Source organism: Chenopodium album, chromosome 2 (genome assembly GCF_948465745.1).
Source record: "Chenopodium album chromosome 2, dcCheAlbu1.1, whole genome shotgun sequence".
NCBI classification, from domain to species: Eukaryota; Viridiplantae; Streptophyta; class Magnoliopsida; order Caryophyllales; family Amaranthaceae; genus Chenopodium; species Chenopodium album.
The window spans coordinates 14,049,427-14,193,605 of NC_137835.1; the positions used below are offsets into that span (position 1 = coordinate 14,049,427).

The following is a 144,179-nucleotide window of genomic DNA, read 5'->3' on the forward strand; positions in this document are numbered from 1 at the left end:
CTTAACAATTTTACTAATAGGAAGGTTTTTTTGCTAAATATTTATCTTGGATTTAAATGTCATTAAAAAACTCTATTTACCGCTATCGTATTTCACTAAACATTTTATCATAGGCCAAAGATTATACTTCCTCAGTTTGTTTTTGTATTATTATTATTATTATTATTATTATTATTATTATTATTATTATTATTATTATTATTATTATTATTATTATTATTATTATTATTATTATTATATTTATACTTTGACAAAAAATGTGAGCCTTTTAATCATTGTGCCACAACTAAAAAAAATCGGAGGAAGTGTGAAACCTGAAGCCACCGCTCTGAAAATTTTCCCAAATTACATATCTTAATCAAACTTCCTTCCCTGATCATGTGACCAGAAAACCCTTACGCTTACCTTAACTATGCTGCCACCCCCTTCTCCACTCCCATCAACCCCACCAGCAAACCATCACCCTTGCTGCCATCAATCACCATTGCAACCACTAAAACCCGCAGAAACTACCACTGCTTAAAACCACACATACCACTGAAAACAACCTCAAAACAATATAACATCAAGTAGCTTATAGCAAATGATTGAAGGAGGCTCTAAACATAAAAAACAACAATGTACTTTAGGCTTAAGGGTAGTTAGTTAAGTTTGCAAACCAAACAAAAGTAAAATCAAGGATGTAAGAGAAAGAAAATATAAAGAAGAGAAATACGAAATACTGAGAAGGTGTACCTCAACTCTTGAGTGACAATAGCGCTCAATGACACCTCTAGTCATCGACATAGTTTTGACCACATGCCATGCTATCGTCAAATTCTCCACCACAAATTTCATTTTCCTTTCAAAAAGGAACTTATTTATGCCAGGGTAATAACATATCTCATGCAGGTATGATGCATTTCTTAACCCCTGACATATGTGTTGCCCAACTGGGGTAGTCTCTAGGTCCCCCTCAGCAGACGAGACCATGAGCTTATCCCAAGCAACCAACAATAATACAGCATATTGATGGGCAGAACCACGATTTATCAAATCAATGCAAAAATCCTTGAATTCATGACTATGTGACGCCAGCAATCTGATAGTATCAATGGATTCTTTCTGCCAAGCATAGGACTAAGTCAAAACAGGAACTTTATTTACAAGAGTGGTAAATAAAAGACCGGAAAGAACAATAAAAGTAGATGATCACCAATTCTGGTAAGCAGAAAAAGTAGAAAAGCTTGGGGATGGATTTTTCATCAATGCAACCCTCTTCAAAACATTTATGCCTACTGTGACATTGAAAACACAAAGCCAAGAGTAAATCTCCTAAAAGTCAAATAAAGAAACCATGAAACAGGAAGGTTTGGGAACGAGGCACACACCTGAATGCAGATACCGCATTCCAAAGTGGGGTTCCACAAAAAGCAAAAGAAAGATCAGCGTCAGCTCCATGATCTAAAAGAACCTTAGTCATTCCATAAGATAGGTTCCTAGCCGCCATGATCAAAGGGGAGTCTCCCGTATCGAATTTCAAATTTATATCCACATCGAGTCCAGATTCAAGCAGTGCAGTAGTACAAGCAGGAGCAGAATGCTGGCAGATAAACTGGAAAACCTTAACTGGAGAATACTTCTGCACCAACTCACGGTTGGCTATCAGGAAAGAGGCAAATTGATCCTTGTCGTCGATACCAATAAGCCTTTTGATTTCAGTCAATAAGTTGTAATATGGAACAAGGAAAGCAGCCTCTTCTGCTTCAAGTAATTTAGGAGTAACATCAAACTCCTCAGCCAATTCCAAAAAATTACTTGGGTGGATGTTATTCCCAAGACCCAATTTCAAACATTCAAGTATGCATTCAGGAGTATAATATTCATGTTCTTGTTCACACAAGACCCCAACATCACATCAGCATCAAATTTTACTACTTCATTACACTTCTAATATAAAGGTCAAATCTTTCTTTGAAATAAATGAAAATTATTAATAATAAATTAGAAAATACATAAATTTAGGGATATTTTGATTCAATAATCAAATTAGGCTCATAATTTTCTTTTCTTTTGGTTATGATGTTTCATAATCTTAGAATTTAGAACCAATAGTTGAGATTTTCGAACCCTACACTTTATGCACTGACAATTAAATTAGATTAGATCAAAGATAAACCCTAGATTGTGAAATTGGTAGAAGGCGCCAAAAAAAAAAATCAACCGAGAACGTGAACTGCAGTGGCGGATCCAGATTCAAGTGAATCAACACATTATGATATTAACAATTATTCAATTAAGAAACTCAAAAACTCAAATTTAAAACTCAAAAACAGAAATTGAAAAGAAAAAACAGTAAGCAGATCGTTGGCGCCGCTCTCGTGGCCTCGTCTGTGAGCAGTGGCGACAGGCGTGTCTCGGTGCGGCGGCCAAAGAAGTGAGAAAAAATGGGGAAAGATAGTAAGGGTTTTAGCAGTTTGTGTCTTTGTGAGAATTGACAAAAGAAAGGGAACAAAGAACGAAAGTTATCTATAATAACCCTTATAAAAGCCCCAAGCACCCCTACTGTAGCAATTTTACTGTTACTTATGAACAGGGAATTGACATTTCTGCCCTCCCCTGCCCTTAACACCCTTCCTTGATTGACAAGGCTATTTTGGTGTTTTCGGGTTTCTCATTTCTCTCTCCTGCTTTTGCTCCTCTCATCCTCACTCTTCTCCTAAGCATCCTCAAATTTCTCTCTCTCTCCACCATTATTGAAGCGCACTCTGAGTTCTCCGTTGAAACGCACTCTGAGTTCTCCATTGAAGCCTACTTTGAGTTTTCACTTCTCTGAGGTATAATGTTTTTTCTAAGCCGATTTTACTTGCAAGTCCCACCGAGGATGAACCCAGGCGGAATGCTGATTTAGGGAAGGTAATTGCTTTTTTATTTGTTTAAATCCTTAATTTTTAAATAATTCATGTTGATTTTAGTTGTTTCTTGTTCATTCTTCATCCAGTATTTCTAATTTTTGTTGTTTTCTTCAGATTAATTAATGGTGCTCATCTAATATTAGAAACAATTATTGATCGGGATCGGGTTGTCCTTCAGTTTTCGGTGGGTCGCTAATTCGCAAGACCCACATTTCTTGCTGTTCCTACAGCTGGTCTTCAGGTAGCCTTCCCTCATTTGTTTGATTTCAAATCAGAATAATTTATCAGGTAGCATTTAGATTGATATAATTTGATTTCTGTGGGTTTGTGTGGTGTGTCATTTTGCTGCTTTTTTCTTTTTTTTTTTTTTCTGCAGATCGAGACTTGTGATAGCTCAAGCAAGGCTCACAGTGTATTCTTAGCCCGAAAACCCAAGTTTCTACGGGTTTTGAATCGAACTAGAATGTTTCTGAGGTTGTGTTCACTTTACTCTGCAATCCTTCCTCTTGTGTTTCTGAGTTTTGTTGATTATTACTGATGAAAACTGATTGTTCATAATTAAATTTGATTTTTTACCAAATATGAAGATAACTATTTTTATTTTTTATTATAACTTTAAATTTGAAACGAATGCCTTGAACTAGCCAACAAGCAGAACTAGATTGTTGGCTCTTCTTTCCAATGTGATGCTGATAGCATCGTGTGGTCTACAAGTTTGTACAACAATGGATGATAAAACCATGAATTTTGATATTGCAGACCTCTCATATATTTCAATTTATTGTCTGCTACTACATTTCTCCTGTTTAATTTCAAGTGTACAGCTTATGGGTTGAAATTTCAGGCCATGTGTATTTGTATAAATAGCTACTGGTCGTGTGAAATCAAATGCTTGGTATTATACATGTTGGCGTATGTATTGATGGGTTGCATAGTAAAATTAAGCGTGTGTGTATATTTCTCTCATTATAACCCGAAACTCGATTGTCTAGGTTCTTTCTCTTTAGATTTTTGTTGTGTTTTTTTAGATGATTCTCTAATCTATTGTTGTTTTTTTAACCAGTGACCATTACTTTTTGAATTCGGAAGTTGTCGCCGGAGATGAGTTGGAATCCGCGAAGTCCGCTAATGTTTCCAGCGAAGAAAAGGATGCTTGGGTTTTCGATGGTGTTGAAACCCTTCTCTTTAATTTACCTTATTATGAGCATGGATATGGGTGAGATTTTCTGTATTTTTTGCAATTAAATTAATCATTTGTTTTATTTTAGTTTAATTAATTGGAATTATTCATAGGATTTGATTTTCATTTGATAAATAGACAGCACTGCTCATACTTCATAGTTCACACGTATACCCTAAACTATACAATCTACAGAAAACAAATTCTTGTACACTGTTGAGGAAACTTATATAGTTGTGCTGCTTCAGAATTTAAAATTTGAAAGTATTATCAAACTAACCTAGCATAGAATTATGGTTTTCACACTCTTTGTTTTGAAGTCTGAACCAACTTATCTTTTACTTGGGCTTTTGTTGGAATCTGGATGTCTGATGAAACGTTTTTACTCTTAAATCATCTCCTTACCCAAAATCCATTGAGCTTGAAGGGTGTACATGGTATTCCTAACTTGTATCTAGACATTTTAAATTTAGTTATCTTTGTAAGAAGCAACTTGGAGTGAAGAAGCCGATTTCTATGGCGGGACCTTCTGCTGTTGATTTTCAGAAGACTCGGGAATTTGAGAAGGTTTGTTGATTTGATTCTTGAATTTTTTGTTTTAATTAGGGTTTATTATTTATTTGGTGGTAGAATGGCAGACGTAGTTGAGCTAGAGCATCTTCTTATAAACGGAGATGGAAGAAATAAGTTTGATTTGTGTCAGGAATGTTAATGATTGTTAAAGAAGAGGGGCTTAAAATGTAAAATTTATTTATGCGGGTACCATAGGTGGGTTTGGTTAACATGATTGTGGTGAATGGGACACAAAAATGACAGAGAAACATGAATGAAGCATTTGTATTGTTGATTTTGAATCTTAAAGTTAAATATGTATCTTGGTTTCTATTTAATGACATCTCATTTGGGAAGTATTAATTTCATGAGTATTATATGGGAAGATGTAATATGTATGTAGATTAAAACTGTCAGCTATTCAGTTTTTTTATTTATTTTTTTTTAAATTTTTTAAATTTTATTTTTTTTAAACGGGAAGCTATTCAGTTCTTTAACTTTCACATTTAAACAAGAAGTTGTAATTATGTAGACTTAAAGTAAATAGATATGCAAGGTTATCTTTCTCAACTCTGTTTTATTATGGGGTTGGAAACTTGGGATTGAATCTGTTATCTAAACATTCAATGACCAAGTTTATTCCTTTCAAATGTGCTTGAGTTTCTATTGTAGTGGCATTTATACAGCTTTGCTTTGCCAAAATAGTTGTCCAGTTACTTTGTGTGACTGCTGGAGAATCTAATTCTTTAGCTTTTATACTACGTATTTGATATTGTTCCTCATTTTATTCAGTGCATAAGCTCAAAATCATTTATCCAGTACTGGCGAATTCAACGCTTCAGTTCTAATCAGTTGTCTTGATTCTTTAGCTTCTTAGTTTGTTCTCTTGTTCAAATTCCGTCTAACTATGGTCTTGTATTTTCTGCATCTGGTGTTTGTTAGGCTAGAGCATTGCTTGAATGGCATGGAACATCACGATTTTGCGGGCAGTGTGGAAGTAAAACAATTCCCAGGGAAGCTGGGAAAAGAGTGCAGTGCTCAAATGAATTGTGCAAAAGGAGGATATATCCTCGTGTTGATCCAGTATGTTGATGCCAGTCTCTCATTCATTATGCAATGCAGAAGCACTGTTTGAACAAATGGAATTAAATTCTTCTTGTTGTGTGTCCTGTTACCAGGTAGTCATTATGCTCGTGATCGACAAGGAAAATGACCGCGCACTTTTAAGCAGACAGCCGAGATTCGTACCTAGAATGTGGAGTTGTTTAGCTATTTTTTTAGAGGTTAGTACTCTGCAGAAATATGATGACTCCATACCTCATTTGTGATACATTTGTCTTAGCCCGGAGAGAGTTTGGAAGAAGCAGTGAGAAGAGAAACATCAGAGGAAACTAGGATTGAAGTAGGAGAAGTTGTCTATCATAGTAAGTTCATTTGGAGCTCTGATGTCTGAGTAAAAGTCATCTCCTATTTAACCTTTTTTTTTTTTTTTTTTTTGTGTGTTGTCATACTGTAAGTCTGTAATGAATTAATTATCATAGCAGATAAATTTCTGCAATCGGTTTCTTGTCTCAGCTTAACAAACTTTAACTTTCGACCTTTTCCAGTTGGGCCAAGCAGCATGCCCTGCCAGTTGATGGTAGGCTTATTTGCTTATGCGAGATCTCTTGAAATAACTGTGTATAAGGATGAATTGGAAGGTATGGTTTGCCACATTTTCTCCTATTATTGTATTATCTTTCTTTTGCCTTCCTCATTTGGACATGAAACTTAAAGTAGATCTCAATACTTCCTTTATTACTTGATGATTTTTTAGACTACTTATAGGACCTCATTTTATTACTAATAAGTAAAAATAAATAAAACTATTATAACTGTTTGGTTAATCTCAGTATAATTTTAATATATTAACTTTATATATATCTTTTTTTTAAAAATTAGGTATTAAGAGTCAAAGTTATTCGTTGGTAATCATGAAAGTCATAACGATTTATGTATTGAGAAATAGAGGAAGTATTACTTAGGTAAGAACTTACAATTAACTGTTCTATACCTGATTAATGGATTGCGACTAGCCAAATATCAGCTTATATCTAATCTATTTTACGTCTCTAATGTATGTATGCGGTTGTTTAGATGCCCAGTGGCATAGCAGAGAAGATATCAAGAAAGCTCTTACATTAGATGAATATGAGAAGGCATAAAAAACAGCTGCTGCCAAGGTAGAGCAGATTTGCAAGGGGGTCACGCAAAGTCAGAACCTCTCCTCGGACTTCAACACTGAAAGCGGAGAGCTTGCGTCCATGTTTATTCCGGGGCCTTTTGCAATCACCCACCACCTCATATCTACTTGGGTCAGTATGTATTGATGGGTTGCATAGTAAAATTCAGCGTGTGTGTATATTTCTCTCATTATAACCCGAAACTCGATTGTCTAGGTTCTTTCTCTTTAGATTTTTGTTGTGTTTTTTTAGATGATTCTCTAATATATTGTTGTTTTTTTAACCAGTGACCGTTACTTTTTGAATTCGGAAGTTGTCGCCGAAGATGAGTTGGAATCCGCGAAGTCCGCTAATGTTTCCGGCGAAGAAAAGGATGCTTGGGTTTTCGATGGTGTTGAAACCCTTCTCTTTAATTTACCTTATTATGAGCATGGATATGGGTGAGATTTTCTGTATTTTTTGCAATTAAATTGATTGTTTGTTTTATTTAGTTTAATTAATTGGAATTACTCATAGGATTTTATTTTCATTTGATAAATAGACAGCACTGCTCATAATTCATAGTTCAGACGTACACCCTAAACCATACAATCTACAGAAAACAAATTCTTGTACACTGTTGAGGAAACTTATATAGTTGTGTTGCTTCATAATTTGAAATTTGAAAGTATTATCAAACTAACCTAGCATAGAATTATAAATGTGTGTGCTAACCTTAAAATGCTGCCGTCATTGACCTCCAATTCAGCAAGACTGAACCACCTAGCAAATATATGCTGTGAGGATCACCCAACATGAACACTATAATAATATCAAAGTTGATATTATTGAATTTGGTCTGAGAGTGAGGATCACCTAGCATCAGTATTTGGATGCACACAGGAAGAACTGACCTTTGTCAAGAGCAATGTTAGCCATTCTCCCCTTGGCGAGCTCTGTCAAGGCATGACTTCTCTATCTTGGTAATTAGTTAATAATATACTCAAGCTGGACGAATCCTCTTTTGCCTTTGCTGCAACATTTACTTGATTGATCTCTTGATTTGAATGAGATGTTAGTTTTTTATATTTAGCTACATTGGAACCTTAGGTGCATTGTTCTAAATATAGGTTTTTATTGTCTGTTTTATCTCTGGTGGTCAATTGATATTAGAGAGTTCTCATCTAAGTGACTATTAAGGCTTAATAATATGAGCATGTGATAGTGTGATACTGCAGATTCCTATATCTTCTACCATTATACGTGGTCGTTAGATTATCCAAATAAGTGGAAATGATTTATTTGGTATATTTTCTGGTTTGGCTTCTATTTGATCAGTTGAAATCGAATATTCTTCTGATAATCACTCATCTATGCACTTTGTATATTTCCTCTTTAACTATGATGCAAGTAGTATATATAAAGATTAGTTAATCAGTAATATCTTGACGAGCAACATAAATTGTGATAGGCATGGGGATTATTGGGGGAAGCGTTGAGCAATTCAATATTGAATAGAATGAATGTGAAGTTATCGAATCGTTATTGTATATCGATTGAGGTACTATAAGTAGTGAGAATAACAACGGGAAGGGTTCTTTATTCAGGATGAAGTGGGGTAATTTAAATAAGTGCAGGAAAATGGAAAGACTACTACTCTCTGATTTATGAGCTAAGGGATGTTTACTTTGTTCATTTGATACTTCTCTAGCTTCCATTATGTTAAAAATCTGATCAGGTGTGAATAGAGGTCAGTAATCCGTATATAGCTTTAGCATGTTAGTGTTGACTCATTATCACAACAATTAGGATTTGAATCACTGGGAATCCTTTACTTAATTCTTAGGAGGAGAGAGAGAGAGAGAGAGAGAGAGAGAGAGGGGGGGGGGGAATCATGCTGCATATTGGACTACGTTATCTTAATTTCATGCTGAAATTGTTTCTTTGAGTGTAATGATTCTGGTTAGCAATGGCCAAAGTTCATGGATGATTCTGAACTTTACCATAAACAATAAATCTAATCATTTTAGGTTAGGGGAAGAAGATGGGTGGATTGGAAGGTTTTATTAGTTGAGCTTTACCTTAAACAAGGTTTTAATCTTCATTGTATGCTTATTGTTTTTATGTGTTTGGTCCTCCTATTGCAGTCTTTCAGTCGGGTTAGCATGGTTGCCACTGTCAATGTTTGTCGTTTTGATGGTATACCAATGGCTTCTGCAGACCCTATTTTAGGTGTTTCAGAAACTTTTAAAGCTAATATGAATGAAAAGAAGCTCAATCTTGGTGTTGGAGCCTATCGAACCGAAGAACTCCGGCCTTGCGTACTGAATGTTTTCAAGAAGGTCAGACTTGGTCATTGTGTGTAGTATGTAGAAAGGCTTTTTTGCTGATTGAAATAATCTTCATTTTTCTTTCCATGAATAATCTGCTTGATTTTCAAATGATTTTAATCATTAAAGAGCTTAAAGGATACTTGTAATGTACTACTGAGTGCTTTTATCTTCTATTGCTTTGACATTGTGATCTTCATGGTGATGTGACTGTCTGGAATAGGACAAAGGGCAAATGTGATTAGTCTTGAGTTTCTTTAAGGGAAATGGTAATAATAAGAAATATTTTAAGATGATTTATTACTCTCAAGCCTCAACACTAATTTTTAGGTTAATTCCAGTGTGGGTACATGTGGCTTCAAACAATATCGGAGGATTTTGAGCTGCTACTTTATTTTCTTATGCTTTTTTGATTTTTTAGGATTTTTGCTACTTCATATTTTGATTAAAGATAATTAATGTGGGCATTAAAATAAATAATCTGTTCTGATTATGGCTTTCTCCATTATAAAATTAGGTGGTGTATTGGAAGGATGAGTTTGGCTTCATGTTAGCTGACATTTTGAAACAAAATAAAGTAAATGATTCAGGCATGAGATTTGATCCCGGGGTAAGGACAGTTGATTTCGATAGGTTTATAGCCGAGTATGAGAATGATCATACTTCTTGTTCTTTGTCTACTTTGATTAATTTTACGGCAACTGAGGATAGGGGTGTCCATAATTCGGATAAAAACCGAAATCTAATCCAATCCAAACCGAATTATCAATTCGGATCGGATCCGAACTTTAAATCGGATCGGATCGGATTGAGATTTTTTGGAAATTCGGATTTTCGGATTGGATCGGATTAACCCTAATTGGATCCAATCCAAACCGAAAACCGAATTGTAAAATTAAGCTTGTATAAATATGGATTTCTGTATATTTTGAAGTTTAACTCAAATACTTAATACTACATAAAATAAATTAGAGAGACTTTGTATTAATTAATTAATGACTTGACGTTGAACTATGTATTTTAATCATGATTTTGAAGACTTTTATTTATAGTAAAGCTTTATTTTTATAATTGTATTAGGCGCTAAAAAAATAATGTATTATAATTCGGATTTTCGGATCGGATCCAAATAACCGAATTGTAATTCGGATTGGATCGGATTGGATCAAGAGAGAAATTCGGATCGGATCGGATTGGAAAATTGAAAACCGAATTATATTTCGGATTGGATCGGATTTGGACTAAATCCAAACCGAAAACCGAACGGACACCCTTAACTGAGGAGGAGATCGAGGAGGCTCTTTACCGAATTTAAGCTCAAAAAAATTCTGAATATATGAAAGAGTTCAGGCTCTTCACTCTTTTTTAGGGTGTGCTGCTATCAAATCTTATAATTTATAGCTTAAGTAGCAATTACATTTGGACATGTGCAATTTTTCATGAATTTTCCCCTTTTTTCCTTCTGTATGGTTATAAGAAATTCGTTAACGTATTGAAATCAAAGTAGCATTCTTCATTATGAAAGGATTGCAGAATTAATACTTTTATTATGCAGGACTAATTGTTTAAAAAATACAGACAATGAAGTCTATGTCTACATAACTGTATTGTATAATCGTAAAAGTTACTAAATCAATTTGTTTAGAGAAATTGTATATATATATACACATTGAATACCGCTCACATTATCCAGAATTATAGGTTCGATGATTAACATAAAACAAAGCTAATCAAAATTGTCACACTTATAAATACACATAACTTTATTATTAGTAAACAGATAAAATAATGTAACATAAAACATAAGCTAATTAAATGATAATAACTCCCTAAAAAAAAAGTGATAATGATCAATTAGAGATCATCAAATTGGGGGATTGCGTGCCATTATTTATGATGATGCAAATTTGTTAACAAATACATCTTGTATTTATATAGCTCTTCCATTTGAGTTAAAAGTATCCTTTTAACATTTGATGCCCCAAGTGATTTATTTAATTCATTTAAATCAAAGCTCTTAAATTCGATTCTAATTCATAGGGGAGCTTATGAGACGAGACAACTCGCGAGCTACTCGAGTTTGACTCGGTTAAAACTCGACTCGAACTCGAAATTGGCTCGAAATGTTAACAAGGTCAAAACTCGACTCGAGTGATGAGCTCGACTCAAACTCGAGATTGGCTCGAAATGTTAACGAGTCGAGTGTCTCATTACTCGACTCGAAAGCTCGTAAGAAGCTCGAAATCCTTCCTATAATATGATATTTACAAAAAAATGAAAATATTTTGATAAAAAACTTTTATTATAGATTATTAATTAATAAATAAACATTATTTATGTACTCTTATAATCATATATATACTTCTCAAATGACAAAATTAAAGAGAAGGAAGAGACGTTATAGTAAATAGGGAGTTTTACCAAAGACGAATCAAATTACCTGACTCCGTTACCAAAACAAAATTAAAATAATCTACACATACATCAACGACTAATTACACATTAATCACCGAGTATAAATCACCAAATTGAGGGACCGCGCGCGTACTGAGTAGATCACCATGTATGGGGACCGCGCGCTCTCATCTTTTCCCTCCGTAACATTACTTATTTGTTTACTTATAATAAAGTTATATGTATTTGCACCAAAAAAAAAAAGTTATATGTATTACTTCCCATCATTACTTAATTTGGTTCAATACACTCTGAAATGCTACATGTTATGCAAAGTTCGTATAATCTAAACACAATTCTTTGACATTACGTTATAAACAGCTCCAATTTTAGTTGAAGCATTAGTTTTGTACACTTATTTATTAACTATAGCTAAAGTGATCATTATACACTAACCAATCAAAGCAAACGAAAATCAACAATCAAAATACAACCAATTACATTATCACATAAACAACGACTAATTACACACATCACTGAGGCAAAATCACCAAATTGGGAGACCGCGCGCGTAGCGCGCGGGCCAACAACTAGTAGGGAAAAAAAGGGAGAAAAGAAAAAAGAAAAAAAAATGTAAAATTGCGCGTCCTAGGAGTCGAACCCGTGTCTGTTGTCCAATTTGAGAGTTACTAAACCAACTGAGCTCACGCCTAACATAGTATTTATTCGTTTTAAATATTTTATTTATAGGTTTTCTATATATTTTTTTTAAATAACATTCCTATTTTTTTTCCGGATCTAACGGGGTTCTGTTGAACCCCTTGCTGGATCCGCCACTGAAAAAAAGTACTCCATTTGTAATTGCGTGGCTAGTGACATGGGTGGTGATGGCTTATGTGGTGATTGAAGGTTGGGTTTGTCCCTTAAGAGAGAGAAAGTTATGTAAGGATGAGTAAGGGTAATTTTGTCCTTTAATCACTTTTGTTGGCGGTGTTGATAAAAAACGTTGGCGGTATTTAGCGATTCACAAGATTAAATTATCCAAACATCCTATCCACATAACGAAATTTAATGTTTTTGAAACTAGTAGGTGGTACAATTTTTTAAAAAAAATAAAAATTGTAGGTGGTTAGTCTTAAAACTAGTTTTTGCTTTGTGCCATGCACATATTTATAAAGTAATATTTATTAATAATAATAGTGAATTGAAATAGAGTTAATTAGAATTAAATGACTATAGGTAATACTTTTTTTTTTTTTTTGAAATATAAATTTATTAATTTCCTTTAAACTCTTATGTGTCACATATTGTAACACCTCCGATTTACTAACTAATAATAAACAAGAATTAAAGGAAAAATAAACAACCTTTAAATAAAATTGAGGAAACTGTTGAGTAATTAGGTTTTGATGATTGTAAACTAATGATGATTATCTATCTAATGTGTTTGTTAAGTTGTGCATAGAAAGAACAAGTTATACTTGGAACAGGATACAAGGAACATGAGCAGTCACATATATATATATATATATATATATATATATATATATATATATATATATATATATATATATATATATAAGGAACCTGAGCAATATATGACAAGCAATAGAGAAACAAGAACAATGATGAGTGTTATGGTTGATAAACATGATGATGGCTAAAGAACCATGAAGGTAACTATGTAAATAGGTGTTTGCATATGTTAGCTTCATAAGGTAAGTACACTATGCATACATGAGTTGTATATGTGTAGGAGTATTTACATAAGCTTTAAGTTTAATTAGTTCTCTCACTTGAAGTTTGTTTATGACAAACAAACTTCAATCTAATGTTTCTCTTAAGTGTTTATGTGAAGACAGGAACTGACTTAGGTGAAGTCAATGGGTTGGAACATAGAAGACTTCAAGAGGAACAAGAGAGAATGAATGAACCTAAAGCAGGTTCTCCCATGAGAACCAAACCACGAAGGAACCTGAAGGTATTCTCTAACAAGATCCAGAAGGAACTTTCGGCAGGCTTTCCCACGAAAGCCGGAGCATGTTCCCTAACAGGTACATGAAGAGTTCCCTAACAGGAACTTAGTTCTCTAACAAGAACTATCTAAGTTCCCTAACAGGAACTTGCCCCGAGATCTAGAATACATCAATACTACAAGATTCCATAACAAGAGTTTCAAAGAAACAACATGAAGACGGAGAAATCGAAGTATATCGCTCTAGGATTCATGTAAGTATGTTGGGCATAAAAGTCAGTCTGGAACAAGTCTAAAGAACCAAGGTGAACTCATGATAGTCAATGAAATTAGAGTTGCTGACTTGTCACGACTTGTCAGGAACTCAGAGACTGTCAGAGTTCCAAAACCTAATCGGAACTTAGGTCTGCACGTCGTTAAAGGTCGCAGGTCGAATTTAATGATATAAATATTTACCTAATACGTGCATATCTTTTAGGGATTTGGTTTTACAGAATAAAAATATTTATTTTCTAATAAATCCCTTTCGGAAAAAGATAAGTTATTTTTGGAAAATATTTTCAGTAAAATAAGTTTTAAATAAAATCTAATTTTATGGCAAGTATATCTTTTGTTAAAAGATATGGTAATTATATCTTTTGTAAAAAGATATGGTAAGTATATATTTTATAAAAAGATATGGCAAGCATATCTTTTGTTAAAAAGATATGGTAAGTATATCTTTTGTTAAAAGATATATTAGTATATTTGAAAAATATAAGATTTAGATAAAATCTGATTTTATGGTAAATATATCTCATTATTATTGATAGAATATATTCTTAACAAAAGATATATTTTTGTAAAACTTATTTTTGGAAAATATCTTTTATTTCTATCTTTTAATAAAACTTATCTTTTATGAAAAGAATAATTTGGGTGTACTATAAATATGCTCATATGTATTCATTCAAAGTTGAGGCTGATGAAGCTTAGTGGTCGTGCTTAATGGTTTCATCCTTCACCACGAAGCTAAGTCAAACCTCCAGGTCGAAGTTCCAGTAAGGTTCCAGTTACAGTTCATCCAGTAAGTTCCAGACAGATCTTGAAGTGTCCAGCATATTAGTTTTATCTCTTTATTCATTGATATGTATTTAGAGTTATTCTTTGAGAGCTTGTAATTGGGAAAAAGGGTTTTGAGTGTTTTATGTATTGGGGTGTGAGAGTTCGTGAGGATTCTCGTTATAATTATTTTGTAAGAGTGCAATGTGTGAGCTTCTAGGTGAGGCCAATTGAGCTTCTAGTGTGAGGCCGAGTGGGTAGTACTTTGGTGGTACGAGTGAATCTAAGTGTGGTACTTAGATTGGGTAGGTTAGGGTCCTATCAAGTAGCAAGTCCAGTGAGGAACTTGTGAAATAAAGGTCCGTGTCTAATAGGTTGTAACTTGGTGTTTGACCTATTATAGTGAAGTGTGTTTGAAATCCCTAAGGTAGGGTCGAGGTTTTACTTCCAGTTGGGCCCTGGATGGTTTCCTCGTAAAATCCGCTTTGCATTGTCTAAGTTCCTAACAACAATCAGTTTTATATTCCGCGAAAAGTAGGCACTAGGAACATACTACAATTCACCCCCCCTCTTGTAGTATATCATCCGAATTAACAATTGGTATCAGAGCCAATGCTCTAGATAAAACCGGGTAACCCCGAGGAGCAAGTTCCAGGCTAGGATGTATATCTACGAGAAATGCAGCAATTGGAACTCAGCCCGAGAATGTTCCCAACTCCACATTAAGACCAAAATCTTCTTGTTAAGCAGAAGTAATTCAAAGATCAACATCTTTGAGGTAAGTGTTTCGTCTTTGAATTCTTTGTTATATGCATGTTATTATGTGTGCGAGTTCCTTGCGGTATTTTTAGTTAAATTGTTGATTTTATTATTAATGTTTTTAAATCAATTGTGTGTAACCTTAAATCTGATTTGAGTGTATTTAAAAATCATTTTTTTCAGATTTATAAATTGATTTATTAATAAAGAATCTGTTTACTGGAAATAGTTTAAGGTACTTATTGTTTAGAATTATGCATATTTGGTCTTTTGGAACTTGGACTACCCTTGAATGGAAATTTAATTCTTTAGGCAAGGTAATAAACGAATATTTTGAATATTTGTCAAAGAATGACCTTATCATGTGTTTTTATTATTCTGAATATTTATTATGTAGACACATGATGTTTATTGTTAGTAAAGATAGTTGGCTTAATCGTAGTTGTTTTAATTATGGATTATTGACGACTATTACTAACAAGAAGGTACCCAATATATATTGGGTAACCAAAGCCAAAAGGTGAATGATTTTGCAGGCTATGTGAGTGGAGACAACCTATTAATAATGATGATACTTTGGTTGTTTGTATAAAAGGAATTATGTGCAAGTTCCTCTCACTAGAGAGCCTTTATAAGAGGTTTGTAGTAGGTGAAGCGACAATATGGAAAAGTTTGTAAGTCACCTATACATTTTTCTATAAATATTGGTCATGTGCTTTTGGTATATATTGATCCTTCACAAATTCCTATTAAAATTCAATTCCCCATTTCTATGAAGGTTATTAGTGAATGGATGTAAAAGAGAAGTTGTTTTGAAGCTTATAACATATATTATGACAAACTAACTTCTCTTCTAGTTTGGTGCTGGTTGTTAATGATTGTTTTGTAGGTTTGTCCATTGAGATAAATTGGTGCATAAAAGTTTGTTCCGTTAGGAACTTAGTGCTTAACTAGTTGGAACTTGATGAACTTGAATTGATAAAATAGATTTAGGATATAGGAATAACAAAGCTTCTATATCAAGGTGCTATAGGAGTTAGTGTACAAGTTCCTGTTCAGCTTCTTATGCAAGTTCCAGTCAAGTTCCTATTGTTCAAAGTTCTTTGGAACCAAGCATAAATTCCTGTAACAGACTCTTATGAAGGATGATGAGTTAAGATGATTATCTTTGTCTACGTGTTGGAGATCCATAATTTCGTTTATGGAACGACATCCAAAAGGGAGTATTTTTACTGGAACTTTATGTTTTAATACTTTTATGCTTTAGGTTTTATCTATCTCTCTTGACTAACCTACTAACCTTTTGAAAGCACAAAAGAATTCTCTTGGGTTTTGATTTTTCAGGTTATATCTTCATAATGAATATTTGAGGAACTTTGACAAGGTGTTGAAGAACTTAAGATTAAACCAACACGTTCCTCTACCCAAGATTCAATGGTCAATAGGACCAGAAGGGCATGTTCCAACCTAATATCAATAGGAACATGAACAGTTGAAGGTGCATAGTAGGAAGGAACTCGTAGTATCTCGACAGCGAGGTTCCAAAGGGATGATGATTGTCAAATCAAGATATTTCCTGCTATAAACCTACAATGGAAGAGCTTTGACTTATAAGACTAACACATAAGGTAAAATTGTTGCATAATAGATGGTTAGTAAGTCAAGTTCCTATACCATTGTGAACATTTTTCTTGTCGAGTTTTTTGATGCACATTTTGGTGTTTTAAATGCTTGGAACTCTAGATGTTTTACGAAATAATTCTATGCTTCAAACTGTAAACATGTTAATCTTTTTATGCTTGATAAACCTAGTAGGAACTTGATAATAGGTATATGTATACGTATGCTCCAAACAGGTAAAAACTGAGAAGCATGAGGATTAAAACATGTTATATTCTCTTTCAACATCGGGTAGATGGTAAGCAACACTAATCCGTTGGATCTCAGTGATATGGATTTGTTTATCATGTGACATTTAGAGACTAATTGAAAGATATGTCTTGTTTATAAGTAATGAACGCAAATGGACACTTGGTTACTTTTCTTAATAGAAGAGATGATGAACTGTTTGTTGAAAGTCTTTTCTATCACAGGGTTTGTTGCTAAATGTTCATTATTTATGAAGTTATGGATCTAACAATGGAACCTAGTTCCAGTCATGTTTGATGTTTGTAGTAGGAACACAAGATTGACAACAAGTTTCCAACTTTGAATCATGAAAGACATGAAGAGAACAAAGTTATATGCTAATGGTCTTTGCAGGTTCTTTGGAATAGTTTTCAATGTCTCTTACTACATCATCAACACTAAAGCAATAGATCTTTGATTAACAAGACACCCTATGTTCCACTTAGGGATGTTTGATGATAGAAGTGCCAAGGCGACTACCCATAAATGCCTAGATCAATAAAACAAAAAGAGTTTACACTATCATGTTTGATGTGCAAAAAGTGAACATATTTTGAGACTAACAGGTTTGTTCTCATCAAGCAGGTTATAAAAGATGAACTCACAAATTCTTGTAGAACTAACTGAGTTCCTAATAAAGAAATATGTCACTAAGGATAACAGCAAGGGCTAGCTACACATGTTGAGGAACTTTTAGATGTTAAGTTCCAACTCATGCAGCAAAGTTCAATGAACTCAATACAAGAAAGCAAGTTCCGACGAAGTTCCAGAACTGAGATAATATTTGTTCCGACCAGCAAAATCTCAACAAACTATGGAGCTACAGTGTCTTATATGCATATGTAACTAAGACCGAGCCTCAAGATATTGAAGCATTTGAGGATGGAGCTTGAAGGTTAGATGTGTAACAAGAACTCAATGAGCTTAAAAGGAAGAAGGTGTTTGTTACATCCTGAACCTATTCTAGAACACCTAAAAAGGGTCGGAGATTAAAAAGGGTGTTCTGGAAAAAGCTTGTTGAGTAAGGCACGTGATTGGAACAAGGCCATGTTGGTTCTTATAGGAAACAACCAATACAAAGGTATGTATTGTTTTTCAGGAAATTGTTGCTCGTATAGCTAGACTTGAAGGTAATTGAATATTATTTTATCTTGCTGTTTATATGGGATTAGAGTTGTACCACATGGATGTCATGGATGTATTTTGTATAACTTTCTGTTATAGATGTCTATGTGGAACATACTCTAGGATAGATTGTTATCCAAGTTCCTTCTTGAAAATTGAGCTTTAAAATTGTCGGTTTTTGTTTTCAAGATGGACTAAGGTATTAGTTGTACTTATTTACATTGATTATATTTTTGGTACAACTAACGAGCCATTGTGCATTGGTTTTTGATGATTCTATGATGAGAAAATATATTTGTAAGCATTAACCATTGACAATGGAACTTGAGTTAGAAGTGGAAGTTCATATTAGATTTGAGATCATCAAGGAACAAAACAACCACTTCAAGAACTCCAAGGTAAGCCATCATATCAACCAAAAGTTTTAAAAGTTATATTTGTACTGGTTTAAGACTACATAAGATATAAGTTCCTGTTCACATGACGACATTAGATGAATTGAATTGATATATTTTTGGTATGAATGCAATATGTGAATTTATGAATTGATTAACTTATGGTTCTGTCTTAAATTGTCATATTCTTGTATATTGCTTAATGGAACAAGACTTGATGAAACATAACATGAGTATAAAGTATTTTTCCCTTAAGTTATGTCAAGTTGGGGTTCTTATGCATGTTAAACTTGAAGTAAAGAATGTACTCTTATTGTTTATGTGTCACACTTAGTTCTTGTGTTGTAAAAGACATACTCACTTGCCTAAGAGTATTAGAGGTCTCATAATAGAACTATGGGTGCTGTCAAACACGAAGTTCCTAAGTTGCCAAAGGAACAATGGAAGAAACTTTGATGGAACAAGACAGGTAAGTTCCCAGACCGTTTGTATCTCACCCGTTTAAATTTCAGAGGGAACTAACCTATCTATTAGCCAACTTTCAAGCATCCACACCATATTTCTTCGAATGCAACATTATTCAACAACTTTTAGTTTTGTGTCCGTGTTGCGCTATACTTATTTCATATTTTCATATATTCGGAATTCTATTGACCCTATTTCCTTATCTTTTCATATAGCCATACTTCTTATTCTTAATTACCATGTGCTCTAAGTTTGTTCATCATCTTTTTATGGTTCAATGAAACGTGAAGAAAGTGATTACATGTTGAGGGGGAAGTTGAAGAAAAAGAAAAGAAGTAAGCACTTGAAAAGAAAGAAGAATGGTAAGGAACTCAGGGGGAATAAGGTAGGAACCAATAAATCAAATTGGTTCATATTTGGTTGTGGAAATCAAGTGTATGAGTAAGTATTTTCTTCATTGATTTAAAATGTGTTATTCTAGGAAAGCATGCAAAATCTTTGTAATGACACCCTATGTTAAAAAAAAAAAAAAAAAAAAAAAAAAAAAAAAAAAAGAAGAATAAGGGTGATCCAATATTTAATTTCCTAGATATCTAAATATGAAGAATATTGACTATGTTGATGTCGTGTACTCGTATACTTGGTAAGCTAGCTAGTGAAAGAGCAACATTAAACGTTGAAGGAACTTGACTATGAAGCTGAAATCTGTTTAAGTTCCAATAAGCAGAATGTTTCTCAAAGAAGTTGGTAGTTGAAGTAAGGGAACTTGGTTATCAATTAGCAAGATGAATATGTGTTGTGTTTAGTAGGAGGTTCAAGAGTATGAAATGAAGAACAAATGTGGTGAACCTTATCATCTCAAAGGGTCTAAACGAAGAGCACAAATTCCACTTCATGTTCCCTCTACTTATTTTGTTCCATATGCTTCTTTATATATCCTTTGAGCTTGCGCTTTCATTTGCCTATTCATACAATCCATTTCTAACTTTTTAGCTTTGATCTTTACTTGATTTTTAACTTCTTATTTGTCAAGTTCAATTAAGGGTTTTGAAGTTGGGCCTTTGGATTGTGAGTTGGAAATTAGTGTGGAAAGAGTATCCAGTTTGAAAAGTGAGTACCTTGAGGCTTTTAGGAACAACAAGTGTTTAACCATTATATATTTACTTATTATATGGTGGTAGGTGTGACATATGACTCTATGTGTGTGTAATTTACGGAAAACAAACTTGTGGAACAATACCCTTTTTGATAAAGACAAAAGGGGGAAGAATATGTATGATGCTTATGGTATGTAGTAGTTAAGTCTAAAGTTCTTACAACATGATCTTTGAAAGTATATATATATTGATAAGGATGTGTATTGCTAAGTTTCTAACTATGTGAAGTTCCTGTGTATGTTCCTAACTTGTTCTAAATGTTATTTCCTTGAAGAACTAAGGGGGAATAAATGTACAACGATTTATCCTTTAATGTGTGATAAGCATCATTAGTTTGTCATCATCAAAAATGGGGAAATTGTTGAGTAATTAGGTTTTGATGATTGTAAACTAATGATGATTATCTATCTAATGTGTTTGTTAAGTTGTGCATAGAAAGAACAAGTTATACTTGGAACAGGATACAAGGAACATGAGCAGTCACATATATATATATATATATATATATATATATATATATATATATATATATATATATATAAGGAACCTGAGCAATATATGACAAGCAATAGAGAAACAAGAACAATGATGAGTGTTATGGTTGATAAACATGATGATGGCTAAAGAACCATGAAGGTAACTATGTAAATAGGTGTTTGCATATGTTAGCTTCATAAGGTAAGTACACTATGCATACATGAGTTGTATATGTGTAGGAGTATTTACATAAGCTTTAAGTTTAATTAGTTCTCTCACTTGAAGTTTGTTTATGACAAACAAACTTCAATCTAATGTTTCTCTTAAGTGTTTATGTGAAGACAGGAACTGACTTAGGTGAAGTCAATGGGTTGGAACATAGAAGACTTCAAGAGGAACAAGAGAGAATGAATGAACCTAAAGCAGGTTCTCCCATGAGAACCAAACCACGAAGGAACCTGAAGGTATTCTCTAACAAGATCCAGAAGGAACTTTCGGCAGGCTTTCCCACGAAAGCCGGAGCATGTTCCCTAACAGGTACATGAAGAGTTCCATGTTCCCTAACAGGTACATGAAGAGTTCCCTAACAGGAACTTAGTTCTCTAACAAGAACTATCTAAGTTCCCTAACAGGAACTTGCCCCGAGATCTAGAATACATCAATACTACAAGATTCCATAACAAGAGTTTCAAAGAAACAACATGAAGACGGAGAAATCGAAGTATATCGCTCTAGGATTCATGTAAGTATGTTGGGCATAAAAGTCAGTCTGGAACAAGTCTAAAGAACCAAGGTGAACTCATGATAGTCAATGAAATTAGAGTTACTGACTTGTCACGACTTGTCTGGAACTCAGAGACTGTCAGAGTTCCAAAACCTAATCGGAACTTAGGTCTGCACGTCGTTAAAGGTCGCAGGTCGAATTTAATGATATAAATATTTACCTAATACGTGCATATCTTTTAGGGATTTGGTTTTACAGAATAAAAATATTTATTTTCTAATAAATCCCTTTCGGAAAAAGATAAGTTATTTTTGGAAAATATTTTCAGTAAAATAAGTTTTAAATAAAATCTAATTTTATGGCAAGTATATCTTTTGTTAAAAGATATGGTAATTATATCTTTTGTAAAAAGATATGGTAAGTATATATTTTATAAAAAGATATGGCAAGCATATCTTTTGTTAAAAAGATATGGTAAGTATATCTTTTGTTAAAAGATATATTAGTATATTTGAAAAATATAAGATTTAGATAAAATCTGATTTTATGGTAAATATATCTCATTATTATTGATAGAATATATTCTTAACAAAAGATATATTTTTGTAAAACTTATTTTTGGAAAATATCTTTTATTTCTATCTTTTAATAAAACTTATCTTTTATGAAAAGAATAATTTGGGTGTACTATAAATATGCTCATATGTATTCATTCAAAGTTGAGGCTGATGAAGCTTAGTGGTCGTGCTTAATGGTTTCATCCTTCACCACGAAGCTAAGTCAAACCTCCAGGTCGAAGTTCCAGTAAGGTTCCAGTTACAGTTCATCCAGTAAGTTCCAGACAGATCTTGAAGTGTCCAGCATATTAGTTTTATCTCTTTATTCATTGATATGTATTTAGAGTTATTCTTTGAGAGCTTGTAATTGGGAAAAAGGGTTTTGAGTGTTTTATGTATTGGGGTGTGAGAGTTCGTGAGGATTCTCGTTATAATTATTTTGTAAGAGTGCAATGTGTGAGCTTCTAGGTGAGGCCAATTGAGCTTCTAGTGTGAGGCCGAGTGGGTAGTACTTTGGTGGTACGAGTGAATCTAAGTGTGGTACTTAGATTGGGTAGGTTAGGGTCCTATCAAGTAGCAAGTCCAGTGAGGAACTTGTGAAATAAAGGTCCGTGTCTAATAGGTTGTAACTTGGTGTTTGCCCTATTATAGTGAAGTGTGTTTGAAATCCCTAAGGTAGGGTCGAGGTTTTACTTCCAGTTGGGCCCTGGATGGTTTCCTCGTAAAATCCGCTTTGCATTGTCTAAGTTCCTAACAGCAATCAGTTTTATATTCCGCGAAAAGTAGGCACTAGGAACATACTACAATTCACCCCCCCTCTTGTAGTATATCATCCGAATTAACAGAAACATACATCTAATTCGGAGGTATCACCGCCACACTCAACAACCTGTCGAGTGTTAAGGCTTACAAAATCCCAACTGTACAACTCAATAAATCTAGGTGAGCTATTTATACAACTTTACAAACTCATTATAAAAACACTAATCGATCACTTGAACCCCTTTAGCTACGATCACTTGATCAACCTGCTTAAACAATCTTGACTGCTCACCATTAAGGACAAATTTCAAAATAGATCGTCGCAGAGCCACCATAAGAAAAAAACATGGCTAGATCAATTAAACAGTGTAGTATAAAACTACATTACACACGTCAGCAAAAAAGCTGAGTAATCATCACATATCAGAATACAAAGAATAATATAATAATTAACATTACTAGATCAATTAACAATGTAGTATAAAACTACATTACACATTGTACTCTGAAAATAACCTTTGTCTAACCCAACCTCGAATAAAATACAATCCTTCACTCTATTAACTCATTCCCAATAAGTGTGTCATGCTCTTCTATACCTAGCCTTGGACATGGGTAATTAGAATAAAACCAACAAGTATAAAAACTTGAATACTCCCAATAACCAAAAAACACCTTGAACCAGACCACATACGGGTCAATTCCCACTGTAGGGGACCATAGAAAAACAAATAATAACGATTGTACCTCATTCTTAACTCATGATCAATATCTCATTACCAACATGCCAAGGACTAAGGTCTATAACGCCGAGCCTCAAACCAATAACAAAATAATAATCTCAACCTTTTGATCTCATACATCGATAAAATAATCTTTCACATGAAAATAAATTCTCAATATTGGCACATGTTCCCAAATAGTATAACAATTCGATTTATAATATCTCAACTCTTAAAAAAATACTAATAACCAAAATATAATCAAATCTCAACCCAAAAATAATACTCTGCATTAAAAACCCTAAAACCTCGATAAAACAATACTCCCTATAACAACAACATTAAAAACCCTAAAAATAACACAATCAATCAATGCGACAATTAAATCATATAATACCACACACTAATCATATACATATAAATCATGATCATATATAGTTCACAAATTATAAAATTTATACATAACAATACGGAGTACAATTTATAATCAAACAAATAAAAAAAAAATTAATTAAGGTAGTGTGATTACCTTTCGACGAAATAATATCAAACTACTATATTGAAAGCAAGAAATAGATTGACTGACATTGCAATTCCTCGCATACATTATACAAACATCTCGTGGGCTTTCTTTAGTGAATGAAACAAAACTCAGGAAACAATTTTGGGTTTGGTTGAAGAATCCCACGCACACAAGAACAAGAAAATGCCGGCTTCGGTTGCTTTACTTTTTCTTTTAATAAAATAATAATGTAGGGTTAGAGATATAAATTCTATCAAATAAGATAAGAAAACTAAATTTTAAAGTATACAACACTAATTTAATAATTTGTAAAATCATATAATATACGGGTATTACACATATACATATAAATATAATTTATTAAAAGAATTTTAATTTTTTTACACTTCTAGAAAACAGACAAATAGCGACGGACTCGTTCCGACGGACAAATTATTCCGTCGTAAAAGTCGAAATTTTTGACGAATTTTTAATCTGTTGTATATTTCCGACGGATTTATAGTCCATCGGAAATAATATACATTTAAAAAGAAAAAAACAAAATCACAAACTTCTACAAAACCCTACACATTTCTGCCTCTTTTCCTTTCATTGTCTTTACTTTTCTCTCTCCTCTCTTTATCCTCCTCTCCTCTTCATTTGGTCTTTCTTTTTCTTTCCCATCTCGTGTAACACCCCCAAATCTCCCTCTACGGAAATACTAGTATAATACATATAATTATACCGTAGAGATAGACTTGGGCGTATTACCGCCGCGTGATTACGAAAGGCTACTCAAAGTACTTAACTCAACAACAAAATTAAACTTGCAGCGGAAACTCAATTTTCTTTTATTAATACTTATAAAAATAGTAACATTGTTATGAGTGCTCAAAATAAAGACAAGACCAATATTCCTAAACTAGGTGAAGCAAATCCCTGGACTCCCATATGCACATTCATGACTCCACCTGAAAATAGTCAACACTGTTTACTATTACGGTAAACAAGGCGAACCAAAACAAATAAGAAATACAGATTAGCAAAATATGCTAAGTACGATAAATGTAAGATAGTGTAAACTCAATTTATTTGCAAACATGCTTTTTAAACCAATTCCAATAATTAATCCAATAAATTCAAAACTCATTATTCCAAAACCGATTCCAATGATTCAATATTCAAAATAATAGTTAATAAAACCAATTCCTTTATTAAGGACCAATTCCTTTAAATCCAATTCCTCACCCAAGTGTGCACACCCCCAAGCTAGTCTCCTTATATTACAAGGCTATTCTTGAGGAAAGACCCGGTCATACAAAGTTTAAGGCCTTATCAATAAACCAAATCCGCATAGTGGGATTACTAACATGCTTATAAAGCATTAATAATAATAATTCAATGGTTCAATAAATCCTTTTAATATCCAATAGTTCCCAATATTATTTAAACACGATAAGTAATCCAAACTATTCAAAACATGATTTAAAAATCAATCATTCAAATACTTTTATTAAAATAAATGCCTTCAAACATAATTTATCTCAAAATCAATTTAATTCAATCACCAATCAAATCATGTAAAACATGTTACTCAAACCAATTACTTTCAAAGGTATCTAGCCACCTAAACGTACCTTGATCCTTGCTAGAAAAACCACACAAAAAGAACCTCAAGAACCTTGATTGAACACACCCTACAAATAAATATAACCTTAATCAATATAAGGTTCACAAATAATTAAATTAAAACCTCCCAACTATATGTACATGAACCTTTCAACATAAATATTATTAAAAATCTGATTTTATATAATTAAAACTACTCATAATAATTATTTATAAATCCCCCATAATAATAATAATAATAATAATAATAATAATAATAATAATAATAATAATAATAATAATAATAATAATAATAATAATAATAATAATAATAATAATAATAATTGAATAAGAGAAGAGAATAAGAAAAGATGAGAAACCAAGGAAAAGAGAAGAATTGGATTTGCGTTGGAAAGAATAGGTAGAACTTGCAGAGGCTATAACTCCTTCGATATAACTCCGAATTGGGTGATTCTTGAGCCTAACCTCAAGGATTTTTCGAGAGAAACAATATTCTGTGACGTCAATACCCCAAAACTGACCAGAAATGCCCGAAAATTGGCTTCAAAGATAAAAGAGATGATTTGTGTAAAAAGAGGAGAAGAAAAGTAGAGAATTGATGTGAATAAGTGGGAAGAATTAAGGTTCTATTTATAGTGTTGAGGGTGTAGAAAGGATAGAGCTTAAGGTGTGATATGATTACTAGAAAATGTGAAAAGTTTTTGGGGTTGTTAAGGTATTTAAATCAAATTAAGTCTAGATTAATAGTTGGGTTAAAAGATAAGAAAATTTAAATGGATATACATACAGTTGGGAGAAGAAAGATAGGAACAAAATGAGATAATGAAGAAGAGAATTAGAGGTTAATTTAAAATATAATAATTAACAAACTAAAGTGATAACAATCACTCTTCAAAACATGATCAAATCACGTTTCACAATTATTATTATTATTATTATTATTATTATTATTTTTTTTTTTTAATATAAAAACGAAAATAATAATAAAATAATTGAATAAATAAATATTTTAGATACTAGTTAAATACATTATATTAGATATTTCTCTTGAAATAGTTAGTATAATAAAATATGGACCGACCTTAAAAAAAACATAATTAAACCTATATTATTAATTTAGAAATCAGAAAATAATTAATTATTCAAATGATTAAATACTTATATTTGGCGCCAAAATTCAAATATTATTTTGGCTCCAAATAATGAATTTACTAAAATACCCTTTTTATAAAATACTTCTTAATTAATTAATTAGAAAATACGTATGAAAATACGGGGTATTACATCTCGTTCTGTTCTCCTCTCTCGTTCTGATCTTCTTCTCTCGTTCTCTTCTCTTTTCGTTCTCTTCTCCTCTCTCGTTCTTCTCCTATTTCCCTTCTGCCGACCATCTCTTATCCCCCATCACCACCGCTTCGCTTACCACCGATATCACCACCAACACTAACATCAACAACATCACCATCACCGACAAAAAATTTTGTCTGTTTTCACCCTTTCTCTCTCTTCTCATGTGGAAAACAACGGTTTTCAGGTCAGTTCGACCATAAAAACTCTGGATCTAGAGTTTTCATGGTCGAATTTGGCCTCTTAAACCCAATTTCGAGGTCATGTGTGGTTGAATTAAGGTATGTATCTTATTTTTTTTTTCAATTTTCTTTCTTTAATCTTTTTTGTTAATTTTTGGTGGTGATTGTGGTATTTGGCAGCCACGGTGGTGGTGGTTTGCTAAGGTTGGGAGGTTCGGCCAAATTTGTTATGGTTAGGGTTGTAGATCTGGGCCTGGGTTAAATACATATATATAGATCCGGTGAGAATAGGTTCATATGTGAGAATTCATACTTATATGAGAACTGATCTATAATTTAGAACACGTGAGTAAAAATTTAGAATATACGAGTAAAAATTTAGAACATGCGACTCAAATTTAAATTTAGAACATATGACTAATAATTTTGAACATGTGTGTGAGCAATAATTTAAAACATCTGATTCAAGAATTAGAATATGAGAGTAAAAATTTAAAAAATTTGCTTTATGAAATTTAGAACATATGATTAAAATTTAGAACATATGATTTAAAATTTAGAACATGTGAATAAAAAATTTAGAACACATATTAAACATATAAGTAAAAATATAGATCATGTGAGTAAAAATTGAAACATATGTTTTCGAATTTAGAACATATAACTAAAAATCTTAGAAAACACACACGTTTTAAAATTTAGAACATATAAGTTAAAATTTCGGAATAAGTCATTCGAAATTTATAACATCTAACTTAACCACTTTATGGTTTAGAACATGTGAGTACTAATTTAGAACATTTGATATAATTTAGAACACCATGGAAAAAGTTTAGAACATCAGACTTATAATTTAGAATATATGAGTAAAAATTTAGAACATAAAAAATGTTCTCACTTAAGAAATACACACACACACCACAAGGGTAGGGGTGAGAATCGATCCCAGGATCTCCTGAAACCGGGAGGGAAGCTCTAACTACTTGAGCTATCCCTCACTCTCACATGCTAAGATATATAGATATAACAATTCAGCATATTCTCGATTCGTTGTCTCATACAACTTTTTGAGTGGTTCCATCGACGCTTCAATATTTTGTGAGGAAGAAATTTCTTGTGATGATTTTGTAACACGAATTCGATCATAGCCCAAAAAAACTGGAAGCCCTATCAAACGCATATAACACCTTGGTCTTTCAAATGAGGTCGAAAAATCTTTTCTTTTGAAGAAGATAAAAAAAACATTGTTTTTCAAAGAAAATCATTTCTTTTGAGGGAGACATTATTATAACCTAAGAATTTAAAAAACTTAAAAGAAACAACGACTGGGGCTTTTCACCGGTGAAATTCAATGAAAGTCCCTTCAAAATTTACAATGGAGGCTAAAGTTTAGGAGAGAAGAAAGAGAAAAGACTCTAGGGTTTTTTTTTTTGTTATTGACGAAATATTTTTATATAGGAATATATTTTTAGTTATAATATATAATAATAATAATAATAATAATAATAATAATAATAATAATAATAATAATAATAATAACTGTGTGTCAGACTAACCTGATGAGTAATGAAGAAGGAATCAATCATATCATAATACGTGTCGTGAGAGCATCTCCAATAATTTAATTGTAAGGACTTGCTTGCAATATAAATAAAATTTCTAGCTACATGCTTACCATTGGAGAACAAAAAAATAAAGCACCATGCTAGCAATTGTAGCCCAAACAAGCTACATGCTTGATTGAAAAAGAGACAAATAAACTCCACTTATATTATAACATGTGTATAATTATTTATTTATTGCTAAAAAGTGTTGTAGCTTAAAAATAACTTGTAATTGGAGATGCTCTGACTAACCTGATGACCAATGAAGTTAATGATTGTTAATCATTAAGAACATTTTTTTTTTGAGAAAATCATTAAGAACATTTGGTGAATATTTGACATTTTGTGAAACTGCCGGAAAAAAAAAAAAAAAAAAAATTCCAACAAAACAAAAACAAAAACAAAAACTAAAACGAAGCAGGCCAATCAACGCCAAAATACACCCAAAATAATTAGTTGCTTGACTTGAACAAACCCATACTCAAAAGTATTTGAATCCCCCAAAATTTCTCAAAATTCAAATCTTCCAATTTTCCTTTCTTAATTTTTCAATCTTTCCTTTATCATTTTCCAATCCCGATTCTCCTTCAATACGATGTTCGCTAAACGCTTGTTACAGAAAGCCACTCATCATCATCATCAGGTACACCATTTTTTTTTTACAAAAATAATTTCAGCTCTCATTTTTATTTCAATTTTCATTTTTTGCTTGCTAAAATTAATAAACATCTCCGATGCTGTTGAATTAGCTCAATTTATTAATATTATTTTTTTTTGTTTTTGAGAAATTTTTTCAATTTAATCTGGTATCCGTTTATTTTTTCAAAATTTTCTCTACTTGTATTTTTCATTCATACTTTCTAATTATTCCCATTACCCCTTTTCAAAAATTCATTATTGTTTTTATTATTATGAGTTGAAGAATAAAAGATTAATCTGAAAATTGAGCATGTAAATGTATTAGGAAGGCTTGTGTATGGATGAATGATATTGTTGTTGAAATTAAGAATCATTGTTGATAATGCAGCAGGATTTAACACATGGAAATCTTAATCCGACGGACTTGGATCCGCATATTCGAATTCACTTTGGTATTCCTAGTACTGCATCCATTCTAGCTATTGATCCAATTCAACAGTTGTTGGCTGTTGGAACACTGTGAGTTTTCCAACTTTACCATTATATTGCTCTATTATAATGACCCCATTTATTAATAGTTATGTGGATTGTGGAGTTAGTTGTTTGAGTATGGGCCTATGGGGTGATAGAGTAGTTTTTATATTAATCAACTTTGGTCTTGGAAATTATACCATGTTAAAAAATTTATAGTCGGTTGCCTTGTTATTCATGAGAATTGGTGTGGAGATCTATGTTACTTGGACTCGGATGAAGTGTCAAATTAGACACGGGTGTCCAAGCATCAGACCCGCCCATTTTCTTGAAAAAAGTTGTGTTTTTAGTTAAAAATGAAGTGTCCAAGTGTCGGTGTCAGTGTCCAACACGTGTCGTGTCGACACGAACACGTGAGGTAAATGAAAGAGTCCGAGTAACATAGGTGGAGACAATTAAATGTGAATAGAGGGAGTACAATGTAGGACAAGGTAGGTTGCTAATTTTTGATGCGCCTACCGGCTATTAGGGACAATTTTTGTTTTCTATGAATACAAAATACTGATTTGGCTGGTTTTTTCTCTTCTATTCAGGGCTTTCTTCTTTATATGAACATTAACACAACTGTTTTATTGTGTTTCATGCAGTGATGGTAGGATAAAAGTGATTGGAGGACATAATATCGAAGCTCTCTTTATGTCTCCAAGAGAGATGCCTTACAAAAATTTGGAGGTACTTTGACTGAAAATTCAATCATGTAACTTGAATAGAGGTCTATTTTTTTTTAATCCTTTTTTTCATCTGTTAGCTCACTACTAATGTAAAAATATTATTGTCATAGATGTTAGTGCGAAATTTTACATAAAAGGTGCACCTAATAAATAGTCTGTAGATCATTAAGTCATATGAATAAGACAATATAATTTTTTACACCAATAATTATAAATTCTAGATGCTGTCTAACAAAAGATGAAGCTTTTCCCAGCTGTATTTCTGCCATACGTAAGACATTTGAAAATCACGAACCAAATTTAAAGACAACTCGTGTCTCAAGAGAATTACTAGTTTTACTACTTAACATGATTCTATTTAAGTCTTAAGAGTAAAAAAGACTGCCAAACGGACACGTCATCAAAGCAGAAATGTACTTATCTTGAGGTGTCAAAAATAATTTTAGGAGTCTAAGGACAAGTCCAATAACACTGCAGATATAAGGCAACAAGGGACTTTTGTTAGAAAGTTAATATGCCTTTTGAGGGAATATACAAGTAACACAACAAATGGAGGAATGGTTGTCATTCAAAATGCATATTGATATAAAGTATTGTGAGATACTACCTCGCAAAAGCTATTGTTACATTTTATCGGATATCAATACAAAATTTGCTATTTCTCTCTTCCTCTTTAGGTCTCTCATCCCAGTTTCTAAGCTCCTTATTATGATTTATAGCAATAAGTTTTACAATTTGTTTGGAGAGAAAAGGAGAGAAGAGAAAGGAATAAAGTCCCTTGTTTAGATAAGAGGTAAGGAGAATGAAGAAGAGGGAGTGAGAGTGAGGAGGAACCATTTTTCCTCCCTTTTTAATAAACATTATGCCTTCAAAATTGTAGAGATTGGGAGAGAAAGTGGATGCACCTTTCCCTTCCCTTTCTTTCTCCTCCCCTTCCTTTTCCTTCTAACTTTCAATCAAAACAAAGTGTTAGAAGCATCATTTGTAGGACTAAGTTAATATGCATGATATATTTAAAGCACATAGAGAATTTGTGAGTTTGTAGGCTTTGGTCTTAAATGCGGTTTAGTGATGGGTTGATCGATGGTTGGGTTCTTATTTGTAGACTAGATAATGCTCAGATTTTTAAAGTTATTTGCAACTAAATAAATCTTTTTAAATATAATTATTAAATTTTTTTTGGCATTACCGAAAGTACAAATTATCCTAAAAAATCACCATCTTTATTTAACTTCGACATGAACAAAATAAAATGAGAGACTAATAATAATTATTCAACTCTTTTTTTTGTTTAAAAAATTGTTGTTTGTTTGAAAAAAAAAACACTTGAAGAATTTAACACACTTAATAATCAAAATAATAATAATAAAAAAAAAACAATCAAAACTAACCTTATTTTACCTATCAATTTAACCCACTTACAATAGTTTTTGAAGTTTGTTGAGAGTATTTTGAAAAAAGAAATTAAAAACATTCCTAAAATTTAGGGAGTAAAACATTATAATAATAAATAAATAAATACAAAAAAAAAAAAAAAAAAAAAGAGGAAAATTGAAGGGATTTAGGAGGAAAAAAAGTTAATAGTGGTTTTTGCTTAAGTAATTGTTATAGATTGGCAAATGAGGAAAATTATTGTATGTATCAACGTTATGCATAGTTAATGCCCCGTCGCTTGAAAATTTGTGCAAATTTTAGAAATCCTATATAGGGGAATGAATGATTGCTTATTGTGGGGAATAAATTTCAAGCTTTAATCCCACTAACTTGAACCCCACTGTGATCATACACTAAAGTACGGTGGCGTCCAAAAGGGAAGAAGATAGAGCAAAAGAGTCGCCAACAAGTTTTTAGGAACTTGTAAACCGTTCATAGGATGAAGGTTACACCCCTTAACGATCCAAGAGATCGTCAACTCCATAAGGTCTAGAACCAAATAAGGGTTCGGGGATGAAGGTACAAATCCAACCTAAAAGAGATTGAACCTGCCCTAATAATAGGCCTCTACTTTATTCTGATCATATTCATGTGCGCTTTCTGATTAACATGCAATCAATAGGATTACCCTAAACCTGTTTATCTATGTTGGTTGAATATTAATGCACAAATAAACTATTATTAGCGATCACTTGAATTATAATCACAATTAACCCTAAACAAGATTATTAATATCTTATTAAGCGTTATTACAAGTACAAATTCTCTTTAAACATGCAATAAAAGGTGTGATCAAGCAATAAAAATAAATAAGCAAGCAACATTATAAATAATCAATCATTAGAATAAACATGAATTATAATAATTATAATAATCATCATGAATAAAATAATCATCATAAAACTATAATCATAATCATAATCATGCTCATATTAATATTAAAGCACAATGAACATAGCAAGATCCTAGGCATGATACTAACAAGATTAATAACAAACCCTAGCATGTCACTATCAATCAATCAATCAATCAATCAAAGCCTTAATCCCAAAAGTGGGGTCGGCTAACATGAACCAAATATGATTATTCCGTGTAGTCATCAACATAAATCTTTCTCCTCCATCCCTTACGATCCAAAACTTCATCCTCACGTAAATCCATGCACTTCATATCCTTCCTCACTCCTTCCAACCAAGTCATTTTTGGTCTCCCTCTTCCTCGTTTAATCCCTCTTCCACTCTTCGCACCGGTGCACCCACGGGTCTCCGTCTTACATGTCCAAACCAACGCAGACGATTTTCCCTTAATTTATCTGCAATGTCTGCCACACCTACTTTCTTGCGAATAACCTCATTTCTGATTCTATCTCTTAAAGTGTTTCCACACATCCACCTTAACATGCGCATTTCCGTAACCTCCATCTTTTTAATATGCTCTTTCTTAGAAGCCCAACATTCTGTACCATAGAGCAACACTGGTCTTATGGCAGTCCTGTAGAATTTTCCCTTCAACTGTAGGGGAATGCTGCGGTCGCATAACACTCCCGTGGCCGCTCTCCATTTAAGCCACCCTGACTTAATTGCTATTTATAGCATGTCACTAAGCATTAAAAATCAAAGCTTTAACCCTAACATGGTACTAACAATCATAAATATTAGGAAGAACATAGGAAGCATCGTAACAATCATATTTAATATTAAAATTACCCTAGACATGATACTAGGAATATCATAATAACAATATAAACATGATTTCTACATCATAATATCAATAAATCAATTAAAGCACTTACTTTGATACTTCGTACCTCTTTCTAATAACAAAATACACACGTTAGTAATTTCAAGGAAAATAATAAACAAACAATTAAATTAAATAATTGAAAGAGAGATTTGGGACCAAACCCTCAGAAATTAAAACCTTTCACATCTAGGGCGAAGGCAACTTCGAATATGGCTAGGTGTATCTAAGTCTTGCGAATGCGGAATTTTGTATGTGAAACAAAGTTTAGAAGAAAGAAAGAAAGAATTGAATGTTTTAAGAGAGAATAAAAGAATTAGAGAATGCGAATGAAAACTGATTGTTGATGAATGAAAACGGAGTTTTTAATACGTTATTTATAGAGAAAATCAGCCAAAAAGATAAAATATCAAAACAGAGCACTTGGCGCACGCTAAACGAAGTTGGCGCACGCAAAACAGAGTTGGCGCCAGCACCAGGCTATTGGCGCCAGGCGCCAATGGCTAGCACCAGGCGCCAGCCTGGTTCCAGGCGCTGATTTCAGAAATTCACGCATTTTTTTTTTATCATATCTTTTGATCCGGAAGCCCAAATAAGGATTCTTAAAAGGAGTAGTTTTATTCAATTTCAAACTCTTTAAAACATAATTATCAATCCTAACTCCATTAGGATTTAAAAGAACCTTCTAGAGTATTCTAAAAGACTATAATCAATCCTAATAGCTTTAGGAATGATAATTAATAATAGGCCCTCCTCTAGATCATTGGACCACATATAAGGCTCAAACCGGGCCCAGTTTGGTAAATTGGCCATAACTTCCTCAATATTCATCGGAATTGGGCTTATAATATATCGTTGGAAAGGTCTTTTCATTCAAGCCCCATCCAACTATACTACTATTGGACCCATATCATGGACCAACCAAACTGGATTGGCTGTTTTCTTAAAATAAGTTTTCAAAAACAGAGAGAAAAGAAAAGAAATTAAAACTATTCGCAACGCTAGACTTTCCACACTTTCACTTCATTCGATTATGATTCGACGCGAAAGGTACTCATCACTGGGTTTGGTTTTGGGGAGACACAAATGGGTGTCTACACTTATGGATATACTCAACGTAACCTACTTGAGCTTCCTCATATGGATATGAGCTTGGTGGTATGCCTAGAGGATGCCAATTATCTGCAGGAGGAACCTCAAGACCACTATATAGGACCTGACACACTTGGTAATCATGCATTAGATGAATCTTTTGAACCTTGATGTCTTTGCAGAATGTGATAGGTAAAATTTTGTCTTTATGATAGATTGGTTACCAATTAGATTTCGAGGTTTTGATAAGAGTAAGGAGAAGAAGGTTTCACCTTAGAGGAGCAGATTTACTCTCATAAGCCGGCTACCATGTCTAGAGTGAGGTTGGTGTTGTCTTGATATACCTATTGGGTTATACAAACCTATACAGGAGGGTTTAGGGCCTTAGGCTAGTCTGAACCTTATTGCAAGCGTCAATTTTTACCTGTTAAGATGTGATAGACAAGGTTTGGCAACCCCTTAGGTTTCTTATAGACCTTAACGAGTTGATGTTTTTAATTATTACCAAATTTATTTGAATTATTAAATCATAGTAATGTTAACACCCCAAAATTTGAACAGATTATTAGCTTTTTTATTTCTTTTTTGTAAAGCAATGGATTTCTATTAAAAATAATTATATTTGAATGCATGTTGCCTGGAAGTTGTGGTTAGATATTAAGACAGTTGATGATCAGTGTTAGTGGATTCTGTAAATTGGCCGGAAATCCTCATCCTTTTCTCTCTTTTTGACAGTTTATGCAAAACCAAGGCTATTTGGTTGGCATCTTGAACGATAATGAAATTCAGGTAAGTTCTCATCATCGCTTCATGTTAAATCCATTGTCTAGTATTTTCAAGATTGTTCTGGATCTTAATTGGGAAGTTGTGAGTGTGAACACCTTATTTGTCTGTGCAAGCTGATAGGGGGTGACTACTGGAGTATTTTTTCACCCTTTTAACAGATAGATTATTAAGATGATGGACGATATTAGGTGATTTGCTGCAATATTGCCTTGTTGGAAAATTCGCACATCCATATCAATGACATGCTGAGTCATAGTCACTTGATATGCACCAAGCCACCAATTAGGGTGTGGATTGGCCATTTAGCATGTGATAAGTTATAGGTGGAGTAGGTCCTTTGGCTTTATCTAAATTTAAGCTGTAAGAAAAATCTCTCTCCTTTTTTTTTTTTTCCGTTCGGTTGATAAACACACTTGGACATTAGAAATTAAATAATATGAAGAGAAACTGTGTTTAACCATTTAACTCTGGATATGTGTGCCATAGAGGAATGAGTTCTGAAATGTTATGAATGATTCTAACGCATAATCCTTGGAACTTTGAATTTAGCTCGAGACGTAATAATTTTGAAATATAACATGTTTGATGTATTATGGAAAGTTTGAGTTTCTATTCTAGTAAAAATATCCTTCTTTTGCTTCTGCTAAAACCATTTAGCCTTTCTAACTCTTTGATAAGCAACAAAATCTAAACATTTTAAAGCAAGTCATATCATAGCTCTTTAATATGGAGTTAATGAGCCTGAAACTCAAGCTCATAACCTTCTTATGGATATCAATTCTTTGAAAGCAATAGGATTTTGAATTAGGGAAAGATTCTCTTTTCTAAATTTTCTCACTTTACACACCTTTTTTTCAAACTCTTTCAACTGACTACCTTGTTACATCCCTTTTTCTATATCCGGCGATACCTTGTGACGATTCATGTTAGCCGACCCCAAATCATTTTGAGACTAACTGTCCGTCCCTCTTTACTTTTCCCATTTCCATTTTTTGTGTCCCAAAATGTGCTTCCCTTTTTCTTATATGGCCATAATTTATTCCCATTATGCCCTCATTGGAAAATTCTAATGACACAAGTAACCTCAAATTTTCCCTGAAAATGTGTCCATTACTGTGAATAAAAAAAATTCACAAGCACCATCAATACTCTCTAAGTTCCAAAATGACTTAAATGCAATCTCTCTCTCTCTCTCTCTCTCTCTCTCTCTCTCTCTCTTGATTAACTATTAAAAAAACGACAACAATTACTTTTTAATCATGTTATGTCCCAAATTCTTTCATTTGTGTGAAAAAATCCAAAGGAGAAAGTAAAGAGGGACAAGGGAGTAGGATACAATGGTTAATCTTGAAAACTAGGCCTCTGACATCACTGTACAACATTCTGGTTAAATGTTGAGGAGCTAGTGAGCTTTTCTGCAATCTTCATGCTGTATCAGGTATGTAAAACCTTGTAACGTACTGAGTTCGGTCACCCAGCAAAATCAACATAACAACAATGATTTCTGATTTTAGTTAGCAAACTAATAAAGAAAGAAGAAAGCTTTTGATTAATCGATAATGGGGGGAAGGTTTACAAAAGATAAGTAATAGCTTAAGGCTATCAATCTTCGAAAGTGAGTTTAGCTCACAACTCTCCAATAATGGCTTTAGGCCACAACTGTCCAAAAGTTTCACACCAAATTTCTGCCTACCTTCCTTCTCCTCTCTACCTATTTATACTACTTAGCCAAATAGTACAGCTTTAATTACTAACTTTACTACCCCTTTGTCATTATCCCAATTACCGACTAAGGGCTGCAGCTTTAAGTTGCTGTTGCTTGGTGTGGTTGTGCCTCTGCACCTTGGTTGAGATAGTGCTCAGAGGTGTCCTTTCCTCTGCTGGGTATTGTTTGTATAAGCACATGTGGCTTGCTTTGATTCATTACAAACCTGCATATAGCATAACCTATTTTAGAAATGCTATAATACATGGTGCCTTCATTTTCAGGTTTGGAATTTGGAGAGCAGGTGCATTACATGTAGTTTGCAATGGGAGTCTAATATCACTGCTTTTTCCGTAATTTCGGGTTCCCCATTCATGTATAGTACCAACACCGACCTATAAAACATTTTTATGACATGCGCTATTTTAGCACTAGTATTCAATTTTTTTATGAATCTTTGTCATGATCCACCGTGTAGGTTTGTTGGGGACGAGCATGGTATGGCGTCTGTGTTGCAGTATGGTACCGAAGATGAAAAACTTGTAAATATGCCGTATCATATTTCTCCTGATTATATCTCTGGTGATTTTTAGTCTTATCTTCTCACATTTTATTAATTTTCATTTGGCTTCTTGAGTGATAGAACTGTCCTGGTAGAGTGGTTTGACACATTAAGATTAGGGCATGAATTGCCAGATTACCAAACATTTTCTTAGGACATATATTTTTTTTTTTTTTAAATTAAGTTTTATATTTTCAAATAGCAATTTAGCAACTAGGCCGTGTTCTAGTCTCTTCATGTTGGAAATTCAAATGACTTTTGTTTAGTCAGTTAAATGTTGGATCTGGTGTGCATGATCTATTCTAGTTAACTAAGCTAAATTACCTTGTAACTTGTCTTGACATGTATTGCACTGCTTTCATTGATTTTTTTTTTGTGTTTGAAGCAACTTTAAAGCCATGTTGCTTGCTTTGCAGAAAAGACGGGCATCTCATTCCCTAATGATCAATCTGTTGTTGGAGTTCTCCCTCAACCTTCTAGCTCTGGCAACAGGCAAGTCATTCCTCAACTTAGGGAAAACCCATATGGGGAAATTGTGTTTTGGACTTTTTTGTATGGTGGACAGGATTTTGTTAAAAAATTATATGGTGCCCTTCAAATTGACCACATCCATGTGGTATCCTTTTATTAACTTCTTCATTGAGATTGATTTACTTGTGCACATCATAACTAACAGTCTGTATCCTCTTTCTTCCTCTGAAAGTTCATTATAACCTTTTAAAGGCAACTTATAATGCTAGGATAGAAAGATAATTCTTGAACTAATTGAACAGAAAAAAGAGAAATCTTTTACCTGCGCCTCCTATAAGCCATGCAGCCATCTGATAGTATCATCATGCTTGTTGGGGGAGAATGAGAGATTGAAGGTAGTCGGAAAAAAAGTTACTTGAATATTTGAAAAGTTTCTGTATAAATTGTTGTCAAGACTACAGGAACATCATTTGAGTTATAAAATGTATTGCGCACTATATCAAAATCCCCAAAAGCGGGTACATTGTGTGGATACTGTGGAATTTTCCAAAAGATTACTACTACTACAACACCAACAAAGCCTTATTCCCAAAATGATTTGGGGTCGGCTAACATGAATCGTCATAAGGAACCGTAAGATATAAAGGAAAGGGACATAATAAGATAATTAGTTGAAAATTTTTGAATAAGTTTTAGGGAGTTTTAAAAGAGAACCAAGGATAAAATAAAAGAAATTTAAAGGAATGGTTAAAACGTTGGAATAAAATAAATACAAAGGGTTGAGAAAACTTTAGCAAAGGAAATCAATACAATTCATAAAACACTAGAGGGATAAAGTAATAAAAGTAAATTCTAAATTTTTTTTAAAAGTATATATATATTTATGACACGTCGTTGACGTGAATTTTCTCCCCCCACACCGCCCTATCCAACACCATATTTTCCTCAATCCCCAAAGCACTCATGTCACTCTCAATCACCCTCTTACAAGTTTTCTTAGGCCTTCCCTTACCTCTCACAATCCCAACACTTTGCAATTCTTGAAGCCTCTTTGTCGGAGCATCACTTGGTCTCCTACTTATATCGTCAAACCATATTAAGCGATTCTCCCTCATCTTGTACTCAATCGATGTAACCCATACTTTCTTCCTAATCATCTCATTCGTCAACCGATCCTTTCTTGTATAGCCATACATCCATCACAACATACGCATCTCCGCCACATTCATCTTATGTACGTGGAAATGCTTACCCAACATTCTGTACCATATAACAATTTAACAAAGCAGTCCTTATTGCCACTCAGTAGAAAGTTCCCTTTAATTTATGGGGCATGCCGGGATCACATTAAAAAAACCTGCCGCACTCTTCCACTTCAACCACCCGCTTTAATCCTATGAGCTACATCACCATCCAATTCTCTATCCTTTCCCCAGATATCAAAAGGCCTCAGAACCTTGGACAATCTTCCCATCCAAGGTGATCACCTCTGCCTCACTTTTTTCTCACACCTCTAAACTTACATTCCAAATACTCTGTCTTACTTCTGCTCACCACACATGACTCCAAAGTCCGTCTCCACAATTCCAATTTCCAACTTACTTTCCACTCCTTTTCACTCATCAATTACTACGTAGTATTTTTTGTAAACTGAATTTTCATTCAATCTGCTGCACTCAGGACATATTTTGGAATGTACCTGATGGTTGTTTTCACTGTGGTTATTTTGCAGATTACTGATTGCTTATCAGTATGGGTTATTTGTATTATGGGATGTTCTTGAATCTAAGGTTATAGTCTTAAAAGGTGACAATGATTTGCGTATAAAAGATCATTTATCTGAATCTCCAAGTAACTTAGCTGCGGATCCACTAGAAGATATGGAACATATGAACGAGAAAGAAATTAGTGCTCTCTGTTGGGCATCTTCAGTTGGCTCAATGCTTGCTGTAGGATATATTGATGGAGACATTTTGCTATGGAACATACCAAGAGGTTCTTTCTTGAAAAGTAAAAATGCTGGTGTATCATGTGATGATGTTGTGAAGCTTCAATTATCCTCAGCTGAAAAGAGACTTCCTGTCATTTTTTTGTGCTGGGGTGAAAGCACTATATCTCAAAGCAGCTGTGGTGGCCAACTTTTTGTGTATGGTGGCTGTGAAATAGGATCTGAAGAAGTTATAACGGTTGGTAAATTGAATTATTTATTTAACTTTTTTGGTTTCCTTGTCTGAATGGCAGTATGTTTGTGTATTATCTTCCTTTTGTTGCCCATGTTATAGTACGAGTAGAATATTACTTAGTAGATTGTGTGCTATACTGCTCTGACCTATGAGCTTACGGCTTTAAAACATCCTCTCCGGCGATGTGTTTGGATAGCCTTGGATACCTTATACTCTTTGGGATACATAATTTCTATTTGACTGCTAGTTGCTCATCATTTTTCCTGAAGCTGTAAGTGAACTTGCAAATATCATGGTATCGCACATTTGCAACTCTGGATTCTTGAATTGATTCTTCTGTCTTAAGGACTCGTTACATTTCGTTGTGCATCAGTTTTTGCTTATTGCTTTTGGACTACAAATTTTTGTGATGCTGAAACAAGATAGCTTCTAAAAAAAATTGGGGTGTTGTGTTCAAGCCATTTGTTTTGTACTTTCTTTGGTTGCATGTGTGGTTAGGAGTCTTGGTATGGAGACCATCTTTTGAATTTATTAGATCGCATGTACTACGTATGATGTATATTTGGGAGTCTAGTTATGAACTATGATGGTTTTTTTATATTTTTTTTATTTATATATTCTCCTCTTTTTGGAATAGGGGTTTGCTTGGCTTTGCTCATTCTTGTACAGTTGTGGGCTGTGACAGGTAGTGAGTCTTCAATGGTCTCCTGGCATGGAGATGCTAAAAAGTGTTCGTCGTGTGGACTTTTCCCTCATTGGGGCCTTTGCGGATATGGTTACATCATCATCTCTAGAGACAACAGTGAAGAGCAACTTTAATGGCCTTTTTGTATTGACTAGGCCAGGCAAGTTGCAGTTTTATTGTACGGAGAATTTGTCTGCTTTACTTTCTCAGTCAGAGAAAAAATCATATGTATCTGGTACAGAGTCGCCTGTGGTAATACCCATTTCTGATCCTCTAATGACCGTTGCAAAAATGAGCTTGCAACCTTCTGATGGGAATTTGGCAAAGTGGCTTTCAGAGGTACAATGTGGCTTTCAGTGTAAAGTGGTCATTAAGATAGTCTCTCAGATTCTTTCCTGATGCGTTTCTTTTTTTGCTTTCAATTTTAGATGACTACAGTTTCTTCGAACCTAGCTGAAGGGAGTAAGTGGCCATTGACTGGGGGTTTACAAAGGGAAATAACCTCTGATGAAGAAAATGCTCAGAAAATTATCTACATAGCTGGCTACCAAGATGGATCTGTCCGAATTTGGGATGCCTCTAATCCGATATTTCCACTCGTTTCCGTTATAGAAGGTCAGGTTAGTGTTCATGTTCCATCAAATTTGATGATGTATGCATTTATCAGCTTGAGTATGTTGATGATGAACCTTGGTCATTGTTGTTTTATTCAAAGATATCATTAATTATTTGCAGGTGCATGGTGTAGCTAATGCTGGTTCAAATGTTTCTGTTACGAAGATAGAATTTTGTGCATCAATGATGAATTTGGCTGTTGGCACTCACTGTGGTGAGGTGATAATTGCTTCTCTTATTTTTAAGATGACTTGTTAGCAAATCCACATCTATGTTTGAATTTCACTTTGCAATCATGTTGTTTTAGGTCCGTGTATACAGTCTCAATAATGAAGCTGGGGGAACAAAGCTTCACTGGATTAGTCATTCTGAACATAATGGTATGTAGTGTATATCATGTAAGCAATGTATTTATAGATTGATATCTTGATCTTCTTAACCATAACTCACAAGGTTTTATGTTATCTGCAGTCTATGATGTACCATCACAGAAGGGCCCTCAATGCAGAGCTGTTTTCTCTTTGGTGAATTCTTCAGTGCAGTCACTTCAATTTTCTGCTTCTGGAGCCAAACTTGCCGTGGGATTTGAAAGTAGTCATGTCCGTAGATTCCTTTTACTTTGTGTTTGATTCGTCAAGTAAAGTACAGTTTAGTTAAATGGATGCCATTTCTTTTACTAATAGTTCCTTCCCCCCACTTACTGTTTTAGTTTGCTTGATGATCCAACTTACTCTCTTTATGCTCTACCTTTCAGGTAGCAGTTCTTGATATGATCTCGCTGTCAGTGTTGTTTTCAACAGATTCTGTAGCCAACTCTAGTTTTCCAGTAATTTCAATTATTTCAAAAGAATTTTCAGATGCTCATGGCTATAGCAGAGGCCCAAAGCATTTAGGGACAAAGAATATGGAACAGCCTGGAAAAGAGTTGTTGTTTACCGTAACCCAGGATGCAAAAGTTAGTGTTGTTGATTGTCAGACTGGCAGTCCTATCAGCTCCCGGCCATTGCATTTGAAGGAACAAGCAGTCAGTATGTATGTCTTAGGCAAGTCATAAACATTCAACAAAATAATGGTTTATTTATGCCTTTTTTTCTGTTTGGGCTTTGTTGTTAAACTTGGTTTTGCATTTTAGAAGGCAGTTGTTTCATGTCTGCATCATCATCGGAGCACCATGATCAGTCAAATAAGGAAACCAATATCGTCAATGAGTCTAAGCAAGATGTTTCTTCAAAAAGAGGTGACTTGAAAGACACTGGAGCTGGACATCTCTCCATGGATGGAGAAAGGTTGCTGGATTCTCTACTATTGCTTTGCTGTGAAAACACATTACGTTTATATCATACCAAATCCATAATGCAGGTAACACAATAGCCTTCTGATTTCTTTGTAGATATCATTCAATTCACTGTGTATAGGCTTACCTGCTGTTGTATCTAGGGTGAAGACAAACCAATTTCTAAGGTGAAACTTGCAAAACCATGTTCTTGGACTTCCATTTTCAAAAAAGATGACAAGGTTGTTGGTCTTATCTTGGTCTACCAGTCTGGGGATTTTGAAGTCAGGTAAAAAACCAAAAAGAACTAGCTCAAAGTTACCTGACACAATGTTAGCGATATGAGATATCAGAAAATATATGTGTGATTTATTTTCCGTAGATATCATTAAGAGAATAATATATTTAGGTTAATTTATGTCAAGATATTATTTAGAGAATACTTCGTATATCTTTAGGATTTAATGATTTATGGTTATGCTAGTATATATTTTAGAAAGATTGTTTCCTATCTTATGAGCTTCGGAGTTTGTATTGCTTGATCATTATTCATCAATAGGTTGAGTATTTATACAAAACCTAAGTTCATAAGATGGAAACAATCTTCCTAAAATATATATTAGCATAACCATAAATTCCTAAAATCTTAATGATATCTACGGAAAATATCTACACATATATTTTCCGATATCTCATATCTCAGCTTTGAGCCTTGGAATGCATGCTTAAAGGCCTTTTCATGCATTGACTCTGCAGGTCGTTCCCTGATTTGGAGCTACTCACAGAAAGCTCCTTAATTTCAGTTCTAAGGTGGAATATGAGGCCAAATATGAAGCTGGCGAGTTGTACAGACCATGGACTAATTTGTCTGGTAACATGTTACTGTGTCATAAACTCGTAACACACTAGTTTTGAAAAGTGTCCATTAAATCACCTGACCACTTATAGCTACTTTCTAAACAATGATTCACTGACTCAGAAGTCTAATCTTCTTATAATTGCAGGCAAATGGAAGTGAGTTGGCATTCCTCTCTTTGTCTACTTCTGAATTTGAGACAAGGTTCTGCCTTTAGTAGTGTGTGTGTGTTTTTTTTTTTTTTTTTTTTTTTTTGAGGGGACCTTTAGTAGTTAATTGTATCTGCAATTTTCTAATTCTTTGTATTAATCTTTCATTAGAAGATGTTAACCAAGTATTTACTTTGTTGAAATTTTAGGTTTTTGGAGTTTTTGCCTTCGCTTCATGATAAAGTTGTGGCTGCTGCTGCTGATGCAGCTATTTCCGTCTCGATGAAACAAAAGAAACAGGTGAGATTCACTAGCTATATGGTATTTATTGTCTCGATCTTCATGTTAGTATTCACATAATACCTTTCTTTGTAGTGTAATGACTTTGTGTGTGATAGGCTCCTCCTACAGGCATCATTGGTGACATTGTGAAGGGCTTTAAAAAGGAAAAATCAAATAATGCTAAAGACAATCCTGCTGGTAACTTGTATAAGTTACGGGAAGTTTTTTCAAGGCCTGTTGTTCCTGATTCATCTATAACCACTGCAGAAGAAAAGGAAGAGGAGCTTGACATAGGTGCTAGCCCCTTTTAATGAGAATGCTGCATTCTTAATTTCTCTTTTGGTTTCTACTGATTAATATACCTTTGCTTCTGAATCAGATGACATTGAAATTGATGAACCAGTTATGGTGTCTTCAACTTCATCCCACCAAGGTAATCTTGAACTCTAGGAAGATTAGGCATATACTCATATCCCTGGTCCTGTTTCTCCTGTATATCCTCTAAAACCATATGCTTGCATTGGCATTTCAGCAAAAGAAAAAACAACTAAGGCAGAGAAAGACAGATTATTTGAGGGTGCTTCTGATAACCCTAAACCCAGAACTAGAACACCTGAAGAAATTATGGCAGCATATAAGGGAACTGAGGTAATTAATTAGATTTCATTTCACTTTGGATCTCTTTTCCTCCTCTTCGCAGCCAATATTGGAGCCTTGGTCTCCTTTTCCTTTGTTACTCTAAATGTATCTTGTGAAGGTGCTATAAATATATATATCCAAGTTTGCGCTTTCTAATAGATATTTTTTTCAGTATGCATCTGCAGCAGCTGAACGTGCAAGAAACAAGCTTTTAGAACGCCAGGAGAAACTTGAGGTAATATTAAATTAGACCGTTTTAACAAGATCAAAGTTGTAGCTGAAGATATGTTTCTTTCAAATGCCCTGCTGTCTCACACACTTGGCTCTAGTTTTGTAATGCATCTTATTTAGCAATTTGTGAATTCATGAATAATTTCTGCTTATCCTTATGATCAGAGAATCAACCAAAGATCTGAAGATCTGCGTTATGAAGCTGAAAATTTTGCATCGATGGCTAATGAGCTTGTGAAGACAATGGAAAATAGGAAAAAGAAATGGTGGAAGATATAAAGTTGAAACACCAACCTTATTTATATGCTTAATTTCTTCACTGCGGTGTGATGTTTAGTCTGTGTCCGTGGACTGCAAGAAGATATTTGGATTGATGAAGCTGTTTGTGGTTGCAAGAGGATACTTGGAAGGATGAAACCGCACGTTCAGAACCTTGCAACTTATAATTGAATGAGGTAGATGTTTGTACAGGTTTCCATTATGTTTGGATTGGTTCCAAGCAAGTGTACAATTATTGTATACAGTGTCCATTTTTGCAGATATGTATAATGCCATTTTTTTATTTGAAGTTTGGGATGAGGAAGTAGTGAAAATTCACTCGAGTTTGATGTAAAGTTTTATCTGTTCGTGATCATTAAGCTCGAATATTTGATATCTATAAGAGCAAAATAACACAATCTATGAAATTTCCGGGAATGATTATTGTTACGTTTTGCTCTGGGCATCTCTAAGGCATTAATCTATATTTAGTATGAGTGGAAGGAGATGCACCTTCCATTTTTACTGGCTTATAGCAAATCACTTTGCTTTTCCTTTGAAGTAAAACCCAACATCATATGAATGCGTATCCTGTGCACTCTATGATATGAGGAAAGTAAGTACTCCCTCTGTGGCATAAGAATGCATATTTAAGGAGTTTAAGCTATGGGTTTTTGCTTGGTGTATAGCAATGATGGGTGGCAAAGGGCTGACTTTGAATGAGCATATCTAAAAATCTAGAGATGATTCAAGTTGGAGTTGATAGTTTTTCTCAATAGGTCTTTAACAATTAATCATAAGCTTGTTTTGGACAAGGAGTGACAAAGTTATGATCGTTTTACAAATTGCTATCAAGTCTGCTAGGTTTCACGCATTTGTGCAAGATAAGCTATGTTTACGACCTGAGATAGTAGAGTTTACGCGTTCACGCAATGTATTGCAGTTGCCCTATTCCTGCCATGCGTTATATGATTTTGTAAATGTTTTATTTATGCTCAAGGGTATATATGCTCATAGCCGTCATTGTTTAGGGGAAAAAGTGGGGGAGGGGGGGGGGGGGGGATGTAGAGAGAGAAAGCCTCAAATGTAGATCCAAAACTTGAGAGTTTGTGAGTTTTAAAAGCTTGTAATCTACATTGTAATTCTTGAAAGTATTACTTCCTCTGTTTTTTATTTAAGCACCCCACTTTGGTTGGCACACGTGCCAATGCACAACTTTGAGGTTAAGTTTTGGCGCATAGCGCCTATTGATTTCAGCGTATATAGAATGACAATTTTGCAATTAAAAAGTATTGTTCTGATAACTTATACTTTAGTGGTACATTATACATGCATAATGGTACATTATAATGTACCATTAGAGAGTCAACTTTTTCCAGAAGTTGAAAATTATATGATGGTAAAAAGTACCACTACATTCGTAATAGTCCACTAAACATACTATTCAGACAAATTATACTTTAGTGGTACATTATACATGTACCACTAGAGAGCCAACTTTTTCTAGAAGCAAAAATTGAATCAGCGGAAATTACTTCCTTACCCTCCTATTTACATAACTCGCCCATAGGTGCTATGCGCCCAGACTCACTCCAACTTTGACTAATGATATCTTTAATTATTAATAAGTAAAAATTATAAAAAGTCTCGCTTTGTCTTTTACACTATTCACCACCCCTCCTTTGACCGTGTTTTGTGAATAATATGTAAGGAAAAACATATTCATGTTGAATCATTTTGAATTCGTAAATTTTTTAATTATGGAGAATTAAAGTTATTGACCGTTAAAGTTTTGCATTGACAAGCGTGATAAAAGAAACAGGTTAAGTAAAAAAGAACAGAGGAAGTAGAAATTATATTTTTGAGGCGTTCTAACAATTACTAATAAATTATATTTCATCTTACGTATAAAGCACAATCATTAGTCAAAGTGGTGCATGTAAATAGTGTCAAAGTCAAAGAAAAGCACTTAAATCAAAACAGAGGGAGTACTCTACATTGGATTGTTAGGTATTTCTTAGTTCTTGAGTTTCCCGCAGTATATTCTCATATTCTTGTTTTTTTTTCCTGTTCTTTATATTATTAATTGTCGTTAACACAACTTAGCTAGCACATTCTTAACCCTTTAAATAATTGTAACCCTTCTTAATTCGGTAAGGATCCAATATTCTTTTGTTATTTCTCTCTCCCACTAACCCCACTTGTATAAATATTTTATTATTTCTAACTCAAAACAAAAATGAACAAGAAGGCAAAGGGAGGCCTTGTTAAGTTGTTAACTCAAATTTAAGTTACGTTTTGTTATGGGCTACAAACCGGCAAGGCTCCCTCTATGTTGTCTTGTTAACTACTTTGGTATAGGGATGTCAATTCAGTCCAAATCCGCCCCTAATCCGATCTGATCCGAAGAAAAAAAAATCCGAACCAAATTCGAGAAATAATAATCCGAATCCGACTTCGTTTATAAAAATCCGACTCCTACTCGAAGGAGGGTCGGAGTCTATTTAGAACCTGACTTATCCGATCTGACTCCGACTTTTCTATGTACTTATATATTTTTTATTATTCAATTCATGAATTTGTTGGTCTTTGAAGTTGATTATATATGGCTTGCTTTCAGAGTCTAATCAGGTTGGAGTCGGAGGTTGGAATCTAAGTAGGATCGGAGTCGGATTCTCAGAGTCGGATGTCGGAGGCAGATTAAAAATCCGACATCTTGGAGGGTTAGAGTCGGATTTTGCATAATCCGATCCGACCTATTGTCATCCCTACTTTTGTATGGTTAACAAGACAAAAGAGGTGGGGTTAAGGAGAAATAAAGGGATGGAAAAGGGGAATCTCCGTTTCCCTTGCAAATGCCTCTGATTATAAATGTATGATGCTTAATAAAGAATTAAGAATAAAGAAAAAACAAGTCCTCCGGTCCTCCCTCTCCCTCTCCCTCCACCTCCACCTACACCCCCCCCCCCCCCCTAATTTCTTTTTTTGAAGGAACTCCCCTAATTTCTTTTTATTCAATTAAGTTTTATTTTCATTATTTATTATCCAAACAAAGTTTTTTATATTTTGTTATTTTTAAGTTGGTAATGACCCCAGTTTTATAAGAATGAGTCCCAAAAACCCCGAGACATCAGCTTTCTGCCAACAGTGAACTAATCTGTGCCCTTCTTATCAGAGTATTCACATCCTGAGCATATTATACATAATACTACATACAATATCTTGCAACCAACTTCTACTTATCGGAGACCAAATTGAGCTTGATTATTTTCCTGTATACTTTGATGAGAAAAAGGTTGATTTATTTACATCAATATCTGTGTTAATAGAGAGGCCACAAGGAAAAACGATGCCTTAAGCTCCAAGACCCTGACCTTAGGTTTCATTGACTAAAGATTTTACCTACTGTTTGGGTCCAATTAAGCCAATTGGGCCTAGTCATTTAATGATTCTATATTCCAAGGTCAAGGCCCAAGCCTCCATTAAGCCAAGTCAGCATAAAGTCAGCGGCCCAAATTGTCATGGTCAGCCCATGACTACTTCCGGCCCAAGTATCCTCCTTCCTTGTATGCTAAGATATAAAAGCCTTCAATTACATCATTTGTCATGGACACACACACAAAAGCCTCAAGCATTAAATCTCTTGCATAGCTTTCTCTCTCTAAACACTGTTTGACTTCGGCATCGGAGGGGTCTTCCTCGGATCCACCCCCGAGCCCAGTTTACGTGTGTTTGCTGTGCAGGAAACCTTCGGCCCAGTACCATTTGGACCGGATTAGTCTTCATCCACCTCATTGGACCTTCGGCAAAGTCCCATTGTTTTCACCCGAAACAATTTGGCGCCGTCTGTGGGGAAGACTTTCAAAACATCTTTTAAGCCAACCAAAATCATCTTGCAAAAATCTTAGTAGCAATGGCTAAGAACCGCAAGAACAAGAGACTAAGTCAAGGAGCGGGCGAAAGGCCTAAAACTCCTACACCATCACCTTCTCCGGACCGAAACTCTTCCAAGGGTACCAGTTCGGGGAGAGGATCATACCGGGAGGATTCCCTTTCTCCCATAATTCACCAATCTCATCATAGACCGAGTCCTCCTCGGTCTAACAGAAGTCTGTCCGACCATAGGACTCAATCAGTGCCTCAAAGCCAACCTTTGACCATCCGCTCTCACTCTCACACTCAGCCGAGGACCCCTCTAACGGGGCCCAGCTCGGAAGAAGTGGCAAGAGCGCTGGCGGTGCTCATGGAAGCAATGAGGGCACAAAATATGCCTCCACCTCGTGACCGAACTCCTCTGCATACCAGGCATCAGCGGAGGAAGCTCGACCACGAGGGGTGGGGGGGGGGAAACCTCCCTCCTTCAGGGAGCTGGAAGAGTGGGAAGAGGACACCTGGAGGACCGAAAGAGAGAGGAAAAAGAACCCTCACTTTTTCAAAGGATCCTCTACCTCTCGGCCAGATACACACAAAAGCAGCAGCTCCGCCTCTCGGCCAGAAACTGTGCTCCGAGAACGGCCAGAGACTGTTCGCCAAAGTGTCCTCGACCGACTCGGCGACAGGGAGCCGAGTGTGCATAGTCGCCTCTCGTTCCCTGTAGCCGAGGCCCGAACTTCCCAGCCAGGGACGAAAACCACTCTTACCTCTCTAAGAGGGCAGAGCGCGGTGGGAACAAGGGTAAACCGGTGATGCTTCCTACCAGTTCTCCATTCGAGCAATGGATTCTGGAAGAGCATGTGCCGACGGTTAAAATCCCGTCGCACATTACATATGATGGATCTTCGGATCCGAAGGACCATATTGCCTCTTACGAGGGGCACATGCATCTTTGCCCCAGGTCCGAAGCGACCTGGTGCAAATATTTTCCCACCACTCTCAAGGGGTTCGCGCAAGCATGGATCTCCAAGGGAGTAAAGCACTAGGTGAAAAAAGTCATTTGGCAGCGGTTCAAACCCGGTCTAAGGAACCGGTTTGAACCGCTGCCTATGTGAGGGGTGCCAAAAACCAAGCTTTTGGCACCGGTTCAAAATCGGTGCCATAGGGTATAATAGGCACGCACCGGTTAACCGGTGCTATATGCCCACTTAGGCACCGGTTAACCGGTGCCTAATACTGCTCTCCCGCCAATTTTTTTTTTGGTGGTAGATACTTTAGGCACCGGTTGCTGCCTAACCGGTGCCTATTCACCAATTTTTTTTATTTTTTTTTTTTCCAATTTTCGTGCAATAATATTTTAAAAAAAAACCTGTTTCCAGCAATAATAATAACCTGTAATTCCAGCAATTATATTAAATATAATAATTAATAATATTATTAATTATTACAATAAGATACAATAAAAATAATATTAAAAACAAAAATTCAATTATATATATAGATATAAATATTCCCAAACGCAATACAAAAAAAAAAAAAAAAAAAAGTTGCTTACATATACAAATAATAGTAAGTACATATAATGAATAATAAGTTATATAGTTCAAAAGTTAACATAAATAATTTACAATTACAATGCCATTTACATGTTGAAGGTGATAAAAGACGCCAACATGTCACGAACTTCATTAAGCTCCTTGATTGTCAACGGACCATCCTTTTGGACCTTGCAAAACTTGAAATACAAAAACATTATTTTAAAAATAATTAATTAGGCAAAACAATATGTATTTTATCAAATATTACCTATATGACTTCTATATAGCCCATTTCCTACATTACTTATCAAATGAACTATTTCTTTCTCATAACATGCCAATATTGGGTAGTTGTATGTGTGTAAGCCCTAAAATTGTATAGGAGAGCATTTTATTAAGGTTTATGACGCTTTTTACTCAAAATGGCCCGAATATGGCCTATATGACTTTACTTTGCCCATTTACTACATTTCTTATTAAATGAACTTTATTTATCTCATAACATGTCAATATTATCTAGTTATAGGTGTATAAGGAAAGAAATCACATCAAAAGAGCATATTAACACAAAATGGCCCTAATATGGCCCATATGACTTCTATTCAGCCCATTTTCTACCTTTCTTGTGAAATAGCCTTTTTGTTTCTCATAACATGTCATTGTTGGGTAATATTAAGTGTCTAAGGCTAGAAATCACATCAATATAGCATTTCAATAAGTTTAACAACGCATTTTACTCAACATGGCCCAAATAGGGCTTATATGACTTCTATGTAGCCCATTTTCTACATTACTTATCAAATGAACTATTTCTTTCTCATAACATGTCAATGTTGGGTAGTTGTATGTGTGTAAGCCCTAAAATTGTACAGGAGAGCATTTTATTAAGGTTTATGACGCTTTTTACTCAAAATGGCCCGAATATGGCCTATATGACTTTACTTTGACCATTTACTACATTTCTTATTAAATGAACTTTATTTATCTCATAACATGTCAATATTATCTAGTTATAGGTGTATAAGGAAAGAAATCACATCAAAAGAGCATATTAACACAAAATGGCCCTAATATGGCCCATATGACTTCTATTCAGCCCATTTTCTACCTTTCTTGTGAAATAGCCTTTTTGTTTCTCATAACATGTCATTGTTGGATAATATTAGGTGTCTAAGGCTAAAAATCACATCAATATAGCATTTCAATAAGTTTAACAACGCATTTTACTCAACATGGCCCAAATAGGGCTTATATGACTTCTATGTAGCCCATTTTCTACATTACTTATCAAATGAACTATTTCTTTCTCATAACATGTCAATGTTGGGTAGTTGTATGTGTGTAAGCCCTAAAATTGTATAGGAGAGCATTTTATTAAGGTTTATGACGCTTTTTACTCAAAATGGCCCGAATATGGCCTATATGACTTTACTTTGCCCATTTACTACATTTCTTATTAAATGAACTTTATTTATCTCATAACATGTCAATATTATCTAGTTATAGGTGTATAAGGAAAGAAATCATCCCTCAAATGAACGGACATCATCTCTAGGACAGTACGCAAGCCACCGTACTGTATCGGTCACATTAGTATCATTCAATCCACTCATTACTCGATCACGAAACCAATCAACAAATTTCTTATTATGCAACTGCATAAGTGCCCTTTCACCTTTGGATGGAAATTCGGCACGCAAACTAGCCATGTGCTCGTCTAAATATGGGTGCACATCTGAAACATGGTGCAACACATAAAGGTGTTCTTGTAAGAACTGATCTCGGTCTGGTGACATTCGTTTCGACCCAATTGTGCCATGACCATCAAGTCTACCTTCATGTCGAGAAGTAGGAAGACCAATAGGTTGAGCAAGGGCTATGTAGTCCGCCACAAAGTTACCTATCTCCTCACCCACTGTCCCTTGCATTATACTTCCATCAGGGTGAGCTCGGTTCCGTACTTTATCTTGTAATGTACCCATGTGTCGTTCAAAAGGGTAGCACCACCTCATGAACACTGGACCGCACAACTTAATCTCACGCACCAAATGAAGAACTAGATGAACCATTATGTCAAAAAATGAGGGTGGGAAATACATCTCAAATTTGCACAAAGTCACAACCACATCTGCTTGCAAAGCATCTAGTGTACAAGGATCAAGAACTTTGCTACAAATTGTATTGAAAAACGAACAAAGGCTTGTAATCGCTTCCCTCACGTGTTTCGGTAGAATACCACGGATTGCAATCGGTAGGAATACTTGCATCATAATGTGACAATCATGGGATTTCATACTTGTCAGCTTCAATTCTCCATTTAAGGTTACAAATCTTTTCATGTTAGATGAGTACCCTGATGGAACCTTAATGCCGTACAAACATGCACAAAACATACGTTTCTCTACCCTTGACAATGTATAGCAAGCCGGGGGTAAATAATTCTTTTCATCCTTCCCTTTACCCTTAAATTTCTTCTTTGACGCATCTTTGGCCTTTCCCTTTCCCTTGCTCTTCTCCTTCCCTTTTTTCGAAACATTTTCATCTTCTATTCTCGGCTCCTTACCCTTTCTAACCTTTTCTTGAGGCCACAATTCTGGACGAATCCCCATCTCTTTCAAATCTAACCGTGCACCCTTTCCGTCCTTTGTTTTGCCTGGGATATTCATAAGCGTCCCCAAAAGAGCATCACACACATTCTTCTCTATATGCATCACATCAAGACAATGCCTAACGTCATGTTCTCTCTAGTACGGCAGCTTCCAAAAGATTGATTCTTTCTTAAACAGAGCAGCTGAGACCACAGTTTTTTCTGATTTTCCAAACACCGTTCGTATCCCTTTCACTCGAGCACTAATCTCAGCACCAGTCAATGGTCTAGGCGCAGTATCCTTTTCCACGGTTCCATCGAAAGCCTTTTTCTGCCTACGGTACGGGTGATCACACCTAAGGAACCTTCGAGTCCGTAGGTAGACATCTTTGTGAGAATGAGTCAGGTATACGCTTGATGTGTCATCAATACATATGGGGCATGCTTTTTTTCCCTTTGACCTTGTACCCACACAAGTTGCCATATGCAGGGAAGTCATTCATGGTCCACATAAGGGCTGCACGCAATGTGAACATCTCGTTCTGATGAGCATCGAAAACGGAAACCCCTTCGTCCCACATCTTTCTCAAGTCGTCAATAAGCGGCGCAAGGTAAACATCTATGTCGTTTCCAGGTTGCTTAGGACCAGTTATTAGCAATGAAAGCATTACATACTTACGTTTCATGCACGGCCAAGGAGGCAAATTATAAATCACTAAAAGTACCGGCCATGTGCTGTGTTGGGTACTAAGAGTGCCAAATGGATTCATCCCGTCCGTGCACAACCCAAGCCTTAAATTTCTGACTTCATTACCAAATTCCTCAAACTTCAAATCAATGTTCTTCCACTGTGGAGAGTCAGCTGGATGCTTTAGCATTCTGTTTTTCTTTCTTCCCTCTGCATGCCACCTTAAGTTTTTAGCGTCTTTTGGCATTGAGAACAGACGCTTAAACCTTGGAATAATGGGAAGATACCACAACACCTTAGCAGGAGGTCCCTCCGTGCCAGGATTGCAACTCATGCGCTTGTACCGCGACCGCTTGCATCGTGGACACTCATGCAGTTTTTCATACTCATTTCGATACAAAATACAGTCATTAGGACATGCATGTATCTTCTTATACTCCAAACCAAAGGGACACATGAGCTTCTTTGCGTAATAATAAGACTTAGGAATTTCATTCCCATCAGGCAACAATCACTTAATGCGGTCAACAAAGAAGTAAAACTGATGTCCGTCCACCCATGCTTCGACTTAATATTGAAAAGTGTTAGCACGGCCGATAGTTTGGAGTATCTTTTTCACCCGGGATACAAAGGCTTTTTGGAAGCCTCCGATAATAATTCAAACACTTCACCTTCAACACCATGCAACATCTCATCCACTTGTTCATCCTCGACCTCATCCGCCTGATCTTCATCGGCTCTATCCTCACCATTATCAACAATATACTCATCATTCTCGTAGTCCTCGTGCACATGAATCTCATTGCTTCTAACACGCACATCATTCCGATCAAGATCCCCACTGTACTCTCCACTTTCTCCGTGCCAAATCCACACATGGTATAATTGCCTAAACCCACGACATAATACATGATCTCTAATGATTTCAATACTATCGACCACATTCACATTATTACAATCAACACAAGGACAATAAAGGCCTTTGCCTCCCAGTGTGCGTTGATAAGCTAAAGCCCTCTCTCAAAACTCTTGAACCCCATTCCAAAATTCCAATGTATCGCGTCTACCATACATCCAACCACGATCCTTCTCCATTTAGTAAATTGTCTTTAAACATATATAGCACCATATAATTATAATGTGTAAGTGCTACATATTTTATGTAAATCAAATTCAAGTACAAAACGTGAATATACCATTCATATAGTGAAAAAATGCATGTTTCCAAAGGGTCCTTATCACTCCAACCTAACTCATCCTTGAATGTCTACTCTCACTAGTGAATGTATGTCAACTTTCCAATTTTAAGGAAAATCCGGCAGCATTTCCCCTAGTTCTCCAAGTACACGATGTAGATAATTAATTACCCACATATGTACCCAGAGAACATAGTGAGGAAATGGTAAGCCAAGATGTTCCTTAAAATCGAAAATAAAACATACATTCACCACCTAAGTGAGAGTACACATTCAAGAACAGTCCCAACCGGGGACTATTCAAGACTTTCTCCTAATGAGAAAGCCTTGAACGGGTATCTAGGCATATGATGATGCAATTCAAGTATTCTATATATTGTTGTATTTATTTGCAATTAAACAATACACAAGTTGCAATTTCATGAATAAACTTTTATTAAATGGATAAATAGAAAGAAATATAGCTAAGTAAAGTTTATAAGTCATACCAATATAGCAACTACCCACTTGAGCTCAATATGTAGTCCTCAAGCTAATTAAACTCGTGCTTCAATTCACAAATCTGTTAAAAAAAACACATCATTCATTGAACTAACAATTGCTAAACTAACATGTCAATTCACTAATTTATTTATAAGCTAAAACACATCATTCATTGAACTAACAATTGCTAAACTAACAAGGTTACTAATCTCTAATTTTTTCAAAATTACCCATCAAAACAACTTAAAAGTAACCATTCACCCATTCCAAAATTCATCTACTTTAGTAACAAGCAAGGTTACTAATCTCAAATTAATTCAAATATACCCATCAAAACAACTTAATATTAACCATTTAAACATTCCAAAATTCAACTTATTTAATAACAAAGTTAACTAATCTCTAACTTATTCAAAATAATCCATCAAAACAACTTCAAATTAACCATTAAAAGTAAAATACCAAATTTCACCTATTTAATTAAGTACCAAGGTTAATATATTTTCTATAATTATTTCAAAAGTATCCACCAAAACACATTAAATTAAAACATAATAAAATCCAACTAATTGAGTAACAAGGTTACTAATCTCTAATATTTTCACAATTTCCCAATTATATTCAAACCTAAAATTGAGAAAAATTATATTCAAACCTAAATTTTAATTTACTAACAATGGTTCAAAATGCAAAACAAATTAATATATATAATTATATAATTGGAAAATAATGTAAAAAAAAAATTAAAAATAAACCTTGAGACAATTAGGGCAGCAGCTAGGAGGAGACTCGGTGGTGACCCTCAGGCCGGTGGCGCGGCTCGGTGGTGGAGGAGCCTCAGGGGGGTGGCGCAGCTAGGTGGAGGAGGAGAAAATTAGGGCAGCAGCTAGCTAGCACTCACGGCAAATGGAGGAGGACACTCAGGCTGGTGGCGCGGCTCGGTGGTGGAGGAGCCTCAGGGGGGTGGCGCGGCTAGGTGGTGGAGCAACCTCAGGGCGGTGGTTTTCGAACTATGTAGGTGGTTTTCGAAAGAGAAAGAAAGGGAAAACAAAGAGGAAGGTGACGGTTTTCGAAACCCCTGGTGGCCGCCGGTGAAGGTGACGGCTGTGGTGGAGGGAGAGAGAGGAAGGATTGAAGGGTTGAAGGCGGTCGAAACCCAGCTCTAATGAAACAGTAAGGAATGAAAGAGAAAGAGAGGAAGGAGAAGAGAAGTAAGCTAAGCCGCGAATTTTTTTTTTTGAATTGGGTCCGGTTCAATTGGCACCGGTTCAAACCGGTGCCTTTTTTAATTTTAGGCACCGGTTCAGGCCAAACCGGTGCCTTTTCTCTTCTTCTAAAATCCCGCCCATTTCTGGACCGGTTTTGGCCACCGGTTTGGCCTGAACCGGTGCCATATAGGGGGTGCCTATTACTATTTTTCTACTAGTGAAGGAAGGCTCTATAACGGGGTGGGACGACCTGTCCACCAAGTTCAAGAGCAAATTCTCCACGGAAAACCGCCGAGAGAAGACCACTGCAGAGCTCATGGGCCTGCAGCAAGGGGAGACCGAGAGTCTCCGAGACTACTTGACTCGTTTTAGCAACGAGTCGTGGCCGTTTTTGCAATGCAGAATGGCCTTCAGCCCGAGAAGTTCCTTGACTTCATGGTCATGCACACCACGCAGACCCTGGAGGAGGCTCTGAACGCCTCGGATAAATTCATCCGAGCCGAAGAGTGGAACAAAACGAAATCTCAACCCCAATTTGGGAGTGGGAAGCAAAAACAATCGTCTGAAGGCCAAGGCCAGAAGGCGAAAGGAAAGGCGAAAGCCTCGGAGCAATCTTCGACTAATGAGCCGAACAAAGAAAAATATGTCCCTTTCACGGGCAGATATGAATCCTATACTCCGCTGACCCTCCCGCGCGCTAAGATCTACAGCGTGACAAAGGAAGAGCAGAGTTATAGGAAGCCGAGATCACTCCCCGAGTGGTATCAGCGCAAAAATAAAAATCTGTGGTGTGAGTTCCACGAATCACCAGGACACAACACTGAAGAGTGTATCCAGTTGAAGGACCAAATCGAAGATATGGTTCGGAAGGGATACTTGAAAAAATACATCGCGGATCACCGCGAGAAAAAAGAGGCTGAGAAATCCGAAAAGGACTCTCGGCAAGAACTAGACTTCCCCCGAAAGAACAGCAAAAATGCGGAGGGAAAATTTCCTCCAATTAACGTTATCTCGGGAGGAATATGTTCTCGGAGGGAGCACAAACGTCACCTTAGGGCTCTGACCCATCAGGTGAACAATGCCAGCATACAGCCTCCCCAGTCGCCGGTGCCGAACATGACGTTCACATCCGCCGACTGCCGGGGGGTGATGTACCCTCACGAGGATCCGTTGGTGATTATCGCCACGGTGGCCAACCACGACGTCAGCAAGGTTCTTGTTGATGGTGGCAGCGGGGCAAACATTCTGTTCTGAAAGGCCTACAATCAAATTAAGCTGAAGCCCAAGCATCTCACGCCGGTACCCTACCCGGTATCCGGGTTTAATGGGGCTTCGACTTACCCAGACGGGAAGGTAACACTTCCTGTCACCATCGGCTGTGATGAAGCAGCCAGGAACGTCATGACCGAATTTTTGGTCATTGACGCTCCTTCAGTGTACAATGTGATCATGGGGAGACCCATTATTCACGAGATCCAAGGGGTAGTCTCGACATACCATCAGCTGATGATCTATGTCTCGGATGCCGGCTACCCCGAAAGGATCGAGGGCAGCCAAAAGGAGGCCCGAAGGTGCAACTACCTCAAGCTATCCACTAGTCATTCAAAAGATGACGACGAGGATGAGGAGGAGAAAGACAGGCAACCGAGCGCGAAGAAACCGAAAGGCCTAAGTGCTTCGGCTCAAGGAGACCTGGCCAAAGAAAAAGCAACAGGAAAAGAAAAGGCTAGCTCATCGCCTGAGCCGAAAGACTCAGAGAGCCAGCCGAAGAAGAAAAAATTTGGGACCCCTGCTGATATAGATAGCAGGCCAGAAAACGAAGAGTCCAGCCCCACGTCAATGGAGCTGGACCAGCAGACCGAAACGGTCGAGTTGACCGAAGGAGACGCCGAAAAATGCGTTACAATCGGGCTGGATCTTGATCCAAAATTCCGCGTTGAGATCATCCAACTCCTTCGGGACAACCGAGATGTGTTTGCTTTCTCGGCTGCTGACATGCCTGGGATAAGTCCAGACCTCATCTCCCATAAGCTTAACGTCGACCCAACGTGTTGGCCAGTTAAGCAAAAGAAGCGGAATTACTCTGCAAACAAGAACCGAGACATCGCAGCCGAGGTCAAAAATTTACTGGATGCAGGCTTCATCGAACCCTGTCAGTATCCAGAATGGCTGGCCAATGTGGTGATGGTTCAGAAGGCAAATGGCACCTGGAGAATGTGCGTTGACTTCACGGACCTAAATAAGGCATGTCCGAAGGATTTCTATCCCTTGCCGAGGATCGATCGGCTAGTCGACTCGACAAATGGCCATGCCTTGCTTAGTTTCATGGACGCATTTTCTTGGTATCATCAGATCTTCATGCACCCCGACGACCGAAACAAAAACGGCATTCGTCACGAACGCCGGGATGTACAATTACAGAATGATGCCCTTCGGATTGAAAAATGCGGGGGCAACATATCAAAGGCTGGTGGACCAAGTTTTCGCCGAGCAAAAGGGTCGAAACATGGAAGTCTAAGTTGACGATTCAATCGTCAAAAGCAAAAAAGATGAAGACCATGTTAAGGACCTGGCGGAAACTTTCGCCACTTTAAGAAAGCACCAGATGAAGCTGAATCCGAAGAAGTGTGTCTTCGGCGTGAAGTCAGGGAAATTCCTTGGGTTCATGGTCAGCAAAAGAGGGATTGACGCCAATCCCGCTAAGGTGCAGGTAGCGCTCGATCTACCCGAGCCGAAAACAAAGAGGGATGTTCAGCAGCTCACCGGAAGAATGGAAGCCCTTTCGAGGTTCATCTCCAGGGCCTCGGATAAGGGGTTACCTTTCTTCAAAGCCCTGAAACTCCCGAAAACAAAAGAGCTCGTCTGGGAGGACGAGCAAAAAGAAGCCTTTGAGCAGCTTCGGGAGCATCTGGCTCAGCTCCCAACGCTGGCTAGACCAGTAGAGGGAGAGTCCCTGTACCTGTACGTGGCTGTCAGCCCGGCCACCATCAGTGCGGTGCTGCTGAGGGAAGAAAATAAAATCCAGCAACCAATCTACTTCGTCAGTCACACTTTGACGGATGCCGAGACCCGCTACCCCTTACTCGAAAAAGTTGCTTATGCAGTGGTGGTAGCTGCTCGGAAGTTAAGACCCTATTTTGATTGTCATCAGATAGTGGTTTTGACTGATCAGCCGCTGGAAAAGATTCTCGGCAAAGTTGAAAAATCTAGTAGGCTGGCCAAATGGGCTTTCGAGCTCACAGAGTTCAGCATCAGCTACCAGCCGAGAGCAGCCATAAAAGCTCAAGCTCTGGCGGACTTCCTGGCCGAATGCTCGTACCAGGAAACGCTAGATGATGAAAAGAAAACCTGGACCGTGTTCACGGATGGATCCTCCACCGTGAATGGTTCGGGGGCAGGGGTGGTTATAACCTCCCCTGAAGGCAAGTCCTTCGAGTATGCACTAAAATTTTCATTTAAAGCTTCGAACAACGAGGCCGAATATGAGGCGGCCATTGCCGGCCTAGAATTGTGCATCTCGCTGGAAGCCGAACATGTTTGTCTGAAAACAGACTCTCAGCTAGTTGCATATCAGATTGGTGGCAGTTACGAGGCCAAAGAGCCCTCGATGATATCCTACCTCGCCAAGATCAAATCAGTTATTGCAAAGCTGAGAACTTTCGAAGTTCAGCTGATCCCAAGGGGTCAGAATGCTCAAGCCGATGCACTTTCCAAACTTGCTAGTTCAACTCTCACTGAGCTGAACCGATCTGTTTATGTGGAGGTGCGCCGAGAAAGAAGTGTCGACGAAGCACCTGAGGTGTGCTGCGTTGACCAGGAACCAAGCTGGATGGATCCCATCCTAGCTTTCAAGCTTCGGGGAGAAATTCCCGAAGACAAAATTTTGGCCTCCAAGCTGAAGCGAACCGGTTCAAGGTTCATTGTCTTCAAGGGAGAGCTGTTGAAGAAATCCTTCTCAGCCCCGTTGCTGAAGTGTGTGGGGCCGACAGATGCAGATTACATCCTTCGGGAAATTCACCTCGGCATCTGTGGGAACCACATTGGGGGAAGGACCTTAGCCCACAAAGCATTAAGGGCAGGGTACTATTGGCCCACCATGATCTCAGACACTAAGGAGCTGGTCAGAAAATGCGAAAAATGTCAAAAATTTGCACCGGTCATCCATCAGCCAGCTAGGAGCTTCAGCCTGTGCTAAGTCCACTTTCATTTGCTCAATGGGGGTTGGATATCCTGGGCCCATTTCCGGATGCCGCCTACCAAAAAAAATGGATGATAATCGGTGTTGACTATTTCAGTAAATGGATTGAGGCCGAAGCAGCCTCGAACATTACAGAGCAAACTGTCAGGAAGTTTATCTGGCAGAATATCATCATTCGTTTCGGCATCCCGAAAGTATTTTTCTTTTATCATGGAAGGCAATTCGACAATCTGCCGCTGAAGCGGTATACAGATCAGTTCGGCATCAAACTGGCATATTCAGCGGTATGCCACCCGCAAAGTAACGGACAAGCCGAAGCTGCAAATAAGCTGATCCTGAATGCCCTCAAAAAAAGAGTGGAGGATCAAAAGTCTAAGTGGCTGGAGGAGCTCCCGGGAACACTCTGGTCCCTTCGGACAACCGAAAAAGAGGCAACGGGCCATTCACCCTTTGAATTGGTGTATGGCGCCGAAGCCGTTCTCCCAGTGGAGATCGGCACTGAAAGCCTACGAGTGCACCACTTCTCGACCGAGAATGAGCAACTTATGAAGGAATCTCTCGATTTCCTTGACGAAGTAAGAGACTCGGCCCGAGTCAGAATGGCTGCATACAAGCAGAGAATCAGTAAATTTTACAACCGAAGAGTCCAGGCAAGACCTCTCAAAATTGGAGACCTCGTGAGCTACTTGGCAGGGACCCTATGAAATCTATGATGAATTCCAGCCGGGAACATACGACTTCGGCAGTTGGATGGAACTGAGCTGAAAAATCACTGGAATGCTGATGTACTTAAAAAATATCATGTGTAAACCCTTCGGGGCAGAACAACCTTTGTAAGTACATTTTGAATTATTAACGAAAGGCCTCAGAGCCACTATTTTTCGACAAACATTTGCAATCTTTACTCTTCCATTTTTTCTTTATGTTATCTACTCTTTAAGGGTTTCCTTCGGCCCTGTCCGAAACCTTCGCTCTCAGAGCACCAGGTTTCGGATTGCCGATAAACTCGCCTTTTTAAAGAACTCTGGTCTTTCAGCTGGGGTGAAAACCTCAGTAAGACTTGTTCTACAAGGCAATGAGTCCATAGACAAATCAAGGGTATTGCCTTAACTGAGCCTTGTATCCCAGATAGCCATTATCTGAAATACTGCCTTCAGTTGGCCCTGTGTTTGAGATATCCATTTTTAAGATAGACAGAAAATCAAGAGCAAAAGCATAAACTGGTAGAAAATAGACAAGGAAAACAAGAATGATCTCAGAAATCTGAAGAACAAGTTTTCAAATCTCTAGGGGGGGGGGTGGGCAAGAAGCACAACAAGTGCAGATGGCCAGCCTCAGCTGAGACCTCTAAGCCGAAGCTTTGTACTTAGCAAAAAAATCAAATCAACATATTCAAACATGCTCGGATTACGAGCTACAAGTTCAAAGCAAGGCAATATGAGGGAAATATCAAATTCATAAATACGAAATCATGCTCGGATTACGAGCTACAAACATAAGTGTTTAATCAAACTGAAAGATAATACCGGCAGCCGCCCACAAGCGGAAAATAACAGCTGCCGAAATGCGTACAAGGCAAAAAGTAAATAAGTTTGTACACTGAGGCAAGCTGAAGCAAAAACAAAGGCAAAAAACAGTCAGAAGCGGCATCCATCATTTTAAGAGCACGTTGATCCACAGGATTCTGAAGACGACTGCCCGAGTCCCTAGGCTTCAGCTGGAGGATCAGGCATCCCAGCGAGGGTGGAGCCCAGCGCGACATCAACCCCAGCTGCAGAAGAGGCAGGTTGAACTGAAGCCTGGACTTCAACTTCCTTCATCTCAGCTTCTTTCAGCTCAGCTTCCTTCATCTCAGCATCCTCGGCCTGGAGGCGGACCAGCAGATCGACCTCAGCCTGACTGGCTTGCTGCATATGAGGATCCTTGGGGTCTTCAGCCCAGATCTCGCATTGATACCAGTCCAGATCAGGCGCAGCGTGAAGAGCCAGTCTCCGAGCCACCCCATAGCCATTGAGGTAGGAAGTCGAATACTCCTCCTTGGTGTAAACCCTGAGCCTCAGCATCGGCCAGCTTCTTCTGCACCTCTTCCAAGGCTTTGTGGGAAGACTCTCGCTGCTCCTTCAACTGAGCCTCGGCATCAGCAAGCCTCTGCTCAATCTGCTCAGCCTTGTCTCGGGCCTGGGAAAGATCTTCCTCCTGGTTCTTCAGCTGAACCTCCAGGCTGGTGATGCTCTGCCGTTGAGACTCTAGCTGAATCCCGGCCTCGACCAGCTCCTTCTCCCTCATTTCACAGGCTTGGCGGTGTTGTTTGGCGTCAGCCTCCAAGATCTTGAGCTTCTGCCGAGATATCTCTTCTTGGGCCAGCACTTGAGGTTAACCTCAGCGTCAATTTTGTGCTGGATCTTGGCTTTGAGGCTGGGAACGTCAACCGCGCCGAAAGCTTTGAGCAGGGCCTCACCCTCATCTATTTGAGGCAAGACATCCTTCTCCATTTCGTCGCAGAAAGTGTTGAAGGAGTCGATCACGACCTTAGCCCTGTGCTCGGCTTTATCCTGCTTCAGCTGGGCAAGCTTTGCCTCTGCCTAAGCAATGTCTACCCTTCCCTGGAGCGTGTCAATCATCTCACAGGTCAGGGTATGGTTGTAGACAACCTGCAAAACCAGAATCGAATTTAAGTTAATAAAAGTTACAAGCAAGTGGAGTAAACTGGAAATGCTGAAGGTACAGAATCTTATTACATACCTGCATCAGCAACCTCTGGTTGTCTCTAGCTGGATCTGGTACTGAGGGACCGGGTTCGGCAATTCCAGCGGTTGCCCGAACAGACCACTCTCGGACTTGCTCTATTTCAGATAATTCGGAGCAACCGCCGAAGTAAGCCTCAGCACTTTCCCTGTGTCTCCCCCAGATTTCGGCCCTAACGCCATCTGGGATGGAACACTTCTTGGCTGAGAACCCCATGTCCCCAGACTGGAAAGACTTGAAAGAGGGGAACGAAGTTGATGGAACTTTGTCCGCTTTCTCGGGCTCAGTCGTTGCCCCTCCTTCAGCACGGTCCCCTCCAGCCTGGACCCCTTTAGCCTCGCCGAGAGGTTGACTTGTCAAGGCGTCAACCTCTCGCTAAATCTCAGCAGTGAAGCCCCTAGGGGCCTCGTCTTCAGCAGTAGCCGCCTCTTCGGCTACTTCAACAACTTCAACCTCAGGGAGCTCAGCAGCACTCCCCTTGTTGGAAACCGATTCAGGAACCCCCTCCTTTGGATCAGGAGTCCGCTGGTCCACCTCCATGTCAGCAGTAGGAGGTGGTGGAGGGGTCCTTGGCGGTGAGGGAATTGGCGGTGGTGGCTGAGTCGGGGGCGGAGGACCCCCTGTACCTCTTGGAACCCTGCCTCAGCCAGCAGCAGGTTCCCTTATTACTACGCCAGGCATCGGCCTCAGCGTGAAGTCTCCCGGACCCATAACAGTTGGGCCCATCCTCCTTCTCTTCCTCTGTTCGAGAGGTTGGTCGTCCATGTCGTCAGAATCCGAAGAGTCGAGTTCTGAAAGGTCGTCTGACGATATGGGAGCCTTCCCTTCTCTCCTTCTGCCCTCTTCCTCAGACTGCAAAAGTGGGGGAGCAAGGAAGGATTAGTAAAAAAAAAAAAAAGAAAAAGCAAGTGCTTAAAGCCTTACCAAAGTCCTCGGCCGAGCCTCGGCAGCACCAGAGGTCCCTTCACCCCTTTCTAGGAAGTTGATGGCTCTGGTCACTTCCGCAGCAGCCTGAGCGGCGAGTACTTCTTCGGCTAGCAGGGGCCTCAGAGGATCCTGCATCTCCCACCAAGGCTTCTGCTTCAGATAATCTGCAGCAGCCTCGATCTGAAGGCCCGTCGAGTGTAGGTGCAGCGGACGATCCTTCGGAGCAGTAATTGCTGGAGCTCGGTCTAAGATGACTCTTTCAGCGTTTACTCCTAGCCGATCGTAGTCGATTTCAGAGGTAGCCTCGCTCAACTCTGAAAGGAGAAGTTGAAGGTTATCCTTAAGATATAAGACAAAGCAAATGAAGCAATAACGAAATAAAGTCCTCGGCCCCAGCCGAAGGTACTTACCGCCTCTGTGCTTTCGGCTGAGGCCGACAACTGCCAACATCTTCTCTTGGAAGACGTAGTGGTTATCTGGAAGCCATCGGGTGGGGATGAACTTCATTCGGCTAGTTCCCCCAGGATTTTTCTACTTCCCGAAGAAGTTCATCTGTTCATAGCTAGGGTGGCTAGCGGCATCAGGGTCTTCGGGACCCAAGTCCTGCATGTTTGGATCGGGCCTAGAGAGATAACGGGGGGGCCCGAAAAAGTATGGGTGCTCCGGATCAGCGGGAGCCCTTACCCAGATCCACTGGCCTCTCCAGTCCTTATCCGAAGAGTCGTTCGGCCACAATGTCAGGTATTGTGGATGGCTCTCGATTCGCCACCAGCCAACCCAATGGTGACTGTATACACTTTGGGTATTCTGCACCAGCTGATGCATCCTTCGGAAACAGTGCAAGTTCGGTTCAAAAGCAAAGAACCGGCATACCCAAAGATAGGTCATCACCCGCCGAATACTAACGGGCGTCAACTGGCACAGGGAGATCCTGTACTTTATCAAAATGTCCCTGACGAAGGGATCTAAGGGGAACCGAAGCCCGTACTGAAGCTGCCGAGTATATACCCCCACATACCTAGAGGGAGGGCGATGAATTCTGTCAGTAGGCGAAGGCATTCGACACCAATACCTATCTTCCTCAAGGATGCCATAATGCAACTCAATCTGTTCGGCAAACCGATAAGCTTCGGCGTGCCTAACCCACCATTAATAAGGGGCATTGTCCCTCATGGCTCTCTGGGCTTCGGCATTTTGCCATTCAACATGCCCAGGTAGCAAATCCCAAAGCACAGGAGGCAGATCTTCCTCCTGTTCAGCAACCCCAGCCTCGGCACCTTGCTGAGTGGCTGCGGCGTTCAATGGGACGGCCGGAATCCCCCTTTCCGGGTCTTCCTGGACGCGTTCCCCATTCCAAACGTCGGCGCGGTCCCTAGGGTCCCTGGCCTGTTCCAGTCCGGCGACCTCTTAAGCGAGCCATTGACGAATTCGCGAGAAAGGAAGTTGGGAAAAGAGGAATTCTTTGGAAAAACGAAGAAAATCAAGGGAAATTCGAAGAAAATTACCTTTATGAGAATTGAAACTCGCCGATTCAGTGGGTTGGAGCAACGGGTTGAGCGTCAAGCTTTGATTTCGGGTGTGGAGTGAAGTTTCGAAGCGGAAACAATGGTCTTTTAGAGAGTTCGAAAGTGAATTGGTGAAGAAATGAGGAGAGAAATGGCGAATTTGGTTTGATATTTCCAGAAAATGGGAATTTCGAAAGTCAGAATGCTTAATTTCTCTTAAAAACCTCCTTAAGTAACCGTTAAACTCTCTCTCTCTTAATTAACCGCCCATTATCCACTCAACTTCCCCACTAATTATCTTAATTACAGTTATTTAGTTAATGACTGTTTAAAATTTAAATCTTTTGATTTAATTAAATTATTTACTTCCCTCCATTTTTATTGGATTCAAACCCGACCCGTCATCCTTCCAAATCGGGTCTGAGGGGCAAGTTGTTTGGGTCCAATTAAGCCAATTGGGCCTAGTCATTAAATGATTCTATATTCCAAAGTCAAGGCCCAAGCCTCTATTAAGCCAAGTCAGCATAAAGTCAGCGGCCCAAATTGTCATGGTCAGCCCATGACTACTTCCGGCCCAAGTATCCTCCTTCCTTGTATGCTAAGGTATAAAAGCCTTCAATTACATCATTTGTCATGGACACACACACAAAAGCCTCAAGCATTAAATTTCTTGCATAGCTTTCTCTCTCTAAACACTGTTTGACTTCGGCATCGAAGGGGTCTTCCTCGGATCCACCCCCGAGGCCAGTTTACGTGTATTTGCTATGCAGGAAACCTTCGGCCCAGTACCATTTGGACCGGATTAGTCTTCATCCACCTCATTGGACCTTCGGCAAGGTCCCATTGTTTTCACCCGAAACACCTACTATAGTTCAACATTTGTTTCTCAAAAAGCTGATACCACCACAGACAGATATATAGAGGAATAATCATTCTGTTATAAGTTAGAAATTGAAGTGCAAGCTACGATTCCAAATTCGATTACATAAATCAGATAATGATCATTTTCCTGCCGGTGTATCAAAAATTTACAAGCAAAAAGTACCGGCTAATAGAATTTCTCAGCCAATAGAACTAGGGTAGAACAAGGTTCTGTTTGTCTCCAAGGCATGCATTTTCTGCTTAGTGCTTACCTTCTTTTTTCCCGATCAGGGTGGAAGTGCTTTAAGACCACAAATTTGCCCCTGCACCATCCACAATTTTAGTCACAGCAAGCCTTTTGCCAATAAGATCCCTCAATTCAATTTCACCAGGAAACCTTTGCTGCGCCAACTTTGAAAACACCTAAATTGTTCAATAAATACAGACAGGTGATCAGCAACAACATACATTCGAGAAGCATGTAAAACTAATAGCCAACATGGAACTCTTTTGCACAAGGAAGAATTAGAAACACACTGATCCAAAAGAAGACTACCAAAATTTGCTCACTACAGCTTATAGAAATCAACAATCAACTCTGGAAAGTAAAAATCAAATTTAACCAGCAAATTTCAATTTTATTTGATGAATTCTATTTTGATCAGTAAAGATAATAATCAGCAAACAGCATGAATCAAATTACACAAGAAGCAGTTGAGTTCAGGGATAATAGTTGAACAGAACAATGACTAAGACAGAAGCTTCAGGTTCACTAAGATAAAACAATTGTAGCTCATCAAATCACAATATAGTGAAAGAATTCAACAGATTCAAAGAAAATTTCACAAAAATATGAAAGTTAATCAAAATATTGTGCAACCTCTCGTCATAAAATTGGGAAAAGTATATATAAAAAATAAAAAATTAATAACAAAAGTAGACAACCAAACAACTTACCGGTTCTCCGTCAAAATATACTTCAAAAGCACCAGAGCTTTGTAGGTAAGACTGAATAAAATTCCCAAATAGCCAGGTTGCAGAAATCGTTCCAAATCTATTAGCACGTAATGTGTAAAACCATGGAGGTGGAGTCATTCCCAATCTAGGAAAAATCTGATCACCTGCCATTATAATGGCAAATACTCCAACTTGAGCAACGGGAACTAATTTGCTCAGGATACGTTTTGGAGGTGGTGGAGGATAATTTGCAAGAGCAACATTAATTCCAGGAAACTGAGTCTCCAGCATATTCTTCATTGCCACAGCAGTGCCCCTGATGCAGTCAAATAACTTGATCTCAGAAAATTTCTTAAGTCCAAAAGGCAGAAACGCTAACACAAAACAGCTCTACAATTAAAAACACACAAGGAGGAGCAGCTAATGATGTTCAATAAAGCTTCAAGAGTGGATTCTTGAGCCTACAAGAAATGCAACACAAAACAGTTCTATGGTTTTTACTATCTTGTTCCCATGTATACCACATGAGTAGCTAATATCCATGAAATCCTTGTAACATTTTGTAAGGGATTATGTAAAACATCAAACACATTCTGCTATTCAAACTAGTAGATACCACTAATGATTGCAGTAGCACAGTCCTTTTCTGGCAGTCAGCTTATTGCAAAGTATATAAAATTTATCCTCTAAAATTAACAAATCTGTTACAAGATCAGTAGTGGAGCCAGAATAGCATCCAAGATATTCTAATCCTTTAATAAAGTCAGCTTTTAAAAAACTCACTTATCATAGGAAGTCCCGGGGGGGGGGGGGGGGGGGGGGGTGGGGGGGGCAATAAGCTCGCACCAGCACGCCTCCCCCCCCCAAAAAAAAAAAAAAAAAACAGACACAGACGCATACGTGCACACACACACACTCCTAGTAACTAGAAAATTACAAAGAATTGTAATCAAAAGCCAAAATAAAATCAATTGGGAGATCAAAACAGGAAACGGTTTCTAAAATATATATATCATCCAAAGAACTATGCAGTAGACTTTAAGAAAATGTAACCAAACCACCATATAAAAGGTTTTACGCAGTGGCCATGGGAATGAGGAAATTTAAAAGGAAGGGGAAAAGAAAGAGAATTGAGTTCAACTTTCCCTTTCCCATAGCTGGATATGACATGGCTGAAAGAAGCAAAAAGGGAAAATGGTGTGATCCATTTTCTTTTCCCTTTAACCAAATAAAATGCTTTCAGACTAGGAAAGATTTGGAAGTAATAAAAAAAAAACTCTCTCCTTCCCCTTCCCTCCATTTTTCTTTATAATTGCTACATCAAAAACAAAAAAAGGGAAGAGAAAGCAATCACTAGTATCAAGGTAAATTGAGGGTTTAGTTTTGGCTGTTTAGATGGTATAGCAATTGACATTTGATTTCCAAATAATTTTTCTGGCTCAAGGAAGCTACCGTAGGTCTATAGGCAAGGTCATATCACAAATCCATAACCTAAAGCATTGGCACATACCTTTTCCAAGACTTCAAACGTGTCTATAGTCATATGAACTTATTTTGATACTTTTACTCTTCTATTCATAGTTTCTATCTCTTTCGGACTTCTTCTTAGCATCAAAAATACCACTGAGGTTCAATCTAGTTATGCTAACTATATCTTATTGGCAAAGAGGGGTTGTAGACAAAAATTGTCTTGGTGTATAGGATACTCTTGTCCAGTGGTGCACTTGTACGGAAAGAAATTAAAGGATTTTAAAAGTCTAGTATGCTTCTATCTAGAGTCCAAACTTTTTTTTTTTTATATCCCTATTACTTAGGCCATTGTATAGAAGGAGTTAAGTTAGATTTTAAGGGACACTTTAACTTTTTAAGTTTGTCAAAAAAAATGTTATTGTACCTGGTATCTTGCGTGCATAGTAATTTAGTATGGCCTTATCCCACCTATACATGGGTGACCGATCATCAACACCCAAAAATTTTATTTGTAAGAGAAAGTAATCAATTAAGTTCAAAATTATGGATAGGAATTTTCAATTACACCCAAAGTAGTGAGATTTGAATGAATTTAGAGCTTTTGAAGGTTGATATTAAAAATTAACATATAATTTGCGATAAAAAAAATATGACATTGAAGCAAATAGATTCAAGCCAGCAATAAATATCTTGCACACATGGATTTTTTTTATTAGCTAGGACGTCCCAAATTAATGTTCGATTCATTCTAAATTAATGCTCAAAATGATCACCCACCCACCCAAAAAAAAAAAAAAAAAAAAAAAAAAAATTACAAATCAAGTTTATCTCCAGTGATATTTGCTTGTAGCTGATTCACTCTTCTTTCTACAATGTCTTCAAACAGATTATGAAACCCAATATCCAACAAAAGAAAAGACAGTAGAGCATACGAGCAGTTGCAACTTGCAAACCTCAACTTAAAGCTACCACTAAAAAAATCACAAGATTAAACTAATCATATTCAATTACATACAAAAACATATCCTAATATCAGAATATGAATTCATCTTTAGGGTTTGTTCTCTTCAGATTATTTTCAGTTCAGTTCAGTTCTTAATTTCCTTCTCTCAGAAAATGTTCGGTTAATCAGAACAGGCCCTTAGTTGCAGCTAAATGAAGCAAATTTTTAATATCTGTCCACATCATAACATGCCTAATTTTGCTTACATAACAGTTAAGTTGCTCTCTTGTTACACAATGACTCCACCCACACTAGAAACACACAACTTTGCGGAAAATAATTCATTGCTCCAATTTCTTGAGTTGTGGAGCCTGTACTTATACTTCAATTTGTTGAGGAGTCTAAATGTTGAGTTTGATCTAAAGAATAAAGTAGATATGAATGCTTGCAAACAGAAGTCAAAGAAGATGCAATCAAATCACTAATGATTTGTAAGGTAAGAAAATTGCTCGCATCAAGAACACTGCTACAATTGGTATTTTTATAACAGATGGAGTGGTTATTCATAAGGTAATTAGTTTTCCAGACACAGAATACTCACAATCTGATAGGGTAAGATGAGGTACATCCGCTTTAAGAAGAGGTAAATGTAATAGGGTATCACTTAACCCTCAGTCCCTCACTGAACTCTCATGTAATAGGTACACACCAAAATCTGAGTACCTAATACATCACGAAGAACAAGAAAAGTTTCCCGACCCCAAACATTATTCACACTCAAATAATTAATACTAAACGTCTCTGATCATCTCCAACACCAATGAATTTGGTTCCACAGAATAGCAGATGCTGTGGTAGTGTGGTGTATCCAAACACTGCATTAATTAAGAAGAATCAAGCGACAACTATACCATCACAAGTTGCAAAAACCCTACGAATCTCAATCCGAATCACAAGTTTTGGGAAAGTACACTTCCTTGCATCAGATGAGCGATTTCCTAACATTATAAATCACCTATAAATCTATAGTAATCACCTAAGTTTCACAGTACGAAAATTCATCCCAAACTCACGGTATGTCCATGCCCGTCTTCCTCCTCCAACCTCTAAAAACATTCCTAATTACAACTGAAATTCACTGCCAAATGCAAACATCTAACATTATAATATCGAAAACCCAAATAAAATCTAGCTCTATAATCAATCATAAACAAAATTGACTAAGCACTCTCAAAATTCAGAGCCTTAATCCAAAATTACATCAAATTTTAAATCTCAAATAAATCAAAAAACGTAGGAAAAGAGGATTAATTACTTGTAAGAGCAAGAGGAGCAGAAATCGATAGTGACAGTATGTCCATAACCCAGAGCATTCGATTGCTGCAACAAATAAACATATATCAGCAATCAAACAAATTGAATAAAAATTCAAACAAAATCACCAATGAAAATCAAACCTGAGATGGGAAATCTAGGGTTTGTTGAACTGGGGAAGAGGGTTTAACAATATGTTGTTGATGATGGTGATGATGATGATGGGAAGAGGGTTTGGGAGGAGGAGAAGAGAGAAAGAGGTTGAAGATATCAGTGGAAAACAAGAACAGAGGAAGTCCGACTAGAAGAAGCTGAATTCGATCCATTATCGCCTGAATTTTGCGATAACAAAGACGGAGATGAAGAATTGGGTTTTGAGACTCTCGTACTAATTTCTATGTTTATAAATGGTCAACTCTCTTAAACGGCTCGAACAGGGTGATTGGTTGACAAATCGTGGCGATCGATGTGTGTTCGCCACTTCCCCGGCAACTCGAACTCGACTCAAGTTGACTTGATCTCGGCCCAAGATCTTATTGAGTTAAGGCGTTAAGCTTGAAAGAATATCTTAGTTACCTTTTTCCATTCATTCAATAGCAATATATACATTAGAGTTTACATAACCGTTGGATATAAATTAGGGAAGGATAATTACACTTAAGAAATATACAATAACACAATATATCTACAATATATTTAACACACCCCTCAGTCGAAGCGGGAGGTAGTCGGACGCTGACACTGTCTCTGAAATCTTTAAATAATACTAGCGGAAGGCCCTTAGTAAATATATTCGCAATCTGATATCTGGAAGGTACATGAAGAACACGGACCTGACCCCGAGCAACCTTTTCGCGAACAAAATGGATATCCAACTCTATATGTTTCGTACGCTGATGTTTCACTGGATTACCCAACAAATATATAGCACTGACATTGTCACAATACACAAGAGTAGCCTTTTTAATCGAACAATGTAACTCTAATAACAAGTTTCGGAGCCAACACGATTCAGAGACGACATTTGCCACCCCTCTATATTCAGCCTCGACGCTGGACGTAGATAATGTGGGTTGGCTCTTTGACGACCAAGAAACCAAGTTGTCACCCAAGAAAACACAATAACTAGAAGTATAGCGCCTCGTGTTAGGGCACCCTCCCCAATCTACATCAGTATATGATACCAGAGAGGAAAAGGAAGAAGGATACAAATGAAGACCATAGTCCAAAGTACCCTGAATATACCGAATAACACGTTTGAGAGCAGCCATATGAGCAACTCTCGGATCGTGCATATGAAGACACACCTGTTGGACATCATAAGATATGTCCGTCCTGGTAAAGGTAAGATATTGCATAGCCCATGCAAGGCGTCTATACAAAGTAGGATCATCAACTGTAGTACTAGAGGTAGCACTAACCTTTGATTTAGTATCAACAGGTATAGGTGACGGTTTACAAGATGACATGCCTGCTCAGTCAATGATTTCCTCTGCATATTTTCGCTGAGAAAGGAACAGACCACCCTTATGCCGATTCACAACAATACCAAGAAAATAATTCAGAGGGCCAAGATCCTTCATAGCAAATTCAGAGCTAAGACGATCCATTATAGAACGTCGCAGAGCATCAGAGGAAGCTGTGAGTATAATGTCATCAACATATAATAAAAGATAAGCCATCTGAGATTCTTTGCGGAAAATAAACAAAGAATTATCACTCCTGCTATGAGTAAACCCAATAGAAAGAACATAATCAGCAAAACGCTTATATCAAGCACGGGGTGCCTGCTTGAGCCCATATAATGATTTCCGCAAAAGACACACATAATCAGGATGGTCACGATCCCTGTACCCCAAAGGTTGATGCATATAAACCATCTCGTGTAAATCACCATGAAGAAAGGAATTTTTTACATCCAATTGATGAATTGGCCATGCCTTAGAGAGAGAGAGACTAAGACCATGCGGATCGTTGCTGGTTTCACCACCGGACTAAATGTCTCTGACAGGCTAAAATCGTATCACCTGATCAAAAGTAATTCCTAAATCCTCTAACTAATGTAGATAGGGAAGTAGGGTCGAATCCACAGAGAAACGAGTCTTTCTATTCCTAATTGATTAATATAATCTAGATTATGAAGTAACCAAAATATTATGATCGAAGGAAACTAAACTACGAAGATTAAGAATAAGGAGAAAACAATGAATAAAAGGCCTAGGGCATAGGTTCACCAATAAATAATATTCCATGGTAAAACATAATAATCAATCATCAATGCATAAATTAATCAGGTCATAAAGGGCTTTCGCTACGTATTACAATCACACAATTAATTTACCGGTATTAAATCGCATCTCTCGAATCTCGACTTAACCATTTATAAATTAACCTGCCTATTGAAACTAGACCTAAACATTAATTCTCATCTGTCGAATCTCGAATCAATATTGTCAAACTCATGCATAAAAGATCTGCGCAAATCTAGTCACAGAGCATTAAATCAATCAATAGGAAATTAATCTAGCATTGACAATTAACAACAATAAATTACCCCTTCATATTATTTATGGATCCCCACAAACCCTAGAAATAAAACTACTCACGCATAATTAAATCTAAACTAATCAAAGTAATAAAACGAGACATGATCAAGGAATAAAATAAATAACTAAGATTAAGGGAAGAGAAATTGCTACCAAAGAAATCTGGAATTAAGAATAGAGTTAAGAACAAAGTTGAGAGAATTTAAGAGAGAGAAAATATCCTAAGTAGAGAGAGAAAATCTAAAAGAGAAGGGTAATCCAAATTACGTACAAAAATCGTACTTAAACCTCCCTAAAACAAATCCTAATTGAAAACTAATCAGGTCCTCTAAAAACACGCGCCCGATCGGGCCCGTCTTTTTTTCTTCGCCCTTCCTGGCGCGCCGCGCCCGATCGAGCCTACGCTCACCCGATCGGGCGCGCCTTTCTTCTTGCTGCTTCTTTGTGCGCGCCCGCCCGATCGGGCACAAGCTTGCCCGATCGGGCCCGTCTTCTTCTTCGAGGCTTGGACTTCGATTGGGCTCGATTCTTCGGCCCAATCCGGATTTCCTCTTCGGGTCTTGAATACTCGATCCATATGCCCCGGTATCACATACCGAGCCCTTAATCACCGGCTCTCACCGGTCCTGGGCTTGAAAGACGGTCGTGTCCTCCCAATGCTCGTAGTTGCTTTGTGAAAAACCCTAAAAACGCTCCAAATGCAATTTCCTACAAAACTCAAGCAAAGCTACAAAAACACTAGAAAACACAAATTAGTAATAAAAGTGGCTCTAAAGAGTAAAAAACACTACTAATTATGACCACGGGACGGGGGGTAAAACACTATATAAATTGGACATATCAGTCTAACCACAATCCATGCCAGCCTGATGAGGCTTTCCATCACCTACAAGATGGGCTTTATGCCTCTCAAACACACCATTAGACTTGACTTTATGAGTAAAAATCCACATAGAACGAATCACATTCACATTCGGTGGACGGGGCACCAACTCCCACTTCTTATTTTTAATAAGAGCATTAAATTCATCATCCATGGCTAATTTCCAATTCGGGTCACGAAGACCTCAATCGGAGTACGAGGTAAAGGAGACCTCGATACCGTAGCATGCATAAAATATTTTTTTTTAGGCTTGATTATGCCCTGCTGACTACGTGTAACAATGGAGGATTTTTGTGGTGGAATGTGTGTTGGATTAGAAATAGGTGGGCTGGAGTGTGTTTGAGGAGATGGATTAGAAGGTAGGAGAGGTGGGTTTGGGCCAGCAAAAGTGGCGGACGGCCTAACAGATGTAGGCTCGACCTGTGAAGGTGAAGAAGATGGGGAGCTTGTTTGTGATGGAGTAGGTGGGTCAGTTTGATGTGGAGTTTGGGCCATTTGTGAGGGAAGAGTTTGGGCCAATTGTGAGGGAGGGGTGTAGACTCTAAGAGATGTTGCATCACTGACAGGGTAGAGTCGTATCCCCTAATAAAAAATAATACCTAAGTCCTCTAACTAAAGTAGATAGGGAAGTAGGGTCGATATCCACAGGGAAACAAGTCTTTCTATTCCTAATTAACTAAAATAATCTAGATTATGAAGTAACCAATATTTATATTTGAATAAGAAACTAAACTACGAAGATTGAGAATAGGGAGAAAATAATATATAAAAGAAACTAGGGCATAGGTTCACCAATAAATAATACTCCAGGGTAAAACATAATAATCAATCATTGACATTGCATAAATAACATGATTAACAAACTCTCGCAATTTATTAATCAACATAGATCTAACAGGCTCTCGCAATTTACTAGATCTAAGTTCCTATTGAAAATAGCCTTTAATATCAAATTAACATCTGCTCGATTCATCAATTCAATATTGCTATACTTTTACAAGCCGTAATTGTAAAGCGTTAAAACAATTCAATAAGAAATTATCATGCAATATCAAGAACCAATAATAGTCAATCATCAATGCATCAACTAACCAGATCGTAAAGGGCTTTCGCTACGTATTACAATCACAGAATTAATCTACCGGTATTAAATCTCATCTCTCGAATCTCGACTTAACCATTTATAAATTAACCTGCCTATTGAAACTAGACCTAAACATCAATTCTCATCTGTCGAATCTTGAATCAATATTGTCAAACTCATGCATAAAAGATCAGGCCTAATCTAGTAACAGAGCATTAAATCAATCAATAGGAAATTAATCTAGCATTGATAATTAACAACAATAAATTACCCCTTCATATTATTTAAGGATCCCCATAAACCCTAGAAATAAAACTACTCACACATGATAGAAACTAAACTAATCAAAGCAATGAAGTAAGACATAATCAAGGGAATAGAATAAACAACTAATATAAAGAGAAGAGAAATAGTTACCAAATGAATCTGGAATTAATGAAGTAATTAAGAACAAGAGTTGAGAGAAAAATTAAGAGAGAGAAAAATCCTAAGTAAAGAGAGAAAATCTAAGAAAAGAAGGTAATCCAAAAATTACGTACAAATCTCGTACTTAAACGTTTCCTAAAACAAAAATTAAAACTAACTAATCAGGTCTTGAGAAAACACGCGCCCGATCGGGCGAAGGGCCGCCCGATCGGGCCCGCCTTTTTTCTTCAGGATCCATCGGGGCAGCCGCGCCCGATCGAGCTAACGCTCACCCGATCGGGCGCGCCTTCTTGCTGGTGCCCTCTTATGCGCGCCCGCCCGATCGGGCACAAGCTTGCCCGATCGAGCCCGGTCTTCTTCTTCGAGGCTCGGATTTTTATTGGGCTCGATTCCTCGGCCCAATCTAAATTTCCTCATCGGGTCTTGATTAAACGATTTGCTAGCCTCGGTGTCTCATACCGAGCCCTTAGTCATCGACTCTCACCGATCTTGGGCTTCAAAAGTAGTCGTGTCCTTCTAGCTTCCGTAGTTGATCCATAAAACCCGGGAAAATGCTCCAAGAATACAATTTCCTGTAAAATACAACTAAAACTACGAAAACACTAGAGAACACAAATTAGTAATAAAAGTGGCTTGAAAGAGCCAAAAACACTACTAATAATGACCAAGGGACGGGGGTAAATTACTATATAAAATGGACATATCAATCACATATGGCGAAAAACCATCATCAAGAAAATCATAGTCGTGGGAAGTAGGGGTATTAATATTTGCAAAAGGGAACACGGTCTCATCAAGTAAAACATGGCGGCAAATAATAATTTTTATTGGATGACATATCATAGCACTCATAGCCCCTATTATTAGTAGGATACCCCAAGAAAACACACGGTGTGGACCGAGGGTTGCAATTTATTAATAGTAGTAGAGGGTATGATGGGGTAACACAAACATCCAAAAACCCGGAGATGAGAATATGACGGAACCCTTTGGTAAAGAACCTCTAAAGGAGACTTGTGAGCCAACAACTTACTCGAAAGAATATTAACGAGATAGGTTGCTATTTGAAGAGCACGATGCCAAAAGGAGGGAGGGAAGGAAGCATGAGCTAGAAGAGTTCGGGAGACATTATTTATAGTCCGAATTTTTCATTCGGCTTTCCCGTTTTGTGGTGAGGTATGGGGACAAGACAGATGGAAAGACATGCCATTAGCTTTGCAAAAATCCCAAAATGGACCATTTATCAAATTCCCTACCATTATCACATTGCACATTTTTGATATTTCGTTCAAATTGGGTGAGAATATGAGATTTAAAAGCTAGGAAAGTGTCATACACATCTGATTTTCGAGCTATTGGAAAAGTCCACAAATAATTTGAAAAATCATCAAAGAACACAATATAATAACGATGTCCCGAAGAACTCAAAACGGGAGAGGACCACAAATCACTATGTATAATATCAAAAGGCACATAGTAGTAGAAAGAGAAGAAGCAAAAGGCAATTTAATATGTTTTCCGAGTACACAAGATCCACAAAGGCTAGAACTAGAAAGTCTATTACAATCAATGCTTTTATTATGCCAAAGAACATCTAAGATAGGTGCCCCCGGATGACCCAACCGATCATGCCATAGCTTAGGTGAAAAGACAGCAAAAGTAGATGGTGAAGCTTGATTGTTGAGGGAGGAAGTAATAGGATAATGATCGCCCCGACTATCACATCTCATTATTGGCATCCCCGTCCGAAGGTCCTTCACAGAAAACCCAAAAGGATCAAACTCAACAGTCATATAATTATCAGTAGTGATTTTTCGAACATAAATTAGTTTTTTTAATGAGTTTGGGAGCATAAAGGACATTTTTTTAGAGATAGGGGAGGATTCGGGGAGGGCAAATAAGAGTGACCATAGCGTACAATGGGAATCGTATGACCACTACCAACAATAATGCCATTATTCGGATGATTGCTCAAATTAAAATAACACGAGAAAATACCTGGAGTGGATGTCATATGAGACGTGGCTCCAGTATCCATATACCATGACGGATCAGGCGGACTGAGAGTCATTGTGTGCATCGCAGCTTGAATATTAGTTGGAGTGTTGTACGTGGACTGCTCAAACGGTGAGGCCTCATAAGCTTGCTGCTGCGGTCTGGGCCCCAAAATCCTACCTTCCCGGTTCTGTGACTGAGGCCTGACCGATCCTTGTGCTGGGTATGGACATGGCGGGATGAGTCAACCTTGGTTTATCCACCCCTAAGGTGGATACAGGCTGTTCTGCCAAAATAGGGAGCCTTGCCCCTACTGTTGCACTTGGTGTTGCTATTATCCGGAAGAGCTGCGACCACCACCATTCTGGCCACCGCCAGAATTATTTTTCCGGCCACCACCTGGACCACGGTTGCCGCCACCTGAATTGTTCTTGCGACCTCCGTTATTCCGCCGATTTCCAGAATTTTTCTGTTTCGGATTTCCACCCGAATTTTCATCAAGAGCATCATCATGGGAGGTAGCTAACATCACCGACTCTGTGGCTGCCTCCTTAGTCATGCCAGCCTCCTCTAACGTCAACATAGTCCGAGCCTTGTAAAGGGGGGGAAGAGGATTGCTTTGTCGAATCAACGTTCCTACACCTCGGTAAGCTTTGGTGAGACCACCAACCATCTGCAAAACCATTCGATTATCGAACACCGGTGCCCCAACATTCTTCAATTGGTTAGCCAAAGACTTAAGACGCTGACAATACGCAGAAGCATTAGGAAAATAGGCCATAGAAGTGGTTGAAAATTCCTGTTTAAGAGTAACGTCGCGAGAATGTTGGTTATCTTGGATTATGTCACGCAATCTATCCCAAGCCTCCATAGCCGTAGCATCGGACTCCATGATGGTGTGCAACAAGTCACTCGAAATGGTAGCATAAATCCACGAGAGAACCGCGGGCATCGAGAGTCGACCATAGCTCCTTCTCTTTGTCAGTAGAAGGAAATTTCCTTGTGCCCTTTTTGGGAGGGATGATATGGTCAAGGACCTTGTGAGATCGGGCGTGAATCTTGAATAACTCTGCCCATGTAGAGTAAAGGACGTTTTCCAGTTCAAGAGTGATTAGAATAACCTTCGAGTTTGTGACAACCAGGGCTGGATGATAGGAAGACTTGTTCTCAGCCATGGCAGGGGAAGAAAAGAAGAGAAGAAGGAGAGAAAGAGAGTGTGTGAGCAGGAAGACGAAGACTAGGGCAGTGAAAGCAAAGAAACCCTAGACACTGATACCATAAAAGAATATTTTGGTTACCTTTTCCCATTCATTCAATAGCAATATATACATCAGATTTTACATAACCGTAGGCTATAATTTAGGGAAGGATAATTACACTTAACAAATATACAATAACACAATATATCTACAATATATTTAACAAAGGTAACTTGAGCCACGTGTTGTCTAAAACCTACACCTATTCTTGTAAAAGATTATTTGTCAATAAGTTTGAAAGGAAAATGTATGTTACAAAATAAAGTTAGGAGTATAATGAAAACTCATGTATCGTCTAAGACCTACACTACTACACGCCTACACATAATCTTGTAAAAGAATTCCTTGTTGGTGTTATAATGGATGTGGGTGGCTTGTAAAGATGTTGGGTGCCTGAGCTGGTGTTGTGTTTTGTTGGTTGTTGTGAGTGACAATGAGGGAAACAGGGTGATAGCAGCAATGGGATGGGATCTTGCAGTTTTGTACTGGTGATGATAGGGAGATGATGACGATGTTATGTGAGTAGAGAAGTTGAACATGGTAGTTATTTGTGTCCACTGCTTAGCTTGTTGTGTTTTGGTGCTTAGTAAGGTGATGTTGTGGTTGTGGCAAGGATTGTTGAGTAAGAGCGATGGGGTTATGCTTGATGGAGGGAAGCTAGTAATGTGGTTGGGTGTAGTTTAAGCAACAAATGAGGTGTCGGATAAGGTGAGCCATATGGATGAAATCATGAAATTATATGAGTGGTAGTGAAATCCAAATAGTAATTTTTTAAGAACAAAATCGAGCTCTTTTGTGATATCAAATAAATACTCAGATTTTCACCTTTAAACTAACCTTAGTAGAAATTGAACTCCCAATCCGGCTTCAAAGTTGGAAGATGTCATCCTTACCACTAAGTTAACCATAGCCTAATTGGTAGATATCCATACTATAACGTCACTTATAAATCTGATTATATATAAGCTTGTAAGATTTTACCTATATAATAACTACATAACCTTTATGAACAACCTTTAGCATAGTTGCACAAAATCGTGTATATGGGTGTCAATTCGGGTAACTAGTTGAAGTTTGGGTTAACCCACGATGGGTCGGGTCTATTCTGGTCAAGGTTACTCTATTTACACGCCTTGTTTTTTTATCGAGTCAAATTTGGATCAGATCAATTTCAGGTCAGATATGTCGAGCCCGTTCGTGTTGGTTCGGTTCAACTTTAGATCAATCATCAACGGTCTGAAATAATTTCTATCGGGTTCAAAACAGGTTTGCTTGTGTCAATTTTGGGATAGATGACTTTGTGTTAGGTTGTTCCTATTCGGTTAATTTCGGTTTAGTTAATTTTAATTCAGTTTGATTAGGATAAGGTTCATTCAATATTGGGATAATTCCTATTAAGATCCTTTTCAGGTTTGGATGAATGATGTGTCTATTTTATATAGTATTTTACCCCCGTCCCTTGGTCATAATTAGTAGTGTTTTTGGCTCTTTAGAGCCACCTTTATTACTAATTGGTGTTTTCCAGTGTTTTCGTAGATTTGGTTGACTTTTGCAGGGATTTATGCTTTTGGAGTATTTTCCCGAGATATTTTGGAGCAATCACGAGCATTGGAGAAACACGACCAGATTTTATAGCCCAGGGCCGGTTAGAGCCATCGAACCGGTGATTAAAGGTTCGGTATAGGTGAAACCGGGGCATTTGGACCGAGTATTCAAGACCCAAAGAGGAAACCCGGATTGGCCCGAAGAATTGGATCCCAATCGAAGTCCAAATATTGGCCCAAATGAGTCGCCCGGCCAAAAAGGCTGGCGCCCGGAGGCGCGCCCGGCCGGGCGGGAGAAGCTTGGTCTGGCGCCCGGTGACGCGCCCGGCCGGGCGCGAGATTAGTATTGGAGTCAAAAAGGCGCGCCCGATCGGGCGGTGCCTCGCCCGATCGGGCGCGTGTATTTTTAGGAGATGATTAGCGTCGTTTTAATTTGTTTTAGTTTAGGATTTTTTTACGAAGTATAAATACTCCTTCGTAATACGTTTTTAGGACTACTTCTTCTCTTCCTCTTCTCTTAATCTTTTCTCTTAGACTTTCTCTCTCTACTTAGTTTTCTCCCTCTCTTAATCTCTCTCTAAACCTTAGTTCTTAATTCTTTCATTAATTCCATATTTATTTTGGTAACGATTTCTCTTCCTTTAATCTTAGTTAATTATTTTATTCCTATCATCATGATTTATTCTATTACCTTGATTAGTTTAGTTTTTAATATGTGTGAATAGTTTAATTTCTAGGGTTTATGGGGATCCATAAATAATATGAAGGGGTAAATTATTGTTGTTGATTATCAATGCTAGATTAATTTCCTATTGATTGATTTAATGCTCTGTGACTAGATTAGGCCTATCTTTTATGCATGAGTTTGACAATATTGATTCAAGAATCGAGAGATGAGAATTAATGTTTTGGTCTAGTTTCAATAGGCAAGTTAATTTATAAATGGTTAAGTCAAGATTCGAGAGATGAGATTTAATACCGATAAATTAATTGTGTGATTGTAATAAGTAGCGAGAGACCTTTACAATCTGGTTAATTGATGCATTGATGATTGACTATTATTGATTGTTGGTATTGCATGATAATTTTTTATTGGATTGTTTTAATGTTTTACAATTGCGGCTTGTAAAAGTATAGCAATATTAAATTGATGAATCGAGCAGATGTTAATTTGATATTAAAGGCTATTTTCAATAAGGACTTAGATCTAGTAAATTGCGAGAGTCTGTTAGATCTATGTTGATTAATAAATTGCGAGAGCCTGTTAATCATGTTATTTATGCAATGTCAATAATTGATTACTATGTTTTACCCTGGAGTATTATTTATTGGTGAACCTATGCCCTAGATCCCTTTATATATTGTTCTCTCCCTACTCTTATTCTTTGTAGTTTAGTTTCATACTTAATTATAAATATTGGTTACTTAAATAATTTAGATTATAATAATTAATTAGAAGTAAAAAGACTTGTTTCCCTGTGGAGATCGACCCTACTTCCCTATCTACCTTAGCTAGTGATTTAGGTAATTATTTTTTATTAGGAGATACGACTTTACCCTGTCAAAATTTGGCGCCGTTGCCGGGGAAACGGTTTTATTTTTTATTTCTGATTGTTTTTGTAGTCTAGATTATTTCTCTTTTGTCTCAGAGAGCGTTAGTTCTCTGAGACAAATATCATATTTGCTTCTAGTTTTTGTTTATGCCCAGGTGTTCCAGATCAGGTTACATCCCATTCGATCCTGAGATCGAACGTTCCTTCCATAGACAGAAAAACTTCTATAAGCAAATCCTGGCGGATTCTGGTGATAATAACAATAATCACCGCGATCCTCCAACTGATTCTAGCAATTCAGAGACATCATCAGACACAGAATCAGAGATGGCGGCTCCAAAGAAGCTTAGTGATTATTCACAACCAAAGCTTACGGATTTTCCACATCTCACCCCTACTCCGACTCTTGATGGGGTTCAATTTGAAATTAAACCTCAATTCATAACGATGATAGAGGGGAAGCAATTCAGTTGAGCAAAGGGTGAAGACCCGAATCTTCACATTGCCGACTACTGTCAATATTGCAACATCATCAGACAAGCCGGGGTCACTCAAGACCAAATCAGGTAGATTCTCTTTCCCTTCTCTTTAACTGGAAAAGCTAAATTGTGGTTTAATGGCTTAAATAGAACTACACTTGGTATAACTGACTGGGAAACTCTTGTTTTGAATTTCTATAACAAGTATTATCCTGCAGAGAGAACAACAGTACTACGGAGTGCGATTCAGAACTTTGCCCAAGAAGCCGATGAGTCTTTATATGAGGCTTGGGAGAGGTTCAAGGACCTACAAAGAGAATGCCCCCACCATAATTTAGCACAATGGCAGTTAATCCAAGCCTTTTATAACGGCATTGGAAATTCTTCTAGAATAATTTTAGACTCTGCAGCTAGTGGGAGATTTATGAATCTTAATGTTGATGATGCAGGTCAGGTTATTGAAGATATGGCGATACACAATTCCCAATATGGGAATCCCAAAGGATTTGCTAACAAGGGGAAACATAGTGTCGACTCTGTATCCTTTTTGCAAGCTCAACTGACCTCTATTTGCCAAAAATTAGATAATCTGAGTACTGCTAATGTAGCTAATGTTTCTGCGATTAATAATAATTCTAATGAGGCTTTTTGTGAAAATTGTGGTATTGTAGGTCATTGGGAGCAGGATTGCAGGAGTTCCGTGGAGCAAGTTAATGCCTTCCAAGCTTATAGGCAGAATAACCCATACTCCAACACTTACAATCCTGGGTATCGGAATCATCCATACCTTTCCTACCGGAGCACTAATGTTCAAAATCCACCACCACAAGAACCACAGGTGCCACAACAACAGCAGCAGAAATATTATCACCCCAATGCTAGCCAGAAAAATCAACCACAACAACCCCCCTCATCTTCCGACCCTTCTTTGGGGGAAATTAGAGCAATGTTGGTCAATATGCAAAAGCACATGGAGAGCAGGGATGCGGCAATTGATCAAATTCTAGCGCATAATAAAATTGTAGATAATCAAATTGCGCAACTCTCCGCTACTCTACAAGCTCACCAACAGGGAGCCCTGCCGGCAAAGCCGACTAGGCCTACGGATCAAGCATTTGCAATTACTCTACGGAGTGGTTCAAACTATGAAGGGCCCTCTATGCCCAGAGTTGATGAACCTGTTTTATTAAATAATGTTAATCTTGATTCCATTAAACCAAACAATGTAGTTGATAGCCCTGCAGGGCTAAAAGATAATACTAACATATCTAATTCTACATTGCAGGGTAAAACTCCAGAGAAGGTGGCTACTCCAGACAAAGATAAGAATGCTCCAAAGCCAATCATCAAACTTCCTTTCCCCAATCGTCAATTGAAGACAAACTTGGATAAACAGTTTGGTAAGTTCCTGGAGGTGGTTAAAGATTTGAAGGTAACAGTTCCCTTTACTGAATTGATCACACAAATCCCCTCATATGCAAAATTTATGAAAGAAATTTTGACGAGAAAAAGGTCTATTAGTGAGGTAGAGGCAGTAGCTTTCACTGCAGAATGTAGTGCCGTACTTCAAAATAAGTCTCCACCTAAATTAAAAGATCCGGGTAGCTTTTCTATCCCTTGTCATATTGGCAATCTCTTGATTGATAAAGCATTATGTGATTTGGGTGCTAGTGTTAGCGTCATGCCATTATCTGTGTGTTCTAAGTTGAATATGGGTAAATTAAAAGCTACCAATATAACTCTACAAATGGCCGACCGTTCTTTTAAATACCCCTTAGGTGTTTTAGAGGATGTCCCCGTTAGAGTAGGTAAATTTTATGTACCTGTAGATTTTGTTGTTCTTGATATGGCTGAGGATATGCAAACCCCAATTATTTTGGGTAGACCATTCCTTAACACTGCAGGAGCAGTCATAGATGTTAGAAGTGGTAAGCTAACACTATCAGTAGGGGACGATAAAGTGGTCTTTAATCTGAATAATGCCCCTAAAAGCTCCATGACTGAGGAGAAATGTTTCAGTGTTAATGTGGTTGTAAATTATTCTAACAAGCCCCAAGCTCTTGAAAAAGATCCCTTGGAGGCGGTATCTTGTGTTGCATCCTTTTCAGATGAGATAGACAAATGGCAGAAGGAAGTCGATGCAATAGAAAGAGCACTCTACAATGTTGGTCTTGGTTTTGAGGATGAACTAGTGGAACCGATCGAGCAAGTTGTGCGAATCGAGCCTACGGTATGTGTTCCGCCAGATCGAGTTGCAGGTGTTTAACGCAATGACAATTTGAAGCAACATTCGATCGAAGAAGGATTTTTAGTGCGGAGCATTGAAGAACCCCCAGTCCAAGTCAAGGAGGATCCACCCGATAAGGTGACTTGGCGTCCCACAGGTTATGTCAGGAAGCCGCATCGCAGCCTAAACATCGCTAGACCGGGTGAGAAACCACCTGATCAAGCGTTAGGCCAAGGATCCTAGAAATTGTACTTGGTAAGAAGGTCGTGCGGGACCTAGATAAACCAGCGCTTTGCGGGAGGCAACCCGTATTTTTAATGCTTTTTAGTCTAGTTTTTCTTTTTTCTTTTTCTTATGAGAGGAGAGATGAGGGAATTTAATGAGTTTTATGAGTATTTGTACAGATTTGAAGGAAAGAGTTAGCCAAATTTTGGAGAAAAGAAGAAAATATTGATTGGACAATTTAGTCTCAGGCCCGATCGGGCGAAACTCGCCCGACCGGGCGCGAGAGCATGGTTCAAAAATAAAGAAATTTCGCCCGACCGGGCGAGAGGCGCCCGACCGGGCGCGAAACTTGACGTTTACGGACTAATTTATCCACCCGATCGGGCAATCTTCGCCCGACCGGGCGCGAGAAAGGCGAAATTTTTTGGATTAAAAATCGCCCGATCGGGCGAATGGCGCCCGACCGGGCGCGAGAGCTAGAATAATCCAGGTCGAAGATCGCCCGACCGGGCGCGAATGTTTGTTACATCAGATCGCCCGACCGGGCGCGAAGACAATCTTCGATTGTTCCAGATCGCCCGGCCGGGCGACCCACCGCCCGACCGGGCGCGAGCGAAGTTCGGCGTCTTTTTCTTCTTCTTTTCTTCTTTCTTTCTCCATTTCTTCCTCCTTCCATTACTTTCTCTCTCTAAAAACTCAAATTTTCTCTAACTTCTCTCTAAGATTTCTCCTCCATTACCAATCCAAATTCAAAACTTTTTACATATTCGTGATCCTCTCTTCATCCTCTTCACTCTCATATAAAAATTTTTCAGTTTTAATTTAATAAATTTTCGACCCATTTTTTCTACATGGCTTCAAAGAGGGCAAGATCTATTTTTGGTAGGAGCTCCAGCTCGAGGGAGGAGTACGACCCAGACTTGCAGCTCCCGTATTGGCCGAGGATCCGGATCGTGAGCCGGGAACAAAAAGAACGATTGGAGCATTTGGTCGGTCTTGAGGTAATTCCTTCTCGGTGGTTACACCGCCCTACCCTAGAATCATATGGTTTGTTTGATTATGTTAAACGATTTTTGAATGATATTGGCATGAGAAAATTTGTTGACATGCATTATCCTACATACCGAGAACTTACATGTGAATTCCTGTCCACTTTTCATGTTGTTAGTAGTAGGAATGGGCCTAATTTATTTTTCAGGTTAAATAATAGAAATATTTGTTTATTTTTTGTTGAATTTTGTAAAATTTTTGAATTAAATTCTGAATTATCTCACCAGTGGCATGCAGATTATAAAATGGGTGATTTATATTATGCTTTGACTGGTTTACCTACCCCCGACCCCCAGCATGCTAGTACCAAACCCATTCACCATCCTGTCCCGAAAATCTGGCAAAGATTTGCAGGATTGTGTTTTTTGGGTAGGGCCGAGCCTCATAACGCTCAAACCAACGAACTAGCCATCATAGGACACTATGTATACGGGTTCGGGAAATTGAACATAGGCAGGTTTATAGTTCACCACTTGAGTCGGCATGCCACAGCCAGCACCACTTCCAAGTCCCCTATCCGTTTAGGCGGCCTTATCACTCGACTAGCGGTGAAAAAGGCCGGTTTTGTAGTAGACGGACCCCACCAGCTGACAAACTGTGGACCAGATACCTACATGACTGCTAGGTATTTTGAGGATGTGGGGTGGGTTAGGCCGGATAGCGAGCAGACACCCTTTTGGTGTATTCGGACTAAGAACGAGCAACCTTTGCCCATTTTTCCCCTTCCCAGTCCAGACTTGACCGCCTTTCCCCCAGGGCAACTTTCTTACACCTACGATGCTTTAGTTGCCAACGCTAGGGGGCAGGCACCACCACCACCAGTTCCACCACCTCAGCCCCAGCCCGAGGTGGCTTTCTCGCCACCTCGTATGTCCCATTCCATCCCTCATGTTGACTCTAACCCAGTTTGGGATTTTTAGAGTATAGGTTAGGCCCTAGGGCGTATTGAGCATTCACAAACTGACCTTAGGAGGATGGTAGGCTCTATTGACCAGAGGTTAGTGTACCTAGAGAGGAACCAGGGTAGAGCTCTCTACCCTATGTACGATGATTATGCTCGTCGGGGCAACATTCCCGACGACGCTATTCACCCTGACTGGTTTCAGCCTCCACCCCAGGGATACGATAGGGATCCCACTGCCCGTGGTATTTACTCTGACTATTCTTCCTTTTTCGGGTATGGGCAGGACATTCCTTTCGGGGGACCGGCGGGGGGGAGTTTTCACGCTGACTATTTTGGTGGTAGCTCTTCTGGTGCAGGTGGCAGTGGAGGTGCGGGCTTCGACTCGATGGACGAGGATGATGAGGACTAGCTATGCTGGGCTAGTTTCCGAGCCAATGAGGACATTGTCTGATTCTGGCTTGGGGGAGATTTTGGATTGGTATTTTTCTTTTTTCTCTTTTCTTTTATTTTTGGTGTGTTTTCTTAGGTTAGATTTTTCGCTTTCTAGGTTAGTTTTATTGCTTTCTTTATATTTAAAAATACAAAAAAATTAAAAAAATTAAAAAAATCCAAAAATACGTTCCAATGAATTATAAATTATGCTTCCCTGTGCCCCATACTTGAGAAAATTTGTTTTGATTCTTGGTATTTGATGATAGGCATTGTGGATTAGTTGATCATGATTTGATGTTTGATTGCCTTGAACCCTTAACATGCGTCAATTTTGTCCAACTACTTGTGAATATAGTGCTTGACTAGTTTATTTGGTAAGGAATGTGTGATAGTTCCATAGTTCCTGGTATGTCAATGAATTTGAGTATTGGTTTGCAACTATAAGTAATATTTATATGATTCATTATTATGCACACTGTGGAGGACGAAGGCATTTGTTATTTTAGGTAGCCTCCAGATATTGTAGATACATTTGTTCCCTTCTTGCTACCCATGTTGTTGCCTTGACTTTTTGTTGTCTATTAGACATATTACAAGCCTTAATTGCCCCATTGGTTACTAGTCCCAAGCTTGGCTTGGGGGAGATATTAGTGAGTGAGGTGAGGGAGTTTGTAGTGTGCACATTATTTGCACAATTTGGGTGGGTTTTTGAGAAGTTGTTTTGTTGTTATTCATGTTTATTTTTGATGAGTTTGAGAGTTATATTTTCTTGAAAAAATAAAGCATGATGTTATGAAAAAATAGAAGTTCAAAGAAAAAAATGTAAAAAAATAAGTGAACTTCGAAAGGAAAAAAATGTTCAAATGTTCTAGTTGGAGGGTGATCAAAAGAAAAATAATTTTGAGCCTCAATGAAATATTCAAGTTTGGTAAATAAAGTTTGTTTATTCACTCTTTTTTTTCATTATCATATTTTTATGAGTGGGAATTGTAAGAGTTGGGTTTATTTATTATGATTGGAGTTTATTTGGTTGATGTTAGAGTTGGTTATGTAGGAGATGTATGATCATTATTTATTTTTGATCATGGGTTTTATTAGGATATGGCTCCTTTAAGCATAGCTTTTCTCTCACTTATTCCCAAATTTATCCTACCCTTTACCCTAGCCTTACATTACAAGCTTTAAAGACCTTCCGACCTTTGTGCATAGAATTGTATGAATGTGAAAGTGTTGTTTATCAATGCAAGTTATGATTTGGCATATTTCGAGTCGACTAGTAGGATTGAGCGTTCATTGTTTATACACACGAGAGTGTGAGTTGGGAGGGCATTGTTCACAATAAAGGGGTTGGATGGAGAGCGATCGAGTACATTCTTTACTCGCCACATAAATGAGAGTTGAGTGTGTGAGCACTAGTCTTGAATTCTATATGCTCTTGTGGTTTGCTCTGTTTGACAATTGTTAGGGAAGATTGGTAATTGGATGGATTTGATTGGTTGACTCTGAAGCGTGTTTATTTGATTTACCCTGGATCGTTTGTGCTTGATTTTTACTTATTGGGGTGAAGCATATTTATTGATTCATTGATGAGATCTTTGCTTAGGGACAAGCAAAGGTTTGGCTTGGGGGAGTTTGATGTGTCTATTTTATATAGTATTTTACCCCCGTCCCTTGGTCATAATTAGTAGTGTTTTTGGCTCTTTAGAGCCACCTTTATTACTAATTGGTGTTTTCCAGTGTTTTCGTAGATTTGGTTGACTTTTGCAGGGATTTATGCTTTTGGAGTATTTTCCCGAGATATTTTGGAGCAATCACGAGCATTGGAGAAACACGACCAGATTTTATAGCCCAAGGCCGGTTAGAGCCATCGAACCGGTGATTAAAGGCTCGGTATAGGTGAAACCGGGGCATTTGGACCGAGTATTCAAGACCCAAAGAGGAAACCCGGATTGGCCCGAAGAATTGGATCCCAATCGAAGTCCAAATATTGGCCCAAATGAGCCGCCCGGCCAAAAAGGCTGGCGCCCGGAGGCGTGCCCGGCCGGGCGGGAGAAGCTTGGTCTGGCGCCCGGTGACGCGCCCGGCCGGGCGCGAGATTAGTATTGGAGTCAAAAAGGCGCGCCCGATCTGGCGGTGCCTCGCCCGATCGGGCGCGTGTATTTTTAGGAGATGATTAGCGTCGTTTTAATTTGTTTTAGTTTAGGATTTTTTTACGGAGTATAAATACTCCTCCGTAATACGTTTTTAGGACTACTTATTCTCTTCCTCTTCTCTTAATCTTTTCTCTTAGACTTTCTCTCTCTACTTAGTTTTCTCCCTCTCTTAATCTCTCTCTAAACCTTAGTTCTTAATTCTTTCATTAATTCCATATTTATTTTGGTAACGATTTCTCTTCCTTTAATCTTAGTTAATTATTTTATTCCTATCATCATGATTTATTCTATTACCTTGATTAGTTTAGTTTTTAATATGTGTGAATAGTTTAATTTCTAGGGTTTATGGGGATTCATAAATAATATGAAGGGGTAAATTATTGTTGTTGATTATCAATGCTAGATTAATTTCCTATTGATTGATTTAATGCTCTGTGACTAGATTAGGCCTATCTTTTATGCATGAGTTTGACAATATTGATTCAAGAATCGAGAGATGAGAATTAATGTTTTGGTCTAGTTTCAATAGGCAAGTTAATTTATAAATGGTTAAGTCAAGATTCGAGAGATGATATTTAATACCGATAAATTAATTGTGTGATTGTAATAAGTAGCGAGAGCCCTTTACAATCTGGTTAATTGATGCATTGATGATTGACTATTATTGATTGTTGGTATTGCATGATAATTTTTTATTGGATTGTTTTAATGTTTTACAATTGCGGCTTGTAAAAGTATAGCAATATTAAATTGATGAATCGAGCAGATGTTAATTTGATATTAAAGGCTATTTTCAATAAGGACTTAGATCTAGTAAATTGCGAGAGTCTGTTAGATCTATGTTGATTAATAAATTGCGAGAGCCTGTTAATCATGTTATTTATGCAATGTCAATAATTGATTACTATGTTTTACCCTGGAGTATTATTTATTGGTGACCCTATGCCCTAGATCCCTTTATATATCGTTCTCTCCCTACTCTTATTCTTTGTAGTTTAGTTTCATACTTAATTATAAATATTGGTTACTTAAATAATTTAGATTATAATAATTAATTAGAAGTAAAAAGACTTGTTTCCCTGTGGAGATCGACCCTACTTCCCTATCTACCTTAGCTAGTGATTTAGGTAATTATTTTTTATTAGGGGATACGACTTTACCCTGTCAATGAATTTGGGTTGGGTTGACCAAATTCAATATCAAATAAGGTCATTATTAAATCAGAGTATTTACTGAATTACTACCTTATTATTGAGTCGGTCATTATCAGGTCATTTATGTGTCATTTTTCATATCGTATCATTAAAACTTATTATTTTTCTCATTAGATTAGTTTTTATCAGTTTTATCTTTAAGCCAAACTAAAATAAAATTATCAATGACTTGTTATAGTTGTATAAGTAAGACAATAAGTAATGAACTAATTTAATGACAGATTGATTGATAATAGCCGCATATGCTTGGGTTATGTTTAAGTAATAAAACTGTTTTTATCGATTAATAAAACAAATAATTACATGAATCAAAGTGATTATGTGCAAGTAAAAAAAAAAGGAAGGTCTTGGGTTTAAAATTATGTTTGGTTTAATTTGAAATCATGCTAGGTTAATATCAAGTTGGGTTGATATCAAGTCAAGTAAAAAACTGATTAGATTGAATTGGGTATTTATTGGGTTTATTTTAGGCCGGGTTGAGATCAAGTCCGGTCAAACTGGTGTCGGTTTGAATTCAAGTCGGGTCAAATCATTATTGGGTTGAGTTTAGGTTAGGTTAAATTAGTGCCGGGATAAATTTTGATTTGGGTTGAGTTCAGATCGGTAGTAGATCGGATTTGGGTCTTGAATTTCTCGAATCAAATCAAGTTGGTTACAATTTAAAATAGATGATTTTTAAAGGTTAGGCTGGTTTTGACACTTCTGGTCCCCTGATTACATGACATTTTAGTTGATTTGCTCCTTCAGTTCGACTAACTTTTGATGCCTCCACACATTGTGCCACTGAGTGTTATACCGCTTGGATGTGCCCTTCTCCACTTCCAAGTAGGGATGGCAATAGGTAGGATCTGTGTAAGGTCTAGTACTACCCAGATCCAAAATTTTTAATCCTTTCTCATATCCATACCAAATTCTAACCTAAAGGGTCTCGAAATAAAGTTAAGATTCAAAGCTATATTTTATGGTAAGATTCGATAGAGTTTGGTTAGGGTCTAGACCTACTGTCATACATACTTTCAAGTAAGTCATGAAACTAACACCAGTGAACCGTACCATAACTCACTTCTAAAATTATACTCTTTTCATATACTAAGGCATTGTTCTTTTGAGTTGTTGTTCAGCTCTGCTCTACTGAAATTTGCTTTGTCCTGCCCTGCCCCGCTCTGCTCTGCCCTCCTCTACTCTGCAGTGTGTGGAATCCTTGCTCTGCTGAAATCTGCTATGCTCTGCTCTGTTCAACCCTGCTCTGCTCTGCCCAGAATCTCAAAAGAATAGGGTCTAACTACTTTCCAATTCATATACTTAGGCCTTGTTCTACTCTACTCTACTTTGTTCTGCTCTACTCTGCAGTGTGTGGAAGCCCTGCCTACTCTGCTGAAACTTGCTCTACTCCTCTGCTCTGCTATAAGCTCAAAAGAACATGACCTTATGCCTTGTTCATTTGAGCTTTTGGGCAACGCTGAGTAGAGTAGATAAGAGAAGATGTCAAATAGAGTATAGCGAATTTCAACAGAGTAGAGAAAAGTAGTTATTATTATTTTTGTACGGAAAACGGTGAGAGCAATTATATTATAATCAATCAAGTGGCTTATTAGGAATCCGCCAATACAATCTTAGCAATATTAGAAGGAACATCCTCCATCCATACCCTAAGGGAATCAAGAACACAACTTTGCTAAGGCATGAGGCACTTCATAAAATTGTTGGCCCCCACTCCTCTAGCTATAGAAAAACTTATCCTAGAAAAGATATGAGTTGCAACACGTGCCCTAATGTCCTGAGTCTTCGAGAACTTTTGGATCCACTTCAGCAATGCAATAACCTCCTTTTCCAACTCCCCAAGAGAAGAGAAAGAGAAAGGAAGGAAGCCATATCCAATTGCTCGACAACTGGATTCGTACTTGACCCGCTTTCGATTGGCCGCATCAGTCACTACCCGTCTAGGAACAAAGTTAGAAAGCCCTGACTGTGTCAATGGAGAAAACCCTGTCAAGTCAACACAGACATCGCGACCACGATCCCAGAAATAAAATAACATATCTGCAGGTCTGAGAGCCCCGTCGTTCCCTCCAGATAACCCAATGTCTACCTCCTTTCTAGCTGAAATCCTTGACCGATAGCAAACATCAACAAGGGTATCTCGAACAACATTATGTCGATGTTTAATGCCCACAATACCAGCACAAGAGCACGGCGTCGAGATAGAGAACAAAGGAACACCCAATCGGTAGCACAGCACACAACGATAAGTTTTTGCGCTCATCGTCTGACCCAACCCCGAAATAGGGACCGCCTGAAGCCAAACAGAGGTGTGATCGCCCTGTTGTGATTTCAATAAGGCAGATTGTCGAGGAGTTAAAGAATAAGCGGATTCTGCAAAAGCAGTAACCTTTGTGAGATATACATTTGCCAATTTCTTCATGAGTTTAGGGGCATCGATCTCACTAGGATTACTCAAAATGTCAGACTCCACCGAACCATTAAATAGACTCAACGCATCCTCAAAAGCACGTCCAAGACCAACAATGCTAGCATGTCGTAGAAGTTGTGTCTGCAACCCAGCAGACTGCAACCGAGAAGCAAGAAAAGCATAATGACGAACATCACCTGCGGAATAAACACCCAGCCCTCCAAACGTAAATGGCAAGGTGGCAAGCCGCCACTACCAATCACCAAATCTAGGCCCCGAAGCAGTAACAATACGCCCCAAAGAAGATTGAAGAGCCCCATCGAAAGTGCGCTGAGCCGCCTCAAAAGTACTAGGAGGACAAGTACGCAATGCAAAGTAGAGTTTAGAAACTCCGGTACATACCCTAAGTAACAACAACTCACATTGAGGATCATCCAACATAGAAACTTGATCCATAAGGGAAATGGTCTTAGCTTGGTCACCCTCTGCATCAAAAGCTCACCACTAAAACCAGAATCGGAACTAGGGGGACCACCAAGCAACTTAATACCACGCAAAGGGCGAGCAATGTTAGGTGGAAAAACACCTACAAGCCTGCTTCGAGGGTCTTCAGTAGGCCATAAAACTTTAGTTTTTTCCACGTTAAGATGTAACCCAGAACGAGGCCCTTCCTCCATAATCAGCTGCAGAACCTTCCCCACCACCAACGTGTCACCAATAATAGTCCCGTCATCCAAATATCAAGCCTGAAGACATACAACAAAAGTCTCTCTGATTTTACACACTAGGGGTTGTAAAACCAAAGCAAAAAGCAAATGACCAAGGGGATCACCCTGCTGCGCCCCTTGAGACGACCATAAGGTTTTGTGCCCATATTATTATTATTATTATTATTATTATTATTATTATTATTATTATTATTATTATTATTAAATAGTTATCACCTTTTTTAGCACTATAATTATAATACTTTATTTTCGCTTTTAAATATAATTATACGGAGTAATAACTAATGATTAATAACTAACAACGAAGTAATTAATAATTAATAAAATATTTATTAATTATTAATTACTTCTTAATAATTATTGATGTTTTCGTTCAAAAAAATAATTATTAGTTATGTAAATTATTTATTAATATTATTAAATAATAATTGTTAATTATTAATATTATTTATTATTAGTTATTAATTATTTATTTTGTTAATTATTATAATACTTATTAGCATAGTAGAGTACTCGTAGCTTTCAGTAGAGAAGCGCAAAAGAGTAGCTCCTAAGTTTAACTTTAGTGTCTTTATTTATTGTATTTAACACAAATTTTACTATGAAATGTGTTTTGAAAAGGTATTAATATAATATCAACTTTTACTAATAGTTGTTTATATTGGATGTCAACTAGTGCATTGACTGTATGTCGACTGAGTCAATTATTCTGGAGCCAGTAGAAGGAATAACTAACAAAATTAATCAAAGACAATCCTACATATATATTATGATGTGAATTGTAAAGTTTGTTGTTTTTGATTTTGTTGTTGTTGATGTATAGTGGATTAATTTTTGTGTTAAATGTAAAATTATACTGAAATGACTGAATGAGCAGTCAAGTTGACAATAAATTATGCATGTGAATGTACATGTCGGTAGAATATGGCACAAATGGAAGGACTAATAAATCCAGAACAAAATATTACTTGAACAGAGTTCCAAATACTCCTAGGTGCAATTATTTTATATCCAATGATATGGTAATGCTAAACAGATCAGATAATTTCCGCGTCCGCCGACGTCTTTAATTTGTCTCATGTTGAAGATGATACCTGAATATCAACGCAGACAGCCAGGCTAACCCAGCATGCATGTTTACTACAGTATTAAGTTACTCTTGTTCGGACTTATTTGTCACACTGTGTTAACCTTTGTGATGTCAAAAAGTAAATTGTCAGATCCAAAAGTAATTCGATTTAAATTTTAGTTCAGATGGACGTAATAATTTAGCATGATTTAAACTTAACTCTGATCTAATCACCTAAACTGACACCTCTAGTTAGTTAATCTACCCTACATTTGCATGTACTGACCTTACACATACTAGCTTATTACTCTTTGTTCGATCAGGTTTTTTTGTTACATTATTGTTCCTTTAGCTTATAATTACAACATGAGTTAGGGCATGTTCTCTTTAGCTTAATTTCAGTTTAGTCAGCTCCAACCAGTTCAGTGCAGTTCTTAATTTTCTTCTCTCATAAACAATTCAATTCAGCTCAGTTCAGTTTAATTTAGTTCGGCTCCAATCAGTCTAGTTCAACTCAATTCACTAAACCAAAATAGGCTCTTATAGCATGTTTGTTTGTGGAAATTATTAGTGGGATAAGGATTTAAAATCCCTCATGTCCTATTATTCCTTGTTTGTTTGCGGAAATACAAGTTATCCCATACAAAAGGGATGGGGACTAAATTAGGGGCTTATCCCTCTATTTCTATAACAAGGACGACGAGTATAAGCTTTGGGGATAAAACTTAAAAGGTGAAAGACAAATTTGCCCTTAATGAAAGGGAAGAAAGAGGAGAAAAATTAGTAAGGATAGTTAAGTAAATTTGCTACTTCCCAATTTAATTCCCAACTCATTTCAAACAATATATATCATAAATTTTGTCTTTATCTCACCTAATAATTCTCTATCCTTATTCTACTTTCTTATCCTCATCATCTCTATCCCTGTTGCCAAACGCCCCGTTAGAGTATTAGAGATACTACTCCGTAGTATACTACTATACTACATGCTAACTTTGGAGTGAGAGAGTAAATCTTTAAGCTCTATTGCCAGTAAATTTTTAGCAAATACAAAGTACATGGTGATCTACCATCCACTTCAAATAAAGGCAGCAGACAACAGAGTGGATTTTGGACTTTTGGTTACTTATTTCCCAACTAACAAATTACATTTTACAATGTCAATTACTCAAATTCTTCAAACTAGTCGTACATATTTCGTTGTCATTCGTTGACAAAGGGAAATCTTGAATAATATATTATTGACCTAAGCAAACTTGTCTTGAAGAACTTCAGATTATCTTGCAAGAATACAAATTATTCAATGTCATTAGGTGTTAAATTCTTGTTTATTAGTAGATGTTTAGGTACACCGCTCTTTAATCACCATGTATGACACTTTTTATTCCAAAATTTCTAAAAAATCAAAATTACAAGTATACAAGTTGTACAGCACAACAATTGTAATAGAGTTAAAAATAAATAAATTAGATTAATTATTTATTATCAATTGCATAGCACATTTTTTTTTAAAACAAGATTAATTATATCAATCAGTTTTTTTTTTTTTAAATATTTCATATATTTTCTTCTATCTCTAAATATTCTTCTGCTTTTCTTCCATAAAAAAAAGAACCCTTCTTCTACTTTATTTTAAGGAAAATTTGCAAATTACAACCATTTAAAGTTCGTATTTTTTAAATTGTAGCCATTTAAAAAGAAAATTACAAATTGCAGCCCAAAAGTTTATAAATTGTAAAGCCCGATTCAACTTTTTCATCGGTTTACAAGTTGAAAAATCTTCGATTAAAATTTTAGGGGCCATTTTAGTTCTTAAGGGACTGAATTGAGCTCGGAATTAGCAAAAAAAAACGTAAGTATCTCGTTTTGCGTAACAAAATGTATCGATTTGTGGAAAACTGTAAATATGTGACACTTACGTTATTTTTTTGTTAATTTCGAGCTCAATTCGGACCCCTAAAGGCTAAAATGACCCCTAAAACCTTACCCGAAGATTTTTCAACATGTAAACCGATGAAAAAATTGAATCAGCCTGCAATTTACAATTTATACGAACTTTTGAGCTGCAATTTGCAAAAAAAAATTTAAATGGCTGCAATTTGCAAAATACGAACTTTAAATGACTGTAATTTGCAAATTTTCTTTATTTTAACTATTTTGTTGAGGAAATCACCGTCAAAACAAGAAAAGCATTAAGATCCATAAGGAGTTACGGAGTATTTAACTAAAAATGTTTTTCTTGAAAAAAGCAAAAATCAATTACGTAATCCCCTAAAATAGAAAGGGTACGTAGCTCTAACCACCTAGACTATTCATCACTCTTAAAATCCTTACATTATTTTTGTACATATATATTTTTTTAATTTTAGAATAAGGAGAATAATCAAATCTCAGCCCTCACAATTTTTCAGTCCGATATTTACTGGTCAGATACTTTGAGGGTGACCGAGGGAAATTTTTTACATCAATTAAAGGGTTAAAAATGTGATGAATTAATAAAGTGATAGGATGAGAATACTGGTGGTATAAGTGTATAACATACGGTATACGTAAAAAGAATGAGGTGTCAGGTGTGAACTACTGAAATGAAGGGGCCCACATTCTTGCACAGCAGGCAATCTAGCAATGCCGCCTGCATGATGGACACGTGGATATGAGGTAGGCGTTCACACGTGAGGTGGACATGCCACATAGTGTCGATGTTAATCTCTATCTTTTCCCGTACTCCATCTCACTATTATTATACTAGCCATGTTTGGTCAATGGCTTTTTTATGGTTTTTTGGTTAGTTATTGATTTTTGGCTTTTTTATGTGATCAAACAGTTAAATAATGTGTTTGGTAATTGACTTTTTAGTCAGCGAAAAAGCTGACTTTTAAGCCAAAATGAAAAAGCTGCTTTGAGTAGCTTTTTGTTGGCTTTTGACCCACAAAAATCTAATAAACAACTAACAACCAACAATTAATTTATTACCAAACACTTTTATAAATTGTCAGTTTAAACAGTCAATTTCAAAACCATTATAAAATAGTCACATTTCATCTGATCAAACAAGCCAAGTAAATCAACCAACCGCCAACAGCCATTTACCAGACAAGGCCACTACTTTAGCATACTACTAACTATGGAGTTGTATACTACGTACAATTCTTATCATGCCTATGCATAGTATCATGTTTTTTAAAATACGCCCAAAAAATTACGGATCAGAGTAATATTCTTCATTTTACGAGTCTGTAGCATAGTCGAACCATCCCATCCTTTGCCCCAAATATATTCAATTATTGGTTAAATTAAAATGCAAAGTAATTATGTATTATACTTAAAATTCATGCTTAAAAAACGATTGTATTATAGTGTAACAGTGTAAGTAAACACAACAGATAAAGTATATATAAATAAATAATAAAGGCAAATTACATTTTTATTAGTATGACATATATGATGATAAATAATGAATATATGTAGTATATAAAATACTCCATACAAAGACTTGAATACTTAGAGAATTACGAAACCGATATTCTAATGAGTAAAGACTAAATACGGTCCCTGAACTTTTGTATTACGCTCACTTTTAATCCCTCAAAAACTATTTGTGCCCTTTTAGTCCCTCAACCACCTTTTTTGGTGTTTGTCATCCAAAAGTTGAGGGACTTTGATGACTAAGCAAGAGTTTAGGGACCATAACTCATTTTTTTATCCCTTAAGAATTTATTAAAAAATTAATCTTTTAATATTTTTTTAAACCCAGCCTCCTCTTCTCATTCTCTCTCCTCTCCATCTCCTAAGTTTCTTTCTCTCTGATCTCCGCCTCCCTCCTCCCTCTTTCTCTATCATCTTCGCCTCCCCCCTCCCTTCTCATTCTCTGTCCTTGGTTTTTGAAGTCCAGCACCACCCACCCCCAGGGCTTTTGATCGGATTCGACCACTATCAATTAATGGTTTTTTAGGTCGAATTCGACCATGAAAACTCCAGATCTGGGGTTTTCATGGTCGAATTTAACCGTATAAACCAAACGTTGAAGATTTCATAAGGTACGTTGAGGAATTTTTTTTTTAATTTTTTGGGTAGTGATGGTGCTGGTGGTGCGTGTGGTTGTGCGTGTGTGATGGTGCTGGTGGTGGTGCGTGTGGTGCTGGTGGTGGTGCGTGGCTTAGGCTGGGTTTGTGGTGGCTGTAGGCTTAGGCGGGTTTAGGGTTAGGGTGGGGATTTCTTGATTTTGTTTCTTCAGATCTTAAAAATTCAAGCCATTTTTTAAGGGATAAATATGGGTGGTACAGTGGTGGTGGTGGTTTGGACGATGGCAGCGAGGTGGTAGTTTAATTTAGAAGAGGGTCGAGCGGCAGCGGGGTGGTAGTTTAATTTAGAAGAGGGTCGAGCGGCAGCGGGGGTGGTTTAGAAGAGGGCGGCTATGGTGGTGGTTTAGATGGGGTGGCAGCAATGACGGTGGTCTAGATGTGGCGACGACGACGAGTGTCGAGGGGTAGTTGAGATGAGGGCAGCAGGATCGACGGTGATGGTGGTCTGTGAAGTTTATCGTGATGGAAAAGTGTTAAGGTGGTGTCGGTGGTGGGTTTGGCAACTGATAATGTTTGATTAATTTATTTAACTATTTAATTATTATGATTTATAAGCAGAGGAAGTATGATTTTGCCCAATTTGTTGAATAATTTGTGTAGAATTCATGATTTTGTGATAAATTAGGGGTTTTGATTTGTATGATCGATTGATTAGTGGAGTTTGTTGAATTTTTATGGTGCTGGTGGTGCGTGTGATGGGTGTGGCTGGTGGTGTTAGTCGCCGTCGTCGGCGCTGGCTGTCGGCAACGGGAGGGGGAAGGTGGCTGAGCTTTTTAAGAGTGGCTGGTTTTTTATTAATATTTTTTAAACAAATAATTAAAAGATTTATTTTTTTAATAAATTCTTAAGAAAAAAAAATAATAAAACAAAAAATAAAATGAGTCATAGTCCCTAAACTTTTGCTTAGTCATCAAAGCTCCTCAACTTTTGGCTAACAAACACCAAAGAAGGTGGTTGAGGGACTAAAAGGGCACAAATAGTTAGAGAGGGACTAAAACGGCACAAATGCGATAGTTTAGGGACCGTATTTAGTCTTTACTCATATTCTAATTCTATAGAAGAAAATATACGTGTAAGAATAAAAACAACACAATTAGAGATTTTTCACAATCATAAAGAAAAGTCATTCTATGTAGGGCAAATACAAGTTTATCTACCACATAAACGAATTTTTGTTAATCTGGTGGCAGTTCTGTAAAATATATATGGAAAAAGCGTTGTCATTTATTCAGTACTTTTGGTAAGTTGTCCAATTACTTTTTGCAACTGGCATTTACTGTTTGGTTAAGAAATTACACATGTAACCCTCAACTTGTACATGAAAAGACGCATGTACCCTTCAACTTGAAAAGACGATTATATCCCTAGATAAACAAAATTTGTTTATCTGGAGGATTAACCGGGCACAACTCTTCTATTGATAGATCATCATCTAAACTTTTTGGCCTTATAAATATGGTAGGCACAAAAAAGTGGTTCTAATAAAAAGCAACAAATTAATCAACCCCTATAACTAGGACTGTACACAGTTTGGTCTAGACCGTAACCAAACCAGACCAAACCGCATTTTAGCGGTTTGGTTTGGTTTGCGGTTTGGAAAAATATGGTTTGGTTTCGATTTTTGGGAAAATACGGTTTGCGGTTTGATTTGGTTTTTCAAAAATTATAAACCAAACCAAACCGTAAACCAGTAAACCGCATTTTAATATTTAAATAATTTTTAAATAAATTAAAATAGTTATTATATATTATAAAAAAAAAAAAAAAAAAACATGAAAAATCATTCGAAGACTATACGGTCAGTATACTACTATACTCTATACTCAATCTCAAAACTATAATGTAGTATGATGTAGTATGAATTATTTTTCTGGACAAATGTATTATGTTTTTTTCCACTGTTAATTTGTTATGTATTATTTTTATTATGTGTTATTGTGTTAGCACTTAGCACTTGATTAGTTGGTTGTTATTTTTATTAAAAATTTGTAGTAGAATTTAATCCCTTTGGCTAATTATTTGAACTTTATTATAAATTTATTAATATTTGACAATTTTTAGGAAAAAATGTCGTCTCATCATAAACCGCAAACCAAACCGCACCAAACCGCACCAAACCGCATTATTACGGTTTGGTTTGGTTTCAATACTAATATGATTTGGTTTGGTTTGGAAAATTGACCAAACCGTATTTTACGGTTTAGTTTGGTTTAGACTCAAACCACACCAAACCAGACCATGTTCACCCCTACCTATAACCCAAAAAAACAGCCTAAATGTTGATGATAGAATAATGAAGACAAATAATAAAAACAAACAAATTAAGAGTAATAGTGCATTGATTCACCTGAGATGAGTTGACTTTTAATTCTCCGTTTACATCTACCTTAACCTGTCAATTCAATAGCTGGCACTCCTATATTATTAGAAAGAAGAGTAGTGTTTAAAGAAGCTTAGTATGTCGAGAGTTGAGACGTATACATTAGGGCTTCCTTCCTCCAATTATGCTCTAAAAAGAAAAAAAATAAACAAAAAATATCGTTAACTATTCGATTATAACGTGTACTCATCGTATATTATGGAGTATTTTATATGAAGTACGTAGTATTTTGTACTGTATTTTTTTTTTTAAAAAAAAAAGTACTTTGTATTTTAATTAGCACTGAATTAATAGTAGAGTTACATTCATCCTCCAATTTTATTAATTAATTTTTTCCAATTTGTTAGTACGTGTATAATAATCAATTGAAATATTTAATCAATGATTTTTCGAAATTGTATACCGCATTTGTTCCTAAAAGTTCGACTCACTTAGCAATTGCGTGGTTTCCAGTGAACAACTTTGACCATGAATAACTCCGGGTATGTATAAGGCCCTGTTTGATTCACCTTAATTTTGCTGAACTGAAATTATTTTTACTGAATTGAACTTATTTTTACTGAACTGAACTTAATTTTACTGAACTTAAATTATTTTTACTGATTTTCTATTATAATTCTTCTTTAAGAAAACTAAATTTTACTGAACTGAACTTATTTTTACTGAACTGAAATTAATTTTACCGATGAACTGAACTTATTTTTACTGAACTGAAATTATTTTTACTTAATATTATTTTTTTAAGGTGAAGAGAACAGGGCCAAAGTGAAAATTGTAAAAAGTTAATATATAGATTATTTACAATAAGGGGAATCTAATAAGACTTCACATGCTAATTTATTTATATTGTATAGCTCATAAAATGTGGTCAAAATTATTTTATTTTGACCACATGAATAGTAAGTGAGTCGAACTTTCAGAAACGAAGGTGGTACTATATTTGTACATCGTAAAAAAAAATTATAAAATTTTAATACAAATATATTTCAAATAAGCACTTATATTCAAATCAAACAAGACTTCACATAACTATATCTTTTACTCTCGAAAATGGAATTATATACTACCTCCGGTCCAAATTACTCGCAAATTTGGAATATAATATTTTATATCTCACAAATAATACCCCAAAGTTGCGAGTAATTTGAACCGGAGGTAGTGGAATATTACCTCAAATTTTCTATAGTTACAATTTAAAATTTAATCAATCGTTGGATGTACTACTTCTAAATGTTAAAAATAATTGTGCATTTAATACTCCGTAACATATAGGATCCGATATGAAAATTTACAATAAATCTATTTTTTTTTTTAATTATGAAATGATTGGAATTATCTATATAAAAACATGCAAGGAATATGTCTTGAATCAATAGCTTTAAGTCGGGAACTAGGAAGAAGTGGAGCAAGACACGCGGCACATCATGCCCTAGGGAGGCATGGGCGTGCCTCGACGAGCGAGTGCTGAAGATTGAATGTGCCTCGGCAGTTTTGGGCGTTTTTGGATTCTTCGTGTGTGGGCTTTATATCCTTAAATAAATTTTATCTTTTCTAGTCTATGGGCTATTATAATTAAATACACCTAAGTTATTTCCTGGCCGTACACAATGATCATTAGTTGAGTGATTATTCAGAAATTTGGGAGTCTTATGTATGTGTATTTCTCATCAGTGAGTTCTGATAGAGATAACATTAGATTTTCGAGAGACAACAATCAATCTATTTTCTGTGATTGGTTTCAAATATGTTCTGAATTTGTAATTTGTTTTCCTCAAGATCAATAAAATTATTACTCTCGCCTGCCCGTGGACGTAGCCAATGCATTGTTGGTGAACCACGTAAATTTGTATATGCTTTTCTTGTTAATTTTACATTCAATATTTATTCTTTCTTGCATCCGTTATAACAAAACAATTAACTTAACTTCCTACAAGTATAGATCTCCAAAATGACCAATACCCTTTCATCATCCAAAAACAGATAATCGTATTGTTCAATGTTCACAGAACAATCTTCTTATTATACTATGGTTGTAATGTTGAAGACTTGTATGAGTTGAATCAATTGATTAAAATATGAATCAAATTTAGTTCAGTGATCATCAAATACTTATCTCTTCCCTCAAGTCATGTCAGTAGTTAAGTGATTAGTCTAGCAAACATGTATATTGTGTATGCAATGTATGGTGAGAAAGCACGACCTGCGTGTCAATGTGTCACATTAACTTCTCTAATTACACGAAATGATGAAACACATGTTAGCTCAATCTATATCAAAAGAATATCGAGACTTTATTAGTTGGACCAATATAAAATCTTTATGCACCCTGAATTATTGTATCCAATTGAATTTTATTTGACAGCCTAAGTTTTGACTGTTGTGCACAACTTATCGATCCGTAATTGGAAAGTAACTAGCCTGATCGTGAACCAATTTTCATCCTCTATTCAAATATTAGTACTCCATAGCTTGTAAAGTGTTAGATGCTCCCTTAATACTTTTTAAAAACATTAGATTTGACGGTTTTCTTCATGAAAATTTCAAAAAGTGGGTTATTTGTGGGTGGTAAAATACAATTTTTTTTCAATAATAAATGTCAATTAATACCAATGACAAACTATTATTGTTTTTAGTACTCCGTATTAATTAAAGATTAATTAATTAAGGGATTGGAGAAACAAAATTAAAAATTTCAGCTTAGCTTAAAAATTAAAAGTTCTTAATATTTTTTTTTAAATGCAAAACATTAATCACACTTAGGGCCTATTCACTTAAGCTTAATTTCAGTTTAGTTTAGTTCAGCTTCAGGCCAATCAGTTCAGTTCAGTTCAATTTGACTCCTAATTTCCTTCTCTCATAAAATATTCATTTCGGCTCTATTCAGTTCAGTTCAGCTCCAATCAGTTTATTTTAGTTCAGCTCAATTCAGTAAATGTAAACATGCCCTTATACTTAACAATTTTATATATTATTAATTCATACTTTAAGTTTTCACATAAGGTTAAATAAAATAAAATAATAAAATAAAACTCAAATTGTTTCACACTTTGTAAAAATGTATTTCATGCGCACGTGAAGTTTAAACTCTTCGTGTATATTTATTAGCATATTCTCCCTAATTCATACATTCTCTTTTCACCTTGGAATCTAGAATAACAATAGAGTCCCGAACTCTACTTTGTCAAACATTTAATTTCTTGATAAAAAAAGTGATAAAGAATTAAGGATCTGTTCCGATTTACTGAATCGATTATGAGTGAATTGAAATAAACTGAACTGATCAAAATGAATAGAGCAGAAATGAATTATTTACACTAGTAGAATAAACGTAATGACAAGCGGTTCAAACCCCCTAATGGCAAGCGATTTTGAACCGCATGCGCTTAGGGGGCTTGCCATTAGCCATTTAAATGGCAAGCGGTTCAGAACCACTTGCCATTACTAGAGAAAGGGCAGCGGTTTTGGCGCCAAACCGCTGCCCATTATGGGTATACAAATTTTTTTTTTTTTTTTTTGTTTTTTTCACATAAATTGATACACAAACCAAATATATGTAAAAACATTAATATTTTTATTAATTATTTGTTGTAATATTACATTTACATCAAAAAAAAAAAAATTATTACAACAATAAAATTAATACAACTAATAAAATTAGCTCTATATAAAAATAAATATAAAAAAAAATACTTTAAAAAAAAAAACACCAGCCACGACCACCAACACCAGCCACGACCACCAACACCACCGACCCACCACAATCCACACCATGACCCCCACAAATATCAGCACCACCACCCACCACGACCCTCACTAACACCAGAAGCCACCACCCCACACCTCCACCCTCCGTAACCCACAACCCACCCAAACAAAACCCACATCTCCACCCAAACCGTAACCCACCCACCACCCCACACCTCCACCCTTCGCAACTCACCCAAAAAAACCCACATCTCCAGCCAGCCCGTACCCACCCACCACCCCACACCTTCACCGTCCCTAACCCGCAACCCACCCAAGCAAAACACCAATTTTGACTTGAAAATTTGGTTTTAAAGGTCAAATTCGACCATGAAAACACTAGATATAGAGTTTTCATGGTCGAATTTGACCTAAAAAACTTGAAAACCCACACGATTTGCACGAATTTGCTCAAAAATTGCTCGAAATTTTGCTCCAAAGCTGCTGATCGGAATTTTAGTCGAAATTATATGGGTTTTGGTCGAATTTGTTCGAAATTTATGCGGGTTTTGGTCGAGGAGAATGAGAAATGGAGATTGAGAGAGGAGAGTGAAATGAAGGGAGTGAGAAATGGAGGGAGGAGTGAGAACGAAAGAGATTGAGAGAGGAGAGTGAGAACTGAGAAAGAGAGGAGAGAGAGGAGGAGAGAGAGCGGTTGGAGTGATGAGAGTGGAAAAAAAGGGGCGTGAGTTGGTATTTAAAATGGGTAGGGTTTTTTTTTTATAAAAGGCAAGCGGTTCACGGTACGAACCGCTTGCCATTTGGGCTTTTGCAAGCGGTTCAGCCCAAACCGCTTGTCATTTACAATTATGCAAGCGGTTGAGCACAAACCGTTTGCCATTTATAATTTTAGAAGCGGAATTGCATAACCGCTTGCCATTTGGGGCTTCCCATTACGTTTATTCTACTAGTGTTATGAGAGAAAGAAATCAGGAACTGAATTGAACTGAACTAATTGGAGTGAAAGTGAACAAAACTAAAATTAAGCTAAACATAACAGACCCTAATAAGACAACAACGATTAGAATTGTTGTTGTACATTATCTAGGTATATACATAACTGAAAACATATTAATTAGTTTATTACGAGGTAAAATAAAGTATTTAATTATATACAAGTATACTTAAGCTGGACACATTAACAAAGCTACAAAATACTTCTTTCGTTCCAATAATATTGCAACAAAAATGAAATTACATATTTCAAAGCATATTTTATATGTTAAATATCTATAACTGTATAAGAGTAAAAATTATAAAGGATTGATATTGTAAAAGTATTTTATGAAACAAATCTAATAAGATCTCATATGATTATATTGTATAAATCATATTATATGGTTAAATAAGAGGGATGAATAGTGCAAAATCTCATTGGTGTAATATTATCGTAATGGAGAGAAAATTAATATTTGTAAAGTAAAATAAAATAAAATAAAAATAATTTTCTTTATTATTGAAATGGAAAAACATTGTAATTTGTAAAGTAAAAAAATAATTAATAATTTTCATTATTTCAAATATAAAATATTGATATCGTATTATTTGCAAATTTTATCACTACATATAATGATGTACTTTTGACCCTTGTCAATTTTTATTTGATTGCACTAAATATTTGTTTTTTGATATAGTCACTAGACAGACAAGCAATAAAAAAATTCGGAAAAGGAAAAATAAAAAAGAAAAAATAATAAAAAAAAAGAAAAATCCAAAAAGAGAGAAGCAAATGATGAATTGATGAGACTGAAAAATGTACGTTCTGGAAGGAGATGGACCTTGACTTTTGTGATGTATACACTTCTTAACGATTTTTATACACACGGACCTTAGCTTAGCTTTCCTTATGCTGCAAGTTTCCCCTTTTACCTACATCCTTCTTAAACTAAACAATAAAACAAAAAACGAAAGCTATCAATTAATTTATTTTTCCAAATATGCCCTTAATAGTTTCTCCTTTAAATATTAATCATTATTACGTAAGCATGACGTCACCTCAACGCAATGGGAACAAATGGGAAAATCCTTTAAAAAGTAAAGATGATGGACCCTCAAAGATCATAAGAAAACGAATCAGACATTATAGTACTATTTTTAATTGAAATCATATCATATAAGATTATATCCAAAAGAGAAATATTTTAAGTGAGTTGCACTAATTTTTTCCTCATTAGTTTTTTTGTTCATTTGTGTTAACATCACCTATTAAATGAACCTCAATAATTAAATTGATATTTTGATACTTAATAATTATGATGTACTCACAAGTCACAAACAATTTTGTAATCTAAGGGCATGTTCTGATTGACTGAACTTATTGGAGCTGAACTGAATATTTTATGAGAGAAAAAAAAAATGAAGAACTGAACTGAACTGAACTTATTGGAGCTCAACTGAATTGAACTGAAAATAATCTGAAGACAACAGACCCTAAAATATAAAATTTGACTACTATCTAGTTTTGAAAAGTGGAAAAATGTGTGATGTAATATTATTACAATCCCTCGATACAAATTTGTTGCAACATTTGAGTCTACAAAATGCATTTTTTTTAAAGAAGTCCTAAAGTACACTAAGGGCCTGTTCTCTTACGTTGAAATTCAGTTCAGTTCAGTTCAGTTCAGCTCAGTTCAGTTCAATTCAGCTCAGTTCAGCTCCTAATTTCCCTCTCTTATAAAATATTCATTTCATTTTAGTTCAGTTCAGTTCAAGTTCAGTTCAGATCAGTTCAGCTCAGCTCAGCTCTCAGTTCAGTTCAGTTCAGTCAATGAAAACAGGCCCTAAATTTCATTAATTAACGCCCTACGACATCTAATTGACGATAGATAAAGAAAACGAATTTAACAGAATCAAACAAGAATTAATTGGGGAAGGACTAAGAATCCAAATACATAAATATAACAATTCGGCTCATTTTCGATTCGTTGTCTCATACAACTTTTTGTGTGGATCCGTCGTCGCTTCACAATTTGGTGAGAAAGTAAATTCTTGTGCAGATTCCGTAATCCGAATTCGAGCCATAATCAATCATAGCCCCACACAACCGGAGTTCAGAGTAAACACAAATAAAACCTTGTCTTTCGAAGGAGAAAACCCCCTGTCGTCTTTGGAAGGCAATCGAAAAAACCTTGTGTTTCGAAGGAGATAAAAAAAAACCTTGTATTTCGAAGATAAACTGTTTCTTTTCTTTCGAGGGAGACATTATTGTAACCTAAGAAACAAAAAGATTAAAAGAAAATAAAGATTAGGGCTTTCCACCGGTTAACTTATTGATTATTAATATATTTCATTACATAGTGATTACAATTGTGAAATTATTGATAAGTTGAAAATATTATTGATATAAATATAATTAGATTGGTTTCATTTGATATTGTTTATATTGAAATATTTGTTACATACGGAGTAAAAACTATGGTCAAAATTTAAAAATAACAATAAAAGGTTAATATGACTAAAGTATAGAAATTACTCGGATCTCTCTCTCTTTTTTTTTTTTTTTTTTTTTTTTTTTTTTTTTTGTGTAAAGTGAGTTTCTCTTCTTTTTTTTTTGACAAAGGATACAAACAACTACATATTAATACTAAAGCAAATAGAGTGAACTGCCGCTTCTCCTGCAATTTGATGAGCCCTGTGGACGCGCTGACGGTCCGCCTTATGAATGCTACAAACTCGAAAGCGTGATCCAAGTTGCAATATTCTTCGAATAAGCCATTTATATGCGATGTTACCCTGGCCCTCCTCACGAAGCAAGCTGACAAGATTGTAACAATCCGTGAAAACCCTAATAGAAAGTAACCCCTGATCAGAAGCCCACTGAAGGCCATACAAGCAAGCCAAAGCCTCCACATGTAAAGGAGAGGAGCAAACGTCGTAGTTACTACCACCCCTAATCCGGTCATCCAAAGGGTCATCATTATCCAAACACCAACCCATACCAGCTTGTTGAGAATCTTTGAGCCAAGATCCATCTATTTGAAGGGAAGGGAAAGTACAACCAGTATGGGGAGTCAGGCCGAGCTGAGCAATATAAAACCCAGGCGGAGCAGAGGCACCACCGTAAGGCTTCGCACTAATCAGAGTGCCATCCGAGGCATCCGAGGTAACAAAAATTGCATGGTTATCCATGACCTCTGCAAACAGATAAGCAAAAGGTCGCGACGCTGAAGAATCCCCAAAGACTCTCGAGTTACGACATAACCACAAGGCCCAAAGCGTACCCACAAAGGTACCTAAGCGAGAACTCGAAGGTCTATCCTGACTAATAAAAAGTCGGATATAATATTGGATCCAATCTGAGAGAGAAAGGTCTCCATTAAATTCTGAGCGGATGCCAAGGCAACCACCCCTCCAAATCGAACGAGTTGTGAAGCACATTCTAAAAAGGTGTTGTAAATCCTCTGATTCCGCACGACAGAGGTCGCAAGACTCATCTGGGATTGGAACTCCTCTACGATTGAGATCCACCTTAACCGCGAGAGCACGGTGCAACAATTTCCATAAGAACACCTTCCATTTAGATTGCAACTGGAGAGACCAGAGCCTTCCAGAAAGGATTCGTAGCTGATTGTGTAGAAGCAGGAGTAACTAGTTGTTGAAGCATAGCATAGCCGGTTTTAACCGAATACCTACCCGAAGGAGTACCCGTCCAATAACAAAAATCTTCTTGAGTTGTATCAGGGGCCTCCATATCCAGAATAGTGGAAGCGTCCACAGGAACAAACGAATCAACAACTTTAGTAGTATCCCACCCCATCCTCTTATTTTTTATGAAAAAACTGACAAAAGGAGGAGAAACTTTTGACAAAGGAATTCCAGGTTTAAATTCCGGAATGCATCCGTTAACCCATTTAGCAGAGCCAGCTAGAGTAGTCTGCCCATTTCCGACTTTCCAACCGCAGCCCTGTTTCAAAAGAGCGTCCGCCTTGAGCAACCCCCGAAGGCCATAAGAATGGCGGCCAGTGTAAAGGGGCCTATTACTAGGGTTATTTGAAAGAAAGGTCGTTCGAGCACCAAAGACTTTAGAAACTAACATATGCGGGTTGGTGAAGATTCTCCAAACCTGTTTCATTAACATCGCCTTATTTAAGGATGACAAGCAGCGTATACCCAAGCCACCCAACCCGCGAGGAAGATGAATGGTATCCTTATTAACCCAGTGCATACCTTGATTATCAGAGTGCGCCCATAAGAAGCGCATGAGCAAGGAGTCAATTTTCCCGGTAACAGAGACCGGCAGCTCATAGCAAGCAAGCACATGGGACGCCATTGCCACAAGGATTGAGTTAATGAAAATTAACTTTTGCGATTGTGAAAGACGAGCTACATTTAAACAATGGATTCTTCCAATAATTTTGTCGATGATGAATTGGAAGTGATCTTTCTTCCTTCCAATGAAATCGATCGGAGCCCCTAGGTGGTGATTGAACATCTGAACATGTTTCATCCGGAATATCGATTTGAACCCTTCCTGAAAAGAAGAACCGATATTTGGGTTGAACTTTATCAAAGATTTTGCTAGGTTCAACTCTTGTCCAGAAATCTTGGTAAACCTCTGAATAATCTGCATGATATTAGTACAGGAAACAGACGTAGGCCGAAAAAAGATAAGCGCATCATCTGCAAAGAACAGATGGGATATAGAAGGGCTAGTCCTAGATAGCTTGATCCCCTGAAAAAGCTTCATATCCTGGCCTAAATGCAGCATACGAGAAAAAATATCCATGCAGAAAATGAAAAGATATGGTGAGATAGGGTCACCTTGACGAAGACCACAGTGTGGCTTAAAGGTGTCCGAGGTAGTCCCATTTACCAAAGATTTATAAGTAACTGTGGTGAGGCACTGTTGGATCATCTGTAACCAACGAGTCGGGAACCCGTAGGCTTGTAAGACCTGTAAAAGAAAACTCCAATGAACTCTGTCATAAGCTTTGCTCATATCAATTTTGATCGACGCAAGCCAATTAGTGCCAGTTTTAGAGACATTTATTTTCTCCATTAGTTCATGGCTTAGCATAATATTATCCGTCATTACACGACCTTGAACAAAGGCATGCTGAGAATCCGAGATGAGAAGGGGAAGATACTGGCGTAATCTTGCCACAAAGCATTTAGAAGCGCATTTGTAAATCGTATTGCAAAGGCTAATCGGCCGTAAATGACCCATCTCGGTTGGGGTACCAATCTTAGGAATCATAACGAGGAGGGACTGATTCCACTCCTTCAAGAGAAACCCCGTTTGAAAGAAACTCTGAATGCCGAGGACCACCGACTCACCCACTACATCCCAGTGAGTCTTAAAAAATTCTACTGTGATTCCATCTAGACCTGGAGACTTACAATTTCCTAAGGAAAACATGGCTGTACGGATTTCAGAGGCCGTAAAAGAACGATCCAGATTAGCAAGTTGGGAGAAATTAAACCGAGGGAGGTCTAGCTCTTGTAGGACCGTGTCAATATCCGAATCATAAGGAAGCACCCTATCAGATTTAAAGGTATTTTTGAGAGATTGCACTACCACACTCTGAACATCCGATTGACCATACTTAAGAACACCCTGGTCATCAAGTAAGGAAGTAATTTGATTCTTCTTCTGGCGATTTTTAACTTTCGAGAACAGAATCTTCGAAGGGCAGTCTCCATTTAGTATCCAATTCTTCTTACAACGCTGTCTCCAAAATTGGAGCTGAAGTAAGATACTATCCTTCGAAGTAACAATATGAGACATATACTGAGTCGCATCAGGGATAGACAGAATTGATTCCCCTTTAATGGAGAGATCTTTAGAGAATTTATTCCAATCCACACCCCAGAATTTCTTATTGTTAAGACACCACCTCCGAATTAGAACCTTCACACTGGCTAATTTTATTGAGAGGATAAACATTGGCGAGCCAAGAGTATTCAATTCCCAAGTATCCCGAACAAAGTCATGGACCTGAGAATAGTTAAGGCACCAGTTGTCCAACTGATAAGGACGATTTGACTTACTGTGAAAGGGAGAGTCGTCAAACACAATAATAGCATGATCAGAAACAAGGATTGGTTGATTGAGCAATCGACTATCTGGATAATTATGAAACCAATCCGAGGTCATGTAGGAACGGTCCAGCCGTTGTAAAATAAGTTTGTGTGGTTCCCTATTATTTGTCCAAGTGTAGGGGGGGGCTTTGAAAGGGGTTGAAATAAGGCTAGACTTTAATCTAAAATCAATAAAAGAATCCCAACCCTTAATTACAGTTGAACCCCCCACCCTATCATTACTGTGCTCAATTTGATTGATATCACCAATAATCAAACAATTAGGAGCAATGGCAAGTAAATCTAAAATCAAACCCCAAACTTGAGGTCTATCTTCTACAACAGGAGCACCGTAAACAAACATCACACACCTACTTATTTCATTAGGGATTTTTATATTACAAAGAACAACATTTGAACAACAAAAAACGCAAGAAACGTCTTCCGAACCAAACCCTAAAACCGCTAAACCACCACTACTACCAACTGAGTCAACCCCAAAAACCGAGGTAGGACTAGAAGAAGCAAGTAAGCTAGTCACAACTGAGACTGAAACTTTAGTTTCACTAAGAAACAAAAAGTTAGGAACAAAAGAGTGAAGTAACCAAAACACATAAGGGAGCTTGGGGGATTTAACGTCATTGAGACCCCGACAATTCCATGATGTAACTATCATGAATCCCTTGGGAGCTGTGAAGGGCCAGCCGCCAAACCATCAGAAGCACACAAAACAGAAGACCCGGTAGCATTAGTAGCAGTGAAAAAAGAGTTATTCCCTGTACCAAAAAAACCAGCCGAACCATGACATTTTTGATATTTTAGAGAAGAAGAAACCCAGCAGTCCGTGAGCTTCCTCTTATAGCTAGCATGAGCTGTAAGGTCCGTCATTAAATCTGCATTCACAAACCCAGGAGGAGGAGAGCCATGAAAGCCCAAATCAGCAGCAATATCAACATCAGAAAAACATTTATCTTGAGCAAACACACTAGGAAGCGAAGGAGGAACATAAGAGAAGCCCCCTTTGCTAAACAAATTGAGGTTCCTAATTTTACGCCGCTTTTGGTACCATGTCGAACCTGCATATCCAAAGAAAGGAACCTGATCATATGACCTGCACCGCAAAAACGACCCTTGACGATTGCGCTTAGCTGGTAAAACACTCTCTGACCCCAGAGAAGCCCGAGCAGAGTGCCCATTATTGTTGTTATGCAGCCTTGTAAACAGATTCTGGATAGGAGCAGCAACATCATCTTTGGGCTCATCAGATAGCGAGAGAGTAGAAATAAGGTCGGGACTGTAACGTCCATCGGAGTAGAAGAAACAGGTGGCTGGGCAGAGCGCACCCCGACCTGCATAGTCTGAGGAGTCACAGTAGCATGAGAATTCCCAAGGCAAAGAGAATTATAAGCAGCACAATTAAAATCAACAGAAGAAATAGCATCAGAGTAATTAGAATCAGAATTAAGCGCAACATGATTAATAACATCAGAAAAATTAGCAGCATTATTTGCAATAGAAAAACCAGCAGCAACATTATTAGCATTTTCTGGGAAGAATCAGAGGCTGATTCATCTGTTAAGTAACTTTCTTCGAGCGCAACAGAGACTCTGAACCCTCCCCCAAAGCTAACATGAGACTGAGTTGTTGTGAAGGGTGCATAGGGATCCCCCAAAGGAATCGCAGCACGCTGAAATTGCTCCTGTCTCTCCTCTGCGAGGTTTTCTTCAAAAAATCTCATAGAACTCGGATTGTGGTAGGACTCTGGAGTAGTGGGATCTGTCTCAGAAGACGCAGAGGTAGCAACTCCTTGATCAGAAGCAGAACCGTAAATAGAATGTCCCGACGAAGAAGATGAAATCACATTAATAAGATGTGACATATATCCATTCTCATAAACCCCATTAATTGGAATAAAATCTGGTTCCACATTATCATTATCATCGCCATTAGGAGCAGCCGCATTCACGTTCCCATTTGGAAGATTATTATCCCCTCCGCCCGAAGAGTCGGAGTATGAATTATTAGAGTTATCCGGATCAGCAGCATTATCAGAGTCCTGATTATCGTCCCCCTCTTGATTATTATCCGGAGGTTCCTGCTCATCTCCATCCACATCAGAATTATCATCTTCATTAGCCAAATTGTCATTGTTACCATCTAAATTATCAGAATCATTACTAGAGCTACTGTTATCGTGCACAAAATCTTGTGCTAAGACCAAAAGATTTACCCTGGTATTGCGAGTTGTGAAAACCTCCCGAGTTCCTTCAATCATATTGGTATAAAAGGGTCTTGTATTTGGATTATAGAGCACTGTAAACCCTTGGGCCTCGAAACCCTCCAACCGAGCATGAATTCTACTTGCGGCCACATAATCCGAACAGTGACAAAACTCCTTGTCATGTCCCACAACACCACATTTTTTACAGAATTTAAACACACCTTCATAACGAAAGTAAATCCAAATAGGCTCAAATTCACCGGGAACAAAACACCCCGGGATTAAGGGCTTAGAGAGATCCAGTAAAAGTTGCCCCCGAAATTCTGGCTCCTCGGGCAGGCCATCCCCATCATAATCCAGCGTTTCTACTGTTCCGACCAGTTTAAGGGTTTCTACAGCCCATTCCGGGTCAAGGAGACCGAGAGGAAGGCCGTAGACACGAACCCAAAGCCTAGTTATGTCGAAATTAACATTGGCAGGGACAGTATGCTTATTACACCTACGAATATTTGCAAACACGACCATCCAAAACGAAAGAGTGTTGCTCAAGTAAAGCTTCTACGTCCGCCAAATTTGAGCATGCAAAAACAAAGTAACAACTAGTACGATGAACAACAATATTACCTCGCGTGAGCCATTGAGTATCGACCATCTGTTGAATGATTGCACGACACGGAGGGGAGGGCCCAAAAAACCGCCCAATGACAGCTTTGTTCCACTCTATATTTGTTAAATAATGCTCCAAAGGGTGTTTAAATTTTCTTTCTTTTCTTTTCTTTTTTTTTTTTAAAAAAAAAAAACTTTTAAGCTAGAAAAGAAAAAAAATTATATAAATACTTTAATATTGTTAAATACAAGTACTTAATATGAGTAGTAAAATTAAGAACGGATAGAGTACATTTTTTGTGGTATATATGTAATTTTAAATAAAAAAATTAATATCTTCAATTGCATGTACATCAAATTAAACTTAAACTTCAATGATATTTTTTTGAGATATATTTGAAGCATCTTCTATTCTTCTTGCATATAATTTTTTTCAAAATAAGAATGTAACTCGTTTAAATGTTGTTACTGAAAAAAAAAGAGAACTTAATTACTGTATTCGTTTTATTATTATTATTATTTTTATTTCACAAAAGATTATTCTAAGTAGAAGAATAATATGAAACAGGGTGTGCACATAAGTAGTATTAAGTTATTAACCATACATAACTAAGCCTAATTACCAATAAGCATCAGTGCATCACTAGAGTTGAAATGAGCTGAGGTTACTAAGCTAGGATGCTACTTGATAGTATACGCATTGGGTTACTGATGTTTAATGGTGTTATTATTAATTATGTTACTCCATAATCCATAAATAAAGTGAGTGTGTTGCATCACATATAAATAGAAGAGTGGAAGACTCTGAATCTTATATGATTCTATCATAAGACATAATAAATCCTCTTTTTACCACTCAAGATAGTGGAGATATCCAATCAAATCAAAATCTACTATAAATCATTTTACTATGACAATTTTTTTTTTTTTTTGTTATGATAATTAGAATCATGTAAATCATCAGATCAAATGCCAAGGTAGTACTCATTTCGGGTACGTTAAGGTCTGTTCCGATTTACTAAAAACAATCGAAGTGAACTGAACTAAACTGAACTGTTATTGGGGCTGAAATGAATAGAACTGAAATCAATTGTTTATGAGAGAAAGAAATTAGGAATTGAATTGAACTAAACTGAACTGACTGAACTGAATTAATTGTAACTGAATTGAACAGATTGAAGCTGAATTGACTAGAAATTAAGTTGAACAAAATATACCCTTAGTTCTTACTTATATACGAATATATATCTTTGGTTTCCTAAGTTGTCCTCTCTAAGTGTATCTCCATAAATCAAATAGAATATATAATATGGACCACGAACTCATTTAGTCATTTACCTTTTGGGTCACAAGTCTCACAGCTAATTAACCAGGAAGAAAAAAATAAACGGAGTCTCGTGCTATAGCTAGGCGAATTTATAAAAACGTTATATGACTATATGAATTAAGCAAAGGAAAACATTGTCCTAATAAGAAGTATACCCGTATAACAAAACTAAATACAGTAATACAAATAATTTGTAAAACTTAAGGAGTACATAGTACAAAACATATCAAAAAGTTAATTAAGTAAAAAAAAAAAAAAACAATAAAAAGCAAAAATAAATAGTAGTAATAAGTTGGAAAGTTAAAATTGAACTCACATTCCATATTCTCCTACGTAGTAAATGCCTATCCTTTTAAAAAAAATTGAACTTTATTATTTTTATATACAAAAACAGAATATTCTAAAAAACAGGTGATAACTCAGGAGAGAGAAAAAAAAAATAAAGAGAAGGAAAGAATTCCGCGTAGACAGATGAGGTAATTAGACTTCTTTGATTGAGACATCTACAAATATTTTCATTCATTTAACCCCAAAAAAAATAAATTTAAAAACATTCAACTATTTTTTATAACACCTTTCTCTCCCCTCTTTCTCTTCTCTCTCAAAAAATTCTTTGTGATATTCTCTCTTATGAACATGAATCGCCCTCCTTACAAACCCGTACACAATATTATCGTCTCATCAATCTCTTAATTAAATTCTTTCACACTTTATATCACTTTTCCCACTTTATTAACTTCGTGGTTCCAATACGATCTCTCAATAATTATACCTTTTCATCCGATATAAATATATCATAATCTAAACCATCCCCTCTTTTAATTTTTACATCAATTTTATATAAGTAGTGTATAATTTTTTTTTTCTTGTTTTATGTTTTTGGTTTATACTTCGTTAATGGAAGGGCATATGCATCAACATCATCAACACCAGTATCATCATCATCAGCAACAGCAGCAGCCGCAACAGCAACAAATGAGTGGTACGGTGGGGGTGGATACAGGGGATAGATTCCCACAGTGGAGTGTTCAAGAGACAAAAGAGTTCTTAATTATTCGAGCAGATTTAGACCGGAATTTCATGGAAACTAAAAGGAACAAGCTTCTCTGGGAAGTTATCTCTACTAAAATGAGAGAAAAAGGTTTTAATCGTAGCGCTGAGCAGTGCAAGTGTAAATGGAAAAACCTCGTCACCCGTTACAAGGTTAGCTATTTCTATATCTATATCTATATTTATATCTATATTTATATCGATCTCCCTTATTGTACTTTTTTAGGTAAAACACGGGTTCGCTCTTAAATAGAAATATTATTTCAAATCAAGTTTTTCTAACACTTAATACATACAGTAATCTCGGGATAAGAGCTCATACAAACAATTTTGCTATGAGAGTATTTCCTAGCTAGCTATCTTAATTAGCTTCCTACAATTATTTTTTTTTGTTTGCTCAAAAAAATACAACGCGTTTTGTTTTCATGATTTAGGACAACTAATGTATTGCTTTTTTATTTTTTTTATTTTTTTTTAATTTTTTTTTACTTATTATATATAAATGTGTTTGTGTGTCCGACATGCTAAATTCAAAATAGAAGTCAGTATGAGACAGTTTTACAATAACTTATATTATTTGTATGGATTGATATATATAGTGTAACAAAAGTGATTGGATTATTGGATGTTAATTTTGATTTTAGTTTGTTTGAAATTATATTTGTTGAGGGAAGCTTAGGGGTGTGAGACAATGGATCCGGATGTGATGAGGCAACAATTCCCATTCTACAACGAGATGCAAGCGATTTTTACGGCGAGGATGCAGAGGATGCTGTGGGCGGAGGAAGAAGGCGGACCAGGCACATCGTCTACGACAACGAAGAAGAACAAGCTAGCACAAGGCCAAGGGATGACATCGGAGGAGGAGGAGGATGAGGATACAGATGGAGAAAAAGGCGGTGTTAAGAAGAAAGCAAGCAAGAAGGCGAAAACAATGACTAGTAGTGGTGGTGGTAATGTTAGTAGTATAATTACGAATACCAATAATAGTATAAACGCGGTGAAGGAGATGTTGGAGGATTTTATGAAGCAGCAGTTGCAAATGGAGGTGCAATGGAGGGAGGCGTACGAGGCGAGGGAGGAGGAGAGGAGGAGGGCGGAGATGGAGTGGAGGCAGAGAATGGAGGCGTTGGAGAATGAGAGGTTGGTGATGGAGAGGAGGTGGAGAGAAAGAGAAGAGCAGAGGAAAATGAGAGAGGAAGCTAGGGCTGAAAAGAGGGATGCTCTTATTACTACTCTTTTAAATAAACTCCGAAGAGAAGATTAAATTAGCTGATACGCTCATGAACAACTCGTGAACAAGCTCGTGAATTGTGATTGATCATGTAAAAGTACTCAAATTTGCATGGTTTTATTCTTCTTCAAATGTTGTAGCTTAGCTTAGCTAGATCATGCAAACAGGTTAGTTTTCTCAATTTTCACAAGAATTTTCTTTCTTAATTTAGTTTTTCATCAAGTCGTTTATTTACTTAGGTAGTTCTAATGGGAGGAAAATAGCTAAGTTGAGCTAGCTAGCTAAATGTTTTATTTTCATATTTATTTATATTATATGAATTTTCTTAATTGCACTTCAATTTATTTGTCTCTACTAGATAGGCTACTTGAGACTCGAGTACTTTTATTTCATTGGGTACTAATCCCCCTTACAAGTATTAGGGTACGTAATTATCAATTATTAGCTAAGTAGTCATTATGATGAAAGTAATGTATGTAATAATTAACCTATTACTTTAATGAATTCATATAAGCCATGAATTCGGTGGTTTTGGTAGCACTTTGCTAAATTGAAATTTTTCATATGTAGTGTGTGCATGCATGTATATCTGACTTTTATATTATCTTTCACAAAATTTTATCATAGAGTAAAAGAGTTTCATACTTAGCTTCTTGATATATAGTGTAGCATGTGCATATATGGACTGGTTTACAGAATTTGCATTTTATTAATTAGAGAGTGGAGATTTTCATTCATGTGTATGGAACTTACATGGCATTAAAGGAAATTGATACAAAATTTATGCGTTGCACCACTAGATAATACTATATATGGATTGTTAAATTACACTTGGTTAAGTGGAAAAGATTGTACTTTCTAACTTTGAGGTTGGGGTTTCAACAGTTTAGACACTTTGAAGATGGGCTGAGAATTGAGAATCCTCTTACTTTTCTCCCTCACAACCTCAAAGTGTCTACCAAAAAACCATAAAAATTGAGGCCAAGTATGGTCAGAGACTAATCTTTCTCAATTATCCTTACCTTATAAAAGTTTTATTATATACGATTCACCATATTCTAATCTATAATTTAGAAAAATAGTTTTTTTTTTTTTTTTTTTTTTTTTTTTTTTTTTTTTTTTTTTTTTTTAAGGAATTTAGAAAAATAGTTTGTACTAATAATATAGCGAAACAATAAGAAGTTTTTTTTTTAATTATTATTATTGTTAGAAAATTTACTATTTAACTATTGTTTTTTTTTAATTATTATTATTGTTAGAAAAGTTACTTAGAATCCTAAAATAATAGCCTAAAATTTATTTAGAAGCCTACAATAATCCTACTCCCTTTTCTTTCACAATAGGTTCAACACAACTATTAAAGCTAAGGAAAAAAGAAAGCATTAGGAAGCATCAAATATTAAAGATTTAATTAAAGTTGAATGTTTACTCTCTGATAAATATTAGGAGCATTATTGCATATTCTCTTCATCTATAATAAGGCGTTCTGGTCTAATGTATTGATCATTAATACTTTATAAGATCTTTTGTATTTAATAATAGATATAATAAGCAAATTTTAAGTTTTGGTATGATTTGAATCAATGATTTTTTATTTATTCATTTATTTTTTTTTGAAACATGATTTAATGATATTTGGTTTAATATGATCTAGTCTAATTCTAATAACAATAAGTAATAGGGTAATCCGAAGTAAATTTATTTATTTATTTTTTTTTTTTTTTTTTTTTTTTTTTTTTTTTTTTTTTTGACGGGGAAGTAAGTTTTTGAATTAATTGAATTTTCGAAAATGCTTCCTATGTGCTGATGTGCATGTACAAAATCTATATCAAGGGCTCCATAATTCTTAATCTATTACTTCGTACGTACATATGAATGAAATGGTCAAATTTCAACAAAATCAAAGATTAAATACTTATAAAAGTTTACTCAAATAGGAGTAAACAAGAGATTTCCTAGTGCTCTAAAACATATCGACTATAAATAGTATGGAATCTCTGACAGTTGCAAACTACGAGCGCAGTTGTGTTTGTAAGAATTTAACCTTTTTAGATTGTTAAATTAAGCTCACGCGTTGAGCTTTAGCATAGTTTTGACTTTGCCCTTAAGTTTTCCCACTATAAAGAACAATGCAAGATTGCAAGCTCATTCATGACGTTCTCACTTATTATAACAACGTGTACCCATGCTAATACATAGGGAGATACGTATTTTTAGAAAGAGAAATAGTAGTATGAAAGTTATGGAAAAGTTTTTTTTAGGGTGTTGGTTTGAAGAAGTGAAAGAGAGTTCACAAAATTGAATAATTGAGATGTTGGAGAGTTGTGGTAAGGTAAGAAGTTACAAAAAATCTATACAATTGTACTACAGATTTCTTAAAACAAGTTATGTTAATATACATGACTAGAAGATTTTCGTTAGATGTTTATAGAAATATGAAGAAATTGGCAACCTAGCTCGATCTATATATATTATGTGAAACGATAAGTGCTTTTTGAATTAACCTTGGATTTGCTCTGACATCTATCTAAATGCTTGTATATTTTCTCCTTACTAAATAATCTATTTATTTCAAATTAAAATCAAAAGGGTGAAGGCTCCAAAAAGGATCAATGAGCAAGCTTGCTTTATTATTATGAAGGTAATGCAACACTTCAATATTAATGGCTTAATGCGATAAGATGACTAATTGATTATCATTTTAAGATCACAGATCATGCAAGCTACCAGTTTTGTACAGATTTATGAATGTTCAATTATTTATAAACGTAGGTATGTGCTCTTAAATCATGTCAAGTATGTGTCCTAAGAGTGAAATATGCCGTTTAATTTTGATAAATGATGAAATTCGGACATGATTAATTGTAAGCTAGTTAATTAAGGGCACAGGGCAATCCCAATAATTAAAGTAGAATCGTTTATAAAAAAAATAAATAAAAATAAAAGTAGAATCGTCTATATGAGATTTAATTCAAGTGTTGTTTAATATGTCTTGAATATCATAATATGTTTGTTGGTTTTTTTTTTTTTTTTTTTTTTTTTTTTGGTGTTTAGAGAGCCACTATCAATCTCATGATCTTCTGAAATCGGGAGGGAAACTCTAACCACTTGAGCTATCCCTCACTCTTATGTTTGTTGGGGTTTTGCCTTCTAGTGTACATAGGTTAACACTTGTATTTTCTTTTTTTTTTTTTTTTTTTTTTTTTTTTTTTTTCTTTCACTCACTCGTAACCGTTGTCAATATTTTTTTTTCTTCTAACTGTAGCAATTAGTATGTACTCCATATGATTTATCCATTTTACTCAAGGTAACATAGTTAGTGTAAATTTATCCTAGCTACGATATTTTTTTTTAATTAAACAAAGAGTGCACAATGTATGTGATACACAAGTACAATATGATCAATATATTATAAAGTAATGGAATCACACATTAAGATTATTTTTTTATACGAAAAGTTCAAAAGGAGCATGAAATGAATAAAACTTTAGATTGCAGTATTGCACTAGAATTTACGTTACAAGATTACATAACCAAGTTACTTAATAAATTAGTTTTATTGGCTGTTCAATTTCTTGATGTGCAATTAAAAACTCCCTGTCCTTGGGATTATTCCTTCGTCTAGTATATAAGCGCGTCATGAATTTGACCGTGTCGTTATACTTCTAGAACTCTGTATGTATTTTTTTTTTTTTTGAGGATACTCTGTATGTACTTTATTTATACATAGAAGAGAAGAATACATACCACATAATATTTTTTGGCAAACGTAGTAAATTTTAGTTAGCGTAAAATGAGAAATGTTATAAGCTAAAGGAAAATTTGTAAGGAAGGTCCTTTTAAGTAGACCTTTTTGTGACAAAGGTCCTTTTATAAAAAAAAAAGTGGCACAAAAGGTCTTTATATCATGTTTAGGTTGTGAGGAGGGTCCTTTGACCATTTTCCGGCGTTAACGTTTTTATTTTCCGGCAAAAAAAAGTCACATCTAAGTTTCCTTTTTTCTCCCTCTTCTTTTCTCTCGTTTTCCCCTTTTTTTTCCCCTATTAAACCCTAATTTCTGAAAACAATTAACACTAAAACTTCAATTGTAATCCCATAAATTAAAATTGAAGGCTATCCAAAGTAATTTAAGACAAATCCTCCCCACAATGAGAGAAAACAGGGAACTTAATAAGTCACGAGCTTTACACGTGACTTTTTTTGGCCGCAAAATGAAAAATGGTCAAAGGACCCTCTTTACAACCCAACCATGATATAAGGACCTTTTGTGCCACCTTTTTTTTTTTTTTTTTTTTTTTTTTTTTTTTTTATTTATTTTTAAAAGGGCCTTTGTCACAAAAAAGTCTACTTAAAAGGACCTTCTTCATAAATTTTCCTAAGCTAAAATTAAAAAAGGAAGTATATAAGATGATAATTTTTATTGAAGATTATGAGTTAATATATATGAATACATGACTATATACTTCATATTACTAATATACTACAGTAGGTTAAATGATACCACATGTCTAACATATTTCAAATTTGTTTGTGGTATGGTAAACAATGAAAATTGAAGAGTATAAGATGATGAAGCAAAAATCAAATGAGAATATGCGATCATCATAATTTAGAACCTCATTGCATTGTCTACACAAAAGTAGAATTGAAGCCACGTGGTCTTATTACAATTTAAAGAATGATCAAAAGAAATACTAGTAATTATATTTTCTTTTGGAGAAATTCCCTTGTATTCCAAAGGAAGCCGTTACATATAATGAAGTTTCAAAGATGCAAAGTATTATACAGAGAACGAATTTGAAAGATTACATTAACCTACTTTTGACAAAAACTCACTTTTGTTTTATATTTTCTTGTTTGACCCTAGGCGAGATCAGCTAATACGTGTCTACGTTATTGTTATAATATACTTTTTCATTTCAAATAATCTTGTAAAATATGACTAAAAGAGGCTGGCAAATTATTAAATAAAGTGATATGAGGGAATACATTCCACCACTTATGCAAATGTGGTAACTGATAGGGTATATAAGCCGATTATAGACTTCAACCATCAGGTTAAACTTTTAATTGATTTGATCTTTTAACATAATATCAGACTATCAATATCAACGTGATACAAAGTTTACAGGTTCAAGTCATCCACCCTCACTTTCAAGTGGGTACACATCTCTAGTATAATTGTATCATGTTTCACTAATTATACTATGTGTACAAGTGTACAACTACTACGTGTATTATTAGGTTTTATTTTATTTTATTTATTTATTTATTTATTTTCTATGTTTAGAGAGCCACAAGCGTACAAGGACGAATAATGAGAATCGATCTCGGAATCATCTGAAATTGGAAGGGGAACTCTAACTACCTGAGCTATTCCGTACTCTCTGTATAAGTGATTACTAATTGTAAAGAAGTCAATATTGAAGAATGTAATCAAAGGAATTGAAGATAACGAATATCAGAATATGACTTAGGGCCTGTTCTGATTGACTGAACTCAGCTGAACTGAACTGAACTGAACTGAGCTGAACTGAACTGAACTGAACTGAACTTATTAATTAGTGATTTTTAACTACGGATTAGTGATCTTTGATTATTTATTGATATTTATTACTATACATATGTGTATATACAAATGTACATATTAAAATATTTACGAAAAATATACTATATAATTAAAAAATTTATGGAAAATATATTAAAAACTTGAAACCTCTAAACATTTTAAACACATATACTATTTAATTTAAAAATAAAATAGTATTATGACAAAAGAACACAAAACACTTACATGTATCTAACCCATTTAAAAAAATTTTAAAAAAAAATATTTAAAAAAAAAAAAAGAAAGAAAAAAACACGAAAAGCTAACAGACGCAACGGCCCAACAATCCAACACCCTAACCCACTCTCTTTAATGTTTTAATTAATACATGTATCTAACTAGTATCTAACCCCAAATTATTATTACTAGATGTAAGCCCGTGCGATGCACGGTTCTAATAAATTATTTTATTTAATTAAATTTTTGTATATTTATGAAGATCATTCATTAAATATATGGATAAAATTTCTAATATCATAAGATAAATTTTTAATTTTAACACTAAAGTTATCTTTTGTTGCTTTATTAATTTTATGTGACGCTTGAATTTAAAATCTCAAACCTTATTCACTAATTTTGCTTATGTGACAATTTAAATTTTTAATTCATAAAATAAATGACAAATCTAGTTTTTTTAATTGATCAAAATAAGTCTTTTTGCTATGTGTTTATTTAATATACTCGTTCTATTTAAAATGGTAGTCTCATTTATAATGGTTTAACTATTAAAAGTTATGGGAAATTAGTCATATGAGATTTAGTTTTATTCGTCTTAGTCTTTTGACTGTGCATTTATTTATTATACCCGTTCTGTTTAGAATGTTAGTCTCATTTATAATCGTTTAACTATTAAAAATTATGGGAAATTAGTCATATGAGATTTAGTTTTATAATATTTGCTAGGAAAAGATTAAAAATATTTGCGATAAAAAATTTGCATCCATATAGATAATTATTACTTATTTTTTTTGTTTTATTTTTTATTTTTAAGAGAAGATAATTATTGGTTTTTAAAAATAATTTAAGTTTTAATTATTCTCTATTCGTTGTTTTTACGTATCTGTCAAAATTCTTAAATATTATTCGTCACTTTTGCTTAGGTGGCGAGTAAATTTTTTAATTCTAAAATAAATTATTAATCTAATTTTTCATTGGACAAAATAATACCTTTTCTTATGTGGCGCGCCAAATGCTCCCGAAAAATGCCTAATTTATTTATATATATTAGATTAGATTAGTATTATTATTATTATTATTATTGTTATTATTATTTATTGATGATTATTATTATTATTATTATTATTATTATTATTATTATTATTATTATTATTATTATTATTTATTACTTATTGATTATTATTATTATTATTATTATTATTATTATTATTATTATTATTATTATTATTATTATTGTTATTATTGTTAATATTATTATTATTATTATTGTTGTTGTTATTGTTGTCGTCGTCGTCGTCGTCGTCGTCGTTGTTGTAATAAGAGCTTAAAAGAACGAAATTTGGCTTTATGTCATTAGCAATATCACAAGACATAAATTAAGAGCTGAACTGAATTGAACTGAGCTGAGCTGAAATGAACTGAATTGAACTGAACTGAATTTCAACGGAAGAGAACAAACCCTTAGATAAAGAGAGTTATAATGATATTACAAAATTGTATTTCACGACCCACCCTTTTTTCAAGCCTTGATAATGTTGGTCTTACACTCTTACCTTTAATCTTGAATTAATGTACAATCATACATAATAATAATAGAATTCTGCATATTATAAAGTTTTTATTGTGTGACTTTTATAGGATCCTTACCTGACAAACCGCCGACTTGACTAGTCATAAACTAACTTCCCTAAACTTTGCCAGATTGTTTGACTAGTGTTTGATTATCATTGTATAATCAACATATTCCTTTGACTACTTTGAGACCCTAAAAATTATTAAATCTATAATTATTCAGCTTAATGTAAAGTAATTAATTGACCACTTTCAGTCTGATCTTCAAAAAATAAATACATAAATAAATATAAATAAAAATAAATAAATTGACCGTTTTCGCCCAACAGTTTAATCAGTCATTATTGACTATCATTACACAATCCGATCCATTTACTATAAAGAATGTTACTATGTGAGGGATAGCTCAAGTTCACCAATCAAATTAACCAATCAATTTACAACAACGGCAATAAATTTTATGAATAATAAGTTTAGTTGTTTGGGAATAAATTAGTGTTTGGCCCGGGCGATATACCAAATGTTTTTTCTTTAAAGATCTTGAAAGGCTTATTAGTTTATTGTATTTTATTTGTCAATAAATCATAATACCATGACAACAATAAATTATTTATTTATTTTGGATTATTTTCACTTTTATGATACATTCTATCTAATATGCATGTACTATCTCTATTAAATATTAGTTGCAACTTTGTCAGATAGAATTCCAAAGTATTCCAAAGTTGTAACTACTCCCTCTGTTCCTAAATGTTTTTTACGTTCTCATTTAGGGTGTTCATTTTTATTCTTTACATTTAGTATCTTTCCTAAATTAGTCATAAATTTTGGACAAAATTACCCTTATTTTATAATTTTTTTACTCAAAAGTCCTTACTTTTCCATGTGCTATTGTACTTTTTGTAATATTTTAATAGTTTTTCAACACTTATTATTATTTTCTCTCTCCTATCTCCTCTAATTTCTTCACTCTACATGCTCAACATTGTATTTTTCAATAAAATTGTACTTTCAATAATTGAAATATTCCAATATACCTCAACTTTACACAATTTCTTAATAACGCGCATAATTCCAAACGTAAAAAACATTTGGGAACAGAGAGAGTAATATTTAACGGAGGTAGTATTTATATATTTTTTTTAGATTTATGAACATGAATTATTTGTAACTAAGATGGTACATAAGTGTTGTCTTTATTAAAAGAGGTCTAGTGTTCAAGTCTCTTTGCATGCATTTCTGACTACTTATGATGTGAAACAGAGATTGTGAATGATGATGTGGTATGATTCTACTGCGAGAATAGATACACGTGATACTTTGACATTTTTAGAAACTCTTATTTGATATAAAGTATAGATTTAAAAGTTTGCCTTCTTTTCATTCCAAGCGGGAGCAATGATACATGGCTAAGCCTATTAGGTTAAGGGCTTGTTTGTTTTATCTTGATTACTTTATCTTATTTAAAACGAATATTTTTAATCAAGATAAGTTACTAATTTCTTTTTTTTTTTTTTAACTGATGGAAGCATTAAGTTTAGTTGAAGTAGAGGTAGAGGAAATGCCACTCGTTATGGCACGTGGGCGTGCTAGGCTTTTCAGTGGTCAATTCTCGAGTTTAATTAATCGCTCTCAAACTTGAGTAGTTTCTTGGTCAAAATGGACTACTCAACTTCAAACATCTATATCTTTTTTGTTACAAAATTTTTTCAAGTGATTCAATTAAGCGTTGGAGATGAAAGTTGAGTTTAATTAAGAGATTTCCAACAATAGGTCATAAGCCCGAAACAAAGAAATTATGTGCATTTGATGTTTGAGAAGCTAAGTTCATGGTGGTTTGCCTTAAGGCCCCGAGCCTATTCAAGGTTCGCTCAAACATGCATGTTTCAGCCAAGGTAAGTTTCATTGTACGTAGTTTGCCTATACCTACCCATGGTTTGCCCAGACTTTTGGGAATGTTCGCCCAAACCTAGCCATGGTTTGCACAAACTTTAGAAGCAATTATGGGTTACTTTAGCCTTTGTATTTTGCTTGTTTGGACAATTTTATTTTATTTTAAGTTTTATTTAAGTAGGTGTTATTTCACTCTATATATAAGGAGAAGAGAAATCCTTCTAATTGACACATTCATGTCTCTTTTGAACTTTGAATGAGAATTTTCTCTCTCTTTAATATTGGTGATTATTTGCAAATCTATGTGATTTTTCCTCTAATCTTTGCTCTACTTTGTGTTAGACTTGGATTAAACCATTGTTGCATTAAAATTGGTGATTGATATGATAAGAATTTATCTTTGTTATTTGTTTTCTCTCAAATTGCATTTTTAACATATATTGAAGCTTAGATTAAAATTTGGTTTTTCTTGGTTATTTCATATCAATTACGCAATAAGGAAATTTTGCCAAAAACTACCATTTGAATGACCACTTTTTAGAACAACTACTATATATATATATATATATATATATATATATATATATATATATATATATATATATATATATATATATATATATATATATTGAAAAAACTACCACAAAAACACAAAAGGTTTAAGTAGCACTACCACGTACATTTATTGTTTTCGGCAGTAATCTTCGTTTTGGGGGCATATTTTATAAATTTTCCCTCTAAAAAACAAAATTAAGTGACAATATTACTCTACATTAATCCTAATTTGTATAATACACTTCAATTGCCCCTAAATCCCCCATTTTGTAAAGCCCTTAGTTCAAATTTTTTACCATAAACCCTAATTTTAAGATTTAACTGAGAAATTAAATCAACTATAATGCAAAATTAAAGATAATTAACCTATAATTGTATCTGACTATCAAATATCTTGTTTATTATACCATAATTGATTAAAATTTTATAAATTAGGCTCTCTCGGCCGGAAATTCTTTTCGGAAAATTAAATATGATAGTGCTACTCAAATTTTTGTGACTTTGTGGTAGTTTTTATAAAAGAAAATTTTAAATGGTAGTTGTTCTCAAAAGTGGTCATTTAAATGGCAATTGTTGACAAAGTGTCCAAACAATAAAAACTAATTTGTCTTTGGTTTATGGCCCAAATTCCAAAATTTAAGCCCATAATTAAATCAGTGCATGTTAATTTACAAGGAGACAGTCCCAGTTAATCAATTTGATAAACAAAATTAGTTTATCAAATGGTAAAATTGTAAGTAAAACAACATATATGTCCAGTCATCATGACATTTTTATAAATAAATCAACAGTGGGACCTATATTTAATACAAAATTGTTGATTTATTTATAATATTGTCATTTGATAAACAAATTTTGTTTATCAAAATGATTAACTGGTATTTTCTAATTTACAAGCACATGACAAATTCTAGGAAATTCTAGTTTAGTCACCTGCTGATTGAAAAAATTATGAACCTTTCAAAAATATGACATTGGATAACTCTAGAGACATTTATTGATGGAATTTTCTACACAATTCTATTGGTTTCATGAATCTATCCTCATCAATTTACATATCATCTATAAATATAGGTGTTTGATATCATTTGGGAGCATGAAATTAACTTAGCTACATTTTCCAATGTTCTTCCAAGACCATTGAGAGTTCCATGAGTTTAGAGTTATTTTTTTTTTTTATTTATTATTTCTCCCTAATATATTGAGGTTACTCCTATTTTCATATAGTAGTAGTGCTTGTCATTCATGGTCAAATTTTCCCATGTTAAATTGAGTTTTTATGTTGTTTAATTTATTATTGTTGCCTTTATCTAGTTCTCAATTCCTAACTATTAATTTGCTTCTACTACACATTCACAATCCTCACAGTTTTTGTAAAATAAGATTTTCAGCAATTTTCAGACATAATTCTAATTTATTATATATTAGTTCAGACAAAAATAATGTATATTAAATAATAATATGTGGAAAGAATGTATAGTAATGTAAATAAATTAGAGCCAAAATATGAAAATAAACAAAATGATGATTGGGAAAAAAGGATTAAATCATGTTTTTGTGGTTTAAGGTTTTTAGGGAGAAAATACCCTCAAGATTTTGAAATGGAAGAATGTTCAAAAATTTGATTGTGTTTTTAATCACTTTATTTTTTTCGACAATAAAATGAAGTAGAGATGATAAGTTGACTTTATTACACAAGTTTATGTTATAAAAGTACTATAGAACGCCAATTGTATGTCATTTTTTATCAGTTCTTGCGTTCCATTATCACCTTCATCAAATTAATCAGAGATTGATTTCAATTCTCAGTTGCTAATAAGAATCGTATTCGAGTAAAATATATATCTTGTAGAATTGTTCAACTTGATCCCTAAAATGTATTCATTTCTAAAAAGAGGTGCTAGATCGGACAACCATGATATTATATTATTGAAGAAAGTGGTTATTAGAGTTTGCCGCCACCTCATAAAGTCATGCATTGTATCGTGAAGAAAGTGTTTATTAGTGTGTTAAATCTGTTAGATTTTAGTAAATTATACAAATAATCTATTTATGTAGATAATATTTTGTATATTATTTAATATATATCTTCCTAATTTAACCTATATTAACCTAGAATACTTTGTATATATAATCAGTGGCTGATGTTGAAATTTTTTCTTTCAAGGGCTAATAATTACTAGCATAATTGTTAGTTCATTAGTGACTTAATTTATTAATTATCAATACATCACAATTCACCAATTGAAGCCTTGAAAAAAATTATAAATAAATTATCAATTGATAGATATTAGTGAAGAAGTAAAGGACGAGATACCGAAGGCAAAAACGTCTATACTTTCAAGTGAGCAATTTATTAACCACGGCTCAGGTAAGAACCCTCCCAATATAGAAATCCAATTTCTTATATAAGAACCAATCTCAACCCTTTATTAGTTTTGATCTAACTATCTAAAATGATCCTTTACTAATGACATTTCTGTAATTTTGAGGAGTTCATATTTAGAACATTGAAAAAAATTTAGAACATAGAAAAAAAATTTAGAATATAGGAAAAATATTAGAACATAAGCAGAAAAAATTTAGAGTATAAGAAAAAAAATTTAACCATAGCAAAAATTTAGAACATAAGAAATATAATAATAGCACAGGAAAAAATTTATAACATAAGCCGAAATAATAATTTAGAACATAGGAAAAAATCTAGAACATAAGCTTAAAAATAAATTTAGAACATAGGAAATAATTTGAAACATAAGTAGAATAAATTTAGAATATAGGAAAAACTTTTAAACAAAAGTAGAAAAAATTTTAGAACATAGGAAAAAGTTTAGAATATAAGGTGTTCTTACATAAGAACTCTTTCTTATGTAAAGAGAGGTTCTTACCATATCTCTCCCCCATATATATATATATATATATATATATATATATATATATATATATATATATATATATATATATATATATATATATATATATATACACACTAGGTTAAACCCCGTGCAAATGCACGGTTGTTGAATAATTATGATAATAATATAATTATATAAAAATTAATGAATCGATTCATCAGGTATTAAAGTGCATGAAATATAATAAAACAATTAAAACATGTGAGAGAAAATATTTATAGTTATAATGTGCAAGTTGATATTTTAGGAAGTTTATTTCAGAATTTATATATATATGTATGTATATATATATATATATATATATATATATATATATATATATATATATATATATATATATATATATATATATATATATATATATATATATATATATATATATATATATATATATATATATATATATATATATATAAAAGTCGGGAATTTTTTCAATAATATGTTGTCAAGTGTTCCTTCAGATTCGCTTTTAGTAGTATGTAATTGATATATATATATATATATATATATATATATATATATATATATATGAAAATTTAATTCTAATAATCTCACCTTTATCCGATGTCCGATTTGCTGTTAATAATCCCACCTTTTGATTATTATCTAATAATCCCACCTTTATAAACAATTTTCTTCTATTGGTCCTCAACCTATTGGCAACCGATTTTAATAGGTAATATGCCACGTGTTACTTTGTGATTGGTCGAAATAAAAAAAAATTAAAAAAAAAGCTAAAAAATCAAAAAGAAAAAAGAAAAAATACATCAGCTACCCAAACCCCCACGACACCCCATCCAACTTCCCGCAACTACTGTCCCTTCCCGGCCAACCCCTCCACCCTCCGGCATCCCCTTTCCCCACCCCCACCACCACCGGAATCTTCCCCTCTCCACGATCCACCCAACGACAGCGGCCCCCTTCCCCGGGAAAAAAAAAATCCATGTCAAACTAAGCACAAGGTATACCAATGATTTGAGGCACCCCTTGTAGCCACATCATATTACCTTTCACCCTTCAAATGTGCAATCCTTTTTTGATAAACTACTTTGAGCCTCGTCTAATGATAGACCTTCCATTTTTCAACCTACATCTACCTAACTTTGGGATGGGATGGTGTGTAACATATGCAACTTAAAAAGCTTGAGTGACTTCAAAATATTAAAATAGAAAAAAATAGAAAAATAAATAAATAAAAGTGTACAAAAGGGCAAGTGTTCCAATGTCTTTGATATGAAAATATCTTCGATAAGAACACGTCTCAGATTGCGTCTCTTACTGAGTGCTCGGTATCGTGCCTGAGAAACATGAATGCCAAGTGAGTGATAGACCGCATGATTGGGATTGCTCACACTTATAAAAACGAAATAAATGCTAAAGCAAAAGAAAGAGCTAAAAAAGAGTAGAAAACCTCAAGCATGAAAATACAAATATTCAATGGCAACATTGCACACCTTGGGGGCTTATCGAGGGTCTTGAGCTTTTATCCCTTTCTTCTTCAAACCTTTAGCCTAACCAAGTTACAACCCTTAAAAAGACCTTTTTGAGGTATACACACACTTGTGCGAGGTTCGGTTAGAGCTATGTTCGGCCTGATTCCTAATGGATACGTAGGCAACCTCACATCGAGGTAAGGCCGTAATAAACATGCATTCATATTCACATTCACACATCATGGTCATATCAAGGGATCTCCTATGCTCATCCCTATCTACTTAGAGCTAGACTTGGGGGCTTGATCCTTACATCATTAGCTTACCTAGCCTAAGAGTCACCACCATTTGACTCTTTTAAAAAATAATATCTTTCCACACACTTAGCCCTTGCGGCCTAACTTTAGTGTCACTTTCACACAATGCACGGATACATGACCAAATTTACTTTCCCTTAGGAACCCTTTGTCATGAAATCTTAACACAACGTTGAAGCATGTATTGTCATATCCAAATCCCTCATCAATCATAATCGTTATCGCATCACGAAGTATGAAGTGCTTAGCCTCCGTGCCTAAGTTACCTAAATACTTTCATTATCGAGTCAACTAGGATAGTCTAAGATGTTACAATCCTTGTACTATGAGAAACAACATTTGACTAAGCTCATTCAACATGCACCTTAAAAAACTTTACTTCGATTCTATTTCGTGTTTTTCTTTTTCGGGAGAAAGTCGGTACCCTCCACAAAAATGACGGAATTTTTTTTCTTTTTTGCATTTTCGAGTCGCACAATTATAATACAATGCACACACGGGTCATGAGTCACACGTGTCATTTCACTTCGAGTTGAGTCAACCACGAGTCAATCACAGCGAGTCAAGTTTATACCTTGAGTTGTGTCAAGTCAATGAGTCAAGCGACATTAAACCTTAGGTCAACCCTAAAATAATTAAAGAGATTAGCAAAGTCCTATAGCCAAAGATAAATACAGGTGCATCCCAGCGGCAGCAAGAGCAGAATAGGGAAGACCCGACTCCAGCGCCAGACGACAACATCTAGCGTCTGGCAACATATTTCAGCGTCTGGCGACAGAGCTAAATCGCGGCGCCAGAGGCATTGCAGCGACGACAGAACACTCAACCACTCAGAGCAGTTATTTCAACCTCTTTAAGCAATTTCGGGTTCCTTGGTACGCCAGTTAGCCCCTATAAGTAATTTGACATGATTAAGTAGTCGACTTGATTACAATTGTAATAGGTGATCGACCTGACGAAAGATCGTCTCACTTAGCTTAAAGCGCCTAAAACATTGGCTCATCGCAAGACACCAATGTATTGGTTCATAAACAGCAGAGACACCAACATTCTGGTTCATAAACAGCAGAGGTACCGACATAATGGTTCACAAGCATCAAAAGCGCCGACATACTGGCATAACGGAAGCAAAGTTCGAGCGAGCTTCTAAAGATCGACAAGCGTAGGTCTTCGGTAATTTTCTTCGGAATGTTATCGCAACAAATGAGGATAGCTTCAAGCGAGGGTATCTTCGGCAGCGTTCCCTAGCTTGCGGAGAGTTGTCACAAACAACTGGAGGTGATTCAAGCGAAGTTGTCTTCGATCGTGTTCCCTGGCTTACGGAAGATGGTCACAAAATGTTAGAAGGTGGCGTCAAGCGAAGCAATCTTCGATGGGGTTCTCTAGCTATCAGAAGTCTATCATGGCGGAATTGGAGACAGTTACAAACGTAGCAGTCTTTAGGTGGCATTCTCTAGCTTGTAGGAGGTCGTCAAAAATACAGAAATACAACAACAAATCGGTTACTTTTAGAGACGTGTGCTCGACGGTGCAAGATACGCGTTTCTTAACTCTTTTATCTGTTTAACTAACGCTGGTTTGCAGGTATCGGCGTCACAAGAGTAATTTAGGATCGCAGAACATTCTAAATCATTCTCCGTCCCTATCAATACTTTGACTTTTGTTTTCGAAACTGGCGTTTCTCCAAACTCATTCAAATTGGGGGCTTCTATAGACACCCATTTGTGTCTTCCCAAAACCAAACCCGGTGATGAGTACCTTTTACGTTGAATCATAATCGAATGAAGTGAAAGTGTGGAAAGTATAGTGTTGCGGATAGTTTTAATTTCTTTTCTTTTCTCTCTGTTTTTGAAAACCTATTTTAAGAAAACAGCCAATCCAGTTTAGTTTGGTCCATGACAAGGGTCCAATAATAGTGTAGTTGGTTCGGGTTCGAAAAGAGCTTTCCAATGATATATTATAAGCCCAATTCCGATGAATAATGAGGAAGCTATGGCCAAATTACTAAACTAGGCCTGATTTGAACCTTATATGCGGCCCAATGATCTAGGGGAGGGCCTAATATGGATTTATCATTCCTAATGCAATTAGGAATGGTTTTAGTCTTCTAGATTCTTCTAGAAGGTTTTTTTTCATTCCTAATTCAATTAGCATTGATAAATTGACTTTTGTTGACTTTTTAGAGTTTTAATCAGAATAAAAGAGTGTTTTTGAGGAAAATACGATTTTATCCTCCTGTACGGTTAAATTCTATCTGATTTTAGAAAACGCGTCAAAAACTTGATTAGCGCCTAACACCAGCATTAGCGCCTGGCGCTAGCATTAGCGTCTGACGCTAACTCCGTTTTTTCAAGTCAGAACTCTAGTTCGATTTTCTATCTTTTTGGCTGATTTTCTCTATAAATAGCCTCTTAAAAACTCCGTTTGAAGGACCAATTCTCATCTACAATCATCAATTCCTTAGTTCTCTAAATTCTCTCTCAAAGCTAAAGCTTTCTCTCTCTTTTTTCTAAACCAACTACCCTTTTTACAAAATCCCGCACTCACAAGATCTAGACACACCTAGCCAAGTTCGAAGTTGCCTTCGCCCTAGACGTGAAAGGTTTTAATTTCTGAGGGTTTGGTCCCAAATCTCTCTTTCAATTATTATTTAATTTAATTGTTATTTATCATTTTCCTTGAAGTTACTAACGTGTGTATTTTGTTAATAGAAAGAGGTACGAGGCATCCAAGTAAGTGCTTTAATTGTTTAGTTGATATTATGATGTAGAAATCATGCTTAGATTGTTATTATGATTCCTAGTATCATGTTAGGATGTTTTTCTTAATTTGATGTTTAGGGTGACAACAATAAATTCTTAGTATCATGTTTAGGGGAAAAGGTTATAACATCAAATATGCTTATTATAATTCCTGCGATGTTTCCTATATTCTTTCCTAATATTCATGTTAGTATCGTGTTAGGGCTATATATTTGATCTTTATTGTTTAGTGACATGCTAGGGTTTGTTATTAATCTTGTTAGTATCATGCCAAGGATCTCGCTATTAATATTATGCTTTAACATGATTATGCTTATAATTATTATTATAAATATGATTATTTTATGATGATTATTATTATTATGATTATTATTTTGATTTATTATGTTGTTTGATTATATTTATTATTATTGCTTGATCACACCTTTTATGCATGTTTAAAGGGAATTTGTACTTGTAATCACGCTTAATAAGATAATTAATAATCTTGTTTAGGGTTAATTTGATTATAACTCAAGTGATCGCCAATAATAGTTTTATTTGTGCATTAATATTCAACAACATAGATTAAACAAGTTTAGGATAATCCTATTGATTGCATGTTAGTCAGAAAGCGCACATGAATACGATCAGAATAAAGTAGAGGCCTATTATTAGGGTAGGTTCAATCTCTTTTAGATTGGATTTGTACCTTCATCCCCGGACTACCAGTCATGGTTCCAGACCTATTGGAGTTGACGATCTCCTGGATCGTTAAGGGGTGTAACCTTCACCTTGTGAACGGTTTACAAGTTCCTAAAACTTGTTGGCGACTCTTTTGCTCTAGCTTCCTTCCCTTTGGACGCCACCGTACTTTAGTGTATGATCACAATGGGGTTCAAGCTAGGGGTAATGCTTGAAATATTCCCTACACCCAGTTATGTGAAAAAAAAACTCGTCTTTGCTTTGTGTTTTATGAGTTCTGTCTGACTCTTTATTGCTCCAGTCTATTTCAACTTTTAAGAATCTTTTCATCCTAAATTAACTCTTCAAATTCATTTATTCCATAATTATTCCCATTAATCTATAATTCCCATAACAATAGTAAATACTTGTATAAAACTTTCCATTTTTCTAACTTCTTTTCTAATTTGTCAGTAAATATCATGTCTTTGCTAAAAGAAAATAAATTAAGCTTGCAATTTAACAACCCACTTCAATTCCTCTGTCAATCAGAATGGTTAATTGGTTATGAGGGGTATATTTTCTAATCTCTGAACTGAGTCCAATCGAAAAATTATTTCATGTTTTCCACAATTAAATTACTTTATGTCTCAAATTTCTACAAACACCCAATAATTAGATTACTCATTGTTGTGAATTTGGGATTACTCGTTCAAAAATCAAAGTTCATCCAATTAAAAGAATCGGTTATGAGGTATGCATAAAGCATAATTTAATTTCAGTTTTTTTTGAGATTTGGTATGAGGTGATGTTGCATTTTTAAAAGGTTGAAAGTATGACATTGTATTTTTATTTGGAATTTTAAGAATTGCTAATTGGATTATCAAGTTGTTGTTGTTTCGATCATATTCTCATTGCGAATGTTTGTTGATTTTTGTGTTTTTGGTGCATTATATGTTTTTTTTTTTGATAGACAATTTATTTAATTGCCGCAGTGTTAAAATATGTTTTTAGTTTTTTTTTGAAACAAACATAGCCAATATCATGAAGCGGAAGAATCCAAATTAGCAAGAATTACAATGGCTTGTGGAAAATTATCAAGCCTTACATACTCAACATTACCATTTGTCTCACCCCTAGCTACTAAGTGAGCAACGATATTACAATTTCGCTTAGCATGAGAGAAAAACAAGTATTAAATCTAGCTCTGTCTAATCGAATATCATCAAACATAACATTAATGGGAGAAAGACCAGCATCATTTGAGGAGATTGCCTTGATCACGTTGATAGCATCCGATTCAACCCAAATATTACTGTGACCAAATCGTTGTGCAAGAGAGAGTGCATACCGTACTGCTTGCGCTTCAAGAACTGCAGGGGAGAAGATCTCCACTTTCTTTGTCGCTATTAATATAAGATGGCCATCATCATCTCTGAATACTACTCTAAGCCTAGCCACTACTAGAAATAGGCTAAATAGCGACGGATTGGTTCCGACGGACCTATTTTTCCGTCGCAACATTCAAAAATTCCGACGGAATTTTTTCCGTCGCAAGTTTTCGACGGATTTCAATTGTTTCGATGAATTTTCTGTCGTAATATTTCCGACGGAAATATTTTCTGTCGTAATTTCCTTTTTCCGACGGAATATTTCACCGAAAATAGGTTTGTGACGGAATATTCCGTCGGGAAAAGGAATTACGACGGAAAATATTCCGTCGGAAAAACTTGTTTTTTTTAAAAAATTACCCAACTTCATTTACCCTAACAAAAAAGGGGGAAATAGTCGTTGCAACTCAGGACTGCACAGAAGAAAGAGAAAGAGAGAGAAAGAGAGAGGGAAAGAGGAAAAGGGGACCACTCATCCGCCCGCCTCCGGTCACGCGTTCGCCGCCGTCCGTCACGCATCCGCCGCCGACGAAGACCCACACAACGCCGACTATGTAAGGGAGAAAAAGGACTAGAAGGAGAAAGAAAAAGAGGACGAGAAAGAGAAAGAGAAATACAACAGCGGTTTCCCGTCGAGCCTCCGTTGACGGTGCTTGTTGCCGGCGCCGCGTCTAGGTAAGTTTACAATTTTTTTTTTGGTTTTCGTTTTTGTTTTGTTTTTTTTAATTACTTTCAAATCTGACTTTTAGACCACCACAACCGCAGCCTCCGGGCTCCGCCTCCTCCCTTCCCTCGCCGTGGCTGCTTGTTGTTGTCGGCGCCGCGTCTAGGTCAGTTTCCCTTACTTTTAATATTTTTTTTTTGTTTAATAATAAACCCTTATTTATTTAATTTATTTTTTTAATATTTTGTAGGATTTGTACAATTAGATGGTTTAATTGTCAAAAAGAAGTGCAGATCTAAAGGTTAGTCACATTACAAACCCTAATATAACGTATGTATGTTAGTTTGGTTTGGTTTTGTTTAACATAACTTAGTTTCGTTAAGTTTATTCTAATATAATGTGTTTTAGTTTAGTTTAGTTACTTTTTTTTTTTGTAAGTATGTTAGTTTAGTTTAGTTTAGTTTACTTTTTTGTAAGTATGTTAGTTTAGTTTAGTTTAGTTTATTTTAATATAATGTGGTTTAATTTAGTTTAGTTTTACTAAAGTATATTAGATTAGTTTAATATTATGAAACTTTAGTTTAGTTTATTTTAATATAATGTGGTTTGATTTAGTTTAGTTTTACTAAAGTATATTAGATTAGTTTAATATTATGAAACTTTAGGTACGTTTTGTTTGTTTTGTTTAATATGCTGTATGTTAGATTACTTTAGTTCATTATAATCTAGTTTAGTTTTGTTTAGTTTAATATAATGTTTCTTACTTAAGTTTAATTTTTTATAATGCATGTTACTATATTTAATATTATGATATGTTAGTTTAGTTTGGTTTTGTTTTGTTTGGTTTGATTTGTTTATATTAATGTTATGGTTTTATGATATGTTTGTTTATGTTAAGTTTAATTATGATATATTTGTATAATTTTTTGTATGTTAGTTTAGTTTTAATATCTTTAAATAAATCATTTGCATAATCATATGCCTAGATACCCGTTCAAGGCATACACATTAGGAGTATGTCTTGAATAGTCTCCGGTTGGGACTGTCCTTGTACGTTTATTCTCACTTAGGTGGTGAATGTATTCCTTTGTTTTAATTCTAAGGAAGATCCTTGCTTGTCATTTCTCTACAATGTTCTCTAGGTACATATATAGGTGTTTCTAATCGCCTATATTGTGTACTTGGGGAACTGTAGGGAGATGCTGCCGGATTTTCCATAGAATTGAAATTCTGGCATACATTCACTAGTGAGATTGAACGTACAAGGATGGGTTAGGTTAGAGTGATAAGGACCCTTGGAAATCATTTCTCTTCTCATTTGCATTTCCATAACAGTTTGATCTATAATGAATATATATTGTGCTTTATGACTAATGTGATTAATGGCATATGTGTTAGTTGTGTAGAACTTGTAATCATGAAACGAAAAGAACGTAGCTGGATGTACGAAAGGAAGGTTGGGAATTCTATTAATCCTGAGTTCTTGAAGGGGGTAGATGAATTCCTTAAATATGTGGAAGATCATCCCGAGAGTAGCAACCCGAATGAAGTTAGGTGTCCATGTTTTAAATGCAAAAACAAACGTCTTTGGGATCCAGATACGGTCAAACTTCATTTGTATCGCAACGATTTTTTACCTAATTACTATGAGTGGATGTGTCATGGGGAAGGGTTTCCAGGAACTCGTAGAAGGCAGTCAAATAAATATCGTGAAATGGTTTTGGATGCCTTTGGTTAGTCTCAAGATCAAGGCCATTCCGAAGAGCCACCTGTTTCATACTTTCATTAGAGGAGGAGCCTAATGCACAAGCCAAGCCATTTTTTGATTTGTTAAGGGCTTCTGAACAACCGTTATACGAAGGGAGTTCATTGTCTGTGTTAGAGATGGCTTCTGGAATCACTAGCCTAAAGTGTGAGTATAATTTGCCGAACAGATGTGTTGATGGATTTGCTTCTTTGGTTAATGAAGCGATTCCTAACAACAACCACATGGCCGAGACATTCTATGAGGTCAAGAAAATTGTTAAGGGGTTAGAGCTGCCCCATGAAAAGATTCATGCATGCCCGAAAGGATGTATGTTGTTTTGGAAAGATGATGCTCAATTATCTACATGTAGGGTGTGTGGCAGCGACCGATACAAGAAGACTTCTAAAGGTAGCTTAGTGCCTTTGAATGTTCTATTTTATTTCTCTATCACACCTAGGTTGCAAAGGCTTTTTGCAACTAAAAACATTTCTGAGGAAATGACATGGCATGCTAAAAATCCTCGAGTTCAAGGCACAATGGCACACCCTAGCGATAGTGAAGCGTGGAAACACCTAGATAGTTGCTTTCCTGAGTTTGCCTCTGAACCTCGTAATGTTCGACTTGGCCTATGTACGGATGGATTTGCTCCACATGGTCAGTTTGGGGGACAATATTCATGTTGGCCTGTCATTTTGACCCCTTATAACTTGCCTCCGTCAATGTGTATGAAAAGACAGTTCATGTTTCTTTCGTTACTCGTTCCTGGTCCTAAAACCCTAAGGGCAACTTGGATGTTTACATGCAACCGCTCATACACGAGTTGAAACAGTTGTGGGAAGTTGGGGCAAATACTTACGATATTTCGAGAAAACAAAATTTCAATCTTCAAGCAGCCATCCTATGGACCGTTAGTGACTTCCCGGCTTATGGACCACAGCCGGTAAGAAGGCTTGTCCATATTGCATGGAGAAAAGCAAAGCATTTTGGCTCAAAAATGGTGGTAAGGTTTCTTGGTTTGATTGCCATCGTCAATTCCTTCCGACAAATCATCCTTTTCGAAATAGTAAAAATGCATTTTGTAAAAAGAAAGTCGAAAAAGGTTCACCACCTCACATCATGTCAGGAGAGGAACTTTGGGAATGTGTGAAAAACCTCCCGAAAGCAACAGATGGCCCCGAGGCACTGAAACGTCTCAAGAATGCAAAAAAAGGGTGGTTCAAGCAAAGCACTCTATGGGACCTTCCATATTGGAAACATCTGCTTGTTCGTCACAACTTAGATGTCATGCACGTTGAAAAAAACTTTTTTGATCAGTTGATTCACACTATAATGGACGTGAAAAAGCTATCTTGTGACACGCCATCAGCTCAGAATGACATTGCTAAATACTGTAAACGGCCCCAGCTACATCTTCAAGAGGATGATAGAGGAAAAGAATTCATGCCAAAGGCTCCATTTGCTCTTGACAAGGCTCTTAGAAAGGTTTTGTGTGAGTGGGTCAAACAGCTGCGGTTTCCTGATGGTTACGCTTCCAATTTGAGTCGATGCGTTGATTTGCAATTAGGTAAGTTACATGGAATGAAAAGTCATGATTATCACGTGTTCATGGAGAGGTTGTTGCCCACTGCTTTGAGATAATTGCTCCCTACCCATATATGGAATGCAATTACAGAGATAAGCCAATTCTTTCGCGATTTATGTTGCTACACAATTACAGTTAGCGACATGGAGCGATTGGAAAAAAACATAGCTGAGATCCTGTGCAAGCTTGAGAAGGTTTTCCCCCCATCTTTCTTTAACTCCATGGAGCATTTACCAATTCATTTTCCATATGAGGGCAATTTATGTGGACCTTTTCAATATCGGTGGATGTATCCTTTCGAAAGGTAAATCAAAGGTCCTTTCTCAACTCTTACTTTCATCTCTTTCATTTCTTTTCGTTACTTATACTTCTACGGCTACATAAACATAATTACAGGTTCCTCAATCACCTGAAACGAAAAATTGGTAATAAGGCTCGTGTTGAAGGTTCCATATGCAACGCTTATCTCACTGAAGAGATATCAAACTTCTTCTCCAATTACTTTCAGCCCTCAGTTGACACAAAAACACGAGATCTAGGTCAAAATGTGAATGCTGATGTGGAATCCCCGGCTGACAACGATGAAATCCCAGAGCTGTTCACGGTGGATAAGGGTCGTGTGTCAAATTTGGGTAAAACTCGGTATTTAGATGACAAGGAACTCGAACGTGCTCATTTGTTCGTTTTAAGAAATACCGGCATTCTTGGTGAATACGAAAGGTATATATGTTTAGGATAAACTTTTGAAAATCCCATAAATTTAATATAATTGCTGCAATGATTAACCATGTGTCATTAATCTATTAGGCAGTTTGAGGACTACATTCTTAGTACTCTAACTTATTTACGTCGAGAAGATGTCATGGAAAAATGCGAAA

The 144,179-nt window shown here is 36.0% G+C and overlaps 4 protein-coding genes, 1 long non-coding RNA gene and 1 other non-coding gene across 13 annotated transcripts; 3 read left to right on the forward strand and 3 right to left on the reverse strand.

Annotated features, from left to right (window-relative positions):
- The first annotated feature begins 2,579 nt into the window (after nucleotides 1-2,579).
- On the forward strand, nucleotides 2,580-9,859 carry LOC145583352 (uncharacterized). Of its 6 annotated transcripts, XM_081640601.1 has the most exons (11): nucleotides 2,580-2,895; nucleotides 3,009-3,135; nucleotides 3,271-3,368; nucleotides 3,958-4,110; nucleotides 4,533-4,641; nucleotides 5,569-5,709; nucleotides 5,805-6,326; nucleotides 6,763-6,980; nucleotides 7,136-7,288; nucleotides 9,048-9,169; nucleotides 9,675-9,859. In XM_081640601.1, exons 3-7 carry the CDS (start codon nucleotides 3,358-3,360, stop codon nucleotides 5,952-5,954), a joined length of 564 nt encoding a protein of 187 aa, XP_081496727.1. In that variant the 5' UTR covers nucleotides 2,580-2,895; nucleotides 3,009-3,135; nucleotides 3,271-3,357; the 3' UTR covers nucleotides 5,955-6,326; nucleotides 6,763-6,980; nucleotides 7,136-7,288; nucleotides 9,048-9,169; nucleotides 9,675-9,859. The 6 variants fall into 6 exon arrangements, with proteins under 6 accessions (XP_081496727.1, XP_081496722.1, XP_081496714.1 ...); XM_081640596.1 differs by lacking the exon at nucleotides 9,048-9,169 and having other exon boundaries at nucleotides 6,763-7,020; XM_081640588.1 differs by lacking the exon at nucleotides 9,048-9,169.
- A 19,400-nt stretch (nucleotides 9,860-29,259) lies between these two features.
- LOC145596679 (uncharacterized) lies at nucleotides 29,260-46,150 on the forward strand. 3 transcript variants are annotated; one of them, XM_081652908.1, is made up of 24 exons: nucleotides 29,260-29,525; nucleotides 29,910-30,040; nucleotides 30,640-30,724; nucleotides 35,725-35,778; nucleotides 37,765-37,856; nucleotides 37,959-38,062; nucleotides 38,459-38,534; nucleotides 40,246-40,699; nucleotides 41,382-41,720; nucleotides 41,810-42,001; nucleotides 42,117-42,215; nucleotides 42,304-42,376; nucleotides 42,468-42,595; nucleotides 42,751-43,043; nucleotides 43,136-43,355; nucleotides 43,434-43,558; nucleotides 44,026-44,140; nucleotides 44,274-44,329; nucleotides 44,484-44,574; nucleotides 44,673-44,850; nucleotides 44,936-44,989; nucleotides 45,089-45,204; nucleotides 45,368-45,430; nucleotides 45,592-46,150. In XM_081652908.1, exons 1-24 carry the CDS (start codon nucleotides 29,478-29,480, stop codon nucleotides 45,703-45,705), a joined length of 3,300 nt encoding a protein of 1,099 aa, XP_081509034.1. In that variant the 5' UTR covers nucleotides 29,260-29,477; the 3' UTR covers nucleotides 45,706-46,150. The 3 variants fall into 3 exon arrangements, with proteins under 3 accessions (XP_081509034.1, XP_081509025.1, XP_081509030.1); XM_081652899.1 differs by having other exon boundaries at nucleotides 29,261-29,525; nucleotides 42,751-43,039; nucleotides 43,129-43,355; XM_081652904.1 differs by having other exon boundaries at nucleotides 29,261-29,525; nucleotides 29,913-30,040; nucleotides 42,751-43,039; nucleotides 43,129-43,355.
- Nucleotides 46,151-51,094: 4,944 nt separating this feature from the next.
- Nucleotides 51,095-56,119, reverse strand: LOC145583389 (uncharacterized). Its single transcript, XR_014100122.1, has 2 exons — nucleotides 56,055-56,119; nucleotides 51,095-51,292 (listed from the first exon to the last, which is right to left on the reverse strand). It is a non-coding gene; the product is annotated as an uncharacterized LOC145583389 (long non-coding RNA).
- An 11,427-nt stretch (nucleotides 56,120-67,546) lies between these two features.
- Nucleotides 67,547-72,700, reverse strand: LOC145583394 (selT-like protein). The gene is made up of 4 exons (XM_081640642.1): nucleotides 72,321-72,700; nucleotides 72,179-72,243; nucleotides 68,451-68,766; nucleotides 67,547-67,916 (listed from the first exon to the last, which is right to left on the reverse strand). The coding sequence occupies exons 1-4, from the start codon at nucleotides 72,501-72,503 to the stop codon at nucleotides 67,797-67,799; spliced, it is 684 nt and encodes a 227-aa protein (XP_081496768.1). The 5' UTR covers nucleotides 72,504-72,700; the 3' UTR covers nucleotides 67,547-67,796.
- An 11,475-nt stretch (nucleotides 72,701-84,175) lies between these two features.
- On the reverse strand, nucleotides 84,176-84,282 carry LOC145608130 (small nucleolar RNA R71). The gene has a single exon (XR_014105731.1). It is a non-coding gene; the product is annotated as a small nucleolar RNA R71 (small nucleolar RNA).
- A 33,993-nt stretch (nucleotides 84,283-118,275) lies between these two features.
- LOC145583404 (trihelix transcription factor GT-3b-like) lies at nucleotides 118,276-120,362 on the forward strand. Its single transcript, XM_081640651.1, has 2 exons — nucleotides 118,276-118,941; nucleotides 119,468-120,362. The coding sequence occupies exons 1-2, from the start codon at nucleotides 118,612-118,614 to the stop codon at nucleotides 120,053-120,055; spliced, it is 918 nt and encodes a 305-aa protein (XP_081496777.1). The 5' UTR covers nucleotides 118,276-118,611; the 3' UTR covers nucleotides 120,056-120,362.
- The last annotated feature ends 23,817 nt before the right edge of the window (nucleotides 120,363-144,179 follow it).

Excerpts from the sequence above, each read along its gene's own strand:
- LOC145583352 (XM_081640596.1), top strand. Across the intron at positions 4,111-4,532 it reads TATTATGAGCATGGATATGG|ACATTTTAAATTTAGTTATC; the intron begins GTGAGATTTTCT and ends ACTTGTATCTAG. Across the intron at positions 5,710-5,804 it reads TATATCCTCGTGTTGATCCA|GTAGTCATTATGCTCGTGAT; the intron begins GTATGTTGATGC and ends TCCTGTTACCAG.
- LOC145596679 (XM_081652899.1), top strand. The coding sequence starts at position 29,478 with ATGTTCGCTAAACGCTTGTTACAGAAAGCCACTCATCATCATCATCAG. Across the intron at positions 30,725-35,724 it reads TGCCTTACAAAAATTTGGAG|TTTATGCAAAACCAAGGCTA; the intron begins GTACTTTGACTG and ends TCTTTTTGACAG. Across the intron at positions 45,205-45,367 it reads CAGCATATAAGGGAACTGAG|TATGCATCTGCAGCAGCTGA; the intron begins GTAATTAATTAG and ends TATTTTTTTCAG.
- LOC145583394 (XM_081640642.1), bottom strand. The coding sequence starts at position 72,503 with ATGGATCGAATTCAGCTTCTTCTAGTCGGACTTCCTCTGTTCTTGTTT. Across the intron at positions 68,767-72,178 it reads TGCTCCTCTTGCTCTTACAA|GGGCACTGCTGTGGCAATGA; the intron begins GTAATTAATCCT and ends TGACTGCATCAG. Across the intron at positions 67,917-68,450 it reads TATATTTTGACGGAGAACCG|GTGTTTTCAAAGTTGGCGCA; the intron begins GTAAGTTGTTTG and ends TGAACAATTTAG.
- LOC145583404 (XM_081640651.1), top strand. The coding sequence starts at position 118,612 with ATGTTTTTGGTTTATACTTCGTTAATGGAAGGGCATATGCATCAACAT. Across the intron at positions 118,942-119,467 it reads ACCTCGTCACCCGTTACAAG|GGGTGTGAGACAATGGATCC; the intron begins GTTAGCTATTTC and ends AGGGAAGCTTAG.